Here is a 110,089-nt window from a genome sequence, read left to right as displayed (position 1 = left end):
GGTTATATTGGGGTGGTAGGATGATATGTAGCAGGGGGGGTAAAGGGGGTTATATTGGGGTGGTAGGATGATATGTAGCAGGGGGGGTAAAGGGGGTTATATTGGGGTGGCAGGATAATATGCAGCCGGGGGTAGAGGGGGTTATATTGGGGTGGTAGGATGATATGTAGCATGGTGGTAGAGGGGGTTATATTGGGGTGGTAGGATGATATTTAGCAGGGGGGTAGAGGGGGGTTATATTGGGGTGGCAGGATGATATTTAGCAGGGGGGTAGAGGGGTTATATTGGGGTGGTAGGATGATATGTAGCAGGGGGTTAGAGGGGGTTATATTGGGGTGGTAGGATGATATGTACCAGGATAGGGGAGAGAAGGGGTTATAGGTTGATATGTAACCTAACCAGGACAAAGGGGTTTTTGGGTAATGGTACCTCTGTGCTCCCATGGTAACCTGGTGGTTGGTTCTGAAGCAAAGTTGATCACAATGAAATCCAACCGAACACGTCCTACAGCTCACAGTGTGTGTGTGTGTGTGTGTGTGTGTGTGTGTGTGTGAAATGACCAGAACACACACACACACACACGCACACACACAGCCTAGTGCTTGCTGCTCTTTTGAGAGTCAAGGCACGGTAAGGTAAAGCTATGCGTAAAACGGGGCAGCCTATCTCTACCATTCAAAACCCAACAGTACTGTCGATAATGTCAACCTGAATAGACAGAGAGACGGACAGACAGGGGAAAGACAGATCGGGGGACAGACAGACAGACAGACAGGGGGACATGGAGACTGACAGAAAGACATACAGATGGACATACTTACAGCCTCTCCCTTTCACACAGCTCCAGAACAGCGGGGTGATAAGGTGACATTACAACAGCCCAGCCGGTCCCCCCTCCTCTGGAACTAAAACCACAGCCGGTCCCCCCTCCTCTGGAACTAAAACCACAGCCGGTCCCCCCTCCTCTGGAACTAAAACCACTGAAGACTAGACGCTTATTCCTTCTTCCCGGGGTATAGAATATTAATCCCGTTGTCAACTCCACACACCGCGTTGAGAGAGCAGTAGAATCACTGTAATCCAACAGGGCTCATTGTGTACCGTGTTTCTGCTCCACCGCCGCCGTACAAAATATCCCAGTCCAACATCTTCCGAGTCAAATGTACTCCTTTTTCCCCTCTCCTCTTCCTCTGCTCTGCTTTCTCCTCGTCCCTATCCCAGCTGCGAGCAGCGAGCCGCCCTGCACGCAACGCACACCGTATGACTGACTCCCAACGTGTTCGTGTGCGTGAGTACGTGCGTGTGAGGCGAGTGTGTGCGCTCTGCGGAGGATGGGATGGACGGACCGTGCTCGCGCTGCTCGCTGGCTGGCTCCCCACCCCACTGGGCACAGACATCAGTTCAACGTCTAGTTTTGATTTTGCGTTTGGTTGAGTTCAACATGAAATCAACAACAAATGTCACCACGTCATTGGATTTAGGTTAAAAGCTGGGTAAAATAAAAAATTAAAAAATGCCTTTATGTTGATGACATTTATTTTGCAAATCCCAATCAGTTTTCCCACGTTGATTGAACGTCATCACAGTAATTTTTTTTTTTTTGGGGGGGGGGGGTTGAAATGACATGGAAACAATGCTGATTCAACCAGTTTTTGCCCCAGTGGTTCTGCTCTGCACTAGCTCCTTAAGAACGGAGACGACTCCGTCACACACACAGGATCATTCCAACCCTGCGAAATGCGTGGTTCAGAGCAATCAGATAGATAATAAAATGCAGCATCATCAACCTCTATCACCCGGAGAAGACCTTATAAACCTTATTATAATAAATGACGGATGTTCTTCAGACCTGTAACTGTTTTAAGACGTTTCAGTCGCCCGAACAAAACCACTGCTTGTATTTCATATTTTTATTAGTTGTAAGTCTGTGTGTTTGTTTTGTGATTGGCTGACATAAAGGTGTTATTTTTTGTGATTGGCTGACATAAAGGTGTTTTTTTTTTGTGTGATTGGCTGACATAAAGGTGTTTGTTTTTGTGATTGGCTGACATAAAGGTGTTTGTTTTGTGATTGGCTGACATAAAGGTGCACCAGTAGCCTAATTCTTCTCCTTTTTCTGTTGTTCCTTCTATCTCTCTTTTTCTCTCCTTCTTTTATCAGAACGTGGAGTCTGTCAGCCAGGGGGGTGCATCTCAGTGATGTAGTTCAACTGTCATTTCAATTCCAAATCGCTCCCTCTCTCGCCATCTCTCTGCATTTCTCTCACACTCTCTTCCTCTCTCTCGCTCTCTCCCTCTCTCTCTCGCTCTCTCCCTCTCTCTCTCCCTCCTCCTCCTCTCTCTCTCCTCTCTCTCGCTCTCTCCCTCTCTCTCTCCCTCCTCCTCTCTCTCTCTCCCTCTCTCTCGCTCTCTCTCCCTCTCTCTCTCCCTCCTCCTCTCTCTCTCTCACTCTCTCTCTCTGCAGAACTCTTGTACGGAGTCTGCTGCTGCACTCTGGAGAAAGAAGGGAGAGAGAGATGCACAGAGATGGACAAAGATGGAGAGAGAAAGAAAGAGAGAGAGAGGAGGAGGGAGAGAGCGAGAGAGAGGGAAGAGAGTGTGAGAGAAATGCAGAGAGATGGCGAGAGAGGAGCGAGATGGAGAAAGATGGAGAAAGATGCAGAGAGATGGAGCGAGACGAAAAAACCCAGCAGCATTGCAGTTCTTGACACAATCCGGTGGCACCTACTACCATACACTGTTCAAAGGCTCTTCAATCTTTTGTCTTGCCCATTCACCCTCTGAATGGCACACATACACAATCCATGTCTCAATTGTCTCAAGGCTTAAAAATCCTTATTTAACCTGTCTCCTCCCTTTCATCTACACTGATTGAAGTGGATTTAAAAAGTGACATCAATAAGGGATCATAGCTTTCACCTGGATTCACCTGGTCAGTCTATGTCAAGGAAAGAGCAGGTGTTCTTAATGTTTAGTATATTCAGTGTATATCTCTCTCTCTCTCTCTCTCTCTCTCTCTCTCTCTCTCTCTCTCTCTCTCTCTCTCTCTCTCTCTCTTTCTCTCTCTCTCTCTCTCTCTCTCTCTCTCTCTCTCTCTCTCTCTCTCTCTCTTTCTCTCTGTCTCTCTCTCTCTCTCTGTCTCTCTGTCTCTCTCTCTCTCTCTCTCTCTCTCTCTCTCTCTCTCTCTCTCTCTCTCTCTCTCTCTCTCTGTCTCATACACACACTTGGTGTTCCAACCTTTACAGGGCTGGATCAGAGAAGAGATCCTGGTGCAGAGCCCATGGCAACACATCTGACTATCCATCAACCCCGGCGACAGTGGTTCAATCCCCCATAGCAACACATCTGACTATCCATCGACCCCGGAGACAGGGGTTCAATCCCCCATAGCAACACATCTGACTATCCATCGACCCCGGAGACAGGGGTTCAATCCCCCATAGCAACACATCTGACTATCCATCGACCCCGGAGACAGGGGTTCAATCCCCCATAGCAACACATCTGATTATCCATCGACCCCGGAGACAGGGGTTCAATCCCCCATAGCAACACATCTGACTATCCATCGACCCCGGAGACAGGGGTTCAATCCCCCATAGCAACACATCTGACTATCCATCGACCCCGGAGACAGGGGTTCAATCCCCCATAGCAACACATCTGACTATCCATCGACCCCGGAGACAGGGGTTCAATCCCCCATAGCAACACATCTGACTATCCATCGACCCCGGAGACAGGGGTTCAATCCCCCATAGCAACACATCTGACTATCCATCGACCCCGGAGACAGTGGTTCAATCCCCCATAGCAACACATCTCACTATCCATCGACCCCGGAGACAGTGGTTCAATCCCCCATGGACATCAGTCCTACCTCATCTCTCTAATTGGCTGCAACATGATCTCAATAAAACATCAGTCCTACCGCATCTCTCTAATTGGCTGCAACATGATCTCAATAAAACATCAGTCCTACCTCATCTCTCTAATTGGCTGCAACATGATCTCAATAAAACATCAGTCCTACCTCATCTCTCTAATTGGCTGCAACATGATCTCAATAAAACATCAGTCCTACCTCATCTCTCTAATTGGCTGCAACATGATCTCAATAAAACATCATTCCTACCTCATCTCTCTAATTGGCTGCAACATGATCTCAATAAAACATCAGTCCTACCTCATCTCTCTAATTGGCTGCAACATGATCTCAATAAAACATCAGTCCTACCTCATCTCTCTAATTGGCTGCAACATGATCTCAATAAAACATCAGTCCTACCTCATCTCTCTAAATGGCTGCAACATGATCTCAATAAAACATCAGTCCTACCTCATCTCTCTAATTGGCTGCAACATGATCTCAATAAAACATCAGTCCTACCTCATCTCTCTAATTGGCTGCAACATGATCTCAATAAAACATCAGTCCTACCTCATCTCTCTAATTGGCTGCAACATGATCTCAATAAAACATCAGTCCTACCTCATCTCTCTAATTGGCTGCAACATGATCTCAATAAAACATCAGTCCTACCTCATCTCTCTAATTGGCTGCAACATGATCTCAATAAAACATCAGTCCTACCTCATCTCTCTAATTGGCTGCAACATGATCTCAATAAAACATCATTCCTACCTCATCTCTCTAATTGGCTTCAACATGATCTCAATAAAACATCATTCCTACCTCATCTCTCTAATTGGCTGCAACATGATCTCAATAAAACATCAGTCCTACCTCATCTCTCTAATTGGCTGCAACATGATCTCAATAAAACATCAGTCCTACCTCATCTCTCTAATTGGCTGCAACATGATCTCAATAAAACATCAGTCCTACCTCATCTCTCTAATTGGCTGCAACATGATCTCAATAAAACATCAGTCCTACCTCATCTCTCTAATTGGCTGCAACATGATCTCAATAAAACATCAGTCCTACCTCATCTCTCTTATTGGCTGCAACATGATCTCAATAAAACATCATTCCTACCTCATCTCTCTAATTGGCTTCAACATGATCTCAATAAAACATCATTCCTACCTCATCTCTCTAATTGGCTGCAACATGATCTCAATAAAACATCAGTCCTACCTCATCTCTCTAATTGGCTGCAACATGATCTCAATAAAACATCAGTCCTACCTCATCTCTCTAATTGGCTGCAACATGATCTCAATAAAACATCAGTCCTACCTCATCTCTCCAATTGGCTGCAACATGATCTCAATAAAACATCAGTCCTACCTCATCTCTCTAATTGGCTGCAACATGATCTCAATAAAACATCAGTCCTACCTCATCTCTCTTATTGGCTGCAACATGATCTCAATAAAACATCAAAATACAAAATAGGACTATCAAAAATATATATATATATATATATTGGAAAAAATCAATCTGTAACAATGACGCTGTGAGTGGAGAAGCAGGCGCAGGTGAAACGTTTAATAGAACAACAAACGTGAATCGAGACCAGCGTAACACTTATCTAATCAAGATATATACATTATTAGTGTTTTACTTTCCATTCATTTAATAAAATCAAATCCAATATTTCTTCCACTGACGTTACAGAGTATTTTGTGTAGACCGTTGACAAAACATGACAGTTAAAATCCATTTGAATCCCACTTTAATACCAAAACGAAAAAGTGGAAAAAGTCAAGGGGTGTGAACACTTTCTGAAGGCACTGTGTGTTAATAGGTTTCTTTGTGCTTTCTGCATCTCCAACAGAGACGAGACGTTTCTGGGTGCATTACATGCATTCTGGCAGCGGTGTAGACAAATTGTAAGGTGGTTATCCCACTGGCTATAGGGTGAATGCACCAATTTGTGAGTCGCTCTGGATAAGAGCGTCTGCTAAATGACGTAAATGTGCCCTTGAGCAAGGCATTTAACCCTAATTGCCCCTGTAAGTCGCTCTGGATAAGAGCGTCTGCTAAATGACTTAAATGTAATGTAATGTAAATGTAAATGTGTAGTAAATCCTGTGAATGATCTTTAAATTGCGGCGGTTTACTGAGTGTCTTTAGGTCGTAGGAGCAGGTGTGAACGTTTTCACATATCTGTGACCCAATGGTTCTCCTCAATTTCTCCCTTTTAGATCGGTTTCTCATGTTCTACCTTATAGGTTCTGAACTATTAGGTAAGTTTCAATTAACCGTTGATGTAACTTTGCGATTAATTCATGTGGCGTGGCAGCTTCTTTCTGGGGTTTTTAATATGCTAGATGCCTTCGGTGCTGGATGGCTTTGGTTCATTCAGATTTCTCAGTCGGAAGAAGTTAAAGAAATGGGCCTTGGATTAATCCAAAATCTTTATTGTAATTGATTGATTGACAATAGAGAGCCACCATAGTACACAGGCTCAAGGTTAATGATGTCACTTTGGAAGCAGGAAATAAAGGTGTTGTGATTAAACGCTGGAGGTAAGGTGGGGTTATTCCAAATAGGGGGGCCTGGTGATATTGGTTATATCCATTCATTAAATTAGAAGTAGTGAATATATTTTAGATTATAAGGTATTACATTTATGGCTTGTCCAGCCCATTGAAGACAGTTGTCCAGCCCATTGAAGACAGTTGTCCAGCCCAGTGAAGACAGTTGTCCAGCCCATTGAAGACAGTTGTCCAGCCCAGTGAAGACAGTTGTCCAGCCCAGTAGACAGTTGTCCAGCCCAGTGAAGACAGTTGTCCAGCCCAGTAGACAGTTGTCCAGCCCAGTAGACAGTTGTCCAGCCCAGTGAAGACAGTTGTCCAGCCCAGTAGACAGTTGTCCAGCCCAGTGAAGACAGTTGTCCAGCCCAGTGAAGACAGTTGTCCAGCCCAGTAGACAGTTGTCCAGCCCAGTGAAGACAGTTGTCCAGCCCAGTGAAGACAGTTGTCCAGCCCAGTGAAGACAGTTGTCCAGCCCAGTAGACAGTTGTCCAGCCCAGTGAAGACAGTTGTCCAGCCCAGTAGACAGTTGTCCAGCCCAGTAGACAGTTGTCCGGCCCAGTAGACAGTTGTCCAGCCCAGTGAAGACAGTTGTCCAGCCCAGTGAAGACAGTTGTCCAGCCCAGTGAAGACAGTTGTCCAGCCAGTAGACAGTTGTCCAGCCCAGTAGACAGTTGTCCAGCCCAGTGAAGACAGTTGTCCAGCCCAGTAGACAGTTGTCCAGCCCAGTAGACAGTTGTCCAGCCCAGTAGACAGTTGTCCAGCCTAGTGAAGACAGTTGTCCAGCCCAGTAGACAGTTGTCCAGCCCAGTAGACAGTTGTCCAGCCCAGTGAAGACAGTTGTCCAGCCCAGTGAAGACAGTTGTCCAGCCCAGTGAAGACAGTTGTCCAGCCCAGTAGACAGTTGTCCAGCCCAGTAGACAGTTGTCCAGCCCAGTGAAGACAGTTGTCCAGCCGAGTGAAGACAGTTGTCCGGCCCAGTAGACAGTTGTCCAGCCCAGTGAAGACAGTTGTCCAGCCCAGTGAAGACAGTTGTCCAACCCAGTGAAGACAGTTGTCCATCCAGTGAAGACAGTTGTCCGGCCCAGTAGACAGTTGTCCAGCCCAGTGAAGACAGTTGTCCAGCCCATTGTAGACAGTTGTCCAGCCCAGTGAAGACAGTTGTCCAGCCCAGTAGACAGTTGTCCAGCCCAGTAGACAGTTGTCCAGCCCAGTGAAGACAGTTGTCCAGCCCAGTGAAGACAGTTGTCCAGCCCAGTGAAGACAGTTGTCAGCCCAGTAGACAGTTGTCCAGCCCAGTGAAGACAGTTGTCCAGCCCAGTGAAGACAGTTGTCCAGCCCAGTGAAGACAGTTGTCCAGTCCAGTGAAGACAGTTGTCACGCCCAGTAGACAGTTGTCCAGCCCAATGAAGACAGTTGTCCAGCCCATTGTAAACAGTTGTCCAGCCCAGTGAAGACAGTTGTCCAGCCCAATGAAGACAGTTGTCCAGTCCAGTGAAGACAGTTGTCACGCCCAGTAGACAGTTGTCCAGCCCAGTGAAGACAGTTGTCCAGCCCATTGTAGACAGTTGTCCAGCCCAGTGAAGACAGTTGTCCAGCCCAGTGAAGACAGTTGTCCAGCCCAGTAGACAGTTGTGCAGGCCAGTGGTACATCTTCATATGAGATGGAAGGTGTTCCTAATGTTTGGTATACTCAGTGGTATACCAGTACTCTCTATGCAATACAAAAGATATTACTAGTAGCTGTGGTATTACTAGTAGCTGTGGTATTACTAGTAGCTGTGGTATTATTAGTAGGTGTGTTATTACTAGTAGCTGTGGTATTACAAGTAGCTGTGGTATTATTAGTAGCTGTGGTATTATTAGTAGCTTTGGTATTATTAGTAGCTGTGGTATTACTAGTAGTTGTGGTATTACTAGTAGCTGTGGTATTATCAGTAGCTGTGGTATTAATAGTATTTGTGGTATTACTAGTAGCTGTGGTATTATTAGTAGCTGTGGTATTATTAGTAGCTGTGGTATTACTAGTAGCTGTGGTATTATCATTATTTGTGGTATCATTAGTATTTGTGGTATTACTAGTAGCTGTGGTATTATTAGTATTTGTGGTATTACTAGTAGCTGTGGTATTATTAGTAGCTGTGGTATTATTAGTAGCTGTAGTATTACTAGTAATTGTGGTATTATTAGTAGCTGTGGTATTATTAGTAGCTGTGGTATTATTAGTATTTCTGGTATTACTAGTAGCTGTGGTATTACTAGTAGCTGTGGTATTACTAGTAGCTGTGGTATTACTAGTATCTGTGGTATTACTAGTAGCTGTAGTATTACTAGTAGCTGTGGTTTTACTAGTAGCTGTGGTATTACTAGTAGCTGTGGTATTACTAGTATTTGTGATATTATTAGTAGCTGTGGTATTACTAGTAGCTGTGGTATTATTAGTAGCTGTGGTATTATTAGTATTTCTGGTATTACTAGTAGCTGTGGTATTATTAGTAGCTGTGGTATTATTAGTAGCTGTAGTATTACTAGTAATTGTGTTATTATTAGTAGCTGTGGTATTATTAGTAGCTGTGGTATTATTAGTATTTCTGGTATTACTAGTAGCTGTGGTATTACTAGTAGCTGTGGTATTACTAGTATCTGTGGTATTACTAGTAGCTGTAGTATTACTAGTAGCTGTGGTTTTACTAGTAGCTGTGGTATTACTAGTAGCTGTGGTATTACTAGTATTTGTGATATTACTAGTAGCTGTGGTATTGCTAGTAGCTGTGGTATTATTAGTAGCTGTGGTTTTATTAGTATTTCTGGTATTACTAGTAGCTGTGGTATTACTAGTAGCTGTGGTATTATTAGTAATACCACAGCTACTAAAAATACCACAGCTACTAGTAATACCACAGCTACTAGTAATATCACAAATACTAGTAATACCACAAACACTAGTAATACCACAGCTACTAATAATACCACAGCTACTGATAATACCACAAATACTAATAATACCACAGCTACTAATAATACCACAGCTACTAATAATACCACAGATACTAGTAATACCACAGCTACTAGTAATACCACAATTACTAATAATACCACAGCTACTAGTAATACCAGAAATACTAATAATACCACAGCTACTAATAATACCACAGCTACTAATAATACCACAGCTACTAGTAATACTACAATTACTAATAATACCACAGCTACTAATAATACCACAGCTACTAGCAATACCACAGCTACTAGTAATACCTGAAATACTAATAATTCCACAGCTACTAATAATACCACAGCTACTAGTAATACCACAGCTACTGAGAATACCACAGCTACTAATAATACCACAGCTACTAATAATACCACAGCTACTAATAATACCACAGCTACTGATAATACCACAGCTACTAATAATACCACAGCTACTAGTAATACTACAGCTACTAGTAATACTACAATTATCAGTAGCTGTGGTATTATTAGTAGCTGTGGTATTACTAGTAGCTGTGGTATTATTAGTAGCTGTGGTATCATTAGTAGCTGTGGTATTATTAGTAGCTGTGGTATTACTAGTATCTGTGGTATTATTAGTAGCTGTGGTATTATTAGTAGCTGTGGTATTATTAATACTTGTGGTATTACTAGTAGCTGTTGTATTACTAGTAGCTGTGGTATTACTAGTAGCTGTGGTATTACTAGTAGCTGTGGTATTATTAGTAATTGTGGTATTACTAGTAGCTGTGGTATTATTAGTAGCTGTGGTATTATTAGTAGCTGTGGTATTATTAGTAGCTGTGGTATTACTAGTAGCTGTGGTATTATTAGTAGCTGTGGTATTACTAGTAGCTGTTGTATTACTAGTAGCTGTGGTATTACTAGTAGCTGTGGTATTATTAGTAGCTGTGGTATTATTAGTAGCTGTGGTATTACTAGTAGCTGTGGTATTATTAGTAGCTGTGGTATTACTAGTAGATGTGTTATTATTAGTAGCTGTGGTATAATTAGTATTTGTGGTATTATTAGTAGCTGTGGTATTACTAGTAGATGTGGTATTATTAGTAGCGGTGGTATTACTAGTAGCTGTGGTATTATTAGTAGATGTGGTATTACTAGTAGATGTGTTATTATTAGTAGCTGTGGTATAATTAGTATTTGTGGTATTATTAGTAGCTGTGGTATTATTAGTAGTTGTGGTATTATAGTAGGTGTGGTATTATTAGTAGCTGTGGTATTATTCGTAGCTGTGGTATTATTAGTAGCTGTGGTATTACTAGTAGCTGTGGTATTATTAGTAGCTGTGGTATTACTAGTAGCTGTGGTATTACTAGTAGCTGTGGTATTACTAGTAGCTGTGGTATTATTAGTAGCTGTGGTATTATTTGTATATGTGGTATTACTAGTAGCTGTGGTATTATTAGTAGTTGTGGTATTATTAGTAGCTGTGGTATTATTAGTATTTCTGGTATTACTAGTAGCTGTGGTATTACTAGTGGCTGTGGTATTACTAGTAGCTGTGGTATTACTAGTAGCTGTGGTATTATTAGTAGCTGTGGTATTATTTGTAGCTGTGGTATTATTAGTAGCTGTGGTATTATTAGTAGCTGTGGTATTACTAGTAGATGTGGTATTATCAGTAGCTGTGGTATATTTAGTATTTGTGGTATTATTAGTAGCTGTGGTATTACTAGTAGCTGTGGTATTATTAGTAGCTGTGGTATTATTAGTAGCTGTGGTATTATTAGTAGCTGTGGTATTACTAGTAGCTGTGGTATTATTAGTAGCTGATGTATTACTAGTAGCTGTGGTATTATTAGTAGCTGTGGTATTATTAGTAGCTGTGGTATTATTAGTAGTTGTGGTATTACTAGTAGGTGTGGTATTATTAGTATTTGTGGTATTATTCGTAGCTGTGGTATTATTAGTAGCTGTGGTATTACTAGTAGCTGTGGTATTATTAGTAGGTGTGGTATTACTAGTAGCTGTGGTATTACTAGTAGCTGTGGTATTATTAGTAGCTGTGGTATTATTTGTATATGTGGTATTACTAGTAGCTGTGGTATTATTAGTAGCTGTGGTATTATTAGTAGCTGTGGTATTACTAGTAGCTGTGGTATAACCAGTAGCTGTGGTATTACTAGTAGCTGTTGTATTATTAGTAACTGTGGTATTATTAGTAGCTGTGGTATTATTAGTAGCTGTGGTATTATTAGTAGCTGTGGTATTACTAGTATTTGTGGTATTACTAGTAGCTGTGGTATTACTAGTCGCTGTGGTATTACTAGTAGCTGTGGTATTATTAGTAGCTGTGGTATTATTTGTAGCTGTGGTATTATTAGTAATTTTGGTATTATTAGTAGCTGTGGTATTACTAGTAGCTGTGGTATTATTAGTATTTGTGGTATTATTAGTAGCTGTGGTATTATTAGTAATTGTGGTATTATTAGTAGCTGTGGTATTACTAGTAGCTGTGATATTATTAGTATTTGTGGTATTATTAGTAGCTGTGGTTTTATTAGTAGCTGTGGTATTACTAGTAGCTGTTGTATTATTAGTAGCTGTGGTATTACTAGTAGCTGTGGTATTACTAGTAGCTGTGGTATTACTAGTAGCTGTGGTATTATTAGTAGCTGTGGTATTATCAGTAACTGTGGTATTATTAGTATCTGTGGTATTACTAGTAGGTATGTTATTATTAGTAGCTGTGGTATTACTAGTAGCTGTGGTATTATTAGTATCTGTGGTATTATTAGTAGCTGTGGTTTTATTAGTAGCTGTGGTATTACTAGTAGCTGTGGTATTACTAGTAGCTGTAGTATTACTAGTAGCTGTGGTATTACTAGTAGCTGTGGTATTATTAGTAGATGTGATAATGATAGATGAAGCATTGGAATTAACTCAAATCAGGCTCTGTCCCAAATGGCCCCCTATTCCCTATATAGTGCACTACTTTAGACCAGAGATCTATTCCCTATATAACACTACTTTAGACCAGAGATCTATTCCCTATATAGTGCACTACTTTAGACCAGAGATCTATTCCCTATATAGTGCACTACTTTAGACCAGAGATATATTCCCTATATATAGTGCACTACTTTAGACCAGAGATCTATTCCCTATATAGTAGTGCACTACTTTAGACCAGAGTCCTATTCCCCGTATGGCACTGAGGCAGCCAATATGTCAGCCCATAGGGTCAACAGTAGTGAACCGTGTAGGAAAATGTATTTCCAGAGGGTCAACATTATGACATTAATAATGTTAAGCAGATAGAAATACAATGAATAGAGCTAACACCAGGCATATCTGTTCTATATCAAAATATTTATATGTTAACATTCCACAACATTGTGGTGTGAGAGATATGGTGGGATCTCGCTCAACCCCCAGGCCTATTGAGAAATCCAAATCATCACTGTGTGTTTGTGGTATGAGGTATTCTGAGAATCACATTTGACCTTTACATCTCCTCAGAGGATGATGTTATTGCTAGTGACATTCTTTCACACACACACACAAACACACACGCGCGCACACACACACACACACACACACACACACACACACACACACACACACACACACACACACAGCCAGGTGACATGCTGTACCATACACTTAGTGATCCCTGTCATCTCCATTTCATGTCCAGTCTGAATACATAAAATACTGTGTACAGCTTCCTCCCTCCCTCCCTCCTCTCTCTCTCCATCTCCCACTCTCTCTACCCCCATCCCTTTCCCTCCCTCGGTATCCCCCCATCCCTCCCTCCCTCCCTCTCTCTCTCTCTCTCTCTCTCTCTCTCTCTCTCTCTCTCTCTCTCTCTCTCTCTCTCTCTCTCTCTCTCTCTCTCTCTCTCTCTCTCTCTCTCTCTCTCTCTCTCTCTCTCTCTCTCTCTCTCTCTCTCCCTCCATCTCCCACTCTCTCTCCCTCACACTCTTCCCCACTTTCTCTATCCCCCCCCCCCCCCCAACCCCTCTCTCTCCCAACCTCCTGTCACAGTGGCAAGTATTAAATGGAGAAACAGCCATTCCAGTCAGGCAATCATTGGGTCAGCTCTAAACAGTGTTGGGTGATACCCCCCCAGGGGTCCTGCCTACCTGGTTCCCTGGCGCTGTGCTGATCCCCATTATACGCAGGGTGGACTGTCACCAACCAATGAAACCAAGCCCCTGTACGTGTGTGTGTGTGTGTGTGTGTGTGTGTGTGTGTTGTGTGTGTGTGTGTGTGTGTGTGTGTGTGTGTGTGTGTGTGTGTGTGTGTGTGTGTGTGTGTGTGTGTCCTCTGTAGCGTGTGTGTGTGTGTGTGTGTGTGTGTGTGTGTGTGTCCTCTGTAGCGTGTGTGTGTGTGTGTGTGTGTGTGTGTGTGTGTGTGTGTGTGTGTGTGTGTGTGTGTGTGTGTGTGTGTGTGTGTGTGTGTGTGTGTGTGTGTGTGTGTCCTCTGTAGCGTGTGTGTGTGTGTGTGTGTGTGTGTGTGTGTGTGTGTGTGTGTCCTCTGTACCTCAGCTGGTAGAGCACGGTGCTTGTAACGCCAAGGTAGTGGGTTCGATCCCCGGGACCACCCATACACAAAAAATGTATGCACGTATGACTGTAAGTCGCTTTGGATAAAAGCGTCTGCTAAATGGCATATTATTATTATTATATTATTATATTGGTCCAATCCGCCATGATTGATGTGTTGTAACAGGGCCAACAACGTGGTTACTAAGGTCCAGTCTGGATATAGTTGTCTGTTTGTCGCTGCATAACATTTAAGATGGTTGTCCATTTTTCAGGTTCGGAAGTGACTGCTAAATGCTAACTCCTGTTCGTATAAGCTGGTAGCATAGCTAGCACAGGAGGTTAGTTAGTGGCACCTTAATTGGGGAGGAGGGCCGTGCATCGTGGTAATAACTGGAGTGGAATCAGTGGAATGGTATCAAATATACACCAAACACACGGTTTCCATTCCAGCCGTTATTATGAGCCGTCCTCCCCTCAACAGCCTCCGCTGGTAGTTAGCAGAGAGGAGGAGAGGAGCGGAGGGTCTGGGGGGGGGGGATGGATTGTGGTTGTCTTCGTTGTCCACACTGGGGGGCGCTGTTGGCTGGTGGATCTCTCAATGAATACTACAGAACCTCGTCAATGTCCGACTGCTCTGCAGGGTCAGCTAAACCTAGCCTAGCGGTTAGAGCATTGGGACAGTAATCGAAAGTTCGCTGGTTCAAATGCCCAAGCAGAACAAGATGAAAAATCTGTCGATGTGCCCTTGATCAAGGCACTTAACCCTGATTTGCTCCAAGGGGCGCCGTACTACTATGTCTGACCCTGTAAAACAACACATTACAGTGCACCCATCCGGTGTATGTCACAATAAAACAAATTTTGGTACACAGTTATGTTTTCATGACATGTATCGGGTAAAGAACAAACTTAACACAGGCCGTCCTCTAGAATGATTTCATTAAATGGTCTCACTGTTTCAATGTAGCCCGTGTTTTGAATGCCGTTGGCTTAAGCATTAATCACAGTCCACAGGCGCTGAGATGCCATAGCTACTTTGTATTTGTATTTGTATTTATTAAGGATCCCCAATAGTTCCTGCCAAGGCAGCAGCTACTCTTCCTGGGGGTTTATTATGGATCCCCATTAGTTCCTGTCAAGGCAGCAGCTACTCTTCCTGGGGTTTATTATGGATCCCTGTTAGTTCCTGCCAAGGCAGCAGCTACTCTTCCTGGGGTTTATTATGGATCCCCATTAGATCCTGCCAAGGCAGCAGCTACTCTTCCTGGGGTTTATTATGGATCCCCATTAGTTCCTGCCAAGGCAGCAGCTACTCTTCCTGGGGGTTTATTATGGATCCCTGTTAGTTCCTGCCAAGGCAGCAGCTACTCTTCCTGGGGTTTATTATGGATCCCCATTAGTTCCTGCCAAGGCAGCAGCTACTCTTCCTGGGGTTTATTATGGATCCCCATTAGTTCCTGCCAAGGCAGCAGCTACTCTTCCTGGGGGTTTATTATGGATCCCCATTAGTTCCTGCCAAGGCAGCAGCTACTCTTCCTGGGGTTTATTATGGATCCCCATTAGTTCCTGCCAAGGCAGCAGCTACTCTTCCTGGGGTTTATTATGGATCCCCATTAGTTCCTGCCAAGGCAGCAGCTACTCTTCCTGGGGTTTATTATGGATCCCCATTAGTTCCTGCCAAGGCAGCAGCTACTCTTCCTGGGGTTTATTATGGATCCCCATTAGTTCCTGCCAAGGCAGCAGCTACTCTTCCTGGGGTTTATTATGGATCCCCATTAGTTCCTGCCAAGGCAGCAGCTACTCTTCCTGGGGTTTATTATGGATCCACATTAGTTCCTGCCAAGGCAGCAGCTACTCTTCCTGGGGTTTATTATGGATCCCCATTAGTTCCTGCCAAGGCAGCAGCTACTCTTCCTGGGGTTTATTATGGATCCCCATTAGTTCCTGCCAAGGCAGCAGCTACTCTTCCTGGGGTCCAAACACATTAAGGCACTTAACTTACACATAAGACAAAAGATAAAACAGAACATCATATAACATTATTACACCACTACATATCTACAATACAAAATGTATAATACCACCATACAACAATATTACAATGTACGTGTGTGTAGAGTGCGTATGCGTGTCTGTTCCTGTGTGTGTGTGTGTGTGTGTGTTCCTGTGGTTGTGTGTGTGTGTGTCTCTTTACAGTCCCCGTTGTTCCATAAGGTGTATTTTTACCTGTTTTTTTAAAATCTGATTCTACTGATTGCATCAGTTACCTGATGTGGAATAGAGTTCCATGTAGTCATGGCTCTATGTAGTACTGTGCGCCTCCCATAGTCTGTTCTGGACTTAAGGAATTGTGGGACCCTGTGGATAGGCCAAGTACCCCCAGGGTCCCAGTGCCCCCCTGTGGATAGGCCAAGTACCCCCAGGGTCCCAGTGCCCCCCTGTGGATAGGCCAAGTACCCCCAGGGTCCCAGTGCCCCCTGTGGATAGGCCAAGTACCCCCAGGGTCCCAGTGCCCCCCTGTGGATAGGCCAAGTACCCCCAGGGTCCTAGTACCTCCTGTGGATAGGGCAAGTACCCCCAGGGTCCCAGTGCCCCCCTGTGGATAGGCCAAGTACCCCCAGGGTCCCAGTGCCCCCCTGTGGATAGGCCAAGTACCCCCAGGGTCCCAGTGCCCCCCTGGTTGGGAAACACTGTTCTAGAAAACGTTTGGACACATTTTGGACACAACACTCACTGTTCACATAAATTACTTGGTAAACAATATGAACAGGATTAGACTATAGATGTACATCGGTTCAAGTAAGTTACTGGGTAACAATATGCCAAGCAGTCAAAGGCACTTGGTATTGACCCGACGACTGGTGTCCGGGGTACTTGCTCATTAAGGGCCGGTTTCCCGGACACAGATTAAGCCTAAAAACTTTGCCAGTGTAGAAATCCCCTACAATAACCTATGTGTAGCCTTCAATATGTATTTTATTCACACTTAATAGACAATCAACACATTTGAATTTGTTTGGTGACGACAATATTACAGTCAAGACAAATTGTTAGCTATAACATTACAGTAACATCTAGATAAATACATTAGCCATATTATCGAATGTAGGATATATCATGTATTTATGTTCGGAAATGTGGATCACATGTAGGCTATGTAATTAGATTGTAACGATGGAAGGACGGAGATGTATTTCAGCTCTAAATAGTCATCCAACCCAAAACACTCAACATGCACCGAAGATGTATTTCAGCTCTAAATAGTCATCCAACCCAAAACACTCAACATGCACCGAAGATGTATTTCAGCTCTAAATAGTCATCCAACCAAAACACTCAACATGCACTGATAGTAACCAATGACAGGTGGCGACGTCAACCGTTCATGAGCATGTAACGCCTTTTACTTCAAAAAAAAAACGAAAAGAAGGTTATGTCCCACAATGCTTTGGTTCCGACTTCCAAGTTGCAGTCGGTGAGGAGCAACTGCAGAAATGTCCGGTCGACTGAGGTCGAAAGTTCACGACCTTTGATCACATGGTTGTGTAAATCACATTGGTCATGTGGTCAACGTGTAGTCACAATTATGGGCGTAACAACACACAGTCCCTTCAGAAAGTATTCACACCCCTTGACTTTTTCCACATTTTGTCGTGTTACAGCCTGAATTTAAAGTAGATTAAATTGAGATGTTGTGTCACTGGCCTACACACAATACTCCAATAATGTCAAAGTGGAATTATGTTTTTTCGAAATGTGCACAAATTAATTTCAAAATGAAAAGCTGAAATGTCTTTGAGTCAATAAGTATTCTACCCCTTTTGTTATGGCAAGCCTAAATAAGTTCAGGAGTAAAAATGTGCTTAATTGAAGAAAACCTTCTGAGTTCTATTAGATAGGTAGCTCTGAATCCACGATATGGCAGAGGTTGAAAAGCCATAACACATTCGTTTTTTTCAACCACAGGTCATGGTCAATAATATCCAAAGCTGCACTGTAATCTAACAGTACATCTCCCCACAATCTTCTTATTATCAATTTCGTTTCAACCAATCATCAGTCATTTGTGTGAGTGCAGTACATGTTGAGTGCCCTTCCCTATAAGCATGCTGAAAGTCAACTCAATTTTTGTTAATAACTATGAATTTTATTCAATTCAGTTTCAAATAGTTCATAGAAAGTAGGACTTCGGAGTGAGGAAACATTACAGCGCCATCTTGTGGCTCTTTTTGGAATTTCTGAAAGATGTATCTGGCATATGTCCAATTTCAATTTTCATGATTAAAGTACAGAATCAATTGAGGTGAATGTTTTGTGCCTGTTTGAATAGAAACTCTTGGAAGTTCCTGCATGGAATTCTGGGGAAAGGCTGTGTGCTGATCGAGCTCTGTGACAATTCTGCCCTAAATTGAACTTCACGAGTTTAAAAAGTACATATTTGACCTAAATCGGGACTGGCAATGAGTAAGGGATAAGCATTCAAGAGAAAGACAGTGTCAAAGAGAAGACACTCCGCTACGTTCACCGTGTTGAAGTCGTTCACCGAACCCAACTCCACGAGGTAGTAGAGGCCGCCACGGCAGACGAGACAGACATGGAGTGGCGCGGTGGTCTAAGGCACTGCATCGCAGTGCTAGCTGTGCCACTAGAGATCTTGGTTCGAATCCAGGCTCTGTCGCAGCCGGCCGCGACCGGGAGACCCCATGGGGGCGGCGCACAATTGGTCCAGCGTCGTCCAGGGTAGGGGAGGGAATGGCCTGCAGGGATGTAGGTCAGTTGATAGAGCATGGCGTTTGCAACGCCAGGGTTGTGGGTTCGATTCCCACGGGGGGGGGCAGTATAAAAAAATAAGATAAGAGCGTCTGCTAAATAAGAGCGTCTGCTAAATGACTAAAATGTAAATGTAATGGAGGAGGTTCATCTCTCAAGGCAGACCCGAAGTTATTTAGACGAGAAAAAAAGCCTCACTCGGGCAAAAATGCAAAACCTCTGTCGACGGCGTGATGGCTTACGCTGGAGAAAACAATGCTAAACGGATGACCCACATTGAAAAGCAACATGGGGAACATGAGGGAAAGATAATACAACAAGACCAGGCTATTAGCTACCTGATGGGCCAGGTAGAAGAACTGACAAAAAAAAAGGGAGACTTGTTGGAAAACTTTTCGCGTCGTAATGACATTAAAACTTTTTGGGGTCGAAACCAATGCAGAAAGAAGGGGGGGGGGGGGGGGGGGCATATTTCATAGTTCATAAAGGAGGGAATGTCTCATATTTCATAGTTTATAACGGAGGGAATGGAATATCTCATATTTCATAGTTCATAACGGAGGGAATGTCTCATATTTCATAGTTCATAACATTTACATTTACATTTCATTTACATTTTAGTCATTTAGCAGACGCTCTTATCCAGAGCGACTTACAGGAGCAATTAGGGTTAAGTGCCTTGCTCAAGGGCACATTTACGTCATTTAGCAGACGCTCTTATCCAGAGCGACTCACAAATTGGTGCATTCACCCTATAGCCAGTGGGATAACCACTTTACAAATTTTTTTTTTTGGGGGGGGGGGGGGGGGGGGTAGAAGGATTACCTTATCCTATCCCACAGATCGGACTACCTTATCCTATCCTATCCCTATTTCATAGTTTATAACCGAGGGAATGTCTCATATTTCATAGTTCATAACAGAGGGAATGTCTCATATTTCATAGTTTATAACGGAGGGAATGTCTCATATTTCATAGTTCATAACGGAGGGAATGTCTCATATTTCATAGTTTATAACGGAGGGAATGTCTCATATTTCATAGTTTATAACGGAGGGAATGTCTCATATTTCATAGTTCATAACGGAGGGAATGTCTCATATTTCATAGTTTATAACGGAGGGAATGTCTCATATTTCATAGTTTATAACGGAGGGAATGTCTCATATTTCATAGTTCATAACGGAGGGAATGTCTCATATTTCATAGTTTATAACGGAGGGAATGTCTCATATTTCATAGTTTATAAACGGAGGGAATGTCTCATATTTCATAGTTCATAACAGAGGGAATGTCTCATATTTCATAGTTTATAAACGGAGGGAATGTCTCATATTTCATAGTTCATAACAGAGGGAATGTCTCATATTTCATAGTTTATAACGGAGGGAATGTCTCATATTTCATAGTTTATAACGGAGGGAATGTCTCATATTTCATAGTTTATAACGGAGGGAATGGAATGTCTCATATTTCATAGTTTATAACCGAGGGAATGGAATATCTCATATTTCATAGTTCATAACGGAGGGAATGTCTCATATTTCATAGTTCATAACATTTACATTTACATTTCATTTACATTTTAGTCATTTAGCAGACGCTCTTATCCAGAGCGACTTACAGGAGCAATTAGGGTTAAGTGCCTTGCTCAAGGGCACATTTACGTCATTTAGCAGACGCTCTTATCCAGAGCGACTCACAAATTGGTGCATTCACCCTATAGCCAGTGGGATAACCACTTTACAAAAATTTTTTTTTTGGGGGGGGGGGGGGGTAGAAGGATTACCTTATCCTATCCCACAGATCGGACTACCTTATCCTATCCTATCCCTATTTCATAGTTTATAACCGAGGGAATGTCTCATATTTCATAGTTCATAACGGAGGGAATGTCTCATATTTCATAGTTCATAACAGAGGGAATGTCTCATATTTCATAGTTTATAACCGAGGGAATGTCTCATATTTCATAGTTTATAACGGAGGGAATGTCTCATATTAATATAGTTTATAACGGAGGGAATGTCTCATATTTCATAGTTTATAACGGAGGGATTGTCTCATATTTCATAGTTTATAACGGAGGGAATGTCTCATATTTCATAGTTTATAACGGAGGGAATGTCTCATATTAATATAGTTTATAACGGAGGGAATGTCTCATATTTCATAGTTTATAACGGAGGGATTGTCTCATATTTCATAGTTTATAACGGAGGGAATGTCTCATATTTCATAGTTTATAACGGAGGGAATGTCTCATATTTAATAGTTTATAACGGAGGGAATGTCTCATATTTCATAGTTCATAACAGAGGGAATATCTCATATTTCATAGTTTATAAACAGAGGGAATGTCTCATATTTCATAGTTTATAACGGAGGGAATGTCTCATATTTCATAGTTTATAACCGAGGGAATGTCTCATATTTCATAGTTTATAACCGAGGGAATGTCTCATATTTCATAGTTCATAACGGAGGGAATGTCTCATATTTCATAGTTTATAAACGGAGGGAATGTCTCATATTTCATAATGTCTCGTCCAGGAGGAATGGATTGTGAAACCAGTCTCGTCCAGGAGACTCACTTATCAGACCAGGAGCTCAACAAGCTTCAACTTGTTTCTCCTCTTACTCCTCCGCAAAAAATAACTGGTGTTTGTATCCTGGTTAATAAGAGGTTGTCTTTTACATTTTAAAAATAAGGGAACTCATTCAGAGGGTCAGTTTGTCATTGAAAAGCCAAGGGGCATTTACTCCTGATGTACTGACCTGTTGCAACCTTCTACAACCACTGTGATTATTATTTGACCCCTGCTGGTCATCTATGAACGTTTGAACATCTTGGAGAAAAATCTGGCCTTAATGTTCATGTATTGTTATAATCTCCACCTGGCACAGCCAGAAGAGGACTGGCCACCCCTCAGAGCCTGGTTCCTCTCTAGGTTTCTTCCTAGGTTCCTGCCTTTCTAGGGAGTTTTTCCCTAGCCACCGTGCTTCTACATCTGCATCGCTTGCTGTTCGGGGTTTTTTAGGCTGGGTTTCTGTATAAGCACTTTGTGACATCTGCTGATGTAAAAAAAGGGCTTTATAAATAAATGTGATTGATTATTATTCAGAGTTTATTACTTGGCATGAATTTTACCTTTGCTAATTTGTGTGCACCAAATGACGATCCCCCACAATGCATTAATAGATGTCTCTCAGAGATCGCTCAGCAGTCACATGATGTAGTTGGTGGATTTAACAGCACTTTGTCTCTCCACTCCAAGTCACGACCAGGTGGCCCCATATTAAACATGTCTGTTTACATTTCAATGTGAAGAACAGGGCTTTAGTGATATTTGGAGAAAGGTAAACCCCAACAACAAAAGATGATACTTAGGTCAAATCCTCATGGCGCTTCCTCTAGGATATTGTCACGATCGTCGTAAGAGGCAGACCAAGGCGCAGCGTGATATGCGTACGTCTTTTAATGAGTACTTTACAACAATGACAAAACAACAAAACGATAACGTGAAGTCCTAAGGTTAACAAAACACAAACCTCTCCGGAACAAGATCCCACAAATGACAAGTGCAAAACAGGCTGCCTAAGTATGGTTCCCAATCAGAGACAACAAGCAACAGCTGATTCACGTTGCCTCTGATTGGGAACCACCCCGGCCAACATAGAAACACATGAACTAGAACATGAACATAGAACACTAAACATAGAAACTAACACCCTGGCTCAACATATAAGAGTCCCCAGAGCCAGGGCGTGACAGATATACTTTTTTTTCCCTCATCCCTCAGACCTCAGCTCATCAGGTAGAAAAACGGTATTATTAATAACGTCAAACATCTCAGATCACAGTCCTGTACGCCTAAAAACTAAAAAGGTTGGACAAACCTGACTACATACAGGTGGAGGCTAAAACGCTTCTCTTCTTCGGGGAAACTTGTTTTCAAAAAGGTTATTCAAGCTGAACTTACAATGTTTTTTTGGGGGGGGGGATTCAACTCAACAGAAGGTATCAGCCCAGACCTTTAATGGGAGAGCGCGCTAAGGCTTATCTCAGGGGTCAGATCATAGCCTAGTCATCTCTGCTCAAACAAGTACAAAAAAACAAGAGAATATTGAGAGAGAAATCTCCCAATTAGAGGAGAGACGTGAGAGACAAGTGGGTGGGGATTCTAATTCAGTTGGCTGCAGCGAAAGAGGAGCATTAATACACGTCTTACTTATAAAGCTGAGGGTTCTATATACGATCTGCACCAAATAAATACTATACTCAGGGAGACAAACCAGGGAAACGTCTTCCTTATAAAGCTGAGGGTTCTATATACGATCTGCACCAAATAAATACTATACTCAGGGAGACAAACCAGGGAAACGTCTTACTTATAAAGCTGAGGGTTCTATATACGATCTGCACCAAATAAATACTATACTCAGGGAGACAAACCAGGGAAACGTCTTACTTATAAAGCTGAGGGTTCTATACGATCTGCCCCAAATAAATACTATACTCAGGGAGACAAACCAGGGAAACGTCTTACTTATAAAGCTGAGGGTTCTATACGATCTGCACCAAATAAATACTATACTCAGGGAGACAAACCAGGGAAACGTCTTCCTTATAAAGCTGAGGGTTCTATACGATCTGCCCCAAATAAATACTATACTCAGGGAGACAAACCAGGGAAACGTCTTCCTTATAAAGCAGAGGGTTCTATACGATTTGCACCAAATAAATACTATACTCAGGGAGACAAACCAGGGAAACGTCTTCCTTATAAAGCTGAGGGTTCTATACGATTTGCACCAAATAAATACTATACTCAGGGAGACAAACCAGGGAAACGTCTTCCTTATAAAGCTGAGGGTTCTATACGATTTGCACCAAATAAATACTATACTCAGGGAGACAAACCAGGGAAACGTCTTCCTTATAAAGCTGAGGGTTCTATACGATTTGCACCAAATAAATACTATACTCAGGGAGACAAACCAGGGAAACGTCTTCCTTATAAAGCTGAGGGTTCTATACGATTTGCACCAAATAAATACTATACTCAGGGAGACAAACCAGGGAAACGTCTTCCTTATAAAGCTGAGGGTTCTATATACGATTTGCACCAAATAAATACTATACTCAGGGAGACAAACCAGGGAAACGTCTTCCTTATAAAGCTGAGGGTTCTATATACGATTTGCACCAAATAAATACTATACTCAGGGAGACAAACCAGGGAAACGTCTTCCTTATAAAGCTGAGGGTTCTATATACGATTTGCACCAAATAAATACTATACTCAGGGAGACAAACCAGGGAAACGTCTTACTTATAAAGCTGAGGGTTCTATATACGATCTGCCCCAAATAAATACTATACTCAGGGAGACAAACCAGGGAAACGTCTTCCTTATAAAGCTGAGGGTTCTATATACGATCTGCCCCAAATAAATACTATACTCAGGGAGACAAACCAGGGAAACGTCTTACTTATAAAGCTGAGGGTTCTATACGATTTGCACCAAATAAATACTATACTCAGGGAGACAAACCAGGGAAACGTCTTCCTTATAAAGCTGAGGGTTCTATACGATTTGCACCAAATAAATACTATACTCAGGGAGACAAACCAGGGAAACGTCTTCCTTATAAAGCTGAGGGTTCTATACGATTTGCACCAAATAAATACTATACTCAGGGAGACAAACCAGGGAAACGTCTTCCTTATAAAGCTGAGGGTTCTATACGATTTGCACCAAATAAATACTATACTCAGGGAGACAAACCAGGGAAACGTCTTCCTTATAAAGCTGAGGGTTCTATATACGATTTGCACCAAATAAATACTATACTCAGGGAGACAAACCAGGGAAACGTCTTACTTATAAAGCTGAGGGTTCTATATACGATCTGCCCCAAATAAATACTATACTCAGGGAGACAAACCAGGGAAACGTCTTACTTATAAAGCTGAGGGTTCTATATACGATCTGCCCCAAATAAATACTATACTCAGGGAGACAAACCAGGGAAACGTCTTACTTATAAAGCTGAGGGTTCTATATAAGATCTGCACCAAATAAATACTATACTCAGGGAGACAAACCAGGGAAACGTCTTCCTTATAAAGCTGAGGGTTCTATACGATCTGCCCCAAATAAATACTATACTCAGGGAGACAAACCAGGGAAACGTCTTACTTATAAAGCTGAGGGTTCTATATACGATCTGCACCAAATAAATACTATACTCAGGGAGACAAACCAGGGAAACGTCTTACTTATAAAGCTGAGGGTTCTATACCATTTGCCCCAAATAAATACTATACTCAGGGAGACAAACCAGGGAAACGTCTTACTTATAAAGCTGAGGGTTCTATATACGATCTGCACCAAATAAATACTATACTCAGGGAGACAAACCAGGGAAACTTCTTACTTATAAAGCTGAGGGTTCTATATACGATCTGCACCAAATAAATACTATACTCAGGGAGACAAACCAGGGAAACGTCTTACTTATAAAGCTGAGGGTTCTATACGATCTGCCCCAAATAAATACTATACTCAGGGAGACAAACCAGGGAAACGTCTTACTTATAAAGCTGAGGGTTCTATATACGATCTGCACCAAATAAATACTATACTCAGGGAGACAAACCAGGGAAACGTCTTACTTATAAAGCTGAGGGTTCTATATACGATTTGCACCAAATAAATACTATACTCAGGGAGACAAACCAGGGAAACGTCTTACTTATAAAGCTGAGGGTTCTATATAAGATCTGCCCCAAATAAATACTATACTCAGGGAGACAAACCAGGGAAACGTCTTACTTATAAAGCTGAGGGTTCTATATACGATTTGCACCAAATAAATACTATACTCAGGGAGACAAACCAGGGAAACGTCTTACTTATAAAGCTGAGGGTTCTATATACGATTTGCCCCAAATAAATACTATACTCAGGGAGACAAACCAGGGAAACGTCTTACTTATAAAGCTGAGGGTTCTATATACGATTTGTCCCAAATAAATACTATACTCAGGGAGACAAACCAGGGAAACGCCTTACTTATAAAGCTGAGGGTTCTATACGATCTGCACCAAATAAATACTATACTCAGGGAGACAAACCAGGGAAACGTCTTACTTATAAAGCTGAGGGTTCTATACGATTTGCCCCAAATAAATACTATACTCAGGGAGACAAACCAGGGAAACGTCTTACTTATAAAGCTGAGGGTTCTATATACGATTTGCCCCAAATAAATACTATACTCAGGGAGACAAACCAGGGAAACGTCTTACTTATAAAGCTGAGGGTTCTATATACGATTTGCCCCAAATAAATACTATACTCAGGGAGACAAACCAGGGAAACGTCTTACTTATAAAGCTGAGGGTTTTATACGATTTGCCCCAAATAAATACTATACTCAGGGAGACAAACCAGGGAAACGTCTTACTTATAAAGCTGAGGGTTCTATATACGATTTGCCCCAAATAAATACTATACTCAGGGAGACAAACCAGGGAAACTTCTTACTTATAAAGCTGAGGGTTCTATATACGATTTGCACCAAATAAATACTATACTCAGGGAGACAAACCAGGGAAACGTCTTACTTATAAAGCTGAGGGTTCTATACGATCTGCACCAAATAAATACTATACTCAGGGAGACAAACCAGGGAAACGTCTTACTTATAAAGCTGAGGGTTCTATATAAGATCTGCACCAAATAAATACTATACTCAGGGAGACAAACCAGGGAAACGTCTTACTTATAAAGCTGAGGGTTCTATATAAGATCTGCACCAAATAAATACTATACTCAGGGAGAAAAAAAAGGGAAACGTCTTACTTATAAAGCTGAGGGTTCTATATACGATTTGACCCCAAATAAATACTATACTCAGGGAGACAAACCAGGGAAACGTCTTACTTATAAAGCTGAGGGTTCTATATACGATTTGCACCAAATAAATAGTATACTCAGGGAGACAAACCAGGGAAACGTCTTACTTATAAAGCTGAGGGTTCTATACGATCTGCCCCAAATAAATACTATACTCAGGGAGACAAACCAGGGAAACGTCTTACTTATAAAGCTGAGGGTTCTATTTACGATTTGCCCCAAATAAATACTATACTCAGGGAGACAAACCAGGGAAACGTCTTACTTATAAAGCTGAGGGTTCTATATACGATTTGACCCCAAATAAATACTATACTCAGGGAGACAAACCAGGGAAACGTCTTACTTATAAAGCTGAGGGTTCTATACGATTTGCACCAAATAAATACTATACTCAGGGAGACAAACCAGGGAAACGCCTTACTTATAAAGCTGAGGGTTCTATATACGATTTGCCCCAAATAAATACTATACTCAGGGAGACAAACCAGGGAAACGTCTTACTTATAAAGCTGAGGGTTCTATATACGATTTGCCCCAAATAAATACTATACTCAGGGAGACAAACCAGGGAAACGTCTTACTTATAAAGCTGAGGGTTCTATATACGATTTGCACCAAATAAATACTATACTCAGGGAGACAAACCAGGGAAACGTCTTACTTATAAAGCTGAGGGTTCTATATACGATTTGACCCCAAATAAATACTATACTCAGGGAGACAAACCAGGGAAACGTCTTACTTATAAAGCTGAGGGTTCTATACGATTTGCACCAAATAAATACTATTCTCAGGGAGACAAACCAGGGAAACGCCTTACTTATAAAGCTGAGGGTTCTATACGATTTGCCCCGCAAATAAATACTATACTCAGGGAGACAAACCAGGGAAACGTCTTACTTATAAAGCTGAGGGTTCTATATACGATTTGCACCAAATAAATACTATACTCAGGGAGACAAACCAGGGAAACGTCTTACTTATAAAGCTGAGGGTTCTATATACGATTTGCACCAAATAAATACTATACTCAGGGAGACAAACCAGGGAAACGTCTTACTTATAAAGCTGAGGGTTCTATATACGATTTGCACCAAATAAATACTATACTCAGGGAGACAAACCAGGGAAACGTCTTACTTATAAAGCTGAGGGTTCTATATACGATCTGCACCAAATAAATACTATACTCAGGGAGACAAACCAGGGAAACTTCTTACTTATAAAGCTGAGGGTTCTATATACGATCTGCACCAAATAAATACTATACTCAGGGAGACAAACCAGGGAAACGTCTTACTTATAAAGCTGAGGGTTCTATACGATCTGCCCCAAATAAATACTATACTCAGGGAGACAAACCAGGGAAACGTCTTACTTATAAAGCTGAGGGTTCTATATACGATCTGCACCAAATAAATACTATACTCAGGGAGACAAACCAGGGAAACGTCTTACTTATAAAGCTGAGGGTTCTATATACGATTTGCACCAAATAAATACTATACTCAGGGAGACAAACCAGGGAAACGTCTTACTTATAAAGCTGAGGGTTCTATATAAGATCTGCCCCAAATAAATACTATACTCAGGGAGACAAACCAGGGAAACGTCTTACTTATAAAGCTGAGGGTTCTATATACGATTTGCACCAAATAAATACTATACTCAGGGAGACAAACCAGGGAAACGTCTTACTTATAAAGCTGAGGGTTCTATATACGATTTGCCCCAAATAAATACTATACTCAGGGAGACAAACCAGGGAAACGTCTTACTTATAAAGCTGAGGGTTCTATATACGATTTGTCCCAAATAAATACTATACTCAGGGAGACAAACCAGGGAAACGCCTTACTTATAAAGCTGAGGGTTCTATACGATCTGCACCAAATAAATACTATACTCAGGGAGACAAACCAGGGAAACGTCTTACTTATAAAGCTGAGGGTTCTATACGATTTGCCCCAAATAAATACTATACTCAGGGAGACAAACCAGGGAAACGTCTTACTTATAAAGCTGAGGGTTCTATATACGATTTGCCCCAAATAAATACTATACTCAGGGAGACAAACCAGGGAAACGTCTTACTTATAAAGCTGAGGGTTCTATATACGATTTGCCCCAAATAAATACTATACTCAGGGAGACAAACCAGGGAAACGTCTTACTTATAAAGCTGAGGGTTTTATACGATTTGCCCCAAATAAATACTATACTCAGGGAGACAAACCAGGGAAACGTCTTACTTATAAAGCTGAGGGTTCTATATACGATTTGCCCCAAATAAATACTATACTCAGGGAGACAAACCAGGGAAACTTCTTACTTATAAAGCTGAGGGTTCTATATACGATTTGCACCAAATAAATACTATACTCAGGGAGACAAACCAGGGAAACGTCTTACTTATAAAGCTGAGGGTTCTATACGATCTGCACCAAATAAATACTATACTCAGGGAGACAAACCAGGGAAACGTCTTACTTATAAAGCTGAGGGTTCTATATAAGATCTGCACCAAATAAATACTATACTCAGGGAGACAAACCAGGGAAACGTCTTACTTATAAAGCTGAGGGTTCTATATAAGATCTGCACCAAATAAATACTATACTCAGGGAGACAAAAAAGGGAAACGTCTTACTTATAAAGCTGAGGGTTCTATATAAGATTTGACCCCAAATAAATACTATACTCAGGGAGACAAACCAGGGAAACGTCTTACTTATAAAGCTGAGGGTTCTATATACGATTTGCACCAAATAAATAGTATACTCAGGGAGACAAACCAGGGAAACGTCTTACTTATAAAGCTGAGGGTTCTATACGATCTGCCCCAAATAAATACTATACTCAGGGAGACAAACCAGGGAAACGTCTTACTTATAAAGCTGAGGGTTCTATTTACGATTTGCCCCAAATAAATACTATACTCAGGGAGACAAACCAGGGAAACGTCTTACTTATAAAGCTGAGGGTTCTATATACGATTTGACCCCAAATAAATACTATACTCAGGGAGACAAACCAGGGAAACGTCTTACTTATAAAGCTGAGGGTTCTATACGATTTGCACCAAATAAATACTATACTCAGGGAGACAAACCAGGGAAACGCCTTACTTATAAAGCTGAGGGTTCTATATACGATTTGCCCCAAATAAATACTATACTCAGGGAGACAAACCAGGGAAACGTCTTACTTATAAAGCTGAGGGTTCTATATACGATTTGCCCCAAATAAATACTATACTCAGGGAGACAAACCAGGGAAACGTCTTACTTATAAAGCTGAGGGTTCTATATACGATTTGCACCAAATAAATACTATACTCAGGGAGACAAACCAGGGAAACGTCTTACTTATAAAGCTGAGGGTTCTATATACGATTTGACCCCAAATAAATACTATACTCAGGGAGACAAACCAGGGAAACGTCTTACTTATAAAGCTGAGGGTTCTATACGATTTGCACCAAATAAATACTATTCTCAGGGAGACAAACCAGGGAAACGCCTTACTTATAAAGCTGAGGGTTCTATACGATTTGCCCCGCAAATAAATACTATACTCAGGGAGACAAACCAGGGAAACGTCTTACTTATAAAGCTGAGGGTTCTATATACGATTTGCACCAAATAAATACTATACTCAGGGAGACAAACCAGGGAAACGTCTTACTTATAAAGCTGAGGGTTCTATATACGATTTGCCACAAATAAATACTATACTCAGGGAGACAAACCAGGGAAACCTCTTACTTATAAAGCTGAGGGTTCTATATACGATTTGACCCCAAATAAATACTATACTCAGGGAGACAAACCAGGGAAACGTCTTACTTATAAAGCTGAGGGTTCTATATACGATTTGCACCAAATAAATAGTATACTCAGGGAGACAAACCAGGGAAACGTCTTACTTATAAAGCTGAGGGTTCTATACGATCTGCCCCAAATAAATACTATACTCAGGGAGACAAACCAGGGAAACATCTTACTTATAAAGCTGAGGGTTCTATATACGATTTGCCCCAAATAAATACTATACTCAGGGAGACAAACCAGGGAAACGTCTTACTTATAAAGCTGAGGGTTCTATATACGATTTGACCCCAAATAAATACTATACTCAGGGAGACAAACCAGGGAAACTTCTTACTTATAAAGCTGAGGGTTCTATACGATTTGCACCAAATAAATACTATACTCAGGGAGACAAACCAGGGAAACGCCTTACTTATAAAGCTGAGGGTTCTATATACGATTTGCCCCAAATAAATACTATACTCAGGGAGACAAACCAGGGAAACGTCTTACTTATAAAGCTGAGGGTTCTATATACGATTTGCCCCAAATAAATACTATACTCAGGGAGACAAACCAGGGAAACATCTTACTTATAAAGCTGAGGGTTCTATATACGATTTGCCCCAAATAAATACTATACTCAGGGAGACAAACCAGGGAAACGTCTTACTTATAAAGCTGAGGGTTCTATATACGATTTGCCCCAAATAAATACTATACTCAGGGAGACAAACCAGGGAAACTTCTTACTTATAAAGCTGAGGGTTCTATATACGATTTGCACCAAATAAATACTATACTCAGGGAGACAAACCAGGGAAACGTCTTACTTATAAAGCTGAGGGTTCTATACGATCTGCACCAAATAAATACTATACTCAGGGAGACAAACCAGGGAAACGTCTTACTTATAAAGCTGAGGGTTCTATATAAGATCTGCACCAAATAAATACTATACTCAGGGAGACAAACCAGGGAAACGTCTTACTTATAAAGCTGAGGGTTCTATATAAGATCTGCACCAAATAAATACTATACTCAGGGAGACAAAAAAGGGAAACGTCTTACTTATAAAGCTGAGGGTTCTATATACGATTTGACCCCAAATAAATACTATACTCAGGGAGACAAACCAGGGAAACGTCTTACTTATAAAGCTGAGGGTTCTATATACGATTTGCACCAAATAAATAGTATACTCAGGGAGACAAACCAGGGAAACGTCTTACTTATAAAGCTGAGGGTTCTATACGATCTGCCCCAAATAAATACTATACTCAGGGAGACAAACCAGGGAAACGTCTTACTTATAAAGCTGAGGGTTCTATTTACGATTTGCCCCAAATAAATACTATACTCAGGGAGACAAACCAGGGAAACGTCTTACTTATAAAGCTGAGGGTTCTATATACGATTTGACCCCAAATAAATACTATACTCAGGGAGACAAACCAGGGAAACGTCTTACTTATAAAGCTGAGGGTTCTATACGATTTGCACCAAATAAATACTATACTCAGGGAGACAAACCAGGGAAACGCCTTACTTATAAAGCTGAGGGTTCTATATACGATTTGCCCCAAATAAATACTATACTCAGGGAGACAAACCAGGGAAACGTCTTACTTATAAAGCTGAGGGTTCTATATACGATTTGCCCCAAATAAATACTATACTCAGGGAGACAAACCAGGGAAACGTCTTACTTATAAAGCTGAGGGTTCTATATACGATTTGCACCAAATAAATACTATACTCAGGGAGACAAACCAGGGAAACGTCTTACTTATAAAGCTGAGGGTTCTATATACGATTTGACCCCAAATAAATACTATACTCAGGGAGACAAACCAGGGAAACGTCTTACTTATAAAGCTGAGGGTTCTATACGATTTGCACCAAATAAATACTATTCTCAGGGAGACAAACCAGGGAAACGCCTTACTTATAAAGCTGAGGGTTCTATACGATTTGCCCCGCAAATAAATACTATACTCAGGGAGACAAACCAGGGAAACGTCTTACTTATAAAGCTGAGGGTTCTATATACGATTTGCACCAAATAAATACTATACTCAGGGAGACAAACCAGGGAAACGTCTTACTTATAAAGCTGAGGGTTCTATATACGATTTGCACCAAATAAATACTATACTCAGGGAGACAAACCAGGGAAACGTCTTACTTATAAAGCTGAGGGTTCTATATACGATTTGCACCAAATAAATACTATACTCAGGGAGACAAACCAGGGAAACGTCTTACTTATAAAGCTGAGGGTTCTATATACGATTTGCACCAAATAAATACTATACTCAGGGAGACAAACCAGGGAAACGTCTTACTTATAAAGCTGAGGGTTCTATATACGATTTGCCACAAATAAATACTATACTCAGGGAGACAAACCAGGGAAACCTCTTACTTATAAAGCTGAGGGTTCTATATACGATTTGACCCCAAATAAATACTATACTCAGGGAGACAAACCAGGGAAACGTCTTACTTATAAAGCTGAGGGTTCTATATACGATTTGCACCAAATAAATAGTATACTCAGGGAGACAAACCAGGGAAACGTCTTACTTATAAAGCTGAGGGTTCTATACGATCTGCCCCAAATAAATACTATACTCAGGGAGACAAACCAGGGAAACATCTTACTTATAAAGCTGAGGGTTCTATATACGATTTGCCCCAAATAAATACTATACTCAGGGAGACAAACCAGGGAAACGTCTTACTTATAAAGCTGAGGGTTCTATATACGATTTGACCCCAAATAAATACTATACTCAGGGAGACAAACCAGGGAAACTTCTTACTTATAAAGCTGAGGGTTCTATACGATTTGCACCAAATAAATACTATACTCAGGGAGACAAACCAGGGAAACGCCTTACTTATAAAGCTGAGGGTTCTATATACGATTTGCCCCAAATAAATACTATACTCAGGGAGACAAACCAGGGAAACGTCTTACTTATAAAGCTGAGGGTTCTATATACGATTTGCCCCAAATAAATACTATACTCAGGGAGACAAACCAGGGAAACATCTTACTTATAAAGCTGAGGGTTCTATATACGATTTGCCCCAAATAAATACTATACTCAGGGAGACAAACCAGGGAAACGTCTTACTTATAAAGCTGAGGGTTCTATATACGATTTGACCCCAAATAAATACTATACTCAGGGAGACAAACCAGGGAAACGTCTTACTTATAAAGCTGAGGGTTCTATACGATTTGCACCAAATAAATACTATACTCAGGGAGACAAACCAGGGAAACGCCTTACTTATAAAGCTGAGGGTTCTATACGATTTGCCCCGCAAATAAATACTATACTCAGGGAGACAAACCAGGGAAACGTCTTACTTATAAAGCTGAGGGTTCTATATACGATTTGCACCAAATAAATACTATACTCAGGGAGACAAACCAGGGAAACGTCTTACTTATAAAGCTGAGGGTTCTATATACGATTTGCACCAAATAAATACTATACTCAGGGAGACAAACCAGGGAAACGTCTTACTTATAAAGCTGAGGGTTCTATACGATCTGCCCCAAATAAATACTATACTCAGGGAGACAAACCAGGGAAACGTCTTACTTATAAAGCTGAGGGTTCTATATACGATTTGCCACAAATAAATACTATACTCAGGGAGACAAACCAGGGAAACGTCTTACTTATAAAGCTGAGGGTTCTATATACGATTTGCACCAAATAAATACTATACTCAGGGAGACAAACCAGGGAAACGTCTTACTTATAAAGCTGAGGGTTCTATATACGATTTGCACCAAATAAATACTATACTCAGGGAGACAAACCAGGGAAACGCCTTACTTATAAAGCTGAGGGTTCTATATACGATTTGCCCCAAATAAATACTATACTCAGGGAGACAAACCAGGGAAACGTCTTACTTATAAAGCTGAGGGTTCTATATACGATTTGCACCAAATAAATACTATACTCAGGGAGACAAACCAGGGAAACGTCTTACTTATAAAGCTGAGGGTTCTATATACGATTTGCACCAAATAAATACTATACTCAGGGAGACAAACCAGGGAAACGTCTTACTTATAAAGCTGAGGGTTCTATATACGATTTGACCCCAAATAAATACTATACTCAGGGAGACAAACCAGGGAAACGTCTTACTTATAAAGCTGAGGGTTCTATACGATTTGCACCAAATAAATACTATTCTCAGGGAGACAAACCAGGGAAACGCCTTACTTATAAAGCTGAGGGTTCTATACGATTTGCCCCGCAAATAAATACTATACTCAGGGAGACAAACCAGGGAAACGTCTTACTTATAAAGCTGAGGGTTCTATATACGATTTGCACCAAATAAATACTATACTCAGGGAGACAAACCAGGGAAACGTCTTACTTATAAAGCTGAGGGTTCTATATACGATTTGCCACAAATAAATACTATACTCAGGGAGACAAACCAGGGAAACCTCTTACTTATAAAGCTGAGGGTTCTATATACGATTTGACCCCAAATAAATACTATACTCAGGGAGACAAACCAGGGAAACGTCTTACTTATAAAGCTGAGGGTTCTATATACGATTTGCACCAAATAAATAGTATACTCAGGGAGACAAACCAGGGAAACGTCTTACTTATAAAGCTGAGGGTTCTATACGATCTGCCCCAAATAAATACTATACTCAGGGAGACAAACCAGGGAAACATCTTACTTATAAAGCTGAGGGTTCTATATACGATTTGCCCCAAATAAATACTATACTCAGGGAGACAAACCAGGGAAACGTCTTACTTATAAAGCTGAGGGTTCTATATACGATTTGACCCCAAATAAATACTATACTCAGGGAGACAAACCAGGGAAACTTCTTACTTATAAAGCTGAGGGTTCTATACGATTTGCACCAAATAAATACTATACTCAGGGAGACAAACCAGGGAAACGCCTTACTTATAAAGCTGAGGGTTCTATATACGATTTGCCCCAAATAAATACTATACTCAGGGAGACAAACCAGGGAAACGTCTTACTTATAAAGCTGAGGGTTCTATATACGATTTGCCCCAAATAAATACTATACTCAGGGAGACAAACCAGGGAAACATCTTACTTATAAAGCTGAGGGTTCTATATACGATTTGCCCCAAATAAATACTATACTCAGGGAGACAAACCAGGGAAACGTCTTACTTATAAAGCTGAGGGTTCTATATACGATTTGCCCCAAATAAATACTATACTCAGGGAGACAAACCAGGGAAACTTCTTACTTATAAAGCTGAGGGTTCTATATACGATTTGCACCAAATAAATACTATACTCAGGGAGACAAACCAGGGAAACGTCTTACTTATAAAGCTGAGGGTTCTATACGATCTGCACCAAATAAATACTATACTCAGGGAGACAAACCAGGGAAACGTCTTACTTATAAAGCTGAGGGTTCTATATAAGATCTGCACCAAATAAATACTATACTCAGGGAGACAAAAAAGGGAAACGTCTTACTTATAAAGCTGAGGGTTCTATATACGATTTGACCCCAAATAAATACTATACTCAGGGAGACAAACCAGGGAAACGTCTTACTTATAAAGCTGAGGGTTCTATATACGATTTGCACCAAATAAATAGTATACTCAGGGAGACAAACCAGGGAAACGTCTTACTTATAAAGCTGAGGGTTCTATACGATCTGCCCCAAATAAATACTATACTCAGGGAGACAAACCAGGGAAACGTCTTACTTATAAAGCTGAGGGTTCTATTTACGATTTGCCCCAAATAAATACTATACTCAGGGAGACAAACCAGGGAAACGTCTTACTTATAAAGCTGAGGGTTCTATATACGATTTGACCCCAAATAAATACTATACTCAGGGAGACAAACCAGGGAAACGTCTTACTTATAAAGCTGAGGGTTCTATACGATTTGCACCAAATAAATACTATACTCAGGGAGACAAACCAGGGAAACGCCTTACTTATAAAGCTGAGGGTTCTATATACGATTTGCCCCAAATAAATACTATACTCAGGGAGACAAACCAGGGAAACGTCTTACTTATAAAGCTGAGGGTTCTATATACGATTTGCCCCAAATAAATACTATACTCAGGGAGACAAACCAGGGAAACGTCTTACTTATAAAGCTGAGGGTTCTATATACGATTTGCACCAAATAAATACTATACTCAGGGAGACAAACCAGGGAAACGTCTTACTTATAAAGCTGAGGGTTCTATATACGATTTGACCCCAAATAAATACTATACTCAGGGAGACAAACCAGGGAAACGTCTTACTTATAAAGCTGAGGGTTCTATACGATTTGCACCAAATAAATACTATTCTCAGGGAGACAAACCAGGGAAACGCCTTACTTATAAAGCTGAGGGTTCTATACGATTTGCCCCGCAAATAAATACTATACTCAGGGAGACAAACCAGGGAAACGTCTTACTTATAAAGCTGAGGGTTCTATATACGATTTGCACCAAATAAATACTATACTCAGGGAGACAAACCAGGGAAACGTCTTACTTATAAAGCTGAGGGTTCTATATACGATTTGCACCAAATAAATACTATACTCAGGGAGACAAACCAGGGAAACGTCTTACTTATAAAGCTGAGGGTTCTATATACGATTTGCACCAAATAAATACTATACTCAGGGAGACAAACCAGGGAAACGTCTTACTTATAAAGCTGAGGGTTCTATATACGATTTGCACCAAATAAATACTATACTCAGGGAGACAAACCAGGGAAACGTCTTACTTATAAAGCTGAGGGTTCTATATACGATTTGCCACAAATATATACTATACTCAGGGAGACAAACCAGGGAAACCTCTTACTTATAAAGCTGAGGGTTCTATATACGATTTGACCCCAAATAAATACTATACTCAGGGAGACAAACCAGGGAAACGTCTTACTTATAAAGCTGAGGGTTCTATATACGATTTGCACCAAATAAATAGTATACTCAGGGAGACAAACCAGGGAAACGTCTTACTTATAAAGCTGAGGGTTCTATACGATCTGCCCCAAATAAATACTATACTCAGGGAGACAAACCAGGGAAACATCTTACTTATAAAGCTGAGGGTTCTATATACGATTTGCCCCAAATAAATACTATACTCAGGGAGACAAACCAGGGAAACGTCTTACTTATAAAGCTGAGGGTTCTATATACGATTTGACCCCAAATAAATACTATACTCAGGGAGACAAACCAGGGAAACTTCTTACTTATAAAGCTGAGGGTTCTATACGATTTGCACCAAATAAATACTATACTCAGGGAGACAAACCAGGGAAACGCCTTACTTATAAAGCTGAGGGTTCTATATACGATTTGCCCCAAATAAATACTATACTCAGGGAGACAAACCAGGGAAACGTCTTACTTATAAAGCTGAGGGTTCTATATACGATTTGCCCCAAATAAATACTATACTCAGGGAGACAAACCAGGGAAACATCTTACTTATAAAGCTGAGGGTTCTATATACGATTTGCCCCAAATAAATACTATACTCAGGGAGACAAACCAGGGAAACGTCTTACTTATAAAGCTGAGGGTTCTATATACGATTTGACCCCAAATAAATACTATACTCAGGGAGACAAACCAGGGAAACGTCTTACTTATAAAGCTGAGGGTTCTATACGATTTGCACCAAATAAATACTATACTCAGGGAGACAAACCAGGGAAACGCCTTACTTATAAAGCTGAGGGTTCTATACGATTTGCCCCGCAAATAAATACTATACTCAGGGAGACAAACCAGGGAAACGTCTTACTTATAAAGCTGAGGGTTCTATATACGATTTGCACCAAATAAATACTATACTCAGGGAGACAAACCAGGGAAACGTCTTACTTATAAAGCTGAGGGTTCTATATACGATTTGCACCAAATAAATACTATACTCAGGGAGACAAACCAGGGAAACGTCTTACTTATAAAGCTGAGGGTTCTATATACGATTTGCACCAAATAAATACTATACTCAGGGAGACAAACCAGGGAAACGTCTTACTTATAAAGCTGAGGGTTCTATATACGATTTGCCACAAATAAATACTATACTCAGGGAGACAAACCAGGGAAACGTCTTACTTATAAAGCTGAGGGTTCTATATACGATTTGCACCAAATAAATACTATACTCAGGTAGACAAACCAGGGAAACGTCTTACTTATAAAGCTGAGGGTTCTATATACGATTTGCACCAAATAAATACTATACTCAGGGAGACAAACCAGGGAAACGTCTTACTTATAAAGCTGAGGGTTCTATATACGATTTGCACCAAATAAATACTATACTCAGGGAGACAAACCAGGGAAACGTCTTACTTATAAAGCTGAGGGTTCTATATAGGATTTGCACCAAATAAATACTATACTCAGGGAGACAAACCAGGGAAACGTCTTACTTATAAAGCTGAGGGTTCTATATACGATTTATACGATATACGATCCCTGCCGGCCATTCCCTCCCCTACCCTGGACGACGCTGGGCCAATTGTGCGCCGCCCCGTGGTATCGGCTTGAAGGGGGATATACACGGCCGTGACTATAACCGAATAGAATTATCTTGAGAGATAATATGGTCGGCATTTGATTGTGAGATATTCTAGGTCGGGTGAACAGAAGGACTCGATTTCCTGTATGTTACTACAATTACACCATGAGTCGTTAATCATGAAACACACACCTTCGCCCTTCTGCTTCCCGGAGAGATATTTATTCCTGTCTGCGCGATGAACTGAGAACCCATCTGGCTGGACCGATTTCGATAGAATATCCCCAGAGAGCCACGTTTCCGTGAAACAGAGTATGTTACAGGCCTTGATGTAAGAAATCCTTGCCCGTAATTCGTCGACTTTGTTAACCAAAGATTGAACATTAGCTAGTAAGATACTTGGAAGTGGTGGGTGGTGTGCGCGCCTCCTAAGTCGAACCAGCAGGCCGCTCCGAGTGCCTCTCCTCCACCGGCGATGTTTTGGGTCAGCCGCTGGAATCAGTTCAGTTGCCCTGGGGAGAGCAAACAAAGGATAATGCTTCGGGAAAGTCGTATTCTTGGTCGTAATGCTGGTGAGTTACCACCGCTCTGATATCCAATAGTTTTTCCCGGCTGTATGTAATGATGCAAAACACTTTCTGAGCTAATAATGTTTAAAAAAAAATACATAAAAAAAACAAAATAGTGCAAAGTTTCCTAAGAGCTAGTCGCGAGGCCGCCATCTTCGTCGGCGCCAGGATATCGATAATAGTAATATTGTTCCTTGCACCCAAACATGAGGGGTGTCTTCGTCATTGTCTTATGCTGAGGGCAGCGTCGTAGCCGTAGGCTAGGCTGTGTCACTGTGCATGGATAGCATACCTGAATAATGAACCAATGATGGGGCTCCATCCTGTCGTCAAGTTATCAAGTTATCAAGTTTTATTAGTCGTAGGCTATGTAGGACTACGGGATACACATTGGTATACATCGTCAAAACGAAATGCTTACTTGTCCCCTTGTGTGTTGGGTTTGATGTGCTTTATCGAAGAAGAAGAAGAAGTCTTGAGCTTCCTTGGCAGTGGAAAACGTGCGTGTTGTGTTCTGGAATGTCAAGATGAGTTTTTTTTACAGGTGGATTAAGCCGCATCTCAAGCTTAGTTTTTGCGTCGCTGGGATCTCACCTCGTCGTAGGTCTCCCTCTGTTTTGGCAGTTCGCCACTCAGGTCTGGGTAGATGCCGATCCTCTTCCCTGCATAGGTCGGACCCCCCCGGATTCCGCTGCAAGGGCGAACAATTCGCCGCTTGACTTCAAAAGCTGTGGCTCCATCCATACAATCGTACAGCGGAGAGCCATTAAGGATTTCTATTGGAGGAGCAGTTTCTGCCTATCTTCTTACTGTGCTGTACTTTGGGCACGTTTGAGCGGATCACTTTTGTCAAGTCGTTGACCCGTCGTTGGGTCACCGGCCTCTTCTAAAGTACGTTGCATTATGTGGATAATAATGATCAGGCTTGCACCCTACGTAACGACTGCGTGAACTTTTTACAAAAAAAAAACAGTGTGATCAAAAGGTCAGGAAGTTTTTTGACTGCAATGAACTGCAAGTTTCTGCAGTCGCTCTTCCCCAGCTTCCTCCTGCAGCCATCGCCTGCATTGTGGGAGGTTCTATTGCCAACCAATCATTACAGTGTTTTTTTGTTTGACCCACACGCGTGGACGTAAACCAAAGACATGACTGAAACAGCGACCAACTTCGCCATGATTCACGTATACACTGGATATCTACAAATGGAATGTGATATTCAGGGGCGGCAGGTAGCTTAGTGGGTAAGAGCGTTGTGCCAGTAACCGAAAGGTCGCTGGTTCTAATCCCCCCGAGCCGACTAGGTGAAAAATCTGTCGATGTGCCCTTGAGCAAGGCACTTAACCCTAATTGCTCCTGTAAGTCGCTCTGGATAAGAGCGTCTGCTAAATGACTAAAATGTAAAATATTTGAGGCTCTCTCACAAACTGAATGTACAGATACATATTTCCAGTTTGTGCGTGTGTGATATGGGGGTTGAAGACACGCTTGTTTTCGACCGTACAAATTAAAAACGTGTACAAACAATGGCAACACCATGTTGCATTGAGCCTTGCTGTTGGAAAAACCACATCAGTGTCCGACTTTCGCAGATGCACATCCCCTTGACTTTACTTCTCGACTTCCGTCTGCGGTCGGCTGCTTCAGCTTCCCCCCCTCAAACGAGCCCTTTGGCTTTACTGTCTTTAAAAAAAAAAATGTATAACCTTTTTTTTTTCTTTTTTTTACAAACAAATATCAACAAACAAAAGAGAAATAGTCACATGCAAACAAACATACATACAAACTATTTACATTTCCAGGAATCCTAAAGAAACAAATCATATTAATTAATAATACAACAAGTTTTAATTGCCTTTTCGTTTTTCATTTTAGTTAAAAGTAGTGCCATATTGTTTAAATTCATTTATAAACTTGAAAAAAGTTAGGTTTTGAATTAGACCATTTGCAAATATGAAATGTACCTAATATTATTAGCAGTTGTATTAAATATACTACATTTTTATCAATGTCAGAATTTCTTAAATAAATCATTATATCAAAACCATTAAATTGTACAACCTGTCCTGTTTTCTTTGTTACAAAGTTCTGTATGTCAATCCCAAAAATTCGACTATAAATACAGGTTAAAAAAAAACTAATGAAGAACTGTCTCCTTCTCCATTCCACAGAAATCAAGCCCACCAAGTCACGCCAGATGTTTGACGAGTTCCCGCGATATTCTTTGAGTTTTACTGATGGGTTAGTTTCCAGTAGCCCCGCCCCATTTCGCTCTTGTTTTCCTCCATTTTGGTAGCTGCTAACGTAGCTAGCTAGTTGAGAAGAAAACCCGCAGAGGAAAAAACATTGAAAACTAAAAGCATCTGCTTCGTTTTTAGAAGATCCAGACAGGTTCGTGTCACGTTTTCTAATCTTTGGAAGTATTTTCTTAATTCATTGGAAATGTTGAGCGATTGTCTGACGTGAATGTGAGATGGGATGTGCCGTAGCTACTTAGCTAGCAAGCTAACGTTCGTTTTGCTGCCTCCTGGTTGCCAAGGTAATGCTAGCGATCTAGACGAGGGAGGATTTTGAGCAAATGTGCATATTCCGAATCTTAGCCAGAATTGTGTTGGGTGTAACGGGTGGTTCAAACTGGTGACTTCACTCGCTCTGATACCTTGAAGCAGTTGTTTCCCCTTGTTCGGCAAGAGCCATGGCGTTTGTGGGGCGATAGGTAACGATACTTCGAGTGTGACTGGTTCGACCTCAAGTTGGGGGCGCATATGGAAAGTAGCAGCTACCTAACTTGCGACTGTTATTAGCTTGCAAGCTAGGTAACAAACGTGGTAGTTATTAGTCCCACGGGCCACCCATTCAACAATGTGTTGTTCCGTGACCCTAGAAACGAAACTGCAAAAATGTCAACAACATTGTGTAGATAACGTTATGAACATGAACACTTTCAAAACTTGTAAACACTCTCCGCCACATGCCCTGCTAGAGCTGCCCCATTGCTCGCCGCCATTGGACTCTGGAGCAGTGGAAACACGTCCTCTGGAGGGATGAATCACGCTTCACCATCTGGCATTCCGACGGAGGAATCTGGGTTTGGCGAACGCTACCTGCCCCAATGCATAGTGCCAACTTTATAGTTTGATGGAGGAGGAATAATGGTCTGGGGCTGTTTCTCATGGTTCAGGCTCCATAGTTCCAGTGAAGGGAAATCTTAATGCTACAGAAGACAATGACATTCTAGACGATTTTGTGCTTCCAACTTTGTGGCAACAGTTTGGGGAAGGCCCTTTTCTGTTTTAGCATGCCAATCAATCAAATGTATTTATAAAGCCCTTTTTACATCAGCAGATGTCACAAAGTGCTATACAGAAACCCAGCATAAAACCCCAAACAATTCCCCCCCGTGCACAAAGCGAGGTCCATACAGAAATGGTTTGTCGAGATCGGTGTGGAATAACTTGACTGGCCTGCACAGAGCCCTGACCTCAACCCCATCGAACACCTTTGGGATGAATTGGAACACGACTGTAAGCCAGGCCTAATTGCCCAACATCAGTGCCTGACCTCACTAATGCTATTGTGGCTGAATGGAAGCAAGTCCCCCCAGCAATGTTCCAACATCTAGTGGAAAGCCTTCCCAGAAGAGTGGAGGCTGTTATAGCAGCAAAGGGGGGACCAACTCCATATGAATGCCCATGATTTTGGACTGAGATGTTTGACGAGCTGGTGTCTACATACTTTTGGCGATGTAGTGTACTTTGGTGATATCGTTATCAACCTACTGCATACCCACCTATTACAAATATACAGTTTCGTGTGCTATTAGCATGCTGACACTCATTATGACAGACTGGTAGAATAGCTAGCCATCGCTAGCCTTCACTCATTATGACACACTGGTAGAATAGCTAGCCAACGCTAGCCTTCACTCATTATGACAGACTGGTAGAATAGCTAGCCATCGCTAGCCTTCACTCATTATGACACACTGGTAGAATAGCTAGCCAATGCTAGCATTCACTCATTATGACAGACTGGTAGAATAGCTAGCCAACGCTAGCCTTCACTCATTATGACAGACTGGTAGAATAGCTAGCCAATGCTAGCATTCACTCATTATGACAGACTGGTAGAATAGCTAGCCAACGCTAGCCTTCACTCATTATGACAGACTGGTAGAATAGCTAGCCAATGCTAGCATTCACTCATTATGACAGACTGGTAGAATAGCTAGCCATCGCTAGCCTTCACTCATTATGACAGACTGGTAGAATAGCTAGCCAACGCTAGCCTTCACTCATTATGACAGACTGGTAGAATAGCTAGCCATCGCTAGCCTTCACTCATTATGACAGACTGGTAGAATAGCTAGCCATCGCTAGCCTTCACTCATTATGACACACTGGTAGAATAGCTAGCCATCACTAGCCTTCACTCATTATGACACACTGGTAGAATAGCTAGCCATCGCTAGCCTTCACTCATTATGACAGACTGGTAGAATAGCTAGCCAACGCTAGCCTTCACTCATTATGACAGACTGGTAGAATAGCTAGCCAACGCTAGCATTCACTCATTATGACAGACTGGTAGAATAGCTAGCCAACGCTAGCATTCACTCATTATGACAGACTGGTAGAATAGCTAGCCAACGCTAGCCTTCACTCATTATGACAGACTGGTAGAATAGCTAGCCATCGCTAGCATTCACTCATTATGACAGACTGGTAGAATAGCTAGCCATCGCTAGCATTCACTCATTATGACAGACTGGTAGAATAGCTAGCCAACGCTAGCCTTCACTCATTATGACAGACTGGTAGAATAGCTAGCCATCGCTAGCATTCACTCATTATAACAGACTGGTAGAATAGCTAGCCATCGCTAGCATTCACTTATTATGACACACTGGTAGAATAGCTAGCCATCGCTAGCATTCACTGGTTGTGAAGTAACGTTTGAGTGTAATGGTTGACTGGTGACTATTGTCGTAGAATTACAACATTACGTTAATCACATTTACTTTTATATTAGAATGTATTCCTATATTAGTACATTCACACGGTCTGTTCTTCTGAGAGGCGACATTATAGGGTTTTTAGAACTCTCTAGTGTCTGTGGGAACTGAGATGAGCCTCTGAGATTGACCTCTGACAGTCGATTTTAATAATAATAAATCATATGCCATTTAGCAGACGCTTTTATCCAAAGCGACTTACAGTCATGCGCGCATACATATTTTTTTTTTGTGTGTGTACGGGGTGGTCCCGGGGATCGAACCCACTACCTTTTGGCGTTACAAGCGCCGTGCTCTACCAGCTGAGCTACAGAGGACCATTTTTACTATGGCTTGGTGATAAGACAACATTCCATTCCATGATTAGTGTCTGTGTGCCGGTCTGTCGGTGCCAGGGAGACCCAATCTCCAGTTGATTTATCCCATATGGCAGATGAATACTGGACTCCATTATTCTGAGTAAAGGGCTTAGTATCCTATGTTGCATTAGTATTTTTGTATAAACAAGCAGTAAATGAACTAGAGACAGATATTTGGCTCCATGTAAATCTTGATGTCTGTTGCATGAGAGCACAATGTACCTTTTTTGTGTAATTTCACGTATCTGTTCTTCGTCACAAGTACTCAAGACTATAAAGAGTTTGTAACCCAATCCTGTTAATTTGGGTTTTACCTCTACACCATTGGGTGACCGTTAACGCTCCATTATTGCAGCAATTGATAAAGTTAAATTGTTTTGAGGAAATCTAAAATGTCTCTCCTTTTGATTAGAATAATTACCACGACACTATGACATGAGTGTATATCATTCACAACGTTTGGGATGGGAGCTATAATCCAGTAGTAGAAAAGAAAGTAAAGCATGTGTGATGTTTACAGCTTGAATTCAGACTTGGCTCAGCTGCTTTTCAATGGGGGAAAGATTACTTCTGTAACCCCACTTCTGTGATTTTAGTTGAAAACGTCCCTTCACCTTATGGAGCTATGGACAAACGGAACAATTGACCCTTCGCTAAGCCCTGCCCCCAGAATTTTGGCCAACCAATCGCAACTTTCCAACGGATAGCAACTGTTGTCGAGTCCGATACCTTGGACAAGCTCACGTTTGAAACACATGAAGGGCAGTGGGGGAAAACGGAGTAAAAAAAAAAAATATGTATGGCTAAATAATTGTGCACCAGGGGTCCTGAAATGCACAGCCTCTTGGAGTATTTTTTATTTTTTCCCCGAATCCAAAATTATATTTTTGTTACATTGTTTGCTAGCTCAGCTGGTTAGCTAGCTCTGTCTCATTAACCACCAAAACGTTGCTAACCCCTAGCTAACTAGCCACTTTTAATATAACTTTGTTTTCTCTAAATGCATGTTGGCTCGAACTATCGTCAAAGGTCTGACGAGGCACACTGCAGTGTTTCAGACAGCACTATCCCCGCTCTTCCAAAGAGAAAGTGAGGTATTCACACTGCAGTGTTTCAGACAGCACTATCCCCGCTCTTCCAAAGAGAAAGTGAGGTATTCACACTGCAGTGTTTCAGACAGCACTATCCCCGCTCTTCAAAGAGAAAGTGAGGTATTCACACTGCAGTGTTTCAGAGAGGCACTATCCCCGCTCTTCAAAGAGAAAGTGAGGTATTCACACTGCAGTGTTTCAGACAGCACTATCCCCGCGCTTCCAAAGAGAAAGTGAGGTATTCACATTGCAGTGTTTCAGACAGCACTATCCCCGCTCTTCCAAAGAGAAAGTGAGGTATTCACACTGCAGTGTTTCAGACAGCACTATCCCTGCTCTTCCAAAGAGAAAGTGAGGTATTCACACTGCAGTGTTTCAGACAGCACTATCCCCGCTCTTCAAAGAGAAAGTGAGGTATTCACACTGCAGTGTTTCAGACAGCACTATCCCTGCTCTTCCAAAGAGAAAGTGAGGTATTCACGCTGCAGTGTTTCAGACAGCACTATCCCTGCTCTTCCAAAGAGAAAGTGAGGTATTCACGCTGCAGTGTTTCAGACAGCACTATCCCTGCTCTTCCAAAGAGAAAGTGAGGTATTCACACTGCAGTGTTTCAGACAGCAGTATCCCTGCTCTTCCAAAGAGAAAGTGAGGTATTCACACTGCAGTGTTTAAGACAGCACTATCCCCGCTCTTCAAAGAGAAAGTGAGGTATTCACACTGCAGTGTTTCAGACAGCACTATCCCCGCTCTTCCAAAGAGAAAGTGAGGTATTCACACTGCAGTGTTTCAGACAGCACTATCCCCGCTCTTCCAAAGAGAAAGTGAGGTATTCACACTGCAGTGTTTCAGACAGCACTATCCCCGCTCTTCCAAAGAGAAAGTGAGGTATTCACACTGCAGTGTTTCAGACAGCACTATCCCCGCTCTTCAAAGAGAAAGTGAGGTATTCACACTGCAGTGTTTCAGACAGCACTATCCCCGCTCTTCAAAGAGAAAGTGAGGTATTCACACTGCAGTGTTTCAGACAGCACTATCCCCGCTCTTCAAAGAGAAAGTGAGGTATTCACACTGCAGTGTTTCAGACAGCACTATCCCCGCTCTTCAAAGAGAAAGTGAGGTATTCACACTGCAGTGTTTCAGACAGCACTATCCCCGCTCTTCAAAGAGAAAGTGAGGTATTCACACTGCAGTGTTTCAGACAGCACTATCCCCGCGCTTCCAAAGAGAAAGTGAGGTATTCACACTGCAGTGTTTCAGACAGCACTATCCCTGCTCTTCCAAAGAGAAAGTGAGGTATTCACGCTGCAGTGTTTCAGACAGCACTATCCCCGCTCTTCAAAGAGAAAGTGAGGTATTCACGCTGCAGTGTTTCAGACAGCACTATCCCCGCCCTTCAAAGAGAAAGTGAGGTATTCACGCTGCAGTGTTTCAGACAGCACTATCCCCGCTCTTCCAAAGAGAAAGTGAGGTATTCACGCTGCAGTGTTTCAGACAGCACTATCCCCGCTCTTCCAAAGAGAAAGTGAGGTATTCACGCTGCAGTGTTTCAGACAGCACTATCCCTGCTCTTCCAAAGAGAAAGTGAGGTATTCACACTGCAGTGTTTCAGACAGCACTATCCCTGCTCTTCCAAAGAGAAAGTGAGGTATTCACACTGCAGTGTTTCAGACAGCACTATCCCTGCTCTTCAAAGAGAAAGTGAGGTATTCACGCTGCAGTGTTTCAGACAGCACTATCCCTGCTCTTCCAAAGAGAAAGTGAGGTATTCACACTGCAGTGTTTCAGACAGCACTATCCCCGCTCTTCAAAGAGAAAGTGAGGTATTCACGCTGCAGTGTTTCAGACAGCACTATCCCCGCTCTTCCAAAGAGAAAGTGAGGTATTCACACTGCAGTGTTTCAGACAGCACTATCCCCGCTCTTCCAAAGAGAAAGTGCTGTATTTTTTTCACGTGCTGCGATAGAGCAGTGTTTGAACTAAGGCTAAGCTAGCTAACTAGCTACACTTTGAAACGACGGCGATTATGTGAATGCTTCCATACAGCCTTTACACAGTAGGTAATGTAGAGTATAGCACAGATCATTTTTCAACCAACCTTTACTCAGCGATACTTACTCAATTCTAGAGTGGAAGACAACACGTCTTCTAAACTTCCATGTTGTCAAGTTGCAGGGGGTTCGTTTGAATTCTGAAAATGCTCCGTAATTGAATTAAATGTTTTTTGCTTCATGAAGGAATCCCAACAACGTGTGCTCCGCCATTTTGTCTATTTCAAAGCTTCTCTCGAGACAGGTGAGTGTCTTGGTGGAATGCAACACTCTGGGGTGGAGACCCACCTGTCTCAATCCATGAGAGAAGCTTCGAAAAATAGACAAGATGGCGGCGTACACAATTGTTGAATTACTTCATGGATTGTGTTTTAATTTCATTGTGTATTAAAAACATAGTTTGAGATCATTGTGAGGGGATTCCGCCAGCGGTTAGAAGGGGGAATTGGGCTTCCCGGGAAAAATGTTGTCAGAGATTGCAACAGTAACCAAAGGGGGGTGGGGCTTGGCGAAGGGGCAATTGTAACTAAGTTGTAACATGGCATCCTCAATGTTGGTAGGGGAAATTACCCCAAATGCGCTATGATTTTGCAATTTTAAATTTTTTGATTTAAAAATATTACAAGTCTTGAACCACAGTGTTAATATTCCATAAAATGATCTACTTAATGATGTTGAGACTTTGCAGTTTTGTTTCCGATGTCACGGGAATGCCTTTTCTGAAGCCTTTTTTGGTGGGTGACCTTGGACTATAGGTCACGCCCCCATCTCCAGCGCCCGCATCACTCTCAGCCACACGGCCTCAAACGGCACCATTTCATTTCTCTCCATCGCCCACGCACTTTCAACATTTTACATAATAAAAGCATTTGACCGTCCCATTGTGTTTAACGGTGGAGGATTTGGTTGATTTCCAGTTTTTAAAGTGTATACGTTTTTTTTTTTTCAAGATGATTGATTGAGAAAAGTATTGTCCAACCCGTCAGGTATCTCACTGCTCTTTCATACGCCTCGTCTTGAAATATGCAGACAGACAGACGGATTAAAAGTACATTCACGTTGTACATTACTTCTGACAGCCAACTTTCTAGCTCCGCCCGTAACCTCTGGACTTTATAGCGTTCCCAGAAGGCGTGGATTATTGAGTCATTGTTAGTTTTCCCACTTAAGACATGACTCTGCCCGTTGTGCTGTAGAATTTGAGAATTGAGTGTCTTGTGTAGTAATACATTCTGTACATTGGTTTATACTGGATTAAGCGTCCATTTTCGTTAACTGTCATTATCGTTAGTTTTGTTCCAACATTCCCTCCATCTTGTGCCAATATCAGTTATTTTGTAAGTCTTGGTTCCAGCAGGTTATATTTTATTCTAAGAGATTGTCCGTTGAATGGGCTCTCTGCAAGATGTTATATATCACGGTTGACAACTCCGTTGTGTCCTCCTCCCAGAGTGCGAAGAGCCTTGGCGTGACCCTGGACAACACCCTGTCGTTCTCCGCTAACATCAAGGCGGTGACCCGCTCCTGCAGGTTCATGCTCTACAACATTCGGAGAGTACGACCCTGCCTTACACAGGAAGCGGCACAGGTCCTAATCCAGGCACTTGTCATCTCCCGTCTGGACTACTGCAACTCGCTGTTGGCTGGCCTCCCTGCCTGTGCCATTAAACCCCTACAACTCATCCAGAATGCCGCAGCCCGTCTGGTGTTCAACCTTCCCAAGTTTTCTCACGTCACCCCCCTCCTCCACACACTCCACTGGCTTCCAGTTGAAGCTCGCATCCGCTACAAGACCATGGTGCTTGCCTATGGAGCAGTGAGGGGAACGGCACCTCTGTACCTTCGGGCTTTGATCAGTCCCTACACCCAAACGAGGGCATTGCGTTCATCCACCTCTGGCCTGCTGGCTCCCCTTCCTCTGCGGAAGCATAGTTCCCGCTCAGCCCAGTCAAAACTGTTCGCTGCTCTGGCACCCCAATGGTGGAACAAGCTCCCTCACGACGCCAACTCGGAGTCACTGACCACCTTCCGGAGACATTTGAAACCCCACCTCTTTAAGGAATACCTGGGATAGGATAAAGTAATCCTTCTACCCCCCCCCCCCAAAAAAAATTGTAAAGTGGTTATCCCACTGCCTATAGGGTGAATGCACCAATTTGTGAGTCGCTCTGGATAAGAGCGTCTGCTAAATGACTAAAATGTAAATGTAAATGTAAATGTAAATATCTTACCGATCATATGAATATCCTTTTCTGACTCTAGGGTTCCCTCAAGATTACTTTGATGTCCAAAAGATTTGTGTTGATATTAAACTTTTTTTAAAGTTGCGTGTATTTGAAAATATCGGTCAGTCCAAAATTCCTTTTTAATTCTGCCGTGGAAATCCATTTATTTCCTGTTACCCAGTCATTTACGGTTTCTGTGCCTTTTAATTTTCCGTGTAGCACTTTTTAGTTATTTCCAACTCATTTTCTCATGGCTCTCTCTGCAGCAATCAATCACATTTAAAGCCAGATCGTTCTTGAAGATGTTCATAATGGCCCGCAGGGTCAAATAATAATCACAGTGGTTGTAGAGGGTGCAACAGGTCAGTACATCAGGAGTAAATGTCAGTTGGCTTTTCATAGACGAGCAGACACGGTGAGCAATATGTTTTGGAACCTCGAGTCGCAATAAAATCACAGTATCGAATCGCAATACATATACAATGGTGAAAATCGCAATACATATACAATGGTGAAAATCACAATACATATAGAATGGGGAAAATCACAATCCTATATATATAATATGGCACAGTGGTCTAAGGCACTGCATCGCAGTGCTAGCTGTGCCACTAGAGATCCTGGTTCGAATCCAGGCTCTGTCGTAGCCGGCCGCGACCAGGAGACCCATGGGGCGGCGCACAATTGGCCCAGCGTCGTCCAGGGTAGGGGAGGGAATGTCCGGCAGGGATGTAGCTCAGTTGGTAGAGCATGGCGTTTGCAACGCCAGGGTTGTGGGTTCGATTCCCACGGGGGGCCAGTAATGAAGAAAAAAATAAGGTAAAAATAAATGTATGCACTCACTTAACTGTAAGTGGCTCTGGATAAGAGCGTCTGCTAAATGACTAAAATGTAAATAATAATATCATATCGTCAGGTCTCTTTCTCTCCATGCGGGGTCGTTGCGGGGTCGTTGCGGGGTCGTTGGGGTCAGGGTTCACTATCTTAAAATAATGTTCTCTGTCGCTCGCTCAAACGCTATAGGACTAGGCAGTGGTTATTTTAGCATGTCAATCTTGGTGGGGCAAACTCATTGGGGAATGCATAACAGCAAAGCCACTACACAACACTAAACAATACATTAATTGCACTATAACGGTGACAAACGGTGCCCACAAATTGTTAGGGCCTCCATAAAGCTGTCCCGACAGCAGAGTCCCAACAGCAGAGTCCCAACAGCAGAGTCCCAACAGCAGAGTCCCAACAGCAGAGTCCCAACAGCAGAGTCCCAACAGCAGAGTCCCAACAGCAGAGTCCCAACAGCAGTCCCAACACCTTACCACCGCTCCACCTGGCTATCAGAGGCAGCAGTCCCAACACCTTACCACCGCTCCACCTGGCTATCAGAGGAGCCTTGACTGGCAGCGAAACACTTCATTCAGCCTCATTTACTGCCTTTAAAAAAACAAAACATGGCTGACTTGCTTAAACAAATGTGGTTTCTACTGACAATTGATATGTACAAACTATGGCATAAGGGGACGACGAGCGGATAAGAGGCAATCCGTAATATCGATTAAGACATTAATGAGCGAGCTAGGACGGAGGTAGTCAATATAACTATTTGTTCAGCACTTTTGAAATGTACAGCGACAGAATTCAGAACATGGGCCGTTCTTACAGTGTTCTCCCTGTACACCAAGTCAGAACCGTAGGATAAATAAAGGGGGCATATAAGCAGACAATGAAAGCTCTTACAATATTCAATGATTACATTTCTCTAAAACAGGCTATAGGCTACATGTGCACCACTAAGTCAGAACAGTAGGCTAAATTATGAGGGGAAAATGGACCAAATTATTAGGGTGAGACACATGGGCTACTAACAGCTTACTACACAACATACACTTAGTATTACTTTCTTAGCTACAGTATACATATCTCCCTGGTATATTACATCATGTATGCAAAGGATACAATACACTTTTGGACTCAACTTGTTGTGCTGTGCTCACTTGAACAGGAAGGTGGAGCTGCGGTCCTTCGTGGGCAAATTTTGTCATCAAATTTTGTCATCAAAGTCTTTTGCATTCTCTGGATTTATGGTGCTTTCAAGACAACTAAGAACTCTGGGGGGAAAAAAACAAGGTCGAATCATGACGACTTCAGTGATCTTCAGGTCGGAGCTCTAGAAAGTGGCCCGAGTTCCTGACTTGCAATTCCGAGTTGGACGACTGTTAAAAATATATATTCCCAGTCAGAGCCTCGTTTTTATTTCAAGTTCCCAAGTTGTCTTGAACTCAATGAAGTCTGAGATTTCCTAGTTCCGAGTTTCCAGTTGTTTTGAGCGCGGCAGAAGTCGTGCTGGATTGACAGCACGGCCAATGTGGAATGTTTATCCTTTTAAGCTTGGAAAAGAGACCCTTAAACCCAGACTTGGACCACACATCCACTCCACTGAATAGCAGGCTAGTGATTGCTTTGCAATGCTTGCAGTTAGCCACTGATTCCTTCCAAACCACTCCATTGTTGAATTTGCGAATTTCCAACTTGTTGTGTAACGTTTATGTCCGATGAGCACCGATATGTTTTCTCTATAATTTCTCTTCATATGACAAGGATTGAAAAATGATTTACCAGTAGATTGTCGACTTGATTCATGATGGTGACCGCTAGCTTTGGTGGCCTGGGCTAGTCTAGCAGCTAGGGCCATTTCCTTCAGGCCTATTGATGTACACTGAACTAAAATATAAATGCAACATGTAAAGTGTTGGTCCCATGTTTCTTGAGCTGAAATAAAAGATCCCAGATCTCTCAAATGTTGTGCTGCAATTGTTTCGGGGTTCCTGATAGTGAGCATTTCAACCTTTGCCAAGATAATCCGTCCACCATGACAAGTGTGGCAATATCAAGAAGCTGATTTAAACAGCATGATCATTACACAGGTGCACCTTGTGCTGGGGACAATTTAAAGGCCACTCTAAAATGTGCAATGTTTTGTCACACAACACAATGCCACAGATGTCTCAGGGTTTTGAGGGCGTGTGCAATTGGCATGCTAACTGCAGGAATGTCCAGCAGAGCTGTTGCCATATGATTTAATGTTCATTTCTCTACTGTAAGCTGCCTCCACTGTCGTTTTAGAGAATTTGGCAGTACGTCCAACCGACCTCACAACCGTAGACCAGGCACACCCACGGCTCCGCCCCCTGCCCAGTCATGTGAAATCTAGATATTAGGGCCTAATGATTTTAGTTCAATTGACTGATATCCTTGGAAATTGTCACATGTTGCGTTTTTTTGTAATTTTTTTGGTTCAGTATAGTTACATATTTCAATATGGACAGTCCAGGGTTATTTTACCCCCCTGATCTTGATGATAAATCCAGATATTAGGGCCTAATGATTTTAGTTCAATTGACTGATATCCTTGGAAACTGTCGCATGTTGCGTTTTTTTTTTTTTTTTTTTGTTCAGTATAGTTACATATTTCAATATGGACAGTCCAGGGTTATTTTACCCCCCTGATCTTGATGATGAATGACCATACCAGACGCTTTTCGAATAACATAAATAGTCAGATTAAATAATAACAGTTCACTAACATTATTCATACAAAGTGTGGGGGGGGAAATTGCCGCAGTAGATTGGCCGTGGTAAACAGTGAAATACTTTCTTTCTGTTGTACAGAGTGCTTGTCAAATATATATATCTTTCTGTTGTACAGAGTGCTTGTCAAATATATATATCTTTCTGTTGTACAGAGTGCTTGTCAAATATATACAGTGGGGCAAAAAAGTATTTAGTCAGCCACCAATTGTGCAAGTTCTCCCACTTAAAAAGATGAGAGAGGCCTGCAATTTTCATCATAGGTACACGTCAACTATGAAAGACAAAATGAGAAAAAAAAATCCAGAAAATCACATTATAGGATTTTTAATGAATTTATTTGCAAATTATGGTGGAAAATAAGTATTTGGTCAATAACAAAAGTTTTGTCAATACTTTGTTATATACCCTTTGTTGGCAATTACACAGGTCAAACGTTTTCTGTAAGTCTTCACAAGGTTTTCAAACACTGTTGCTGGTATTTTGGCCCATTCCTCCATGCAGATCTCCTCTAGAGCAGTGATGTTTTGGGGCTGTCGCTGGGCAACACGGACTTTCAACTCCCTCCAAAGATTTTCTATGGGGTTGAGATCTGGAGACTGGCTAGGCCACTCCAGGACCTTGAAATGCTTCTTACGAAGCCACTCCTTCGTTGCCCGGGCGGTGTGTTTGGGATCATTGTCATGCTGAAAGACCCAGCCACGTTTCATCTTCAATGCCCTTGCTGATGGAAGGAGGTTTTCACTCAAAATCTCACGATACATGGCCCCATTCATTCTTTCCTTTACACGGATCAGTCGTCCTGGTCCCTTTGCAGAAAAACAGCCCCAAAGCATGATGTTTCCACCCCCATGCTTCACAGTAGGTATGGTGTTCTTTGGATGCAACTCAGCATTCTTTGTCCTCCAAACACGACGAGTTGAGTTTTTACCAAAAATATATATTTTGGTTTCATCTGACCATATGACATTCTCCCAATCCTCTTCTGGATCATCCAAATGCACTCTAGCAAACTTCAGACGGGCCTGGACATGTACTGGCTTAAGCAGGGGGACACGTCTTTCACTGCAGGATTTGAGTCCCTGGCGGCGTAGTGTGTTACTGATGGTAGGCTTTGTTACTTTGGTCCCAGCTCTCTGCAGGTCATTCACTAGGTCCCCCGTGTGGTTCTGGGATTTTTGCTCACCGTTCTTGTGATCATTTTGACCCCACGGGGTGAGATCTTGCGTGGAGCCCCAGATCGAGGGAGATTATCAGTGGTCTTGTATGTCTTCCATTTCCTAATAATTGCTCCCACAGTTGATTTCTTCAAACCAAGCTGCTTACCTATTGCAGATTCAGTCTTCCCAGCCTGGTGCAGGTCTACAATTTTGTTTCTGGTGTCCTTTGACAGCTCTTTGGTCTTGGCCATAGTGGAGTTTGGAGTGTGACTGTTTGAGGTTGTGGACAGGTGTCTTTTATACTGATAACAAGTTCAAACAAGTGCCATTAATACAGGTAACGAGTGGAGGACAGAGGAGCCTCTTAAAGAAGAAGTTACAGGTCTGTGAGAGCCAGAAATCTTGCTTGTTTGTAGGTGACCAAATACTTATTTTCCACCACAATTTGCAAATAAATTCATTAAAAATCCTACAATGTGATTTTCTGGATTTTTTTTTCTCAATTTGTCTGTCATAGTTGACGAGTACCTATGATGAAAATTACAGGCCTCTCTCATCTTTTTAAGTGGGAGAACTTGCACAATTGGTTTCTGACTAAATACTTTTTTTCCCCACTGTATATATCTTTCTGTTGTACAGAGTGCTTGTGAAATAGATATATCTTTCTGTTGTACAGAGTGCTTGTCAAATAGATATATCTTTCTGTTGTACAGAGTGCTTGTCAAATATATATATCTTTCTGTTGTACAGAGTGCTTGTCAAATAGATATATCTTTCTGTTGTACAGAGTGCTTGTCAAATAGATATATCTTTCTGTTGTACAGAGTGCTTGTCAAATAGATATATATTTCTGTTGTACAGAGTGCTTGTCAAATAGATATATATTTCTGTTGTACAGAGTGCTTGTCAAATAGATATCACCTTTTAGTCTGTTCAAAAAACGACTACGTTGTTCCGTCGACAAAAACCAACCAAAGGGTGGTGTACGGTAGCGAGGGAACATCTAATAGAAGTGGTCTTAGGCAAACCACCTAGGATTAGTTTACCCCACGTGAACCACGCAGAACTATAACTAACTGTTTGGGTCCGTGTAGCAGAACTATAACTAACTGTTTGGGTCCGTGTAGCAGAACTATAACTAACTGTTTGGGTCCGTGTAGCAGAACTATAACTAACTGTTTGGGTCCGTGTAGCAGAACTATAACTAACTGTTTGGGTCCGTGTAGTTGAACTGTTCCGTTCTGTCTGCCAGGATGAGGAAGAGGACGAGAGAGCTTGAAGACGGGTCACCTGACTCTGACCAGCCAACCAAGATGTTCTCCAAGTATGAGGTAAGCAGCCTGGTCATATTCTGTTGGCGTGACTCTTTAATTTTGGCTTTCTGTTGTGGAATGATTTGGTACGTTGTGCCCTGCTGAACACAACCCTGGTACATATAGTATGGCTGCTGAACACAACCCTGGTACATATAGGATGGCTGCTGAACACAACCCTGGTACATATAGGATGGCTGCTGAACACAACCCTGGTACATATAGTATGGCTGCTGAACACAACCCTGGTACATCTAGGATGGCTGCTGAACACAACCCTGGTACATCTAGGATGGCTGCTGAACACAACCCTGGTACATCTAGGATGGCTGCTGAACACAACCCTGGTACATCTAGGATGGCGGCTGAACACAACCCTGGTACATATAGTATGGCTGCTGAACACAACCCTGGTACATCTAGGATGGCTGCTGAACACAACCCTGGTACATCTAGGATGGCTGCTGAACACAACCCTGGTACATATAGGATGGCTGCTGAACACAACCCTGGTACATCTAGGATGGCTACTGAACACAACCCTGGTACATCTAGGATGGCTGCTGAACACAACCCTGGTACATATAGTATGGCTGCTGAACACAACCCTGGTACATCTAGGATGGCTGCTGAACACAACCCTGGTACATCTAGGATGGCTGCTGAACACAACCCTGGTACATCTAGGATGGCGGCTGAACACAATTATTTAGATGGTGACTCTGTAGAGCCCTGAAATGAGATGGTGACTCTGTAGAGCCCTGAAATGAGATGGTGACTCTGTAGAGCCCTGACATGAGATGGTGACTCTGTAGAGCCCTGAAATGAGACGGTGACTCTGTAGAGCCCTGAAATGAGATGGTGACTCTGTAGAGCCCTGAAATGAGATGGTGACTCTGTAGAGCCCTGAAATGAGACGGTGACTCTGTAGAGCCCTGAAATGAGATGGTGACTCTGTAGAGCCCTGAAATGAGATGGTGACTCTGTAGAGCCCTGAAATGAGACGGTGACTCTGTAGAGCCCTGAAATGAGATGGTGACTCTGTAGAGCCCTGAAATGAGACGGTGACTCTGTAGAGCCCTGAAATGAGATGGTGACTCTGTAGAGCCCTGAAATGAGATGGTGACTCTGTAGAGCCCTGAAATGAGATGGTGACTCTGTAGAGCCCTGAAATGAGACGGTGACTCTGTAGAGCCCTGAAATGAGACGGTGACTCTGTAGAGCCCTGAAATGAGACGGTGACTCTGTAGAGCCCTGAAATGAGACGGTGACTCTGTAGAGCCCTGAAATTCACTCACAAAGACGACGAAGGAGCATCACGCTCTCCCTCTCCTCCATGTAAAGAAATTAGACTGCAACCAACCACAGCGCACACAAGCACCGGGAGGCGGGACAGACAGCAGACTGTCAAACCAGCAGTGTTTCCCTGTCATCAATGGCTTTGTGACTGACAGGCGCCTGTCCTATCAATAGATGAATGGTGAAATAGAACTCAACAGCTGTGTTTAACTACCTGGTGACTAGCACACCATGGTGAAATAGAACTCAACAGCTGTGTTTAACTACCTGGTGACTAGCGCACCATGGTGAAATAGAACTCAACAGCTGTGTTAACTACCTGGTGACTAGCGCACCATGGTGAAATAGGACTCAACAGCTGTGTTAACTACCTGGTGACTAGCGCACCATGGTGAAATAGGACTCAACAGCTGTGTGTTAACTACCTGGTGACCAGCGCACCATGGTGAAATAGAACTCAACAGCTGTGTTAACTACCTGGTGACTAGCGCACCATGGTGAAATAGAACTCAACAGCTGTGTTAACTACCTGGTGACTAGCGCACCATGGTGAAATAGGACTCAACAGCTGTGTTAACTACCTGGTGACTAGCGCACCATGGTGAAATAGAACTCAACAGCTGTGTTAACTACCTGGTGACTAGCGCACCATGGTGAAATAGGACTCAACAGCTGTGTGTTAACTACCTGGTGACTAGCGCACCATGGTGAAATAGAACTCAACAGCTGTGTTAACTACCTGGTGACTAGCGCACCATGGTGAAATAGGACTCAACAGCTGTGTTAACTACCTGGTGACTAGCGCACCATGGTGAAATAGGACTCAACAGCTGTGTTAACTACCTGGTGACTAGCGCACCATGGTGAAATAGGACTCAACAGCTGTGTTAACTACCTGGTGACTAGCGCACCATGGTGAAATAGGACTCAACAGCTGTGTTAACTACCTGGTGACTAGCGCACCATGGTGAAATAGAACTCAACAGCTGTGTTAACTACCTGGTGACTAGCGCACCATGGTGAAATAGGACTCAACAGCTGTGTTAACTACCTGGTGACTAGCGCACCATGGTGAAATAGGACTCAACAGCTGTGTTAACTACCTGGTGACTAGCGCACCATGGTGAAATAGAACTCAACAGCTGTGTTAACTACCTGGTGACTAGCGCACCATGGTGAAATAGGACTCAACAGCTGTGTTAACTACCTGGTGACTAGCGCACCATGGTGAAATAGAACTCAACAGCTGTGTTAACTACCTGGTGACTAGCGCACCATGGTGAAATAGAACTCAACAGCTGTGTTAACTACCTGGTGACTAGCGCACCATGGTGAAATAGAACTCAACAGCTGTGTTAACTACCTGGTGACTAGCGCACCATGGTGAAATAGAACTCAACAGCTGTGTTAACTACCTGGTGACTAGCGCACCATGGTGAAATAGGACTCAACAGCTGTGTTAACTACCTGGTGACTAGCGCACCATGGTGAAATAGAACTCAACAGCTGTGTTTTAACTACCTGGTGACTAGCGCACCATGGTGAAATAGGACTCAACAGCTGTGTTAACTACCTGGTGACTAGCGCACCATGGTGAAATAGGACTCAACAGCTGTGTTAACTACCTGGTGACTAGCGCACCATGGTGAAATAGGACTCAACAGCTGTGTTAACTACCTGGTGACTAGCGCACCATGGTGAAATAGGACTCAACAGCTGTGTTAACTACCCGGTGACTAGCGCACCATGGTGAAATAGAACTCAACAGCTGTGTTAACTACCCGGTGACTAGCGCACCATGGTGAAATAGAACTCAACAGCTGTGTTAACTACCCGGTGACTAGCGCACCATGGTGAAATAGAACTCAACAGCTGTGTTAACTACCCGGTGACTAGCGCACCATGGTGAAATAGGACTCAACAGCTGTGTTTTAACTACCTGGTGACTAGCGCACCATGGTGAAATAGAACTCAACAGCTGTGTTTAACTACCTGGTGACTAGCGCACCATGGTGAAATAGGACTCAACAGCTGTGTTTAACTACCTGGTGACTAGCGCACCATGGTGAAATAGGACTCAACAGCTGTGTTTTAACTACCTGGTGACTAGCGCACCATGGTGAAATAGGACTCAACAGCTGTGTTAACTACCTGGTGACTAGCGCACCATGGTGAAATAGGACTCAACAGCTGTGTTAACTACCTGGTGACTAGCGCACCATGGTGAAATAGGACTCAACAGCTGTGTTAACTACCTGGTGACTAGCGCACCATGGTGAAATAGGACTCAACAGCTGTGTTAACTACCTGGTGACTAGCGCACCATGGTGAAATAGAACTCAACAGCTGTGTTAACTACCCGGTGACTAGCGCACCATGGTGAAATAGGACTCAACAGCTGTGTTAACTACCCGGTGACTAGCGCACCATGGTGAAATAGGACTCAACAGCTGTGTTAACTACCTGGTGACTAGCGCACCATGGTGAAATAGAACTCAACAGCTGTGTTAACTACCTGGTGACTAGCGCACCATGGTGAAATAGGACTCAACAGCTGTGTTAACTACCTGGTGACTAGCGCACCATGGTGAAATAGAACTCAACAGCTGTGTTAACTACCTGGTGACTAGCGCACCATGGTGAAATAGAACTCAACAGCTGTGTTAACTACCTGGTGACTAGCGCACCATGGTGAAATAGAACTCAACAGCTGTGTTAACTACCTGGTGACTAGCGCACCATGGTGAAATAGGACTCAACAGCTGTGTTAACTACCTGGTGACTAGCGCACCATGGTGAAATAGAACTCAACAGCTGTGTTAACTACCTGGTGACCAGCGCACCATGGTGAAATAGGACTCAACAGCTGTGTTAACTACCTGGTGACCAGCGCACCATGGTGAAATAGGACTCAACAGCTGTGTTAACTACCTGGTGACTAGCGCACCATGGTGAAATAGAACTCAACAGCTGTGTTAACGACCTGGTGACTAGCGCACCATGGTGAAATAGAACTCAACGGCTGTGTTAACTACCTGGTGACTAGCGCACCATGGTGAAATAGGACTCAACAGCTGTGTTAACTACCTGGTGACTAGCGCACCATGGTGAAATAGAACTCAACAGCTGTGTTAACTACCTGGTGACCAGCGCACCATGGTGAAATAGGACTCAACAGCTGTGTTAACTACCTGGTGACCAGCGCACCATGGTGAAATAGGACTCAACAGCTGTGTTAACTACCTGGTGACTAGCGCACCATGGTGAAATAGAACTCAACAGCTGTGTTAACTACCTGGTGACCAGCGCACCATGGTGAAATAGAACTCAACAGCTGTGTTAACTACCTGGTGACTAGCGCACCATGGTGAAATAGGACTCAACAGCTGTGTTAACTACCTGGTGACTAGCGCACCATGGTGAAATAGGACTCAACAGCTGTGTTAACTACCCGGTGACTAGCGCACCATGGTGAAATAGGACTCAACAGCTGTGTTAACTACCCGGTGACTAGCGCACCATGGTGAAATAGGACTCAACAGCTGTGTTAACTACCCGGTGACTAGCGCACCATGGTGAAATAGAACTCAACAGCTGTGTTAACTACCTGGTGACTAGCGCACCATGGTGAAATAGAACTCAACAGCTGTGTTAACTACCTGGTGACTAGCGCAGCATGGTGAAATAGGACTCAACAGCTGTGTTAACTACCTGGTGACTAGCGCACCATGGTGAAATAGGACTCAACAGCTGTGTTAACTACCTGGTGACTAGCGCACCATGGTGAAATAGGACTCAACAGCTGTGTTAACTACCCGGTGACTAGCGCACCATGGTGAAATAGAACTCAACAGCTGTGTTAACTACCCGGTGACTAGCGCACCATGGTGAAATAGAACTCAACAGCTGTGTTAACTACCCAGTGACTAGCGCACCATGGTGAAATAGGACTCAACAGCTGTGTTTTAACTACCTGGTGACTAGCGCACCATGGTGAAATAGAACTCAACAGCTGTGTTTTAACTACCTGGTGACTAGCGCACCATGGTGAAATAGGACTCAACAGCTGTGTTAACTACCTGGTGACTAGCGCACCATGGTGAAATAGGACTCAACAGCTGTGTTAACTACCTGGTGACTAGCGCACCATGGTGAAATAGGACTCAACAGCTGTGTTAACTACCTGGTGACTAGCGCACCATGGTGAAATAGGACTCAACAGCTGTGTTAACTACCTGGTGACTAGCGCACCATGGTGAAATAGGACTCAACAGCTGTGTTAACTACCTGGTGACTAGCGCACCATGGTGAAATAGAACTCAACAGCTGTGTTAACTACCTGGTGACTAGCGCACCATGGTGAAATAGGACTCAACAGCTGTGTTAACTACCTGGTGACTAGCGCACCATGGTGAAATAGGACTCAACAGCTGTGTTAACTACCTGGTGACTAGCGCACCATGGTGAAATAGGACTCAACAGCTGTGTTAACTACCTGGTGACTAGCGCACCATGGTGAAATAGGACTCAACAGCTGTGTTAACTACCTGGTGACTAGCGCACCATGGTGAAATAGAACTCAACAGCTGTGTTAACTACCCGGTGACTAGCGCACCATGGTGAAATAGGACTCAACAGCTGTCTTAACTACCCGGTGACTAGCGCACCATGGTGAAATAGGACTCAACAGCTGTGTTAACTACCTGGTGACTAGCGCACCATGGTGAAATAGAACTCAACAGCTGTGTTAACTACCTGGTGACTAGCGCACCATGGTGAAATAGGACTCAACAGCTGTGTTAACTACCTGGTGACTAGCGCACCATGGTGAAATAGAACTCAACAGCTGTGTTAACTACCTGGTGACTAGCGCACCATGGTGAAATAGAACTCAACAGCTGTGTTAACTACCTGGTGACTAGCGCACCATGGTGAAATAGAACTCAACAGCTGTGTTAACTACCTGGTGACTAGCGCACCATGGTGAAATAGAACTCAACAGCTGTGTTTAACTACCTGGTGACTAGCGCACCATGGTGAAATAGGACTCAACAGCTGTGTTAACGACCTGGTGACTAGCGCACCATGGTGAAATAGAACTCAACAGCTGTGTTAACTACCTGGTGACTAGCGCACCATGGTGAAATAGGACTCAACAGCTGTGTTAACTACCTGGTGACTAGCGCACCATGGTGAAATAGAACTCAACAGCTGTGTTAACTACCTGGTGACTAGCGCACCATGGTGAAATAGAACTCAACAGCTGTGTTAACTACCCGGTGACTAGCGCACCATGGTGAAATAGAACTCAACAGCTGTGTTAACTACCCGGTGACTAGCGCACCATGGTGAAATAGGACTCAACAGCTGTGTTAACTACCTGGTGACTAGCGCACCATGGTGAAATAGAACTCAACAGCTGTGTTAACTACCTGGTGACTAGCGCACCATGGTGAAATAGGACTCAACAGCTGTGTTAACTACCTGGTGACCAGCGCACCATGGTGAAATAGGACTCAACAGCTGTGTTTAACTACCTGGTGACTAGCGCACCATGGTGAAATAGAACTCAACAGCTGTGTTAACTACCTGGTGACTAGCGCACCATGGTGAAATAGAACTCAACAGCTGTGTTAACTACCTGGTGACTAGCGCACCATGGTGAAATAGAACTCAACAGCTGTGTTAACTACCCGGTGACTAGCGCACCATGGTGAAATAGGACTCAACAGCTGTGTTAACTACCTGGTGACTAGCGCACCATGGTGAAATAGGACTCAACAGCTGTGTTAACTACCTGGTGACTAGCGCACCATGGTGAAATAGGACTCAACAGCTGTGTTAACTACCTGGTGACTAGCGCACCATGGTGAAATAGGACTCAACAGCTGTGTTAACTACCTGGTGACTAGCGCACCATGGTGAAATAGGACTCAACAGCTGTGTTAACTACCTGGTGACTAGCGCACCATGGTGAAATAGAACTCAACAGCTGTGTTAACTACCTGGTGACTAGCGCACCATGGTGAAATAGAACTCAACAGCTGTGTTAACTACCTGGTGACTAGCGCACCATGGTGAAATAGAACTCAACAGCTGTGTTAACTACCTGGTGACTAGCGCACCATGGTGAAATAGGACTCAACAGCTGTGTTTAACTACCTGGTGACTAGCGCACCATGGTGAAATAGGACTCAACAGCTTTTACATCACGTTGCAAAGAGTTTAAAGTAAACCGTTCCCGTTGCAAAACATTTTGCTAGGGTGTACCACTAACGAATACACCCCAGGTGTGTCCAGGTGCAGGGTCAGGTGTGTTCAGGTGTGTGTGTTGTGTTCAGGTGCAGGGTCAGGTGTGTGTGTGTGTGTATTAACCAGGTGTGTGTTCTCCCCAGGTCCAGGGTCTGGTGTGTGTGTGTATTAACCAGGTGTGTGGTCTCCCCAGGTCCAGGGTCTGGTGTGTGTGTATTAACCAGGTGTGTGTTCTCCCCAGGTCCAGGGTCTGGTGTGTGTGTATTAACCAGGTGTGTGTTCTCCCCAGGTCCAGGGTCTGGTGTGTGTGTATTAACCAGGTGTGTGTTCTCCCCAGGTCCAGGGTCTGGTGTGTGTGTATTAACCAGGTGTGTGTGTATTAACCAGGTGTGTGTTCTCCCCAGGTCCAGGGTCAGGTGTGTGTATTAACCAGGTGTGTGTGTGTATTAACCAGGTGTGTGTGTGTATTAACCAGGTGTGTGTGTATTAACCAGGTGTGTGTGTATTAACCAGGTGTGTGTATTAACCAGGTGTGTGTGTGTATTAACCAGGTGTGTGTTCTCCCCTGGTCCAGGGTCAGGTGTGTGTGTGTGTGTATTAACCAGGTGTGTGTGTGTATTAACCAGGTGTGTGTGTGTATTAACCAGGTGTGTGTATTAACCAGGTGTGTGTATTAACCAGGTGTGTGTGAGTATTAACCAGGTGTGTGTTCTCCCCAGGTCCAGGGTCTGGTGTGTGTGTATTAACCAGGTGTGTGTGTGTATTAACCAGGTGTGTGTATTAACCAGGTGTGTGTGTATTAACCAGGTGTGTGTGTATTAACCAGGTGTGTGTGTATTAACCAGGTGTGTGTGTGTATTAACCAGGTGTGTGTGTATTAACCAGGTGTGTGTGTGTATTAACCAGGTGTGTGTGTGTATTAACCAGGTGTGTGTGTATTAACCAGGTGTGTGTGTATTAACCAGGTGTGTGTATTAACCAGGTGTGTGTTCTCCCCCAGGTCCAAGGTCTGCTCCAGCAGGAAGTGCATAGTGCCATGAAACAGTCTGAATCCAAGATGGAGTCTCTACTAGAGAGGGTCCAGCTACTGGAATGTGAACCCAAATATGACCTCGCCATACGCAAACTGGAGGTAGTTATCTGGGTCCATCTGGAATGTTCCTCCTCCTCGTCTGTAACGTGACTTCAGATCAAGTGTTTAAAGTGTGTGTGTGTGTCTGTAGTGTGTGTGTGTGAGTGTGTCTGTAGTTTGTGTGTGTGTGTGTCTGTAGTTTGTGTGTGTGTGTGTGTGTGTCTGTAGTTTGTGTGTGTGTGTGTCTGTAGTTTGTGTGTGTGTGTCTGTAGTTTGTGTGTGTGTGTCTGTAGTTTGTGTGTGTGTGTGTAGTTTTTGTGTGTGTGTGTGTGTGTCTCTAGTGTGTGTGTGTAGTGTGTGTAGTGTGTGTGTGTGTGTAGTGTGTTCACTAGCAGCCTGTGTTGTTTGGAAGCCATGACATGTTGACCAGACTGCGAGCGTTGCTAAATCAACGTGCACGTTATTCAAATCGTTTCATCCAGACCGCTGGCGTGCGTATCAACGTGCACGTTATTCAAATCGTTTCATCCAGACCGCTGGCGTGCGTATCAACGAGCGTCTCGCTAAAATAGAACTTGGTTCTATTTGTGACGTTTGACGCGCTGCAAGTCCTCTCCTCTCCCATCTCCTCATTGGTTTATAGGAGCATCTACCCACGTGGGTGATTGAAAGATGAACTGAGGTCCGCGCTCCAGTCCAGTTGGTGACGGTGATGCACCTTAAAGTTGGTTGCCAAGCGCCATATAAAGTCCAAAGAAGAAGACTGAAGGAGGAGAGATTACCCTTCTTTCTCTCTCTCTCTCCCCCCTCTTTCTTTCTCTCTCCCCCCTCTTTCTCTCTCTCCCCCCATCTTTCTCTCTCTCTCCCCCCTCTTTCTCTCTCTCTCTCCCCCTCTTTCTCTCTCTCTCCCCCTCTTTCTCTCTCTCTCCCCCCTCTCTCTCTCTTGCTCTCTCTCTCCCCCCTCTTTCTCTCTCTCCCCCCTCTTTCTCTCTCTCTCTCTCTCTCTCTCTCTTTCTCTCTTTCTCTGTCTCCCCTCTTTCTCTGTCTCTCCCCCCTTTCTCTCTCTCCTCTCTCTCCCTCAAATATTAATTGTCACATGCTTGGTAAACACCAGGTGTAGACTAATAATAATAATAATAATTATAATAATAATAATAATAATAATAATTATAATTATAATTATAATTATAATAATAATATGCCATTTAGCAGACGCTTTTATCCAAAGCGACTTACAGTCATGTGTGCATACATTTTTTGTGTATGGGTGGTCCCGGGGATCGAACCCACTACCTTGGCGTTACAAGCGCCGTGCTCTACCAGCTGAGCTACAGAGTGAAATGCTTCTTACAGGCCCTTCCCAACAATGCCGAATACAATCAATAATCCTCATAGAACAACGTCATTTAGTAACAGGGGGAGTCTGTCTGTCTCTCTCTCTCAGGCCCCAATCTGTCTGTCTGTCTCTCTCTCAGGCTCACATCAAGAAGGTGAAGAGGAGAGGGGATGCAGCCATCTCTTACGTCAGGATGCTGGGGACCCCAGGAGGCACACTGACACACAATCAGGTAGGACACACACACACTCACACACACACACACACAGACACACACACACACACACACACACACAGACACACACACACAGACACACACACTCACACACAGACACACTCACACACAGACACACTCACACACAGACACACTCACACACAGACACACTCACACACAGACACACTCACACACAGACACACACACACAGAGACACACACACACACACACAGACACACACACACACACACACACACACACAAAGACACACACACACAGACACACACACACAGACACACACACACAGAAAGACAGACACACACACAGACACACACACAGACACACACAGACACACACACACACACACAGACACACACACACAGACACACACACACAGACACACTCACACACAGACACAGACACACACAGACACACACACACACAGACAGACACACACACACACAGACACACACAGACACTCACACACAGACACACACACACACACAGACACACTCACACACACACACACAGACACACACACACCCTCTCTTGCAGACAACACTGTAGAGACACTGTCATGATCACACGGACATGATCGCTGACATAATTCCCACACCATTGTTTGCACATTTACGTCATGATAATGCATCTTTGTGAAAGATAATTGTGTGTGTTTCTCCAGAGGATGCTGGGTTCTGGTTCTGTGGACCTGACTGAGACGGAGACTGAGAGAGGACTGAGTTCTGTGGACATTAACAGGTAGACACACACACACACACACCACAACACACACACACCACAGCACACACACACACACACCACAGTACACACACACACACACACACACACCACAACACACACACACACACCCACACACACCACAACACAGTGCACACACACACACCACAACACACACACACACACACCCACACACACCACAACACAGTGCACACACACACACACACACCACAACACAGTGCACACACACACACACACACACCACAACACAGTGCACACACACACACACACACCACAACACAGTGCACACACACACACACACCACACAGCACACACACACCACACCACACCACAGTAGGTCCTGTACCGCTGAGAAATCCCATCTAGTTTTCACCCCTGGCTCTGACAGGGGGTCGTGTTCCCCCATCTAGTTTTCACCCCTGGCTCTGACAGGAGGTCGTGTTTCCCCATCTATGATAGTAAATATATTCAACATATAGCTCAGTACACACAGTAGGGATTTATAATACATTTATATGGGTCTTTCTTTAAGTTCAGGGGTGCCAGTGAGTTTTAGAATACGTTTATATGGGTCTTTCTTTAAGTTCAGGGGTGCCAGTGAGTTTTATAATACGTTTATATGGGTCTTTCTCTAAGTTCAGGGGTGCCAGTGAGTTTTATAATACGTTTATATGGGTCTTTCTTTAAGTTCAGGGGTGCCAGTGAGTTTTAGAATACGTTTATATGGGTCTTTCTCTAAGTTCAGGGGTGCCAGTGAGTTTTAACTGTGGTGGACAACCTGTTAGAGCTGTTGATAAGTCATTGGTAATAATCTGCCATTTTATTTCTGTTATTGAGATAATAAAAAGAGGGTCGTTCAATATAAAATCACGAGTTGATTTAAAACCCTTTATCGTGATTTAAAACCCTTTATCGTGATTTAAAACCCTTTATCGTGATTTAAAACTCTTTATCGTGATTTAAAACCCTTTATCGCGCTTGGAGCCTATAGAATTCTGAAAGAGTCGCTTTAACATGATGATTTTAATAAAAACCATAATCCACGCTGTCATTAACGGGGTCTTCGATAATGATGCGTAATACTTGTTGTGTCGTGTTGCTCGTTTGGTGTCCAGGTGATTTTTATTTTACGCTGGGACATTTTATAGCTACATCAGCTGATTCAGGAAAGGATTCTCTGAATTGATAAAGAGCTGGTGTGATACCGCGTCAACAGCCAAAAAGTGCGGGAAATAATGTTGATCTCGAGGATCGGACAGGACGCTTTTCGTGTCTCGTTGGTCAAGATAATTACGTTGTTGATCATCTCAGACCGCCTGAACAAAATGTCACGTAATTGTGTCAGATGCTGCATTATGTTCTGTGGGGGGGAGATGTGTTTAGAAAATGTTCTAATGGGACTAGCCAAGTCTTCACCCCTTCTAAACAGAAACTCTCTGACAGTTTCAGACTAGCCAAGTCTTCACCCCTTCTAAACAGAAACTCTCTGACAGTTTCAGACTAGCCAAGTCTTCACCCCTCTAAACAGAAACTCTCTGACAGTTTCAGACTAGCCAAGTCTTCACCCCTCCTAAACAGAAACTCTCTGACAGTTTCAGACTAGCCAAGTCTTCACCCCTTCTAAACAGAAACTCTCTGACAGTTTCAGACTAGCCAAGTCTTCACCCCTCCTAAACAGAAACTCTCTGACAGTTTCAGACTAGCCAAGTCTTCACCCCTTCTAAACAGAAACTCTCTGACAGTTTCAGACTAGCCAAGTCTTCACCCCTCTAAACAGAAACTCTCTGACAGTTTCAGACTAGCCAAGTCTTCACCCCTCCTAAACAGAAACTCTCTGACAGTTTCAGACTAGCCAAGTCTTCACCCCTCTAAACAGAAACTCTCTGACAGTTTCAGACTAGCCAAGTCTTCACCCCTCCTAAACAGAAACTCTCTCTGACAGTTTCAGACTAGCCAAGTCTTCACCCCTCTAAACAGAAACTCTCTCTGACAGTTTCAGACTAGCCAAGTCTTCACCCCTCTAAACAGAAACTCTCTCTAACAGTTTCAGACTAGCCAAGTCTTCACCCCTCCTAAACAGAAACTCTCTGACAGTTTCAGACTAGCCAAGTCTTCACCCCTCCTAAACAGAAACTCTCTGACAGTTTCAGACTAGCCAAGTCTTCACCCCTCTAAACAGAAACTCTCTGACAGTTTCAGACTAGCCAAGTCTTCACCCCTCCTAAACAGAAACTCTCTCTGACAGTTTCAGACTAGCCAAGTCTTCACCCCTCTAAACAGAAACTCTCTGACAGTTTCAGACTAGCCAAGTCTTCACCCCTCTAAACAGAAACTCTCTCTAACAGTTTCAGACTAGCCAAGTCTTCACCCCTCCTAAACAGAAACTCTCTGACAGTTTCAGACTAGCCAAGTCTTCACCCCTCCTAAACAGAAACTCTCTGACAGTTTCAGACTAGCCAAGTCTTCACCCCTCTAAACAGAAACTCTCTCTGACAGTTTCAGACTAGCCAAGTCTTCACCCCTCCTAAACAGAAACTCTCTGACAGTTTCAGACTAGCCAAGTCTTCACCCCTCCTAAACAGAAACTCTCTGACAGTTTCAGACTAGCCAAGTCTTCACCCCTCCTAAACAGAAACTCTCTCTGACAGTTTCAGACTAGCCAAGTCTTCACCCCTCCTAAACAGAAACTCTCTGACAGTTTCAGACTAGCCAAGTCTTCACCCCTCTAAACAGAAACTCTCTGACAGTTTCAGACTAGCCAAGTCTTCACCCCTCTAAACAGAAACTCTCTTGACAGTTTCAGACTAGCCAAGTCTTCACCCCTCCTAAACAGAAACTCTCTCTGACAGTTTCAGACTAGCCAAGTCTTCACCCCTCCTAAACAGAAACTCTCTCTGACAGTTTCAGACTAGCCAAGTCTTCACCCCTCCTAAACAGAAACTCTCTCTGACAGTTTCAGACTAGCCAAGTCTTCACCCCTCTAAACAGAAACTCTCTGACAGTTTCAGACTAGCCAAGTCTTCACCCCTCCTAAACAGAAACTCTCTCTGACAGTTTCAGACTAGCCAAGTCTTCACCCCCCCTCTAAACAGAAACTCTCTCTGACAGTTTCAGACTAGTCAAGTCTTCACCCCCCCTCTAAACAGAAACTCTCTCTGACAGTTTCAGACTAGCCAAGTCTTCACCCCTCTAAACAGAAACTCTCTCTGACAGTTTCAGACTAGCCAAGTCTTCACCCCTCTAAACAGAAACTCTCTCTGACAGTTTCAGACTAGCCAAGTCTTCACCCCTCTAAACAGAAACTCTCTTGACAGTTTCAGACTAGCCAAGTCTTCACCCCTCTAAACAGAAACTCTCTGACAGTTTCAGACTAGCCAAATCTTCACCCCTCTAAACAGAAACTCTCTCTGACAGTTTCAGACTAGCCAAGTCTTCACCCCTCTAAACAGAAACTCTCTGACAGTTTCAGACTAGCCAAGTCTTCACCCCTCTAAACAGAAACTCTCTGACAGTTTCAGACTAGCCAAGTCTTCACCCCTCTAAACAGAAACTCTCTCTGACAGTTTCAGACTAGCCAAGTCTTCACCCCTCTAAACAGAAACTCTGACAGTTTCAGACTAGCCAAATCTTCACCCCTCTAAACAGAAACTCTCTGACAGTTTCAGACTAGCCAAGTCTTCACCCCTCTAAACAGAAACTCTCTGACAGTTTCAGACTAGCCAAGTCTTCACCCCTCTAGACAGAAACTCTCTCTGACAGTTTCAGACTAGCCAAGTCTTCACCCCTCTAAACAGAAACTCTCTGACAGTTTCAGACTAGCCAAGTCTTCACCCCTCCTAAACAGAAACTCTCTGACAGTTTCAGACTAGCCAAGTCTTCACCCCTCCTAAACAGAAACTCTCTGACAGTTTCAGACTAGCCAAGTCTTCACCCCTCTTAAACAGAAACTCTCTGACAGTTTCAGACTAGCCAAGTCTTCACCCCTCCTAAACAGAAACTCTCTGACAGTTTCAGACTAGCCAAGTCTTCACCCCTCCTAAACAGAAACTCTCTCTGACAGTTTCAGACTAGCCAAGTCTTCACCCCTCCTAAACAGAAACTCTCTGACAGTTTCAGACTAGCCAAGTCTTCACCCCTCTAAACAGAAACTCTCTGACAGTTTCAGACTAGCCAAGTCTTCACCCCTCCTAAACAGAAACTCTCTTGACAGTTTCAGACTAGCCAAGTCTTCACCCCTCTAAACAGAAACTCTCTCTGACAGTTTCAGACTAGCCAAGTCTTCACCCCTCCTAAACAGAAACTCTGACAGTTTCAGACTAGCCAAGTCTTCACCCCTCTAAACAGAAACTCTCTCTGACAGTTTCAGACTAGCCAAGTCTTCACCCCTCTAAACAGAAACTCTCTGACAGTTTCAGACTAGCCAAGTCTTCACCCCTCCTAAACAGAAACTCTCTCTGACAGTTTCAGACTAGCCAAGTCTTCACCCCTCTAAACAGAAACTCTCTGACAGTTTCAGACTAGCCAAGTCTTCACCCCTCTAAACAAAAACTCTCTTGACAATTTCAGACTAGCCAAGTCTTCACCCCTCTAAACAGAAACTCTCTGACAGTTTCAGACTAGCCAAGTCTTCACCCCTCTAAACAGAAACTCTCTGACAGTTTCAGACTAGCCAAGTCTTCACCCCTCTAAACAGAAACTCTCTGACAGTTTCAGACTAGCCAAGTCTTCACCCCTCTAAACAGAAACTCTCTGACAGTTTCAGACTAGCCAAGTCTTCACCCCTCTAGACAGAAACTCTCTCTGACAGTTTCAGACTAGCCAAGTCTTCACCCCTCTAAACAGAAACTCTCTGACAGTTTCAGACTAGCCAAGTCTTCACCCCTCTAGACAGAAACTCTCTCTGACAGTTTCAGACTAGCCAAGTCTTCACCCCTCTAAACAGAAACTCTGACAGTTTCAGACTAGCCAAGTCTTCACCCCTCTAAACAGAAACTCTCTGACAGTTTCAGACTAGCCAAGTCTTCACCCCTCCTAAACAGAAACTCTCTGACAGTTTCAGACTAGCCAAGTCTTCACCCCTCTAAACAGAAACTCTCTGACAGTTTCAGACTAGCCAAGTCTTCACCCCTCTAAACAGAAACTCTCTGACAGTTTCAGACTAGCCAAGTCTTCACCCCTCCTAAACAGAAACTCTCTGACAGTTTCAGACTAGCCAAGTCTTCACCCCTCCTAAACAGAAACTCTCTGACAGTTTCAGACTAGCCAAGTCTTCACCCCTCCTAAACAGAAACTCTCTGACAGTTTCAGACTAGCCAAGTCTTCACCCCTGTAAACAGAAACTCTCTGACAGTTTCAGACTAGCCAAGTCTTCACCCCTCTAAACAGAAACTCTCTGACAGTTTCAGACTAGCCAAGTCTTCACCCCTCTAAACAGAAACTCTCTGACAGTTTCAGACTAGCCAAGTCTTCACCCCTCCTAAACAGAAACTCTCTGACAGTTTCAGACTAGCCAAGTCTTCACCCCTCTAAACAGAAACTCTCTGACAGTTTCAGACTAGCCAAGTCTTCACCCCTCTAAACAGAAACTCTCTGACAGTTTCAGACTAGCCAAGTCTTCACCCCTCTAAACAGAAACTAACTCTCTGACAGTTTCAGACTAGCCAAGTCTTCACCCCTCTAAACAGAAACTCTCTGACAGTTTCAGACTAGCCAAGTCTTCACCCCTCTAAACAGAAACTCTCTGACAGTTTCAGACTAGCCAAGTCTTCACCCCTCTAAACAGAAACTCTCTGACAGTTTCAGGCTAGCCAAGTCTTCACCCCTCCTAAACAGAAACTCTCTCTGACAGTTTCAGACTAGCCAAGTCTTCACCCCTCCTAAACAGAAACTCTCTTGACAGTTTCAGACTAGCCAAGTCTTCACCCCTCCTAAACAGAAACTCTGACAGTTTCAGGCTAGCCAAGTCTTCACCCCTCCTAAACAGAAACTCTCTGACAGTTTCAGACTAGCCAAGTCTTCACCCCTCTAAACAGAAACTCTCTGACAGTTTCAGACTAGCCAAGTCTTCACCCCTCCTAAACAGAAACTCTCTGACAGTTTCAGACTAGCCAAGTCTTCACCCCTCTAAACAGAAACTCTCTGACAGTTTCAGACTAGCCAAGTCTTCACCCCTCTAAACAGAAACTCTCTGACAGTTTCAGACTAGCCAAGTCTTCACCCCTCTAAACAGAAACTCTCTGACAGTTTCAGACTAGCCAAGTCTTCACCCCTCCTAAACAGAAACTCTCTCTGACAGTTTCAGACTAGCCAAGTCTTCACCCCTCTAAACAGAAACTCTCTGACAGTTTCAGACTAGCCAAGTCTTCACCCCTCTAAACAGAAACTCTCTGACAGTTTCAGACTAGCCAAGTCTTCACCCCTCTAAACAGAAACTCTCTGACAGTTTCAGACTAGCCAAGTCTTCACCCCTCTAAACAGAAACTCTCTGACAGTTTCAGACTAGCCAAGTCTTCACCCCTCCTAAACAGAAACTCTCTCTGACAGTTTCAGACTAGCCAAGTCTTCACCCCTCTAAACAAAAACTCTCTTGACAATTTCAGACTAGCCAAGTCTTCACCCCTCTAAACAGAAACTCTCTGACAGTTTCAGACTAGCCAAGTCTTCACCCCTCCTAAACAGAAACTCTCTGACAGTTTCAGACTAGCCAAGTCTTCACCCCTCCTAAACAGAAACTCTCTGACAGTTTCAGACTAGCCAAGTCTTCACCCCTCTAAACAGAAACTCTCTGACAGTTTCAGACTAGCCAAGTCTTCACCCCTCTAAACAGAAACTCTCTGACAGTTTCAGACTAGCCAAGTCTTCACCCCTCCTAAACAGAAACTCTCTGACAGTTTCAGACTAGCCAAGTCTTAACCCCTCTAAACAGAAACTCTCTGACAGTTTCAGACTAGCCAAGTCTTCACCCCTCTAAACAGAAACTCTCTGACAGTTTCAGACTAGCCAAGTCTTCACCCCTCCTAAACAGAAACTCTCTCTAACAGTTTCAGACTAGCCAAGTCTTCACCCCTCCTAAACAGAAACTCTCTCTAACAGTTTCAGACTAGCCAAGTCTTCACCCCTCTAAACAGAAACTCTCTCTGACAGTTTCAGACTAGCCAAGTCTTCACCCCTCCTAAACAGAAACTCTCTCTGACAGTTTCAGACTAGCCAAGTCTTCACCCCTCTAGACAGAAACTCTCTCTGACAGTTTCAGACTAGCCAAGTCTTCACCCCTCTAAACAGAAACTCTCTGACAGTTTCAGACTAGCCAAGTCTTCACCCCTCCTAAACAGAAACTCTCTGACAGTTTCAGACTAGCCAAGTCTTCACCCCTCTAAACAGAAACTCTCTCTGACAGTTTCAGACTAGCCAAGTCTTCACCCCTCTAAACAGAAACTCTCTCTGACAGTTTCAGACTAGCCAAGTCTTCAGCCCTCCTAAACAGAAACTCTCTCTGACAGTTTCAGACTAGCCAAGTCTTCACCCCTCTAGACAGAAACTCTCTCTGACAGTTTCAGACTAGCCAAGTCTTCACCCCTCCTAAACAGAAACTCTGACAGTTTCAGACTAGCCAAGTCTTCACCCCTCTAGACAGAAACTCTCTCTGACAGTTTCAGACTAGCCAAGTCTTCACCCCTCTAAACAGAAACTATCTCTGACAGTTTCAGACTAGCCAAGTCTTCACCCCTCTAAACAGAAACTATCTCTGACAGTTTCAGACTAGCCAAGTCTTCACCCCTCTAGACAGAAACTCTCTGACAGTTTCAGACTAGCCAAGTCTTCACCCCTCTAAACAGAAACTCTGACAGTTTCAGACTAGCCAAGTCTTCACCCCTCTAAACAGAAACTCTGACAGTTTCAGACTAGCCAAGTCTTCACCCCTCCTAAACAGAAACTCTGACAGTTTCAGACTAGCCAAGTCTTCACCCCTCTAAACAGAAACTCTCTGACAGTTTCAGACTAGCCAAGTCTTCACCCCTCTAAACAGAAACTCTCTTGACAGTTTCAGACTAGCCAAGTCTTCACCCCTCCTAAACAGAAACTCTCTTGACAGTTTCAGACTAGCCAAGTCTTCACCCCTCCTAAACAGAAACTCTCTCTTGACAGTTTCAGACTAGCCAAGTCTTCACCCCTCTAGACAGAAACTCTCTCTGACAGTTTCAGACTAGCCAAGTCTTCACCCCTCCTAAACAGAAACTCTCTCTTGACAGTTTCAGACTAGCCAAGTCTTCACCCCTCCTAAACAGAAACTCTCTTGACAGTTTCAGACTAGCCAAGTCTTCACCCCTCTAAACAGAAACTCTCTCTTGACAGTTTCAGACTAGCCAAGTCTTCACCCCTCCTAAACAGAAACTCTCTTGACAGTTTCAGACTAGCCAAGTCTTCACCCCTCCTAAACAGAAACTCTCTCTTGACAGTTTCAGACTAGCCAAGTCTTCACCCCTCTAAACAGAAACTCTCTGACAGTTTCAGACTAGCCAAGTCTTCACCCCTCTAAACAGAAACTCTCTGACAGTTTCAGACTAGCCAAGTCTTCACCCCTCTAAACAGAAACTCTGACAGTTTCAGACTAGCCAAGTCTTCACCCCCCTTAACAGAAACTCTCTGACAGTTTCAGACTAGCCAAGTCTTCACCCCTCTAAACAGAAACTCTCTGACAGTTTCAGACTAGCCAAGTCTTCACCCCTCCTAAACAGAAACTCTCTTGACAGTTTCAGACTAGCCAAGTCTTCACCCCTCCTAAACAGAAACTCTCTTGACAGTTTCAGACTAGCCAAGTCTTCACCCCTCCTAAACAGAAACTCTCTGACAGTTTCAGACTAGCCAAGTCTTCACCCCTCTAAACAGAAACTCTCTCTGACAGTTTCAGACTAGCCAAGTCTTCACCCCTCTAAACAGAAACTCTCTCTGACAGTTTCAGACTAGCCAAGTCTTCACCCCTCTAAACAGAAACTCTCTGACAGTTTCAGACTAGCCAAGTCTTCACCCCTCCTAAACAGAAACTCTCTGACAGTTTCAGACTAGCCAAGTCTTCACCCCTCTAAACAGAAATTCTCTGACAGTCTCAGACTAGCCAAGTCTTCACCCCTCTAGACAGAAACTCTCTGACAGTTTCATACTAGCCAAGTCTTCACCCCTCTAAACAGAAACTCTCTCTGACAGTTTCAGACTAGCCAAGTCTTCACCCCTCTAAACAGAAACTCTCTGACAGTTTCAGACTAGCCAAGTCTTCACCCCTCCTAAACAGAAATTCTCTCTGACAGTTTCAGACTAGCCAAGTCTTCACCCCTCTAAACAGAAACTCTCTCTGACAGTTTCAGACTAGCCAAGTCTTCACCCCTCTAAACAGAAACTCTCTGACAGTTTCAGACTAGCCAAGTCTTCACCCCTCTAAACAGAAACTCTCTCTAACAGTTTCAGACTAGCCAAGTCTTCACCCCTCCTAAACAGAAACTCTCTCTGACAGTTTCAGACTAGCCAAGTCTTCACCCCTCTAAACAGAAACTCTCTCTAACAGTTTCAGACTAGCCAAGTCTTCACCCCTCCTAAACAGAAACTCTCTCTGACAGTTTCAGACTAGCCAAGTCTTCACCCCTCCTAAACAGAAACTCTCTCTGACAGTTTCAGACTAGCCAAGTCTTCACCCCTCTAAACAGAAACTCTCTGACAGTTTCAGACTAGCCAAGTCTTCACCCCTCTAAACAGAAACTCTCTGACAGTTTCAGACTAGCCAAGTCTTCACCCCTCCTAAACAGAAACTCTCTGACAGTTTCAGACTAGCCAAGTCTTCACCCCTCTAAACAGAAACTCTCTCTGACAGTTTCAGACTAGCCAAGTCTTCACCCCTCTAAACAGAAACTCTCTGACAGTTTCAGACTAGCCAAGTCTTCACCCCTCCTAAACAGAAACTCTCTGACAGTTTCAGACTAGCCAAGTCTTCACCCCTCTAAACAGAAACTCTCTGACAGTTTCAGACTAGCCAAGTCTTCACCCCTCTAAACAGAAACTCTCTGACAGTTTCAGACTAGCCAAGTCTTCACCCCTCTAAACAGAAACTCTCTGACAGTTTCAGACTAGCCAAGTCTTCACCCCTCCTAAACAGAAACTCTCTCTAACAGTTTCAGACTAGCCAAGTCTTCACCCCTCCTAAACAGAAACTCTCTCTAACAGTTTCAGACTAGCCAAGTCTTCACCCCTCTAAACAGAAACTCTCTCTGACAGTTTCAGACTAGCCAAGTCTTCACCCCTCTAAACAGAAACTCTCTCTGACAGTTTCAGACTAGCCAAGTCTTCACCCCTCCTAAACAGAAACTCTCTCTGACAGTTTCAGACTAGCCAAGTCTTCACCCCTCTAGACAGAAACTCTCTCTGACAGTTTCAGACTAGCCAAGTCTTCACCCCTCCTAAACAGAAACTCTGACAGTTTCAGACTAGCCAAGTCTTCACCCCTCTAGACAGAAACTCTCTCTGACAGTTTCAGACTAGCCAAGTCTTCACCCCTCTAAACAGAAACTATCTCTGACAGTTTCAGACTAGCCAAGTCTTCACCCCTCTAAACAGAAACTATCTCTGACAGTTTCAGACTAGCCAAGTCTTCACCCCTCTAGACAGAAACTCTCTGACAGTTTCAGACTAGCCAAGTCTTCACCCCTCTAAACAGAAACTCTGACAGTTTCAGACTAGCCAAGTCTTCACCCCTCTAAACAGAAACTCTCTGACAGTTTCAGACTAGCCAAGTCTTCACCCCTCCTAAACAGAAACTCTGACAGTTTCAGACTAGCCAAGTCTTCACCCCTCTAAACAGAAACTCTCTGACAGTTTCAGACTAGCCAAGTCTTCACCCCTCTAAACAGAAACTCTCTTGACAGTTTCAGACTAGCCAAGTCTTCACCCCTCCTAAACAGAAACTCTCTTGACAGTTTCAGACTAGCCAAGTCTTCACCCCTCCTAAACAGAAACTCTCTCTTGACAGTTTCAGACTAGCCAAGTCTTCACCCCTCTAGACAGAAACTCTCTCTGACAGTTTCAGACTAGCCAAGTCTTCACCCCTCCTAAACAGAAACTCTGACAGTTTCAGACTAGCCAAGTCTTCACCCCTCTAAACAGAAACTCTCTCTTGACAGTTTCAGACTAGCCAAGTCTTCACCCCTCCTAAACAGAAACTCTCTTGACAGTTTCAGACTAGCCAAGTCTTCACCCCTCCTAAACAGAAACTCTCTCTTGACAGTTTCAGACTAGCCAAGTCTTCACCCCTCTAAACAGAAACTCTCTGACAGTTTCAGACTAGCCAAGTCTTCACCCCTCTAAACAGAAACTCTCTGACAGTTTCAGACTAGCCAAGTCTTCACCCCTCTAAACAGAAACTCTGACAGTTTCAGACTAGCCAAGTCTTCACCCCCCTTAACAGAAACTCTCTGACAGTTTCAGACTAGCCAAGTCTTCACCCCTCTAAACAGAAACTCTCTGACAGTTTCAGACTAGCCAAGTCTTCACCCCTCCTAAACAGAAACTCTCTTGACAGTTTCAGACTAGCCAAGTCTTCACCCCTCCTAAACAGAAACTCTCTTGACAGTTTCAGACTAGCCAAGTCTTCACCCCTCCTAAACAGAAACTCTCTGACAGTTTCAGACTAGCCAAGTCTTCACCCCTCTAAACAGAAACTCTCTCTGACAGTTTCAGACTAGCCAAGTCTTCACCCCTCTAAACAGAAACTCTCTCTGACAGTTTCAGACTAGCCAAGTCTTCACCCCTCTAAACAGAAACTCTCTGACAGTTTCAGACTAGCCAAGTCTTCACCCCTCCTAAACAGAAACTCTCTGACAGTTTCAGACTAGCCAAGTCTTCACCCCTCTAAACAGAAATTCTCTGACAGTTTCAGACTAGCCAAGTCTTCACCCCTCTAAACAGAAACTCTCTCTGACAGTTTCAGACTAGCCAAGTCTTCACCCCTCTAAACAGAAACTCTCTGACAGTTTCAGACTAGCCAAGTCTTCACCCCTCCTAAACAGAAACTCTCTGACAGTTTCAGACTAGCCAAGTCTTCACCCCTCTAAACAGAAACTCTCTGACAGTTTCAGACTAGCCAAGTCTTCACCCCTCTAAACAGAAACTCTGACAGTTTCAGAATAGCCAAGTCTTCACCCCTCTAAACAGAAACTCTCTGACAGTTTCAGACTAGCCAAGTCTTCACCCCTCTAAACAGAAACTCTCTGACAGTTTCAGACTAGCCAAGTCTTCACCCCTCCTAAACAGAAACTAACTCTGACAGTTTCAGACTAGCCAAGTCTTCACCCCTCCTAAACAGAAACTAACTCTGACAGTTTCAGACTAGCCAAGTCTTCACCCCTCTAAACAGAAACTCTCTCTGACAGTTTCAGACTAGCCAAGTCTTCACCCCTCCTAAACAGAAACTCTCTGACAGTTTCAGACTAGCCAAGTCTTCACCCCTCTAAACAGAAACTCTCTGACAGTTTCAGACTAGCCAAGTCTTCACCCCTCTAAACAGAAACTCTCTGACAGTTTCAGACTAGCCAAGTCTTCACCCCTGTAAACAGAAACTCTCTGACAGTTTCAGACTAGCCAAGTCTTCACCCCTCTAAACAGAAACTCTGACAGTTTCAGACTAGCCAAGTCTTCACCCCTCTAAACAGAAACTCTCTCTGACAGTTTCAGACTAGCCAAGTCTTCACCCCTCTAAACAGAAACTCTCTGACAGTTTCAGACTAGCCAAGTCTTCACCCCTCCTAAACAGAAACTCTCTGACAGTTTCAGACTAGCCAAGTCTTCACCCCTCTAAACAGAAACTCTCTGACAGTTTCAGACTAGCCAAGTCTTCACCCCTCTAAACAGAAACTCTCTGACAGTTTCAGACTAGCCAAGTCTTCACCCCTCCTAAACAAACTCTGACAGTTTCAGACTAGCCAAGTCTTCACCCCTCTTAACAGAAACTCTCTGACAGTTTCAGACTAGCCAAGTCTTCACCCCTCTAAACAGAAACTCTGACAGTTTCAGACTAGCCAAGTCTTCACCCCTCCTAAACAGAAACTCTCTTGACAGTTTCAGACTAGCCAAGTCTTCACCCCTCCTAAACAGAAACTCTCTCTTGACAGTTTCAGACTAGCCAAGTCTTCACCCCTCCTAAACAGAAACTCTGACAGTTTCAGACTAGCCAAGTCTTCACCCCTCTAAACAGAAACTCTCTGACAGTTTCAGACTAGCCAAGTCTTCACCCCTCTAAACAGAAACTCTCTCTAACAGTTTCAGACTAGCCAAGTCTTCACCCCTCCTAAACAGAAACTCTCTCTGACAGTTTCAGACTAGCCAAGTCTTCAACCCTCTAAACAGAAACTCTCTCTAACAGTTTCAGACTAGCCAAGTCTTCACCCCTCCTAAACAGAAACTCTCTCTGACAGTTTCAGACTAGCCAAGTCTTCACCCCTCTAAACAGAAACTCTCTCTGACAGTTTCAGACTAGCCAAGTCTTCACCCCTCTAAACAGAAACTCTCTCTGACAGTTTCAGACTAGCCAAGTCTTCACCCCTCTAAACAGAAACTCTCTGACAGTTTCAGACTAGCCAAGTCTTCACCCCTCCTAAACAGAAACTCTCTGACAGTTTCAGACTAGCCAAGTCTTCACCCCTCTAAACAGAAATTCTCTGACAGTCTCAGACTAGCCAAGTCTTCACCCCTCTAGACAGAAACTCTCTGACAGTTTCATACTAGCCAAGTCTTCACCCCTCTAAACAGAAACTCTCTCTGACAGTTTCAGACTAGCCAAGTCTTCACCCCTCTAAACAGAAACTCTCTGACAGTTTCAGACTAGCCAAGTCTTCACCCCTCTAAACAGAAACTCTGACAGTTTCAGAATAGCCAAGTCTTCACCCCTCTAAACAGAAACTCTCTGACAGTTTCAGACTAGCCAAGTCTTCACCCCTCTAAACAGAAACTCTCTGACAGTTTCAGACTAGCCAAGTCTTCACCCCTCCTAAACAGAAACTAACTCTGACAGTTTCAGACTAGCCAAGTCTTCACCCCTCCTAAACAGAAACTAACTCTGACAGTTTCAGACTAGCCAAGTCTTCACCCCTCCTAAACAGAAACTCTCTGACAGTTTCAGACTAGCCAAGTCTTCACCCCTCTAAACAGAAACTAACTCTGACAGTTTCAGACTAGCCAAGTCTTCACCCCTCTAAACAGAAACTCTCTCTGACAGTTTCAGACTAGCCAAGTCTTCACCCCTCTAAACAGAAACTCTCTGACAGTTTCAGACTAGCCAAGTCTTCACCCCTCCTAAACAGAAACTCTCTGACAGTTTCAGACTAGCCAAGTCTTCACCCCTCTAAACAGAAACTCTCTGACAGTTTCAGACTAGCCAAGTCTTCACCCCTCTAAACAGAAACTCTCTGACAGTTTCAGACTAGCCAAGTCTTCACCCCTCTAAACAGAAACTCTCTCTGACAGTTTCAGACTAGCCAAGTCTTCACCCCTCTAGACAGAAACTCTCTGACAGTTTCAGACTAGCCAAGTCTTCACCCCTCTAAACAGAAACTCTCTGACAGTTTCAGACTAGCCAAGTCTTCACCCCTCTAAACAGAAACTCTCTGACAGTTTCAGACTAGCCAAGTCTTCACCCCTCTAAACAGAAACTCTCTGACAGTTTCAGACTAGCCAAGTCTTCACCCCTCTAAACAGAAACTCTCTGACAGTTTCAGACTAGCCAAGTCTTCACCCCTCTAAACAGAAACTCTCTGACAGTTTCAGACTAGCCAAGTCTTCACCCCTCCTAAACAGAAACTCTCTGACAGTTTCAGACTAGCCAAGTCTTCACCCCTCTAAACAGAAACTCTCTGACAGTTTCAGACTAGCCAAGTCTTCACCCCTCTAAACAGAAACTCTCTGACAGTTTCAGACTAGCCAAGTCTTCACCCCTCTAAACAGAAACTCTCTGACAGTTTCAGACTAGCCAAGTCTTCACCCCTCCTAAACAGAAACTCTGACAGTTTCAGACTAGCCAAGTCTTCACCCCTCTAAACAGAAACTCTCTGACAGTTTCAGACTAGCCAAGTCTTCACCCCTCTAAACAGAAACTCTCTGACAGTTTCAGACTAGCCAAGTCTTCACCCCTCCTAAACAGAAACTCTCTCTGACAGTTTCAGACTAGCCAAGTCTTCACCCCTCTAAACAGAAACTCTCTGACAGTTTCAGACTAGCCAAGTCTTCACCCCTCCTAAACAGAAACTATCTGACAGTTTCAGACTAGCCAAGTCTTCACCCCTCTAAACAGAAATTCTCTGACAGTTTCAGACTAGCCAAGTCTTCACCCCTCTAAACAGAAACTCTCTCTGACAGTTTCAGACTAGCCAAGTCTTCACCCCTCTAAACAGAAACTCTCTGACAGTTTCAGACTAGCCAAGTCTTCACCCCTCCTAAACAGAAACTCTCTGACAGTTTCAGACTAGCCAAGTCTTCACCCCTCTAAACAGAAACTCTCTGACAGTTTCAGACTAGCCAAGTCTTCACCCCTCTAAACAGAAACTCTGACAGTTTCAGAATAGCCAAGTCTTCACCCCTCTAAACAGAAACTCTCTGACAGTTTCAGACTAGCCAAGTCTTCACCCCTCTAAACAGAAACTCTCTGACAGTTTCAGACTAGCCAAGTCTTCACCCCTCCTAAACAGAAACTAACTCTGACAGTTTCAGACTAGCCAAGTCTTCACCCCTCCTAAACAGAAACTAACTCTGACAGTTTCAGACTAGCCAAGTCTTCACCCCTCTAAACAGAAACTCTCTGACAGTTTCAGACTAGCCAAGTCTTCACCCCTCCTAAACAGAAACTCTCTGACAGTTTCAGACTAGCCAAGTCTTCACCCCTCTAAACAGAAACTCTCTGACAGTTTCAGACTAGCCAAGTCTTCACCCCTCTAAACAGAAACTCTCTGACAGTTTCAGACTAGCCAAGTCTTCACCCCTCCTAAACAAACTCTGACAGTTTCAGACTAGCCAAGTCTTCACCCCTCTTAACAGAAACTCTCTGACAGTTTCAGACTAGCCAAGTCTTCACCCCTCTAAACAGAAACTCTGACAGTTTCAGACTAGCCAAGTCTTCACCCCTCCTAAACAGAAACTCTCTTGACAGTTTCAGACTAGCCAAGTCTTCACCCCTCCTAAACAGAAACTCTCTCTTGACAGTTTCAGACTAGCCAAGTCTTCACCCCTCCTAAACAGAAACTCTGACAGTTTCAGACTAGCCAAGTCTTCACCCCTCTAAACAGAAACTCTCTGACAGTTTCAGACTAGCCAAGTCTTCACCCCTCTAAACAGAAACTCTCTCTAACAGTTTCAGACTAGCCAAGTCTTCACCCCTCCTAAACAGAAACTCTCTCTGACAGTTTCAGACTAGCCAAGTCTTCAACCCTCTAAACAGAAACTCTCTCTAACAGTTTCAGACTAGCCAAGTCTTCACCCCTCCTAAACAGAAACTCTCTCTGACAGTTTCAGACTAGCCAAGTCTTCACCCCTCTAAACAGAAACTCTCTCTGACAGTTTCAGACTAGCCAAGTCTTCACCCCTCTAAACAGAAACTCTCTCTGACAGTTTCAGACTAGCCAAGTCTTCACCCCTCTAAACAGAAACTCTCTGACAGTTTCAGACTAGCCAAGTCTTCACCCCTCCTAAACAGAAACTCTCTGACAGTTTCAGACTAGCCAAGTCTTCACCCCTCTAAACAGAAATTCTCTGACAGTCTCAGACTAGCCAAGTCTTCACCCCTCTAGACAGAAACTCTCTGACAGTTTCATACTAGCCAAGTCTTCACCCCTCTAAACAGAAACTCTCTCTGACAGTTTCAGACTAGCCAAGTCTTCACCCCTCTAAACAGAAACTCTCTGACAGTTTCAGACTAGCCAAGTCTTCACCCCTCTAAACAGAAACTCTGACAGTTTCAGAATAGCCAAGTCTTCACCCCTCTAAACAGAAACTCTCTGACAGTTTCAGACTAGCCAAGTCTTCACCCCTCTAAACAGAAACTCTCTGACAGTTTCAGACTAGCCAAGTCTTCACCCCTCCTAAACAGAAACTAACTCTGACAGTTTCAGACTAGCCAAGTCTTCACCCCTCCTAAACAGAAACTAACTCTGACAGTTTCAGACTAGCCAAGTCTTCACCCCTCCTAAACAGAAACTCTCTGACAGTTTCAGACTAGCCAAGTCTTCACCCCTCTAAACAGAAACTAACTCTGACAGTTTCAGACTAGCCAAGTCTTCACCCCTCTAAACAGAAACTCTCTCTGACAGTTTCAGACTAGCCAAGTCTTCACCCCTCTAAACAGAAACTCTCTGACAGTTTCAGACTAGCCAAGTCTTCACCCCTCCTAAACAGAAACTCTCTGACAGTTTCAGACTAGCCAAGTCTTCACCCCTCTAAACAGAAACTCTCTGACAGTTTCAGACTAGCCAAGTCTTCACCCCTCTAAACAGAAACTCTCTGACAGTTTCAGACTAGCCAAGTCTTCACCCCTCTAAACAGAAACTCTCTCTGACAGTTTCAGACTAGCCAAGTCTTCACCCCTCTAGACAGAAACTCTCTGACAGTTTCAGACTAGCCAAGTCTTCACCCCTCTAAACAGAAACTCTCTGACAGTTTCAGACTAGCCAAGTCTTCACCCCTCTAAACAGAAACTCTCTGACAGTTTCAGACTAGCCAAGTCTTCACCCCTCTAAACAGAAACTCTCTGACAGTTTCAGACTAGCCAAGTCTTCACCCCTCTAAACAGAAACTCTCTGACAGTTTCAGACTAGCCAAGTCTTCACCCCTCTAAACAGAAACTCTCTGACAGTTTCAGACTAGCCAAGTCTTCACCCCTCCTAAACAGAAACTCTCTGACAGTTTCAGACTAGCCAAGTCTTCACCCCTCTAAACAGAAACTCTCTGACAGTTTCAGACTAGCCAAGTCTTCACCCCTCTAAACAGAAACTCTCTGACAGTTTCAGACTAGCCAAGTCTTCACCCCTCTAAACAGAAACTCTCTGACAGTTTCAGACTAGCCAAGTCTTCACCCCTCCTAAACAGAAACTCTGACAGTTTCAGACTAGCCAAGTCTTCACCCCTCTAAACAGAAACTCTCTGACAGTTTCAGACTAGCCAAGTCTTCACCCCTCTAAACAGAAACTCTCTGACAGTTTCAGACTAGCCAAGTCTTCACCCCTCCTAAACAGAAACTCTCTCTGACAGTTTCAGACTAGCCAAGTCTTCACCCCTCTAAACAGAAACTCTCTGACAGTTTCAGACTAGCCAAGTCTTCACCCCTCCTAAACAGAAACTATCTGACAGTTTCAGACTAGCCAAGTCTTCACCCCTCTAAACAGAAACTCTCTGACAGTTTCAGACTAGCCAAGTCTTCACCCCTCTAAACAGAAACTCTCTGACAGTTTCAGACTAGCCAAGTCTTCACCCCTCCTAAACAGAAACTCTCTCTGACAGTTTCAGACTAGCCAAGTCTTCACCCCTCTAAACAGAAACTCTCTGACAGTTTCAGACTAGCCAAGTCTTCACCCCTCTAAACAGAAACTCTCTCTACAGTTTCAGACTAGCCAAGTCTTCACCCCTCTAAACAGAAACTCTCTGACAGTTTCAGACTAGCCAAGTCTTCACCCCTCTAAACAGAAACTCTCTGACAGTTTCAGACTAGCCAAGTCTTCACCCCTCTAAACAGAAACTCTCTGACAGTTTCAGACTAGCCAAGTCTTCACCCCTCTAAACAGAAACTCTCTGACAGTTTCAGACTAGCCAAGTCTTCACCCCTCTAAACAGAAACTCTCTGACAGTTTCAGACTAGCCAAGTCTTCACCCCTCTAAACAGAAACTCTCTGACAGTTTCAGACTAGCCAAGTCTTCACCCCTCTAAACAGAAACTCTCTGACAGTTTCAGACTAGCCAAGTCTTCACCCCTCCTAAACAGAAACTCTCTGACAGTTTCAGACTAGCCAAGTCTTCACCCCTCTAAACAGAAACTCTCTGACAGTTTCAGACTAGCCAAGTCTTCACCCCTCTAAACAGAAACTCTCTGACAGTTTCAGACTAGCCAAGTCTTCACCCCTCTAAACAGAAACTCTCTGACAGTTTCAGACTAGCCAAGTCTTCACCCCTCCTAAACAGAAACTATCTGACAGTTTCAGACTAGCCAAGTCTTCACCCCTCTAAACAGAAACTCTCTGACAGTTTCAGACTAGCCAAGTCTTCACCCCTCTAAACAGAAACTCTCTGACAGTTTCAGACTAGCCAAGTCTTCACCCCTCCTAAACAGAAACTCTCTCTGACAGTTTCAGACTAGCCAAGTCTTCACCCCTCTAAACAGAAACTCTCTGACAGTTTCAGACTAGCCAAGTCTTCACCCCTCCTAAACAGAAACTATCTGACAGTTTCAGACTAGCCAAGTCTTCACCCCTCTAAACAGAAACTCTCTGACAGTTTCAGACTAGCCAAGTCTTCACCCCTCCTAAACAGAAACTCTCTCTGACAGTTTCAGACTAGCCAAGTCTTCACCCCTCTAAACAGAAACTCTCTCTGACAGTTTCAGACTAGCCAAGTCTTCACCCCTCTAAACAGAAACTCTCTCTAACAGTTTCAGACTAGCCAAGTCTTCACCCCTCCTAAACAGAAACTCTCTGACAGTTTCAGACTAGCCAAGTCTTCACCCCTCTAAACAGAAACTCTCTGACAGTTTCAGACTAGCCAAGTCTTCACCCCTCTAAACAGAAACTCTCTGACAGTTTCAGACTAGCCAAGTCTTCACCCCTCCTAAACAGAAACTCTCTGACAGTTTCAGACTAGCCAAGTCTTCACCCCTCCTAAACAGAAACTCTCTGACAGTTTCAGACTAGCCAAGTCTTCACCCCTCTAAACAGAAACTCTCTGACAGTTTCAGACTAGCCAAGTCTTCACCCCTCTAAACAGAAACTCTCTGACAGTTTCAGACTAGCCAAGTCTTCACCCCTCCTAAACAGAAACTCTCTGACAGTTTCAGACTAGCCAAGTCTTCACCCCTCTAAACAGAAACTCTCTGACAGTTTCAGACTAGCCAAGTCTTCACCCCTCTAAACAGAAACTCTCTGACAGTTTCAGACTAGCCAAGTCTTCACCCCTCTAAACAGAAACTCTCTCTACAGTTTCAGACTAGCCAAGTCTTCACCCCTCTAAACAGAAACTCTCTGACAGTTTCAGACTAGCCAAGTCTTCACCCCTCTAAACAGAAACTCTCTTGACAGTTTCAGACTAGCCAAGTCTTCACCCCTCTAAACAGAAACTCTCTGACAGTTTCAGACTAGCCAAGTCTTCACCCCTCTAAACAGAAACTCTCTGACAGTTTCAGACTAGCCAAGTCTTCACCCCTCTAAACAGAAACTCTCTTGACAGTGTCGTAGAAACATTTGACTAAGAGATAATCAACTCAAACAAAATATCTCTATAGACACAGAAGCCTGTGAATTCAAGAATTTAGACTCTTTATTGCATAACAAAAAGCCTGAGTTTTTTCTCCATGGATAAAACTGTCTCTCTCTGGCTTAGAGATCTCTTTTATACACACAAATGAACAAACATGCGCACATTCCTAACTTATTTTAGTTCTGCATCACCCTTCTTTTTCAACATCCAGCTGTCACATAATGTCCACTCCAAAAGGTCATGAATGCTTTTTCTATATGAAGCCTTTCATTCTATCATTCTATTGGCTGCGTGGCGCAGGCCCCCTTCTTAAAAAAGAACTAATGCAATGCACACTGTTGAGAGCCTCTGTGAAAGAACACATGCATTCATTTAAAACATAGCATACACTTAATGTCTACATTTCTTATTTAAACATATTTCTTAATTATACAATATCAAACATGTTTATTACATTTTACCTTTGGCATCTCCCTACATGTGCCATAATGATACATAAAATAATCCTACAACAGTTTCAGACTAGCCAGATTGACGTTCAATCGAACAGTAACTGGATGCCTGTCTGCCTGCTTTAACATAACAAGCCACGGCCACGTGACTGACTGTCTGTAGGAGCGAACCATTTTCGTAACCAAAAATAAAAACGCAACATGTAAAGTGTTGGTCTCATGTTTCATGACCTGAAATAAAAGATCCCAGAAATGTTCCATGCGCACAAAAGGCTTATTTCTCTCAAATTCTGTGCAGAAATGTGTTTACATCCCTGTTAGTGAGCATTTCTCCTTTGTCAAGATAGTCCATCCACCTGTCAGGTGTATCGTATCAAGAAGCTGATTAAACAGCATGATCATTACACAGGTGCACCTTGTGCTGGGGACAATAAAAGGCCACTCTAAAATGTGCAGTTTTGTCACACAACACAATGCCACAGATGTCTCAAGTTTTGAGGGAGCGCGCAATTGGCATGCTGACTGCAGGAATGTCCACCAGAGCTGTTGCCAGAGAATGTAATGTTAATTTCTCTACCATAAGCCGCCTCCAAAGTTGTTTTAGAGAATTTGGTAGTACGTCCATGAAACATGGGACCAGCACTTTACATGTTGCATTTATATTTTTGTTCAGTGTATGTATGTATGTATGTATGTATATATATATATATATATATATATATATATATATATATATATATATATATATATATATATATATATATATATATATATATATATATATACACAAAAACATCCTTCTTCCTCCATATATATATATACATACACACACACACACACACACACACACACACACACAGTGGGGAGAACAAGTATTTGATACACTGCCGACTTTGCAGGTTTTCCTACTTACAAAGCATGTAGAGGTCTGTAATTTTTATCATAGGTACACTTCAACTGTGAGAGATGGAATCTAAAACAAAAATCCAGAAAATCACATTGTACGATTTTTAAGTAATTAATTTGCATTGTATTGCATGACATAAGTATTTGATACATCAGAAAAGCAAAAACTTAATATTTGGTACAGAAACCTTTGTTTGCAATTACAGAGATCATACGTTTCCTGTAGGTCTTGACCAGGTTTGCACACACTGCAGCAGGGATTTTGGCCCACTCCTCCATACAGACCTTCTCCAGATCCTTCAGGTTTCGGGGCTGTCGCTGGGCAATACGGACTTTCAGCTCCCTCCAAAGATTTTCTATTGGGTTCAGGTCTGGAGACTGGCTAGGCCACTCCAGGACCTTGAGATGCTTCTTACGGAGCCACTCCTTAGTTGCCCTGGCTGTGTGTTTTGGGTCGTTGTCATGCTGGAAGACCCAGCCACGACCCATCTTCAATGCTCTTACTGAGGGAAGGAGGTTGTTGGCCAAGATCTCGCGATACATGGCCCCATCCATCCTCCCCTCAATACGGTGCAGTCGTCCTGTCCCCTTTGCAGAAAAGCATCCCCAAAGAATGATGTTTCCACCTCCATGCTTCACGGTTAGGATGGTGTTCTTGGGGTTGTACTCATCCTTCTTCCTCCAAACACGGCGAGTGGAGTTTAGACCAAAAAGCTCTATTTTTGTCTCATCAGACCACATGACCTTCTCCCATTCCTCCTCTGGAACATCCAGATGGTCATTGGCAAACTTCAGACGGGCCTGGACATGCGCTGGTTTGAGCAGGGGGACCTTGCGTGCGCTGCAGGATTTTAATCCATGACGGCGTAGTGTGTTACTAATGGTTTTCTTTGAGACTGTGGTCCCAGCTCTCTTCAGGTCATTGACCAGGTCCTGCCGTGTAGTTCTGGGCTGATTCCTCACCTTCCTCATGATCATTGATGCCCCACAAGGTGAGATCTTGCATGGAGCCCCAGACCGAGGGTGATTGACCGTCATCTTGAACTTCTTCCATTTTCTAATAATTGCGCCAACAGTTGTTGCCTTCTCACCAAGCTGCTTGCCTATTGTCCTGTAGCCCATCCCAGCCTTGTGCAGGTCTACAATTTTATCCCTGATGTCCTTACACAGCTCTCTGGTCTTGGCCATTGTGGAGAGGTTGGAGTCTGTTTGATTGAGTGTGTGGACAGGTGTCTTTTATACAGGTAACGAGTTCAAACAGGTGCAGTTAATACAGGTAATGAGTGGAGAACAGGAGGGCTTCTTAAAGAAAAACTAACAGGTCTGTGAGAGCCGGAATTCTTACTGGTTGGTAGGTGATCAAATACTTATGTCATGCAATAAAATGCAAATTAATTACTTAAAAAATCATACAATGTGATTTTCTGGATTTTTGTTTTAGATTCCGTCTCTCACAGTTGAAGTGTACCTATGATAAAAATTACAGACCTCTACATGCTTTGTAAGTAGGAAATCTCCCCTATATATATATATATATATATATATATATATATATATATATATATATATATATATACATACATACATACATACATACATACATACATACATACATACATACATACATACATACATACATACATACATACATACATACATACAGTACCAGTCAAAAGTTTGGACATACCTACTCATTCCAGGGTTTTTCTTTATTTTACAGTTGAAGTCAGAAGTTTACATATACCTTAGCCAAATACATTTAAACTCAGTTTTCCACAATTCCTGACATTAAACCTAGTAAAAAATCCCTGTCTTAGGTCAGTTAGGATCACCACTTTATTTTAAGAATGTGAAATGTCAGAACGATAGTAGAGAGAATGATTTATTTCAGCTCTTATTTCTTTCATCACATTCCCAGTGGGTCAGAAGTTTACATACACTCAATTAGTATTTGGTAGCATTGCCTTTAAATTGTTTAACTTGGGTCAAACATTTCGGGTAGCCTTCCACAAGCTTCCCACAATATGTTGGGTGAATTTTGGCCCATTCCTCCTGACAGAGCTGGTGTAACTGAGTCAGGTTTGTAGGCCTCCTTCCTCGCACACACTTTTTCAGTTCTGCCCACAAATGTTCTATAGGATTGAGGTCAGGGCTTTGTGATGGCCACTCCAATACCTTGACTTTGTTGTCTTTAAGCCATTTTGCCACAACTTTGGAAGTATGCTTGGGGTCATTCTCCATTTGGAAGACCCATTTGCGACCAAGCTTTAACTTCCTGACTGATGTCTTGAGATGTGGCTTCAATATATCCACATAATGTTCCTTCCTCATGATGCCATCTATTTTGTGAAGTGCACAACTGCAGCAAAGCACCCCCACAGCATGATGCTGCCACCCCCGTGCGTCACGGTTGGGATGGTGTTCTTCGGCTCGCAAGCGTCCCCCTTTTTCCTCCAAACATAACGATGGTCATTATGGCCAAACAGTTCTATTTCTGTTTCATCAGACCAGAGGACATTTCTCCAAAAAGTACGATCTTTGTCCCCATGTGCAGTTGCAAACCGTAGTCTGGCTTTTTTATGGCGGTTTTGGAGCAGTGGCTTCTTCCTTGCTGAGCGGCCTTACAGGTTATGTCGATATAGGACTCGTTTTACTGTGGATATAGATACTTTTGAACCTGTTTCCTCCAGCATCTTCACAAGGTCCTTTGCTGTTGTTCTGGGATTGATTTGCACTTTGCGCACGTTCTCTAGGAGACAGAACGCGTCTCCTTCCTGAGCGGTATGACGGCTGCATGGTCCCATGGTGTTTATACTTGCGTACTATTGTTTGTACAGATGAATGTGGTACCTTCAGGCGTTTGGAAATTGCTCCCAAGGATGAACCAGACTTGTGGAGGTCTACAATGTTTTTTCAGAGGTCTTGGCTGATTTCGTTTGATTTTCCCATGATGTCAAGCAAAGAGGCACTGAGTTTGAAGGTAGGCCTTGAAATACATCCACAGGTACACCTCCAACTGACTCAAATGATGTCAAATAGCCTAACAGAAGCTTCTAAAGCCATGACATCATTTTCTGGAATTTTCCAAGCTGTTTAAAGGCACAGTCAACTTAGTGTATGTAAACTTCTGACCCACTGGAATTGTGATACAGTGAAATAATCTGTCTGTAAACAATTGTTGGAAAAATTACTTGTGTCATGCACAAAGTAGATGTCCTAACCGACTTGCCAAAACTATAGTTTGATAACAAGAAATTTGTGGAGTGGTTGAAGAACGAGTTTTAATGACTCCAACCTAAGTGTATGTAAACTTCCGACTTCAACTGTGTGTGTGTGTGTGTATGTATACATACATACACACACACATATATATATATATATATACTGCTCAAAAAAATAAAGGGAACACTTAAACAACACAATGTAACTCCAAGTCAATCACACTCCTGTGAAATCAAACTGTCCACTTAGGAAGCAACACTGATTGACAATAAATGTCACATGCTGTTGTGCAAATGGAATAGACAACAGGTGGAAATTATAAGCAATTAGTAAGACACCCCCAATAAAGGACTGGTTTTGCATGTGGTGACCACAGACCACTTCTCAGTTCCTATGCTTCCTGGCTGATGTTTTGGTCACTTTTGAATGCTGGCGGTGCTTTCACTCTAGTGGTAGCATGAGACTGAGTCTACAACCCACACAAGTGGCTCAGGTAGCGCAGCTCATCCAGGATGGCACATCAATGCGAGCTGTGGCAAGAAGGTTTGCTGTGTCTGTCAGCGTAGTGTCCAGAGCATGGAGGCGCTACCAGGAGACAGGCCAGTACATCCGGAGACGTGGAGGAGGCCGTAGGAGGGCAACAACCCAGCAGCAGGACTGCTACCTCCGCCTTTGTGCAAGGAGGAGCAGGAGGAGCACTGCCAGAGCCCTGCAAAATGACATCCAGCAGGCCACAAATGTGCATGTGTCTGCTCAAACAGTCAGAAACAGACTCCATGAGGGTGGTATGAGGGCCCGACGTCCACAGGTGGGGGTTGTGCTTACAGCCCAACACCGTGCAGGACGTTTGGCATTTGCCAGAGAACACCAAGATTGGCAAATTCGCCACTGGCGCCCTGTGCTCTTCACAGATGAAAGCAGGTTCACACTGAGCACATGTGACAGACGTGACAGAGTCTGGAGACGCCGTGGAGAACGTTCTGCTGCCTGCAACATCCTCCGGCATGACCGGTTTGGCGGTGGGTCAGTCATGGTGTGGGGTGGCATTTCCTTGGGGGGCCGCACAGCCCTCCATGTGCTCGCCAGAGGTAGCCTGACTGCCATTAGGTACCGAGATGAGATCCTCAGACCCCTTGTGAGACCATGTGCTGGTGCGGTTGGCCCTGGGTTCCTCCTAATGCAAGACAATGCTAGACCTCATGTGGCTGGAGTGTGTCAGCAGTTCCTGCAAGAGGAAGGCATTGATGCTATGGATTGGCCCGCCTGTTCCCCAGACCTGAATCCAATTGAGCACATCTGGGACATCATGTCTCGCTCCATCCACCAACGCCACGTTGCACCACAGACTGTCCAGGAGTTGGCAGATGCTTTAGTCCAGGTCTGGGAGGAGATCCCTCAGGAGACCATCCACCACCTCATCAGGAGCATGCCCAGGCGTTGTAGGGAGGTCATACAGGCACGTGGAGGCCACACACACTACTGAGCCTCATTTTGACTTGTTTTAAGGACATTACATAAAAGTTGGATCAGCCTGTAGTGTGGTTTTCCACTTTAATTTTGAGGGTGACTCCAAATCCTGACCTCCTCCATTGGCTGATACATTTGATTTCCAATTTTTGTGTGATTTTGTTGTCAGCACATTCAACTATGTAAAGAAAAAAGTATTTAATACGATTATTTCATTCATTCAGATCTAGGATGTGTTATTTTAGTGTTCCCTTTATTTTTTCGAGCAGTGTGTGTATGTGTATATATATATATATATATATATATATATATATATATATATATATATATATATATATATATATATATATATATATATATATACATACATACATACATACATACATACATACATACATACATACATACATACATATATATATATATATATATATATATATATATATATATATATATATATATATATATATATATATATACACATATACACATATACACATATACACATATACACATATACACATATACACATACATACATATACAGTACCCATCAAAAGTTTGGATAGTCCTTACACAGCCTGGAGGTGTGTTGGGTCATTGTCCTGTTGATAAACAAATGATAGTCCCACTAAGCCCAAACCAGATGGGATGGCGTATCGCTGCAGAATGCTGTGGTAGCCATGCTGGTTAAGTGTGCCTTGAATTCTAAATAAATCACAGACAGTGTCACCAGCAAAGCACCCCCACACCATAACACCACCTCCTCCATGCTTTACGGTGGGAAATACACATGCGGAGATCATCGGTTCACCCACACCGCGTCTCACAAAGACAAGGCAGTTGGAACCAAAAATCTCAAATTTGGATTCCAGACCAAAGGACAAATTTCCACCGGTCTAATGTCCATTGCTCGTGTTTCTTGGCCCACGCAAGTCTCTTCTTCTTATTGGTGTCCTTTAGTAGTGGTTCTTTGCAGCAATTCGACCATGAAGGCCTGATTCACACAGTCTCCTCTGAACAGTTGATGTTGAGATGTGTCTGTTACTTTAACTCTGTGAAGCACTTATTTGGGTAACTTATAGTCTGGTAACTCTAATGAACTTATCCTCTGCAGCAGAGGTAACTCTGGGTCTTCCATTCCTGTGGCGGTCCTCATGAGAGCCAGTTTCATCATAGCGCTTAATGGTTTTTGCGACTGCACTTGAAGAAACTTTCAAAGTTCTTGAAATGTTCTGGATTGACTGACCTTCATGTCTTAAAGTAATAATGGACTGTCGTTTCTCTTTGCTTATTTGAGCTGTTCTTGCCATAATATGGACTTGGTCTTTTACCAAATAGGACTATCTTCTGTATACCAACCGTACCTTGTCACAACACAACTGATTGTCTCAAACGCATTAAGAAGGAAAGAAATTCCACAAATTACCTTTTAAGAAGGCACACCTTTTAATTGAAATGCATTCCAGGTGACTACCTCATGAAGCTGGTTGAGAGAACGCCAAGAGTGTGCAAAGCTGTCATCAAGGCAAAGGGTGGCTTTTTGAAGAATCTCAAATATAAAATGTATTTTGATTTGTCTAACACTTTTTTGGTTACTACATGATTCCATATGTGTTATTTCATAGTTTTGATGTCTTCACTATTATTCTACAATATAGAAAATAGTAAAAAATAAAGAAAAACCCTTGAATGAGTAGGTGTGTCCAAACTTTTGACTGGTAGTGTACTAATATCTATAATCCATGTTCTTCAGGTCAGATTCTGATGAGGAGGACAGGAAGAAGAAGAGTGTAGATGGCTTCTGGCAGAAAATGGTAACACACACACTACACACACACACTCTACACACACACACACACACTCTACACACACACTACACACACACACTCTACACACACACCACACACACACTCTACACACACACACTACATAATATAATAATATAATATGCCATTTAGCAGACGCTTTTATCCAAAGCGACTTAGTCATGCATGCATACATTTTTGTGTATGGGTGGTCCCCCGGGGATCGAACCCACTACCCTGGCGTTACAAGCGCCGTACTCTACCAGCTGAGCTACAGAGGACCACACACACTACACACACACCACACACTACACACAAACACTACACACACACACTACACACACACCACACACTACACACAAACACTACACACACACCACACACTACACACAAACACTACACACACACACTACACACACACCACACACTACACACACACACTACACACACACCACACACTACACACAAACACTACACACACACACTCTACACACACACACCTATACATACACACTACACACACACACAGCACACTACACACAAACACTACACACACACACTCTACACACACACACCTATACATACACACTACACACACACACACAGCACACTACACACACACACTACACACACACACACCTATACACTACACACACACCACACACTACACACAAACACTACACACACACACTCTACACACACACACCTATACATACACACTACACACACACACACCACACACTACACACAAACACTACACACACACACTCTACACACACACACCTATACATACACACTACACACACACACACAGCACACTACACACACACACACACCTATACACTACACACACACCACACACTACACACAAACACTACACACACACACTCTACACACACACACCTATACATACACACTACACACACACACACCACACACTACACACAAACACTACACACGCACACTCTACACACACACACCTATACACACACACTACACACACACACACACAGCACACTACACACACACACTACACACACTACACACACACACACCTATACACTACACACACTACACACACACCTATACACTACACACACTACACACACACACACCTAGACACACACACACTACACACACACTACACACAAACAAACACCCCAACTACTGATGACGTGCTGACACTAACAGCTTGTCTGTGATTGGTTGTTTGTCTCTCCTAGATGTCCAATAAGAAGGCCCCAGACAGGAAGATTGAAAAGGAGAGGAATGGAGAGAAACACAGCAGCCCTCCTCCTACCTCTCCTCCTCCTTCTCCCGTTCTCTTTCCTCAAGTACCGGTACGGTTCAGCTACGCTCCTTCTACCTCTCCTCCTCCTTCTCCCGTTCTCTTTCCTCAAGTACCGGTACGGTTCAGCTACGCTCCTTCTACCTCTCCTCCTCCTTCTCCCGTTCTCTTTCCTCAAGTACCGGTACGGTTCAGCTACGCTCCTTCTACCTCTCCTCCTCCTTCTCCCGTTCTCTTTCCTCAAGTACCGGTACGGTTCAGCTACGCTCCTTCTCCCTCTCCTCCTCCTTCTCCCGTTCTCTTTCCTCAAGTACCGGTACGGTTCAGCTACGCTCTTACCTCTCTGCATTCTATCTGTCACTCTCAATGTCTTCTGAAAGTGGTTATTAATGGGCTTGGTCCAGCAACAATATAGTCTTCTGATAGTGGTTATTAATGGGCTTGGTCCAGCAACGATATAGTCTTCTGATAGTGGTTATTAATGGGCTTGGTCCAGCAACAATATAGTCTTCTGATAGTGGTTATTAATGGGCTTGGTCCAGCAACAATATAGTCTTCTGATAGTGGTTATTAATGGGCTTGGTCCAGCAACAATATAGTCTTCTGATAGTGGTTATTAATGGGCTTGGTCCAGCAACAATATAGTCTTCTGATAGTGGTTATTAATGGGCTTGGTCCAGCAACAATATAGTCTTCTGATAGTGGTTATTAATGGGCTTGGTCCAGCAACAATATAGTCTTCTGATAGTGGTTATTAATGGGCTTGGTCCAGCAACAATATAGTCTTCTGATAGTGGTTATTAGTGGGCTTGGTCCAGCAACGATATAGTCTTCTGATAGTGGTTATTAATGGGCTTGGTCCAGCAACAATATAGTCTTCTGATAGTGGTTATTAATGGGCTTGGTCCAGCAACAATATAGTCTTCTGATAGTGGTTATTAATGGGCTTGGTCCAGCAACAATATAGTCTTCTGATAGTGGTTATTAATGGGCTTGGTCCAGCAACAATATAGTCTTCTGATAGTGGTTATTAGTGGGCTTGGTCCAGCAACAATATAGTCTTCTGATAGTGGTTATTAGTGGGCTTGGTCCAGCAACAATATAGTCTTCTGATAGTGGTTATTAATGGGCTTGGTCCAGCAACAATATAGTCTTCTGATAGTGGTTATTAGTGGGCTTGATCCAGCAACAATATAGTCTTCTGATAGTGGTTATTAGTGGGCTTGGTCCAGCAACGATATAGTCTTCTGATAGTGGTTATTAATGGGCTTGGTCCAGCAACAATATAGTCTTCTGATAGTGGTTATTAGTGGGCTTGGTCCAGCAACAATATAGTCTTCTGATAGTGGTTATTAATGGGCTTGGTCCAGCAACAATATAGTCTTCTGATAGTGGTTATTAGTGGGCTTGGTCCAGCAACAATATAGTCTTCTGATAGTGGTTATTAGTGGGCTTGGTCCAGCAACAATATAGTCTTCTGATAGTGGTTATTAATGGGCTTGGTCCAGCAACAATATAGTCTTCTGATAGTGGTTATTAGTGGGCTTGGTCCAGCAACAATATAGTCTTCTGATAGTGGTTATTAATGGGCTTGGTCCAGCAACAATATAGTCTTCTGATAGTGGTTATTAGTGGGCTTGGTCCAGCAACAATATAGTCTTCTGATAGTGGTTATTAGTGGCCTTGGTCCAGCAACAATATAGTCTTCTGATAGTGGTTATTAATGGGCTTGGTCCAGCAACGATATAGTCTTCTGATAGTGGTTATTAATGGGCTTGGTCCAGCAACAATATAGTCTTCTGATAGTGGTTATTAATGGGCTTGGTCCAGCAACAATATAGTCTTCTGATAGTGGTTATTAGTGGCCTTGGTCCAGCAACGATATAGTCTTCTGATAGTGGTTATTAATGGGCTTGGTCCAGCAACAATATAGTCTTCTGATAGTGGTTATTAGTGGGCTTGGTCCAGCAACAATATAGTCTTCTGATAGTGGTTATTAGTGGGCTTGATCCAGCAACAATATAGTCTTCTGATAGTGGTTATTAGTGGGCTTGGTCCAGCAACAATATAGTCTTCTGATAGTGGTTATTAATGGGCTTGGTCCAGCAACAATATAGTCTTCTGATAGTGGTTATTAGTGGGCTTGGTCCAGCAACAATATAGTCTTCTGAAAGTGGTTATTAATGGGCTTGGTCCAGCAACAATATAGTCTTCTGATAGTGGTTATTAGTGGGCTTGGTCCAGCAACAATATAGTCTTCTGATAGTGGTTATTAATGGGCTTGGTCCAGCAACAATATAGTCTTCTGATAGTGGTTATTAGTGGGCTTGGTCCAGCAACAATATAGTCTTCTGATAGTGGTTATTAGTGGGCTTGGTCCAGCAACAATATAGTCTTCTGATAGTGGTTATTAATGGGCTTGGTCCAGCAACAATATAGTCTTCTGATAGTGGTTATTAGTGGGCTTGGTCCAGCAACAATATAGTCTTCTGAAAGTGGTTATTAATGGGCTTGGTCCAGCAACGATATAGGAAGATGTAATAAGTAATTTTCTTTATTTTCTGTCTTTCTTTCTCTGTAACTTTCAAACCGTGTCACCTCTCCCTTGTCTTCTGCGTAGAAGGTAGAGGCTTCAGCAGTACCTGTGACCGGACCACCAGTCATGTCTCCAGCTCCTGAAGTTCCAGTTAAAACGGAGAGCACGGTGAAGATGGAAAACGCTGTTAAGACGGAGGACTCCTCCTCTTCCTCTCCTCCCATCTCCCCTCGTCTTCCTGTTGCTCTCCGTGTTCCTCCCACTCAGAGTGAGCTGCTGTTCCGTCTCCCTCCTCTCCCCCCGACCCCCTTCCCCTCCTCCCTCCCCCTGGAGGCGGCCTCCCACTCCATCCCCCAGAAGCCCCTAGTGCACCTGGCCCGTATCCGAAACCCTTCCCCGTGTCTGGTCATCCACTGGAGGGTCGCTGAGGAAGACCCCGCAGCGCCCGACATGGACAGTTACAGGTACGGATGCAGACAGAGCCGCCCGGCTCTCAAACTGAGGGCTAACTGAGGGCTAAATATGGAATTTTTTTCAATTCCATATTTTTGGTGATTATGATTACCATAAAAAAAAAAGAAACATAAAGGAATGTCTCCTACCCCTCTCTCCTCCTCCTCCCCCTCTCCCCCCCTCCCTCTCTCTCCCCCCCCTCCCTCTCTCTCCTCCCCCTCCCCCTCTCTCCTCCCCCTCCCCCTCTCTCCTCCCTCTCCCCCTCTCTCCTCCCCCTCCCTCTCTCTCCTACCCCTCCTCCTCCCTCTCTCTCCTCCCCCTCCCCCTCTCTCCTACCCCTCCCTCTCTCTCCTACCCCTCCTCCTCCTCCCTCTCCCCCCTCCCTCTCTCTCCTCCCCCTCCCTCTCTCTCCTCCCCCTCCCTCTCTCTCCTCCCCCTCCCCCTCTCTCCTCTCTCCTACCCCTCCCTCTCTCTCCTACCCCTCCTCCTCCCTCTCTCTCCTCCCCCTCTCTCCTCTCTCCTACCCCTCCCTCTCTCTCCTACCCCTCCTCCTCCTCCCTCTCCCCCCCTCCCTCTCTCTCCTCCCTCTCTCTTCCCCCTCCCCCCAGTATCTACATCTCTCAGGACTCCTACCCCTCCTGGAGGAATGTGGGTGTGGTCAAGGCCCTGGCCCTGCCCATGGCTGTCACGGTAACCAAGTACCAATCGGGTACCACCAACGTCATCGTGGTCGGCAAGGACCGGTATGGTCGCTATGGACCCTACAGCGACGTACAGACTGTGGTCCTGGCATAGATAGATACGTGTTGGGGTTCTGTCCATCTAGATTGAAGGCCGCTCTGGCCCCCGAGGTGAGAGGTGAAAGGTTACTGTCTTTAACCCCCTGAGATCTAGTGGTCGCTAGAGTCAGCTATTCTCGCTGCTACATCTAAAAGGGGAAACAGAAACAGTGTTTTTATGTGTTTTCAATAGCATTACCAATCCAATGAAGGATCCACAACAACCGGGCCGAGCGTCTGCGGGTTTTTCGCTCCACCCTTGTCTTGATTGATGAATTAAGATCACTAATTAGTTAGGAACCTGAATATATATATATAGACATAGTGATACAGATTTTGTACATTTTAGTCATTTAGCAGACGCTCTTATCCAGAGCGACTTACAGTTAGTGAGTGCATACATTTTCATACTGCCCCCCCGTGGGAAACGAACCCACAACCCTGGGGTTGCATGCGCCATGCTCTACCAACTGAGCTACAGATTTGTCCTAGTTGAGTCAACTGTGTTAGCGATGTTTGGTAGATCTGTTATAGTGGAGTCAACTGTGTTAGCGATGTTTGGTAGATCTGTCCTAGTGGAGTCAACTGTGTTAGTGATGTTTTGTAGATCTGTCCTAGTGGAGTCAACTGTGTTAGCGATGTTTGGTAGATCTGTCCTAGTGGAGTCAACTGTGTTAGCGATGTTTGGTAGATCTGTCCTAGTGGAGTCAACTGTGTTAGCGATGTTTGGTAGATCTGTCCTAGTGGAGTCAACTGTGTTAGCAATGTTTGGTAGATCTGTCCTAGTGGAGTCAACTGTGTTAGTGATGTTTTGTAGATCTGTCCTAGTGGAGTCAAAAGTGTTAGCGATGTTGGTAGATCTGTCCTAGTGGAGTCAACCGTGTTAGTGATGTTTTGTAGATCTGTCCTAGTGGAGTCAACTGTGTTAGCGATGTTTTGTAGATCTGTCCTAGTGGAGTCAACTGTGTTAGCGATGTTTTGTAGATCTGTCCTAGTGGAGTCAACTGTGTTAGCGATGTTTTGTAGATCTGTCCTAGTGAGTCAACTGTGTTAACGATGTTTTGTAGATCTGTCCTAGTGGAGTCAACTGTGTTAGCGATGTTTTGTAGATCTGTCCTAGTGGAGTCAACTGTGTTAACGATGTTTTGTAGATCTGTCCTAGTGGAGTCAACTGTGTTAGCGATGTTTTGTAGATCTGTCCTAGTGGAGTCAACTGTGTTAGTGATGTTGGTCATGACTACCAGTCACACCTGTCTTCAGGGATATGACCCTTTCCACTGTTAGATCTTGTTTCATCACTTTCATTCTTAAAGGTTTTACCTCCGTTTTAATAATAAAAACATCTCAACGTTTCCTAACTTGTCTTCTTGTGAAGTTTGTGTCTTTGATGATTATATGAAACGTTTTGACGTCTGTGTCTGAGTAGCCCACTCCTACAGAGCTTCTGGCTGTGCAGGATTTTGTCCCAGCCCAGCACTAACACATCTGATTTCAAATACAATGGCCTAAATACCCACTATCTCTCCAGGACTGGAGTTACCAGACCCTTTGAATAGAGACCATCCCTCCAGGACTGGAGTTACCAGATCCTTTGAATAGAGACCATCTCTCCAGAACTGGAGTTACCAGACCCTTTGAATAGAGACCATCTCTCCAGGACTGGAGTTACCAGACCCTTGAATAGAGACCATCTCTCCAGGACTGGAGTTACCAGACCCTTGAATAGAGACCATCTCTCCAGGACTGGAGTTACCAGACCCTTTGAATAGAGACCATCTCTCCAGGACTGGAGTTACCAGACCCTTGTACTAGTAGAGTACCTACACCTGTATTCATTAAAGCGTCTCTCAGTAGGAGTGGTGATCTAGGATCAGGTGTCCCCTGGCCAGTTCATGTTATTCCATCATGATCTAAAAGGCCAAACTGATCCTAGATCACCACTCCTACTCGGACGCTTTGTGAAGACAGGCAGTGAGCTGTGGTTCGCCAGCAGGTGGCACCAGATCACCAGAAACTGTGTTAGTGATGTTGGTTGATCTTTCAGTCTCTTTCACATGATCAGCAACTAGCGCTTCATTCCTAGGCCGTGTCCCGAGTCTACACCCTTTTTCCAGGAGTGTACGCTTGCGCACTCCGCATAGGATTGGTGTATGCACTGGCCGGAGGCTGGGAGTTTCCCCCATTTTTGTTAAATCCATGCGAGAAAGGGTGCAAGACAAGTGTACACTTGGGGGATAAGTGTGGAGAACTGGGGATGCAGACATTGACATAGACAGTTACCAGGACCAATGATCACAGGAGACAAGAAAAAATACATTTAATAAGACCACGCTCCCATGATGAGCCCAGTCCGGGGTGGGAGGGCTCTGTCTCTATGGAAACAACAAAGCCAAACAGAAGCTGCCTTTGGGGTCGAATAGAATTCCAATAGAATGCTATAAAATTCCAATAGAATGCTATAAAATTCCAATAGAATGCTATAGAATTCCAATAGAATCCAAGGTAGCATCAAATCAAATTGTGTAGAAAGAGCCTTCGGTAACATCTTATTATCGTTTCCATCAGAAACCCGTTTCCACGTTCTACTGGTGTTACGCCGTGAGGGAATTATACTTCATTTACAAACGCATCAACAGAGACTAAATGCTTTTTAGTCTTCAGAATAAAAGCATGTCTGTCTTCCTTTAAATCTCTTTTAGTTTGGCCTGTAGCATGTTGAGGGGGTTGCCTGGGTGCTGTTCATTATGGATAAAAACGTTACGAAACGAGAGAATCGGGGAGACGCAGCCAGATCTTGTCAAATAAGAAACGTTCATTTTAGTGTTTCTTATTGGATAAGTTCAAGGTAGAACCTTGCCTGTTTTCAAAAAGGTTTCAAACACGCCATGGTGTGCCCTACTGAACACCGCCAAGCTGTCTCCTGGGTCTGTGGAGTAAACGATCCACCTTAACAATATTAAAGACAAATTTGGTCTGTTTCATCGGAAAATCAAGCAACTTCAACCACAGATCTCAAATCTGTAAATAATATACAGCCTCACGATGTGTACATGTGTTCTAATCTCATACGGCTCTCTTTCTGCCTCATACAGTGCATTCGGAAAGTATTCAGACCCCTTGACTTTTTCCACATTGTTACATTACAGCCTTATTCTAAAATGGATAAAATTGTTTTTTTCCCCCCTCATCAATCTACACACAATACCCCATAATGACGAAGCAAAAAACAGGTTTTTAGAAATATCACATTTACAGTTGAAGTGGGAAGTTTACATACACTTAGGTTGGAGTCATTAAAACTTGTTTTTCAACCACTCCACACATTTCTTGTTAACAAACTATAGTTTTGGCAAGTCGGTTAGGACATCTACTTTGTGCATGACACAAGTAATTTTTCCAACAATTGTTTACATACGGATTATTTCACTTATAATTCACTGTATCACCATTCCAGTGGGTCAGAAGTTTACATACACTAAGTTGACTGTGCCTTTAAACAGCTTGGAAAATTCCAGAAAATGATGTCATAGCTTTAGAAGCTTCTGATAGGCTAATTGACATCATTTGAGTCAATTGGAGGTGTACCTGTGGATCTATTTCAAGGCCTACCTTCAAACTCAGTGCCTATTTGCTTGACATCATGGGAAAATCAAAAGAAATCAGCCAAGACCTCTGAAAAAAAATTGTAAACCTCCACAAGTCTGGTTCATCCTTGGGAGCAATTTCCAAACGCCTGAAGGTACCACGTTCATCTGTACAAACAATAGTACGCAAGTATAAACACCGTGGGACCACGCAGCCGTCATACCACTCAGGAAGGAGACACGTTCTGTCTCCTAGAGATGAACGTACTTTGTTGTAAATTGTAAAACTTCTGATTTGTCTTTTTTTTTTTCATTGTAAATTTACTTTTTCAGAAATCTGACATATCACATGTAACGGACCACCTAAAGAGCAGCTCTACGTCAAAATGTCAGATAGAACCTAAGGTGAAGACTTCCTGCAGAGCAGCAGGACATTTTCGGCAACAAAAAGAGTGATCAAATTAAGACCCTACATATGGATCCTGTTTTTAACACACAGACTGTCAGACTGTGGGACATCATGAAGATCCTGTTTTTAACACACCGACTGTCAGACTGTGGGACATCATGAAGATCCTGTTTTTAACACACAGACTGTCAGACTGTGGGACATCATGAAGATCCTGTTTTTAACACACAGACTGTCAGACTGTGGGACATCATGAAGATCCTGTTTTTAACACACAGACTGTCAGACTGTGGGACATCATGAAGATCCTGTTTTTAACACACAGACTGTCAGACTGTGGGACATCATGAAGATCCTGTTTTTAACACACAGACTGTCAGACTGTGGGACATCATGAAGATCCTGTTTTTAACACACAGACTGTCAGACTGTGGGACATCATGAAGATCCTGTTTTTAACACACAGACTGTCAGACTGTGGGACATCATGAAGATCCTGTTTTTAACACACAGACTGTCAGACTGTGGGACATCATGAAGATCCTGTTTTTAACACACAGACTGTGGCTACGGGACATCATGAAGATCCTGTTTTTAACACACAGACTGTCAGACTGTGGGACATCATGAAGATCCTGTTTTTAACACACAGACTGTCAGACTGTGGGACATCATGAAGATCCTGTTTTTAACACACAGACTGTCAGACTGTGGGACATCATGAAGATCCTGTTTTTAACACACAGACTGTGGCTACGGGACATCATGAAGATCCTGTTTTTAACACACAGACTGTCAGACTGTGGGACATCATGAAGATCCTGTTTTTAACACACAGACTGTCAGACTGTGGGACATCATGAAGATCCTGTTTTTAACACACAGACTGTCAGACTGTGGGACATCATGAAGATCCTGTTTTTAACACACAGACTGTCAGACTGTGGGACATCATGAAGATCCTGTTTTTAACACACAGACTGTCAGACTGTGGGACATCATGAAGATCCTGTTTTTAACACACAGACTGTCAGACTGTGGGACATCATGAAGATCCTGTTTTTAACACACAGACTGTCAGACTGTGGGACATCATGAAGATCCTGTTTTTAACACACAGACTGTCAGCCTGTGGCTATGGGAAATCATCACTATAGTGGGTGTATTGTTACAGTGAAGCCTCAGACACACATTCCTTTAGTGGGTTTCATTTAGTTTTATTCAAGTTTGAACAGTTTTATCATCCCACCCCTGTTCTTTAATGTTCTAGATATTAACATCTCAGCATCTTTCACCAGACAGACCGGCAAGCAGAGAGACTCACAGACAGACCAATTCACAGGCAGGCCGGCAGACAGACCAACTCACAGGCAGGCCGGCAGGCAGACCAACTCACAGGCAGGCCGCCAGGCAGACCAACTCACAGGCAGGCCGGCAGACAGACCAACTCACAGGCAGGCCGGCAGGCAGACAGACAGACCAACTCAAAGGCAGGCCGCCAGGCAGACAGACAGACCAACTCACAGGCAGGCAGACAGACAGACAGACCAACTCACAGGCAGGCAGACAGACAGACCAACTCAAAGGCAGGCCGCCAGGCAGACAGACAGACCAACTCACAGGTAGGCAGACAGACAGACAGACCAACTCACAGGCAGGCCGGCAGACAGACAGACCAACTCACAGGCAGGCAGACAGACAGACCAACTCAAAGGCAGGCCGCCAGGCAGACAGACAGACCAACTCACAGGCAGGCAGACAGACAGACCAACTCACAGACAGGCCGGCAGACAGACGGACAATCCTACATATTCCACCTTGTCTTCTACACCAGGTGTACTCTATGGACTAGGACTAACATAGCTAGGTGTTGTATTGCTCTCTTCCTGAAGCAGAATCCTCAGGGGGCGGGGCTTACTGGGCTACGTTCCAACAGTCCTATAGAGCGTCCTCTCCTTGGCTCCTTGTCAAGGTTTGATAGGGGGTTGGATAGGGTTTCCAGGGTATATTATGGGGTGTTGCTGTGTCTGTGTTTCCACAGCGCTAGATACATGAGGGGTTTGATAGGGTTTCCAGGGTATATTATGGGGTGTTTGCGTCTATTTGCGTTTCCTCAGCACCAGATACATGAGTCCACTGATGAGGGTCATGGGGAAGCTGACCCAGGCCAGGACGTAGGACGAACCGTATCCCCCCTTCCTTAGAGACTCCTCCGTAAAACCCTCTCTCTCCGCCGTGTAGATGGACGCTCCGATCATCACACACAGGCCTGCGGGGAGGGGGGGGGGGGGAGGAGGAGTTAGGAACTAGGATAGGAAGGTCGTAGGGTACAGAACCCCTACAACTGACAGGACGTTTAAACCGGAACACTGCAACGGCCTGCTTTACAGTGACCTTCAGGAGTATTCGTACTCCTTGACATTTTACACATCGTTACAGCCTGAATTAAAAATGGATTAAAAAAAAAACTAAAATCTCATCCATCTACACACATTACCCCATAATTTATTGAAAATGAAATACAGAAATATCTAATTTACACTCGTATTCACACCCCTGAGTCAACACATGTTAGAATCACCTTTGGCAGCGACTACAGCTGTGAGTCTTTCTGGGTCTCTAAGCACTTTGCACATTATATATTTTTTAAGATTCTTAAAGTTCTGTCAAGTTGGTTGTTGATCATTGCTAGACAGCCATTTTCAAGTCTTGCCATTAGATTTTCAAGCCGATTTAAGTCAAAACTGTAACTTGGCCACTCAGGAACATTCAATGTCGTCTTGGTAAGCAACTCCAGTGTATATTTGGCCTTGTGCTTTAGGTTATTGTCCTGCTGAAAGGTGAATTCATCTCCCAGTGTCTGGTGGAAAGCAGACTGAACCAGGTTTTCCTCTAGGATTTTGCCTGTGCTTAGCTCTATTCTGTTTCTTTTTATCCCCCCAAAAAACTCCCTTGTCCTTGCCGATGACAAGCATACCCATAACATGATGCAGCCACCACCATGTTTGAAAATATGAAGCGTGGTACTCAGTGACGAGTTGGATTTGCCCCAAACATAACGCTTTGTATTTAGGACATAAAGTTCATTCTTTCCACTCTGTCAATTAGGTTAGTATTGTGGAATAACTACAGTGTTGTTGATCCCATCCTCAGTTTTCTCCCATCACAGCCATTCAACTCTGTAACTGTTTTAAAGTCACCATTGGCCTCATGGTGAAAATCCCTGAGCGGTTTCCTTCCTCTCCAGCAACTGAGTTAGGAAGGACTCCTGTATCTTTGTAGAGACTGGGTGTATTGATACACCATCCAAAGTGTAATTAATAACTTCACCATGCTCAAAAGGGTATTTTGGTATTTATTTTGTATTTTATTCAGGATCCCCCATTAGCTGTTGCAAAAGCAGCAGCTACTTTTCCTGGGGTCCACACAAAACATGACATAATACAGAACATCAATAGACAAGAACAGCTCAAGGACAGAACTACATAAATGTTTTAAAAATGGCACACGTAGCCTACATATCAATACATACACACAAACTATCTAGGTCAAATAGGGGAGAGGCGTTGTGCCGCGAGGTGTTGCTTTATCTAGTTTTTTTAAACCAGGTTTGCTGTTTATTTGACAAATATATGTTTGACAAATATATGGAGATGGAATGTAGTTCCATGCAGTAATGGCTCTATATAGTACTGTACGCTTTCTTTAATTTGTTCTGGATTTGGGGACTGTGAAAAGACCCCTGGTGGCATGTCTGGTGGGGTAAGTGTGTGTGTCAGTGCTGTGTGTAAGTTGACTATGCAAACAATTTGGAATTTTCAACACAATGTTTGTTATAAAAAGAAAAAGGGATATTCAATGTCTGCTTTTTTTTTGTACCCATGTACCAATAGGTGCCCTTCTCCGCGAGGCATTGGAAAACCTCCCTGGTCTTTGGGGTTGAATTTGAAATTCATTGCTCGACTGAGGGACCTTACAATTATCTGTATGTGTGGGGTACACTATTAAACACTATTATTGCATGACGAGTGAGTCCATGCAACTTATTATGTGACTTGTTAAGCACATTTCTACTCCTGAACTTATTTAGGCTTGCCATAACAAAGAGGTTGAATGCTGATTGACTCCAGACATTTCAGCTTTTCATTTTTTTTTTTTTTTTTTATATTCCACTTTGACATTATGGGGTATTGTGTGTAGGCCAGTGACACAAACATTTTAATACAGGCTGTAACACAACAACATGTGGAAAAAGTCAAGGGGTGTGAATACTTTCTGAAGGAACTAATACCCTATGTTGCCAGATGCAATTACAGTGTAGGTACATTGGTTTATAGCAAGGAAAACCTGGCGCAGACGTATATCCTTTGAGTGGTATTTTAGCATGAACAGTATTGGCACTCACCAGACAGTAGGAAAACCTGACGTAGACGTATATCTGGCGGTATATATTAGCATGAACAGTATTGGCACTCACCAGACAGTAGGAAAACCTGGCGTAGACGTATATCCTTTGAGTGGTATATTTTAGCATGAACAGTATTGGCACTCACCAGACAGTAGGAAAACCTGACGTAGACGTATATCCTCTGAGTGGTATATATTAGCATGAACAGTATTGGCACTCACCAGACAGTAGGAAAACCTGACGTAGACGTATATCTGGCGGTATATATTAGCATGAACAGTATTGGCACTCACCAGACAGTAGGAAAACCTGGCGTAGACGTATATCCTCTGAGTGGTATATTTTAGCATGAACAGTATTGGCACTCACCAGACAGTAGGAAAACCTGGCGTAGACGTATATCCTTTGAGTGGTATATTTTAGCATGAACAGTATTGGCACTCACCAGACAGTAGGAAAACCTGGCGTAGACGTATATCCTTTGAGTGGTATATTTTAGCATGAACAGTATTGGCACTCACCAGACAGTAGGAAAACCTGGCGTAGACGTATATCCTCTGAGTGGTATATTTTAGCATGAACAGTATTGGCACTCACCAGACAGTAGGAAAACCTGACGTAGACGTATATCCTTTGAGTGGTATATTTTAGCATGAACAGTATTAGCACTCACCAGACAGTAGGAAAACCTGACGTAGACGTATATCCTCTGAGTGGTATATTTTAGCATGAACAGTATTGGCACTCACCAGACAGTAGGAAAACCTGGCGTAGACGTATATCCTCTGAGTGGTATATTTTAGCATGAACAGTATTGGCACTCACCAGACAGTAGGAAAACCTGGCGTAGACGTATATCCTCTGAGTGGTATATTACCATGAACAGTATTGGCACTCACCAGACAGTAGGAAAACCTGACGTAGACGTATATCCTCTGAGTGGTATATTTTAGCA

At 43.3% G+C, this 110,089-nt stretch overlaps 1 protein-coding gene across 1 annotated transcript; it reads left to right on the top strand.

The window, feature by feature from the left end:
- Positions 1 to 41,895: 41,895 nt before the first annotated feature.
- Positions 41,896 to 102,086, top strand: LOC311119315 (uncharacterized protein). The gene is made up of 9 exons (XM_084194035.1): positions 41,896 to 42,006; positions 56,353 to 56,431; positions 64,965 to 65,096; positions 66,512 to 66,604; positions 67,269 to 67,345; positions 95,626 to 95,686; positions 96,901 to 97,017; positions 99,586 to 99,965; positions 100,563 to 102,086. Exons 2-9 carry the CDS (start codon positions 56,354 to 56,356, stop codon positions 100,747 to 100,749), a joined length of 1,125 nt encoding a protein of 374 aa, XP_084050161.1. The 5' UTR covers positions 41,896 to 42,006; position 56,353; the 3' UTR covers positions 100,750 to 102,086.
- Positions 102,087 to 110,089: the final 8,003 nt, after the last annotated feature.

This window comes from Coregonus lavaretus, assembly GCF_964263955.1.
Source record: "Coregonus lavaretus genome assembly, contig: HAP1_SCAFFOLD_808, whole genome shotgun sequence".
NCBI classification, from domain to species: Eukaryota; Metazoa; Chordata; class Actinopteri; order Salmoniformes; family Salmonidae; genus Coregonus; species Coregonus lavaretus.
The sequence above is the reverse complement of the archived record's forward strand: the minus strand, read 5'-3'. Positions and strand labels throughout refer to the sequence as shown.

Coding starts and splice junctions, on each gene's coding strand:
- LOC311119315 (XM_084194035.1), top strand. CDS start 56,354: ATGAGGAAGAGGACGAGAGAGCTTGAAGACGGGTCACCTGACTCTGAC. Junction 65,097..66,511: donor TCGCCATACGCAAACTGGAG/GTAGTTATCTGG, acceptor TCTCTCTCTCAG/GCTCACATCAAGAAGGTGAA. Junction 99,966..100,562: donor CCCGACATGGACAGTTACAG/GTACGGATGCAG, acceptor CCCTCCCCCCAG/TATCTACATCTCTCAGGACT.